Consider the following 144,179-nt stretch of genomic DNA (forward strand, 5'->3'; position numbering starts at 1 on the left):
CGGAGCTGAAAACACCACCTTCACCTTTGCTTTATTCATGACCTTTTTCAGATTATGGGACAGAGCGTGGAGATAAGGGATCACTGCGACTTTTTGTTTCTTTTTTTCTTTGTCTCTACCTCCTTCGTTTATCCTTTCTTTTCCTTTCATCCTCTTTTGAAGCTTCTGGGCAACGGAGATTAACAGGTGATTGGGATAGCCTGCCCCTAATAACCTATTGCATTGTGTGTCAAAGCTGGAAAGCATGCTGTGAGGACATGATTTCTTGAGCGCGTTTCGCGAATGAGCTGAATGGTAATGAATCACCGGTTTCTTATTACGTGGTTCATAGCTCCAACAAATGTGATGGCCCTGGAATTCCAGCTTGATGTCAAGAAATCTGATAGTGCTGTCTACTGGCACCTTGTGAGTTGCCCTGTCCTGTGTGCGCTGTTTTTTCTAGAATGACTACCTACCAACTCGCCCAGTCTTCCACATTAGCTTCAGAATGTTTCTGAGTAAAGCTATATAAAATTTTCTTAAATAAGTATTAAAAGAATAAACTTAAGCATTTATATCCGCGAATACTTTTTGATGTCGGCCGTTTGAATGCCGCTACGCTCTATAAAAGTAACAAGAATAGCTAAAATTCAGGCGAGCTATCTCTCATACCCTAATATATCATGATCACACGCCCCAATAAACTTTTTAGATAATAGCAAAGGGCTGACAATTTGCAAAGTTGCTCCACGACAAGCATATATGAACAGCCGCGAATACTTTATGTAGCTGCATTAATGCATGATCATCGTAACAACCTTCTTTATTTAAAGCTCCGGTCGAGACACTGGGTTCGAGCTCTGACATGTGTTCTTGTCTGCAAGGCAAAAGTCACCCGATTAAAAGGTAAGCGTCGATATGGACGCAACTTCAGCAGTCCGAACCATTTCTGCAGCGTAGCTCGCTACCGGGCGCCATCTTTCATATTTTAGGCAATATCATGTCTCAATTAAAAGGCCTCAGGAAGCTTCTTGATCAAAGCTATGCCAGATCGTTGCACACCATTTTAAACACCATATATTTAGGTATCTAAAACCGGGAAGGATTTTTGATATCTATCCGTGTTACGGTGCTATACAGTTTCAAAGTCTGGAAAAATGCGAAAACTTTGGCCCCCTCCCGTAGGCAGCATCGTATAATATTCAAACGCGCTGGGAAGCTCGTGTATTAATAGCACAGGACTGAAACTTCGGCACATTCTTCAGCTAAGTGTATATTACACAAATCCCCGAAGCATTTTTTGTAGGTGCTTTTGTTCACGTTTTGCGATTTTTTTTGTACCCCTTCCCATTCAGTTACGCTCCCTGTCGCCGCCACTGCTGGTAGATGGCGCAGGTAGTAGATGTCCCATAAAGCTGGGCATGCGTATAGAGTGCAGGGACCTCTATGGACAACTGACGGCAATACATTTCTGCAGCTGCTGCTCCCAGTGTTTCGAGTACGTATTTACCATCTTTCCATATTTATTAAAGATAATAAGGACGATAACAGTAACAACGTTATAAAAATTTCATAGCCACCTGGCGCCCCTTACTTTGCCCGTCAAGTAGCGGCAGCCGGATCGCCATCTGCATGAAGAAGACAGTGGAAGACAACGATCTAAAAACGTTGGTGGAAGACGCGTACGTGCTTCACTACAACAACAACAACGACAACAGTCGCCAGGTCTGTATCCTTCCGATTCCCTCGGCCCTGCATTCTCGGAGCTAGATGTATTCTGACTGACTAGTTGTGTTATGATATGCTGGGCATAACGTCCCTAAGCTGCTGCATGTGGGCTGTGAGGGACGCCAGAGTTATAGCCAACAATTCTGAGCAAAAACATTTTTACACGCGAAAGAGCTCATGAACGCAGTTTTTTTTCATATATTGTCAGATTTCACTATAACAATCAGTATATCCGCAGTTCTTCCGTCGATAGGTTTGCATTTTTTTCCGATTAACGATTTTGCTATCGCTAAAAGCGTTCGCCATTTGTGTTTTATGGCAGTCTTACCTACTTAATGGGAGTAATGGGAGAAATTTATAAGAAGGTTTTGCTGTACGCATCGGAAGGATCGACCATTACCATGCATAATTACGTAACAGTACCTTAGAATTTTTCAATATTAAAACTTATTATCCAGGAATGTTGAACATGGCAGGAGGACAGATTATTTTGGCCATGTGGAACGCTGCTTCAAAGTTTGCTGACGTCGCGCAACGCCCCGGTGTTCTCGCGTTCCGCCTGCACGGAAATGAGGGCTCTGCGTCCAGGATTCGATCCAGTAACCTTCGGTTCACGAGGCGGACGCCACAGCGGCGGTTGCGTTCAGAAGAGCGGTTATCCTGTAGCGTCCCTCTTTGTTCGAACGCTTACCCGAAGCATGAACCGTACGTAGACACTGTAACCGTAGACGTATCACACGCTCCCTGAGGCTCTTTAAAAGCACACGCATTCGAAGAGCAGCTGGTCGCCCTCCGTTACAGCGGCGGCGTTCGCTCCGCTCCCTGAAAGTTTGTGCACACCTTTTAATGCGAGTCCACTCCTAGTATCATTACGAGAAAACCCGGCGGCGCGCGCTTGTGTGTGTTTGGGGAGGGGGTTGGGGGGGAGAGAACTTTAATGCATGTACGAAAATTGCAGGGAGAGTAATGCTTTCGCATTCCCACACGTGAGCAGTCTAAAGTTTGTCTGCCGAATTTTTGCCGCATAACGTTGCCTTAAAGTCGCGCCATCATAATTTCGCTTTTGATGTCTGAAACATGCACTCAGAAAGATTTGGGGGCCAGGTTTCGGAGCTTCTGCGGCTGAGTCACGCTATATTCACTGGGGCAGGAGAAGGGTGCAGCAGCACCGCTTAGACAGGAAAAATTCACCGTGTTATGAACAGTTGAGCGGCCGTGTTCAGGTGCCTGCTCAAAACTCAGGCCTTTAGTGCGTCTTTACTTTCCTTCGAACCAATTTTCTCAGTGGCGTCATCTCTCGCGCTCATCGGGAATTCACCATCAGCGTCCAGTAATGCGCGAACAAGGCCACTGACTGGGACCAGAAAAGATGGGTAGATTTTATTAGAGAAAATTGGGATTATTTTCTCTCCTGAAAATCGCTTGGATAAAAAATTGGCTGTGCTTTAGCTCTGGTTAACTCTAGTTGAATTGCGAAAGCTTCGTTTCCTCGGCACGTCGTCTACGCAGCATCTCATTCCGACGCTCTCGAGAACTCGATCAAACCAGTCTCTTCCGCAGTTGAAGAGTCACTCCGGGACGTGGCACTTCTAGCCGCATCTTCGTTAGGGCCGTTGTACGATCGTTTCGGAGCGCCTTCCGCCAAGTACGCTTCGCGAGCGGTCCGCCAGTTTTCGGCCGCCAGGCGGACGTGAGGCGGAAAGGTGTTGTGCGATCACTTTGGCGCTTGCGAGCGAGGCGGATGGTCCCAGCATTCCGATTGGCGCGCCCGGCAGTGCCTGCCGTCTAATCGCGTGCTGCGGTACAGGCATGCATGCTTGTAGAAAAACACGCAGATATCTTGCAGTAGGAATAGCCCATATTAATTGCGGCGTACTCGAGACATCCGTTCCGTCAACGTTTTTTTTTTTTTTTGCCGCAGGATTTTCGTCGAAGGTACAGTCGTGGTAGCTGTGATATGTGTGGGGAACGACATGCGGACCATTTATATCCAAGAGACCGAAAAACGCGTCACATCGCGATCGCGAACTCCCCCTCGTTCGATCGCGATGTTTTCACATGTAACGGTCGACAACTTGCCAAAATAACAGAAGGCTGCCCCCTCTGAAAGTTGGGCTACCCTCAGGATTTCAGAACAACGACGCTCTAGTGCTGTTTGTTTAAGTTCATGACAAGCTCTGGGATAGATGAATGTCCAAAAAAGTATCCTTACTGAGGATCGTTGGCCAATGCCAAGGTGCTGGTTGAAGTGATAACTACGATAAAGCAAATTTCAGCCGCCTGCTGCTGCTGCTGCTTCGTGCGGCTCGGCTGACGTCTGCTAGATCCGCTGCTGAAGGCGTCGCGGAAATCGAGCATGACTTTATTTTATTATGGGACAGGTTGGCAGTAAAAGGGTGACTAGAGAAGAATCTTGATTACGGCGCTGGCTAGTTCCAAAGCGCCCTGAGCTGCGGCATCGATGCGAAACCAACTAGGCTTAGCGACGAGCACGGCAGCCGGGAAGCAGCGCAGTTCGTCGCACTGGCGCTCCCGCAGGCGGCGTCCTTGACGAAAGCGCGGCTGTTGCGCAGGCATGCTGTCGTTGCTCGAATATAGCAGGCGGCCTTTCTGATAGAATGGCTGTTTTGTCTTTTTTGGTGCGAACGTGAGGTAAACCGAGCCTGCTCGCCGGTAGGCGAGCCCGGATCCCGTCCGCCGCCGTAATAAAAACCAGCTTAAGATTGTTTTTGACGTAAGCAGTAAACGCCGAGACAAAGAAATGTGCCAAATGTGTCATTCCTGAGGATCGTTGATCAACACCGGGTTGCTGGCAAAAGCAACAACTCTGATACGAGCAAAATTTCTCGCCAGAATCGCCTCGCAAGCTGCCGCTGGCCCGCCGTTTCGGTCCGGCTCGCCTGTCGCCCGCAGCGGTCCGCTGGGTCCGCATCCGAAGGTGTCGCGGAAATTGACCATAATTTTAGTTTATGGTGAGATTATACTGTTGACAGCAAAGCGATATTAAGAGATATTATAGCGCAGGCTACTCGCGAAGCGGCGTGTGCTGCGCCAGGCAGCAGCGCAGTTCGTCGCCTGGCGCGACCGCAGGCAGTGCCGTTGCCGAAATCTGTCTACTAGTGCAAGCATGCTTTGTCGCTGCTCGTGTATAGCAGGCGGTCTTTCTGATAATACGGCTATTTTGTCTTTTATGGTGCGAACTTCAACACCAAGCCAAGCAGTAATCAGACCGCTGCGAGTGGCAAAGCGTACGCTTTGAGCTCGAGTGCTTGAGTCGAGCGGCGCAGCGATGCTTGCTGCTCTGTGTGTCCCTGCTTGCAGTGGGGCTGCAATTCGCAAGCAGCGACCGGTGCAGCGCGCCGGCCGAGTTTTCGCACATGGGTCGCCTGCTTTTTACTTCTGTAGCGAGTGTCACACTGCTGAGTGCAGCACCTCTGAAAACAACGGAATGTTTTGTTCTCCATGGCGTCATGGGTATAGCGGTAGCTTCGCATTCCAGAGGTTCCTAGTTCAAACCCGCGTAGTGGGAATTTTTTTCCTTTTTATTATTTTAGCTTTAAATAATCTTTCCCGTCTTGTTTACCCACGAGCGACTGGATTATTTTTCGAGCCTAGCCTTTCTGACCCAGCCATAAGTGCCTCTCAGTACTGGGCTGCACTCAGTCTAGGTTCATAATCACAAGTGTTAAGAGTTTGTTTTACTATGGTGGCATTTATTTAAAAGAGTTAAAAATGAAGCGCCCCGGCCCATGAATTTCGCATAGCAGGAAATGACAAAAGAAGAGTGAGAACGAGAAAGGGCCAAGTCGGCGGGAGATCTCGCACGTTGTCTCGCTAGTGTGACATGGGAAATGGCGAACCAATGGGCCAACTGCCGTCTTGTGGGAGACGTGACGCCGACAGTCGACCGATTGTTTCCGTCTGCGCAGTGTGACATAGAGCCAGACATCACGATGGCATGGTTTTGGCAAACCGAATCGGCCGACTGTTGGCCTGTCTTTTGCACAGTTGTCATTTTAATATGTAAACAACCCCCCCACCCCCCAACTACCTACAGCCAACTGTCTGCTAATGCAAAAGACATGCTTATCTATTCAATATATAAGTTGTGTGTGTGTATGCCTGAATTGTGTATGCATTAAAAATTCAAATTTTAGCACACTGCTGTCAAACACAAATGCACATGAGAAATTATGACTTTTCCAGTTGTTTGGAACAGGTAAAATCAGTTCTAATTAAAGCAGTTCTACATTTTACAGAACAGTGACAATGTAACGATAGTGACTTATTTTTGTTGTTTTTCAGTCCATTATTAAAGCCAAAATAGAAATAGCACTGTGTGGCTGCAAAGGGGCTTAGACATGCATCACTTAGCTATAGTGCAAGGCGCTTTGTTCTCCACAAAGACAGCGGGCCATCAGGTAGTCCTTTAGCATATCTTCATGAGCTGATATTGCCATTGCACAAGTCAGACTACAGCATTGAAAACAAGTATGGGAAGTTCTGCTGAAGGCCATGTCATTGTTGCCATGTACAAAATAAGCTGGCATATACTCTGTGCAACTCCAAAGCATTCTCAAATGTCGCTGTGAGTGGAAAACAATGTCGGTGCCTTAGTACTGCATAAAAGTCTACACATGTCTTTCTATTACTATAAACATAATGAGATATGGGAGCCAGTAAAGTGGATTACAGGTAGAGGAAATGCAAGAACCAATATGGACGGTTTACATTGCAATGGCTCCTGGCTTAGGCTGGGAAAGAATACCTTGTACAGTCATGATAACAGGATACAATGACCCTATAATCTGCTTATCTCGAGCAAACACCATCTCAAGAAGAATTTGTAAACTTGGATTTCCAGCATGAGGTCTATGATGTTGCACAATAAAATGAAATAAAAATTGAGCCATTTAAGTATGTGACAGGCATATATGCGTATGTTCTCTGATACAAATTTAAAGCAATGTTTAAGAGTTATTTCCACTCATTAGTAAAATGTAGACTGATTGAAGGTAAAGGTGACCAGTTAACAATCTAGCTAGCAAAAGTGAGCATTGCTTACTGTTAACTGATGTTTATACCACTCAACATGTGTTTAATTTTTCGAGTGTGCTATTAGTTTCCGACTATCAACATTTTCAGCAATATATACCTATTTCACTGCCAGTCTGGTTTTCAAAGAAAGAAATTAATTGAGGCATGGATAGGCATCAGAAACTTGGAAAAGACCAATTTGAAGTTAGGCCGAAGAAAGCCAAAAAGTACAGAAAAGCAGTGATGACTTCTGTCTTTACTGGTGTCTCTTTGCTGCAAATTGAAGTTGGTGGCTTTTGTGTTCAAGATGAACCAACAGCCCTGTTAACACTATCCTGAATATATAAAAGCCACATGCATAAACATGCACTCGTAGCATTCTCACTGAGACACATTATGAAGGCGGTGTTTTGCTTAGCTGAAGAGACGATGAGAGAGAAACCAAGAAAAATCTGACACAGATAGGCACAATAATGCATGCTTAGCTTTTGAGTGCACAGGTTCAGTTGGCTAGACCTAGCTTGTGTACAGTGTGCAAGTTAGCGTAAATGCAACTGTATGCCATCCGACAAAACTATTGTGTAAATGTGCCCCAATATTGCTTGAAATAGATTGTGAGGAAAGTTCTTACGCATAAGAGAACAATGCATTGGCTTGCCGAGCTGAGCAAGTGACTAAGCACTTCAGTAGAACAATTTATTTTAACATTTATTATACCTAAACAGTACTAAATGACAATACTTGAGTGGTCAGCTTTGTGTAGAAGTAATCAACTATTAGCATCCAAGCAACAGCGATACAAAAGAAAGCTTTGTAGCTCTTCTTTGTGGCCTTATGGCTGAACTTTGGTGGATGTCAGTGAGTGATTACTTGCTTATTACAAATATTCTCTGCCTTGAGGGAATTACTTTAATTAGTGGACGAGCATCATCATTTATTGCGTGCATTTCTGCAGTGACTAGCTCAAGGGACAAGAGGTTAGTAATCCTTGTGAGGTGGAAGGCCATTCCAGCCTTCAGTGGCAAAAACAAAAATCAATATTGAAATTCAGTGGCATGAGCTAACTAGGCACAACAGTACTAGTGCGGCTAGTGCAGAAGAAAACATGAGTCAGAACAGATTAGTTGGTTATGTGACGGTAAAGAGTTAAAGAAACCCTGCAGTTTCTACACGACATGAAGAAATTTGAAGATTCACCTTTGGTGCTGTGAAACTGGAGCTTCAACAATAGTCTGAGAAAATAAAACAAGGGCTCAGGTCTGAACTCATTCTAGGATTTCAGTTAAGTTCGGTTTGTGCCATGCACCATTAGAACGCCCAAAGTGATGCCACACAGAGGATCTGAACGCAAGTAACTTGGAAGACGGCAACGCTAAGTACATGTTATGGTGTAAATATCCTAGGCTGTGGGAGGGCGTACAAGCATTATGAGGTGAGACCATGCGAGCCATGTGAATGGCTGAGTGTTTCAACCAGTATCCAGTGAATATACCTTTCTCGGTAAGGCCTTATAAGTAGGCAAAATGTAGTTTTGCTCACAATAAAAAAAATATTAGTGCATTCTTAGTAACATTAGCAAACAGGCCATTCAAGAGCATGCAAAATGTTGTTTTGGAGGACTAAAACATGGGTACTGATTGCAAGATGGCAGATCCCTTAATATAGCCATCAGTGAAGGCATGTAACAAAACACTGAAAGGAAAGCCATAATGTAGGTAGTAAAAAGCTGAGGCTCAAGGGCAATGCTTTGGGGGACATCCAAGACTGCAGGAAAAGGCAGGAGGCTTAAGAATTGGCAAGAAAAATCTGCCGACAGCTGGCTTGGATCCAGTTTAGAGCTATTGGATACAAGTTAAAGCACGACAATAAAAGTCATACATAAATAAGCAAATCACATGCTTTTTCAAACCCAAGAAGAAAAGCATCGAGGGGGATATTGCAGTCAAGATGCATGTCGTGAAGAACAAGAGCAAGTTGGCTATCGCAGGAATGTTTTCTAAAAGCTTGCCAATTTGGATGAAACAACTTAATGGGCCAAAATATTCTAGCAGGGCAAGAGTACAAAATGTGTTTGGTGATTTGTAGCACATGACAATGGCATAAATAGGGCCATAGGTGCTGGGAAATGATGGGTAAGAAACATAGAGGGGCCAAACTATGATGAGGCAGGAAGCTATCTGCATAGTATGCACTAGATATGCGTACACTGTGCTTCCTGTCCTGTTGATGTTTGCTACAAATTTCATAAAATTTGGTATGAGTGTACTGTCGGGTGAGCCGGTGGTAAGTTTGCATGTTGAAACTGAGCTAAGGGACGAGGACAACAGAGCAAGAATTGCTACTATGTGCAGTGGTGCTGTTTTCCATTGACTTTGTTCCTAACATACCTTTACCAGCTCTACAGGGCTCATTTTGCAGTTTGCTGTTTTAAGTGATGTCAGGTAAAGCCAATCGCTATTCTTCAACCAACAAACTGCTGTGCCATACAACACATCTTCTAATCATCTTCATAATTTGCAAGGCAAATGTACTTCTTTAGTCTCATATTCAAAATAAAACAGATTAATTGCTTGTGTCATCATCAGAACTAAAAAAAATTAACCATACTTTCACATATACAGCCATTCCTCATTAATATGGACTCAACCTTTTAGCAGTATTTCTGGGGAAAAAACTTTTTTCAATTTACTTACGCTTTGCTAACATAGAAACTTGCTGATCATAGTGGACAGAGTGAAAACGCGTACGGCCCATTGCCGCATGTGTTCTTGTCCCATTAATGTGCAGAGGGGAAAAACTTAAAACTTTGGATTTGAGCAGATAAATCGAACGCTGCCTGAATCATATACCTTTCTTGCACACTGGAATTGCCATCACAATGGTTGCCCCACTGTCTGCACAGACTGTTATGCTAACCCGTGGACTGCCAGGCACACTGACTTCTAACCAGCTCATACACTTTCTGGTTGCCAAAGAGCTTCTCTTTCTAGTGTAAAAATCACTGTCAGGGCTCGGCGACTCACATCCTGGCTTGGATTGCTCATTGCACAAAACGAAATAACCTGCTTAAAATTAAAACAACAGAATCGCTTGCTTATATTATAACCTCACATATGCCTCCCCGCAGCCCGCAATGCTAGGTTAACACCTTTTATACTGAGTACACCGCAGAAGAAAAGAAAAATGCAACACTCCTGATTCAGGCATGCGCAGCGGGCAAGAACAGAACTAGGCGCCGGTGCAAAGCGGGGAATCTGCTAATGCAAGCAGCAACAGCCATTTCATTCAAGTAAAGGAACGGGCTCAAATTAAATGTGGTCTTTGCCTTGGCAGGTCAACGATTCCATTGATACTACAAGACTCTCAGAAACAGGGCAACGTCGGTATTGCAGAACCAACCGCCATGCAACAATGCTTAGCACATTTCAAAGAACTGAAATAAGCCTTGTTATTGTAGCTTTGAATCTGTGCAGGAATGGTCCTGTCGTGACCACACAAATGTGAAAGGATAAGTGGGCCAGGAAACCTAGCCGATCACTGGGGAAGGTGCAAATATGCGTCTATATGTCAGCAAATAAATTTTTGTTAGTGTAAAATGTAAGGAGGATTAAGGAAATCTGGGAAGCGTTCTACACTGTCAATACACAGCTGATTGTGCTCGTCATCGCCGTCACTCAGCAGACAAGTAATCATGTCCGTAGCAAGCAGTCACAGGCAAATGAAGCTAGCAGGGTGCATGTGCATTCTGACATCTCCTTCTCAAGGCTTCGAAATTGTGTTGTTAAACAAACTGGTGCGGTTGTCCCAGGGAGTGCTGCTGAATAACTACTTAACACCAAGCAAAGCACTGCAACAATAGCATTGTGCACACATCCACTTTCGTACCGCTGATCTTCTGATCAAAAGGGACCGTGAGCAAAATCAACGACGTCACGGTTCATGAGGCACTTCAAGATCACCAAATTTTTCTGATTACAGTGGAAACCAAGATCCCACTTCAACTTCACATTGCCAAGAATTTGACAAAGCAAAAAGAGAAAAAAAGCAATGGGAAAGATATATATATAAATATATATATATATATATATATATATATATATATATATATATATATATATATATATATATATATATATATATATATATATATATATATATATATATATTCATCAAGACTCGTTATGCCCAACTTGTACTGTGGACAGTTTTTACTCCATAAGCTGCTGCCACAGTTACTTTTTTTTCGCAACAGAGTGGAATGCACATTGAAAAGTAGCCTCATGAGTTAACACATATTAGAGATTCTACATTGTGAACTAGCCGTGATTTAAATGGGCAATGATTCTTGTTTGTAATCGCGTAATACCATGTTGTGACAACCTAAACCGAAATGGCTAGAGGAAGTGTTCAGTCACCCATTCATCGCGCAAATATTTATTGCAGACAAATGTCTGCACAGCGGGCAGGAAATAAAAAGAAATGACGCCCCTGAAGATACATCTGCACTGCACACACGTTTTCACAAAAGTCACACAGTGCCGCCGGCCACTCGTAACCCGAGCACCCGTAATCACAAAATGTATTGAATGGAGCACCAAGACGCAAAAGGATGGCGGCGTTGCTTTTGTCGCCGCAGAAAACAGTCCGACGGCCGTGCAACCAAGATCGTGCCACGTCGCACACACGGCAGTACTCGAGCACAGTGCCCGCACGAATCACGATCAAAATGGCAATGGATACGTAGCAGAAATAACGTCGTGTGGTAGCGATCACTGCAACAATCGCAACGAATGCGACTAGCTGCGTAACGCCACGACCATTTCAGCATTCGGAAAGCACGGCGTCCATCGTGAGCTTTCGCAGGTACACATATCGCTGCCTTGACGTAAAAGCACTCGCTCCGATCGCAATCACGTTCACTACGCGGACACTTGTCACTGTGCTATGCAGCTCATGCACGCACAAGAAATTGACCATGAGCAGCTGTTACTCGCCGCTGTCCGTGATGATCCTCGCTGGAATTACAAACGCTTGCAAAACCACAAACAGCTCGAAATAAACACTTCGTGACACCGCCACTGCACAGGTCTTGCATCGGTTTGAAGAGGCGCTCTGTCAACTCCGTCAGCGTAGATGATTACAGAATTCAACTAGTGGAACTATCGCTCACCACTGCTGAACGCGGCGAAGTTTGCAGTCGCTCTGAACACTGGTAATATCAAGATGTGGCCAATATAACACGCTTCGCGACATCGCTGCCACTGGCCAGGCCGCGCTCCCCAGTTCAGTCGACGGATGGCCATCTTGCCCCGGCAGGGCAGAACCGAGGCGGAGGGCTCGAGACGTCACTGACGTCACGGGAAAAGCAGCCAATAGTTGCAATCCGGTCCCCGGCCGGATGCGCTCGTTCGCCAGAAAGTTTAACTTGACTAATACCCCTGTCACACGGACACTGTAAAGGTACTTTGAACTAATGCTCCATTACTCTAAGGACGAACGCGCGCTGCCACACGGACGCGCCAAAGGACACCTAGCTCAAAGGAGCTTCGAAACAAGGCAGCTCGAGTTCGTCCTTTGAGGCTTCAAGGGAGTACTCTCTCTCCCAGCGAGTTAACAGCATAAATAAATTGAGAAAAGAAACGTTCAATTTTCATTTTATAAATTCACTTCATAAGATTAGTGGTGTTTTAAAATATAAGATCATTTGTTTTGTGGCAGTCTCACCACGCCATACTCTCGTTCCAGATATACGAGCCATTTGGGCTCAGTGTGGCCAGCACTGTGATGTTATGCTCTGTACTTGGAAAATCATGTCATTATTGCAGTTAAAATTGCATTGCTTTAACTAGAGTCACTAAATAAAGACTTAGAGTACCGGCACTCTTTTCTCTTATTGTTCTGTGCCGCCGCCAAGATCATTGGTCAGTTTGCATCACGTGATATTTGTTTACACTGCGACGGTTCATGGGGGCTGCCATTTTGTGGCTTATGCGTTTTCAGTCGGGCAACTGTGGTAGTCCTAGTGCTGCGAGTGCTGCCGGTGACCGACTCAGTGACCAGGGATTCCGCGCCTCGCAGCATTTCAGCTGCACAAGAGCATACGAGGATGCCGTTTTGCTGCGTTGTTGGCTGTTTCAACTCGCAGAATGATGGAAAACGCTTCATGCGCTTTCCGCTTTCCATGCCGTACGGCTACGATCCCCGCCGCAGCGCAGGGTGGCTAACAGCGTTGTTTACAAAATGCCCGGGCCAAAGTTAGCGGCGAGGTCGCCGAAGCGGCAATCTGGCAACAATGATAAACAACAAAATGGCCGCCCCTGCTTACCGCCGTGCTGCAGTGACGGTACTCTAAGTCTTTATTTAGTGACTCTAGCTTTAACATAATACGGTTATAAAACTAATTTACTAGAAAAATGTGACATTTATGTATTTATATGTGCAGTGAGGTTTGCAATTTAAATAACGCTTTTCGCCGATGAGGGCGCTAAAAAGTTCTTGCGAAGGTCGTTCCGCGACCGTGTAGCACGGACGAACTCCCTTGAAGTAGTGCTCCTTTGGGAGCGTAAAGGAGCATTAGTTCAAAGTGCCTTTAGAGTGCCCGTGTGACAGGGGTATAACTTTCCATGCCCCGCCGCGGTGGTTCAGTGGTTAGGGCGCTCGACTACTGATCCGGAGTTCCCGGGTTCCAACCCGACCGCGACGGCTGTGTTTTTATGGAGGAAAAACGCTAAGGCGCCCGTGTGCTGTGCGAAGTCAGTGCACGTTAAAGATCCCCAGGTGGTCGAAATTATTCCGGAGCCCTCCACTACGGCACCTCTTCTTCCTTTCTTCTTTCACTCCCTCCTTTATCCCTTCCCTTACGGCGCGGTTCAGGTGTCCAACGATATATGAGACAGATACTGCGCCATTTCCTTTCCCCCAAAACCAATTATTTATTATTAACTTTCCATCCGTTCGCCGAACGAGGCGGATCCGCCAGGCCTGCTCGCGAGGCGGACCTGGCGGAAGGCACTCCGAAACGATCGTACAACGGCCCTTACGACGCTTCTCGAGTCGTGCGGCGCGTTCTTCTGGCCTCTCTTGAGCGTGTTGTCTCTTCCTCGCTTCGTTCTGTCGTTCTTGCGTCTCTTTCGCGCTCTCCGTAACGACTACAATACACTGAGGAGAAGCGCATATGCATATCCCCCCCCCCCCCCCCCCCGAGGCTAGCCAAGCGACGACTGGTGGAGCGAGCAGCGACGGCAGCGGCGTCGACGGCGGCGCCATCTGTTGGAGCGCGGCTGCGGCGTTGCTAGGCATCGGCGGCTCAAGGTCGTTCGTCGGCCATGGCATACGGCATTAGGCTGCGCGAAGAGCCGAATGGCTCGCTGGCTGGTTCGCTTTAAAAATAAAATGAAAATTGGGTTTTGAAGAAAGGAAATGGTGCAGTACATGCCTCACATATCGGCGTGCACCTGAACCGCTCCCTAAGGGAAGGGATATAAGAGGGACTGAGAGAAGAAAGGAAGAAAGAGGTGCCGTAGTGGAGGGCTCCGGAATAATGCGAATACCGCATCGTGGAAGCGTTAATACATACCGCCTGTATTTCTAGCCCAGCAGTTAATACGTTTGTGTTCTTGTCTCGCGTTTCATTTGACGCTAATGGTACGTTTTCTTGCTGTCGTGTATACCTCGGAATAGACCGGACGCCAGGAGCCCGACAAATGGTACCGGAAACGCTTGTACCATAACTCTTGCACCATTGAGGATGCAGCCGCGAAACTCAGCCCATTCGAAAGCATTGTACGAGGCCTTCTCAAAGGTGCAGCTGACATGCGCCTGCTTCTCACATGAGCAATGCGGAATTTTTAACGCGATTGCGTTAAAGGCCCCGTTACCCAGAAAATCTGATGTTGGCGCAATCGGCGTGGAGTTGGGTGGCCCCGCTGGCCACCCTCCAGAGAAGCAACCTAGGTGGGCCACCTTGGTCACGTGACCTCGTGGCGTTATCCCAACCTACCCACCGGATTGTGAGCAATTTGACCACCGTGGCAGGTGACTATTGAGTCAATAATTGACCGCGAGAGGTTGCTCTGGCAGAGAAACTTGGGTCTCACAAGACCCACCGGTGGCAGCGCCTGCCATCGCGGGACGGTGATTCAGCCCTCAACCGCTGCACCATTGCGCAAGAAGTGGTGTGAGGACTCCCAGAGACCAACGAATATGAAGTTGAGAATGACCACTTCCACATATATGTGCATTAACTCATTAACACTATCACGTCATATCCTGAACGCGGAGCTTGTCTGTCCCCTCAAATTTTTCTTATAGCGTGCCGGTTTTCCAAGCGGGACATGAATGCGTGCAGCGCGAGCCTTAAAGGGTATATGCAATGAATAAAAAGTCGCTTGTAAATGATTTAATGCTTAAAAATGATGCTAAGAATTTATTATGAATTTTTAAAAACCGCGTTTTTTTTTAATTCGCGGGCCGATTGGTGTGCTCGTAGTTACCGATTTTGAAACTAAAATCGTGAAAAAAACGGCCGTGGCTTAGCTTGGTTAAGCCTGGTGATTGCGAAGCAGGGCCAACCTTGGTGAGAGATTTCTCCTGTCTTTTCTTCGAACGCTCTTGTCTCTGCTGGGGTGTTTCTTCTGCACGCTGTTTTCTTCGCTTTTCGTTTTCCTTCTCTCGAAACGCACGTTCCTTCTCGAGCCGCTGCTGCCGCTGTTCCGGGGTTTCTTGGACACGCCTCTGCCGTTTAGTCGCGTTCTGAACTAGTAGAAGGAGACTCACCGTCGGGCAAACTCATAATTTCTTCCTTTGCTTCTGCTGTTTCCACAGAGGAGGTTGCACGTTGTCGCCGAGCTGCATACTGGGCACGCCGCTTAGAAAGTCGTTCTTCCGTCTCCGTAGCTCGCCGATGCTTCCTCTTTGCATTCTGCCGAGCTGCCTCGTTCGTAGGCACCATCGTAACATCTGGCTGTATGACTGCCTTGGCGAGAGGAGCGGAGCTGTTTTATACAGCTGGTGTGACATCACTCTGACCGTAGCGCCCCTGGTGAGAGGAGCGGGAGTTAGGCCGCCGTTGGTGGCTACCGCCTCGCCTCGCGACGGCGTGAGATGGGCCCCGTTTTTACACAGCTGGTGTGACGTCACTCTAGGTCACGTGGTGTGACGTCACGCAGCGAGGTCACGCTAAAGGTCAATGCTGCCTACCACCGCCTCGCCACGGAACGGGCTGAAGTGCGACCTAAAGTAGTATTGCTTCGCAATAAAAGACGCCACTGTACCCATGACGTCGCCAGACCACCACACGCTGTCATTCGCTGGAGCCACGGCAGCCACTACGTCACGGGCGCACTTCCGGTAGCCGTGAAAATCGTCTGCTCGTGCCGCCGCGCGACCCTCTCGGTCAAGCGCGGGCCAGGGCATTGCCTTCGCGCATATGGTTTCAATTTTCCTCTGCCGCCACCTTCTGTCTTAAGTTCCGGAGCCACTCGCAGTGGCTCGCTGAGTCGCTACTGTCGTCGCTGGTGTTCAGCCGGTACGGCGTGAACGCATAGGGCCCGATGCCCATCGCGGCCGTAAGAGCGAGCACTCGCGCCTCGAGGTCCGGGTCCATTACTGCTAACTACAACAGACGAAAAGCAAAGAAACCCGACGCGCCCCGCAATCACGCCGCCGACGCAGCTGCTGGGGTGCTAGGACATTACCCCCTGAGCAGTTTTTCAGGGGGTAATGGCTAGGAGCGACAACCAGAAATTACAAAAGGAACGTCAGCGGATGACGTATTTACGGGCGGGGCCCAGTCCTAGAGCTGTTTTCTTTATTTTTGTCTGGTGCCCCGCGTGTATGAGTTGAGGGGGGAAAGGAGGAGCGTAATTTTTAATCGTCTATATCGTTTGTGTTATTGATGCTAGCATAAAAATTCTTGCGTTGGTGTTACGAGTGATGAAATGCCTATCTCTCGTCTGCTTTACGTAATCTCAATTAATTTATTGCATAGTTCCTTTAATATACACCCGCTTTAAAGAACTGTCGCTTAAAATCACGTCTTTACCTTAGACAGTGATACATGCTTTAGGCTGTCATTGGTCAAGTGAGTTTTTTTCCTTTTTTTCTACGTATGGAGCCCCTTACTGTTAAGGTTTATGGCGTACCGCTGAGTAAGCCCTTTACTACCACTCCCACCATGGCCGGAAAGGTCCCAAGCCAGGGTACAGACAGCCAGTCTGGATCTTCTTGGACCTCCTCCGCACCAGCAGATTACGCCTTGCGGCCCGTGGCTCCCTCTTCAAACCAGTCCATGCGCGAATCTGGCGAAGCTGCCTAGGAATGTAGCTGATTCCATTTCCCGCAACTTTAGGGCGTTATCTCTGACTCTTGCTGATGAGTTCAATGCTTTTTTTTCGGATTCTGGTCTGACTGCGCATTCAAAACTTCCCCGTCTACCATCTCGCAGCATGCAGTCTGTGCTTGAATCAGCATTTCTGCCACCTTGCACTGAAGGCGATCTGTATACGTTGCATTTATTCTGGCTTTAGCAGGCGAAAGTCTCCAGGGCGGGACGGTATCTCAGTCGATACACTTTTCAGGAATTTTGAACGAAGAAAGCACGTCTCAGTCGATACACTTTTCAGAAATTTTGAACGAATAAAGCACATTCTGCTCGCAATTATCAATGGTATAATTTCCACCCAAATAGTACCTGAGGGCTTGAAGAAGGCGATAGTTGTCCCTATCTATAAGAATGGAGTAAAAGATAAAGTTGAAAATTATCGTGGTATTTCGATCCTACCATGCATTGCACTTAATTTAGAAAAACACATTTCGACGGTGACAGTCAGTTTTCTTGCAGCTCACGACGTGTTCTCTGGTAATCAGTTCGGGTTTATTAAGGGTCGTTGTACGCTGAACGCGCTTGATGAACTATGTGATCTTCTAAACAGCTGCATTGAAGAAAATGAATTCGCTTGTGCTTTATTTTTGGATGTGTCCAAGGCTTTTGACTCAGTTAATCATGTTGTGTTGTCAGATAAACTCCAAAATTATGGGTTTTGGGCTCCTCTTCTCTTCTTGTTAACTATCTATACAATCGTTCACAGCTCGTTGTATTAGGTAAATATAGAAGTGGCCTGCTACAGATTAAATCTGGCATTCCTCAAGGATCTATACTTGCACCTATTTTGTTTAATTTATATGTCAATTACTTTAGCTCTGTCTGCAAACTGCGCCGTGTTTTTCAATACGCTGATAATACGCTCTTAGTTACTAGACGTAATGACTATAAGACAGCATTATCTCTCGTCCAGCACGACAGCGAGTTGGTTATGGAACGGTTCAGCAATAACTTAATTAATGTTAACAATAAAAAACTCAATTAGTATCTTTTTCACAATTATTTAAAGAGAATTCCCAATGATGTGTCTATTCGTTTGCAGAGAACAAATTGTGCTCTTAGCAAATGCCCATCAATCATACCTGTGTCAGCGGTCAAATACTTAGGTGTATTCTTTGATTCCGACATATCTTGGAATACCCATTTGTCATTTGTCTGATCTCAGCTTCGGAAAGTTGCATGCTTGCTGCACTTTATTAAGACCCTTTGCCCTGTGTATGTACGCAAGCAAATAGTATACGCCTTAGCCTACAGTGTGTTACGCTATGGTATTTGCTGCTTTCATTTCTGCTCAGCCTTTTGGCGAAAGAAGGTCAACAGCATACTGAAATCTACCCTTAAGTCAGTGTTGTATGATAGGGCACGAAATGAAGATGATAGCGTTTTCCAACTGTTACACATGCTTGACTTTTCTCACCTTTTTTTTTGTGAAACAGTAGTTTTTAAGCACATCTGGACAAGCGATTTTTTCACACCATAGCTTCCTGTTAAAGATCTGCGAACTCGCGTTCGTTTTCTCGTGCCTAGAGTGCGAACACCTTACGGCGACCGTGTTCGAAAACATTACGTTTCTTCTGTTCTTAGCCGGTTACACTAAAGAAATATTTTCTATCAATTCCAAAAAGATAGTGAAAGCTTGTCTTGTGAAATTACGTTCTTGGTTCCAGTATTCTGTTTTGATGCTATGGTTTTACATGCTCTTTGTTTTCTCTCTGTTCGCGTGTATTTTGCATCCGCTCTTTTCGAATCCATTTTACTTCTGTCATCCTTTTTTTTCTTTGTTTGGCAACTTGTCTGCTCGGTGCCTGAATTATATGCTGCCTGCTGCCGGGCACTGCCACTCAAGTCTTCTAAAGCTTTGGCAGGCCTGCATTTGTACTGGAATGAGGAAATAAAAATTATTATTATTATTATTATTATTATTATTATTATTATTATTATTATTATTATTATTATTATTATTATTATTATTACTATTCCTCGCTCGCAGGTGAGCGAGCACGCTCCCGCAAGGAACGGACCCTACACCTGCGACATCTGCCGGGCGAATTTCGCACGACGATCCACTCTGCAGCAGTACCTCATGGCGTGCCAAGAGATGGCGCAGCACGGCCTCATCTGCGCAGAGTGCGGCAAGACGTTCCCGTACAAGAGTCTCCTAGAATGCCACCTCAGGGTACACACGGGAGAGACCCCGTACCCCTGCCCACTGTGCTTCAGGAAGTTCGCTAGGAAAGGCAACCTTATGGCTCACCTGCGGCTGCACTTGGGCGAGCGGCCGCATGTTTGCGCCCAGTGCGGCCGGCGTTTCGCCCGGGCGTCTCACCTCAGGCTTCACATGAAGCGCATCCACGGAACCCGTCCGGCGATCGGCTGCGAGTTTTTTCCGGAAAAAGCACAACCGGTCGGGGGTACTGGGGACTGCTCTCAAGTTCCATCGTCGTCCGCAAGCCGACAAGAAACAAACGAGCATGTCAATGCGCACGCATGAAAGTCCTCGTCTGGGAGGATAAGGTGCATTGATAAATGGTCGCTTGTAAGCCTCTGGACGAGGACACTGATATTGCCTGATCTCATGATCTGCTGGCTGATAATTATCTTTAAAACAAGTGTCTAAGTATCGCTAATTGCACTGAAAATGTGATAATGCGTGGGAGTTTTAATACACTGCTGCACCTGATAAATTTAGCTTCATGTGTAATGAGGATTGATTGTACTAAAAGCCGTTACGGAAGAGGACCACAATAAACATCGGTTTTTTTGCAACAGAGTTGTCTTCAAATGCGTAATCACGGCTGTACAGACGTCTTGTTTACTGAGAAAGTAGCAGCAGCTTTATTATGCTTGCCATGTTACTCAGGAACACGTGTAATTCTAAATTTATTTATTTTATTTATTTATTTATTGATACTGTCAGCCGTAAGGCCGTTACAGGGTGGATGCATACAATTGAATACTTACACACAGCCACAAGTACACAAAGCCACAAGTACAAAATTTATACAACTAAAAATCATCAATTATTTTGCCAGCAGATAAAGCCACAAGTGCCTGATGTAGGTTAATGTTCAAAATAATACACTCAGTTTCAGACCACCGAGGATCGGAACCGCAGGTGAAGAACATAATGATTGACAGCAAAGACAAATGGCTTCTATAGGCCTAAATAACGGGACAGATAAGTTTCAAATTGGTGTAGATTGTCTGCTTGTAAAAGGTCCTGGGGCAAGGAATTCCATTCATCTATGGTTCTGGGGAAGAAGGAGTATTTAAATGAATTGATTCTGGCCGTCATGGGTGTGACCTGATCTTTGTGAGAAGATCTCACAGCTCTAGAGGAACGTTGTGTCATGTAAACGCTTATGTTCAAGTTGAAGTGGTTAGTATATAGCAGATAAAACATTTTCAGCCTGGCAACTTTCCTTCGCTTTGAAAGTTGAGGCAAGTTTAGTTCATGAAGCATGTCAGTCACTGAATCTGTAGATCTATATTTGGACAGAATGAATCGAGCCGTCCTTCGCTGAACTTTTTCTATCCTGTAAATTTGGTTTTTCTGATGTGGATCCCATATTACGCTTGCATATTCCAGTGTCTGTCGTACCAGTGTGAGATAAGCTGTTAGTTTTGCTTTTGTGGAAGCAAGCTTCAGTTTTCTTCTTATGAACCACAATTTTCGTTTCCGCCTTTGAGCATGTTATTGATGTGTGTATGCCAGTTTAGATTTGAAGTTATAGTGACGCCTAGATATCTGAAATGGTCGACTCGAGTTATATAGTGCCCGTTTATTTCATAATCAAAAGAAAATATATTTTTCGTTTTATTGGAAATTGTAAGAAATGAAGTTTTTGCATAATTGATTTCCATTCTGGATAATGTGCACCATTGGTTGATAGTGCTCAATGCCGAATTTAATAGTAACTGGTCTTCTTTGTTTGAAATGACAGAGTAAATTAAACAATCATCCGCAAAAAGCCGGACTTTAACAGGGGGCGGAATAGATACTGCAATATCATTGACGTAGAATAAAAATAACAAGGGACCAAGCACAGACCCCTGAGGGACTCCCGAGGGCACTCCCAGGACGTCTGATTTGGCGCCATCTAATTCCACGAACTGGGTTCTGTTAGTTAGATAAGCCTGTATCCACCATACAATATTTGTGTTTATGCCAAGTTCGAACAGCCTATCAATAAGTTCATCATGTGGGACACGGTCAAATGCTTTAGACATGTCCAGGCAAACTGCATCCACTTGATCCCTGTTGTTCATTGCTTCAGAAAAATCATGTACCGTTTCTACTAGCTGGGTAACAGTAGATAACCTCCGTCTGAAACCATGCTGATTGGGATTTAGCTTGTTGTTGCCCTCTAGATAGTCGGATAAGCAGTTTGCCAAGACATGCTCAAGTATTTTGCAACAGGCACAAGTGATAGAAATGGGTCTGTAATTATCGGGAATGTGCTTGTTTCCAGATTTATGTATTGGTACAACCCTAGCCTGGAGCCAATCTTTTGGTAAAGAATGCTGCTCCAGAGATGCCTTAAATATGATTAGTAAATATTTAGATACCCATTCCGCATATCGTCTAAGAAACTCATTAGGAATAGTATCAGGACCAGAAGACTTTTTCGTGTCTAAATTAAGTAGGAGGGAAAATATACCTTGCTCAGACAAAGTGACATCTGCCATGTCTGATGGCGGTATGCACTTTTCGCTACTAGAGTTCTCAGGTGGAGATATAGGGTGGCTGAACACAGAATGAAAATAAGTATTGCACCTGTTAGCAATTTCTGCTTGATCAGTAATAACATGACCATCCACTTCAATAAACCTCATTTGTTCATATGAGGGTGAAAGGTGACGCCAAAAACGCTGTTGGGAAGTCTTCATAAATTCTGTTAGCTTTTCAGAAAAGTATTGTTCTTTCGCTGTCATCAACATCTGTTTAAGCATCAAGGAAAGGCGCGAAATTTCATTTTGATTCTTTTCTCGATTGCGTTTTCTACGTTTTATCTTGCGTTTTAGTTGGATAATTTTACGACTTATCCAAGGATTATGCTTTCTGACAGTTTTAATTCGATGGGGAACGAAATTTTTCAGACAAAAGTTGACAATGCGTTTAAACTTTGTCCACAATGTGTTGACGTCATCCTGCACATCAAATGAGCCCAAAGACATTTCCAAATAGTCTAAAATGCTTTCATCCTCAGCTCTTGAAAAGTCTTTAACAAAAATAGTCCGCCTTTTTTCATGTTTTGGTGGTATAAGTTGATTTAGGGTGACTAAGACAAGCTTATGATCAGAAAGCCCTTCCTGGATAGACACTTCATATTCGGTTATTTTACTACTTATAAAAACCAAGTCCAATATTGATTCCCTAGTTGCTCCTATCCTTGTTGCTTGTTTAACAATTTGTGTTAGATCATTATTAAAAGCGATGTCTAGCAAGGCATCACAGTGTTTAGCATCAGTTGTATCTATGTCTAGCGACTCCCAACGCACGTGCGGCAAATTGAAATCACCTGCAATGATTACTCTTGCATTCGCAGATACATTACTTGAAAGATAGTCTTGCAACGACTCAAGAAATATGACAGGGGCGTTAGGGGGCCTATAAACCGCTGCAATGACACAGAAAGAAACGCCAAGTTTTAGCCTGCACCAGATGCTCTCTGTGTTGGGGCAATCTTTCATGGGAACAAATTCAATTCCTTCTTTAAAAATTACAACACAAACCCTGTCACGCGCTATGGAGCGATCAACGCAAACATACCAGGTGTTTCGGGGAAGAATTTAAGCAAGTTTTCAAAAATAGGCTTGTTAGGTAAAAATATGGCTTTTGCGGCATATAGTATTAAAAGTGTTAGCAGACGCCGGAAAACCGGCGAATTGTCTTAAGTAGTAAGTTGGTTAACTTATTTCTGATAGTGTCACAGCCATGCAACTGGCTGAAATTAGAGATTTGTAGTCGTTCATTAGTAATTAATAGCCATAGTATTGGTAAATGGTTTTATTAAAAATAATAATAAACAAGGAAGGAAAAGATTTTTCCAATCTCCGGCATCTGCCATCAATGCTGAAGCACCTGAGCTGGGGCAGCGGAAGTAAGGTATGGCAGGCAGAATGCAGAAATTAAATGAAAGAGGTGAGGGGACAGAAAGAGGATGGGGGAGAGGTAATATACACAAAAACTATTTACACAATAATTACAGGTTGCACGCGTGATATGTTCATGAAAAAAGGGATAAAAACGCGATGTCAGTGCACGTTAAAGATCCCCAGGTGGTCGAAATTATTCCGTAGCTCTCCACTACAGCACCTCTCTCTTCCTTTCTTCTTTCACTCCCTCCTTTATCCCTTCCCTTACGGCGTGGTTCAGGTGTCCAACAATATATGATAAAGATACCGTGCCATTTACTTTCCTCAAAAAACAATTATTATTAACTCGCACAACACTATGTTCACTACAGCTGGAGTGGGACGTTCAGCTGTTAATCGTCCAATGTATACCACTCGCGGAGCGTTCGGTCACTGCGCGTAACTACCTGGCGGAGAACAGTCGGCATGTCAAGCCCGTCTGTTCGAAGAATGCACAGAGGAATAGCCATATCAGTTTTTAGATTTTCTAAAACGCGATTGTCCTCGGCGCTGTGCACGGCGCGACAAAATTTGGCTACAGCGCGCCAAAATATGCCCGCTTTCGAAAAGCATGCAGGCAAAGCGACCTTTACAGTGCATGTAAGCAGTCAGAAATGCCAAAAAAAAAAAGCGCAGTGGTGCATCGCTTACCACTGAACCACTCAGCCAGAAGGTGTATGAGGACCCTCTGCAGAAGGACCTTCTGCATATGTGGGAATTAACCCAATACGCTACCGCGTCATGCCCTTAAGGCGGAGCGCTTAAATGTCCCCTCTAATTTTTATTACTTTCTGTTTAGAGTGTAGGCCAGCGTCAAGGATCGACAAGGACTGCACGATGGGTGGGCAGGGGTGGCGAACATCCTCCGAATAGCAAGATGTAAGGGCCTTCCAAGAGGCAGATGGCGCAGGTAGGGGCGCGCAGAGACACTCCCGAGTCCCAACTTTGTACCAGCTTAGGACACAGCGGGGTCCGGTTACTACTCTCGGCACCGGCAGGGTCTCGGGGATGGAGGGCGTTGTTGGGGAGGGACAGCCGAAAATGAAAATGGAGCGACCACCTGGGGATCTTTAACGTGCACTGACATCGCACAGCACACGGGCGCATTAGCGTTTTTCCTCCATAAAAACGCACCCGACGCGGATCCCCAGATGGTCGAAATTATACACCCGCCGCGATGGCTCAGTGGTTAGGGCGCTCGACTACTGAGCCGGAGTTCCCGGGCTCGAACCCGACCGCGGCGGCTGCGTTTTTATGGAGGCAAAACGCTAAGGCGCCCGTGTGCTGTGCGATGCCAGTGCACGTTAAAGATCCCCAGGTGGTCGAAATTATTCCGGAGCCCTCCACTACGGCACCTCTTCTTCCTTTCTTCTTTCACTCCCTCCTTTATCCCTTCCCTTACGGCGCGGTTCAGGTGTCCAACGATATATGAGACAGATACTGCGCCATTTCCTTTCCCCCATAACCAATTATTATTATTATTATTATTATTATTATTATTATTATTATTATTATTATTATTATTATTATTATTATTATTATTATTATTATTATGTATGCTCGCTACGAGCTCTCCTCCTTGACGCGCTCGGGGGAATTTCGTTTCTGAGCGACGAAGTTGCCAAAGGGGAGGGGGAAAAAGATTGGAGGGGAGACTTAAGTTCCGCCTTAAGGCTATATATGCAGAAGGTCATTCTCTGCTTAACATTCATAGGTCTCTGGGAGTCCTCATACCCCTCCTGGCGCAGTGGGGCAACAGTTAAGCGATGCGCCACTGCCCTGCGATGGCAGGTGCTCCCAGCGGTGGACCTTGTGCGGCCCAGGCTGCTCTTCCCGAGCGATGAATCATTAATTTAACAGCAACCTGCCACGTGGCCAGTTTGCTCAGTATCGGGTCGACAGCTTGTGATGACGACGCAGGGTCACGTGACCTGTGTGGGCAACTGGGCACCACGTGCCACAGTCATGCTCGCGATTTTTCACTCACAGCGCCAACGCCGGATTTTCTGGGTAACAGGGGTTTTGACGCTAGCGCGTGAAAATAATCAGTAAAGGTATCTTCAAGAGCACTCCCAGGTATTCCATTGCTATCAGGAAATAGCTTTTCCCCACGTGGAGATGACTTGCGAAGATTTAAAACGACATTAAGCTTTTTCCACAAAATGACAGGATTACTTGTGCAGCTGTCAAATTGAGCATAAAAATTGCATTTCCCGCGCAATTTTAGTCCTTTGTTTACATTGTTTCAGAACGACTTGAATTCCTTGAGAATGCTTGGATCCTTGGTCTTGATGAACTTGTGATCGAGCATATCTTTACATTGAATTTGTTTTACCAGTTCGGGGGCTATGCACGGTTTCCGTGTTTGTTTGTTTTTTTCCCCACTCCAAACTTTTTTTCTGGGAAATGGCGCTGATATACTGGAGAGAACTCGTCAATCATTACTGTAGGTCATCTTAACATCATCTATTTCCAGGATTTGTTTAATATCACACCGCAGTAATTCACTTCTAAAGCTGTCAAAATGTTTCTGAGTAATATTTTCGAAAGAAATGCACTGATGCTTTGCATTCGCAATTAAGCTGTGTTTTCTTAACAGAAAAAAAATATTGGAAAGTGGTCACTGAGGCAATAGGATATTACATCACCACCGGCGTTTGTAGATTTGGCATTTGTATGAGACAGATTCAGACGTGACCGACTTTCGGTGGTAATCCTAGCCGGCACACGGACTAAATTTTCATAACCATTTGAAGTTGAAATAGTCAACATGTTGCAGAAATGATCAACATGTCAATATTAAAAACTTGCTGGCGGTTTAGCATTGCTCAGCACGAAATTTTGTGCGAAAGCAGTTTTTCGCAAGTGGACATCGCCGCCACGTACCTGAAAACGCGATTGAGGTGTCCACTGACCCACGGAGCCAGTTATGCGCATCTTCAACTTTTTCATAGCCCCTGCCAATTTACCCAATGTACCCCGGGGGCCTATGCTCTAGTGCCGCTTTTCTGCAGCAATGCTGTCAACGGCAACGCGTTACGGTCTCTCTTTTCTGATCCGGGCAGATGCCTCCTCCTCTGGAGAACCCTCACATTGGACGTGAAGGTCCAAGGCGGGCTTCGTATAGTATGTCTCTCGTCCGTTAAAGGAGCTGCCATAGCAGGCCGGACACGGAAAATTTTAAATATGACCGCATGATACATATTAAAACAAGCTTCCCCGAAAAGCTGCGCAGAAATCTTTCTGCAAATGTGAGACACGAAGCATGTAGATATATGTTTGTCGAATGATTTGTTCGTGACGCAAGGTGTTGCATTTAATTGAATTGAAAAAGACGTGTTTGGAGTGCCCTTTGGGACCACTTTGCGCGTGGTATCATTGCGAGTGCCTGGCTCCACCACTTAAGTGTTTCTACTTCACTATACCACAGCATTTACTGTGGCCGATTGTTATGCTGGTTTTGTCGCTGACTGTTGCAGTAAAGCATAATACTCGGTAATTCAAAAACGTTCCACCAGTTGCCCACAGATGTGTCGAAAGCCGTACGACGCTGCTGCTGCCATTTCTTTGAAAGCTGAGAGTTTCTTTAAGCTGATGTCTTGGTTCGGTAACATGATACTGAACCGTTCCCGCAAAGACCTGCATGCTTCATGAACGTTGCATTTTTGTTTGCGACCTTCGCATCTGCAGATGAGCATGCAAAATTCGCGCCTGAAAGGCCCCTACGGCAGTTGTCTTCCTAGCGACAAGCGCAGTCACTATTGAAAATTGGAAAATTCTTTCTTTTGCGAATATGGCTACGGACCCATGGGCATACGCGTACTTGAATACATTTTTCAGAAAGCAAGCAAGTAGTTTAGTTGCGAGTAGTTTTAGCAAACATTAACAGCCAAATAGCTCTTCTTACGAAGTTGGAATGCGATTTGGACACGAGTTTAGCCAACCAGAATTTTTTTTTACATGTTTCCCTAAGGGGTTTTAATACGGCCCACTAAAATGGGTGTTCTAAAACATCGGCCTTTGGCAACAATCTCAAATTGAAAGAAAATTGCAAGGTACACAAAACATGCTTGCAAAAGTTTCGGTTCGACTTCATCGACACACAAGCGACCCTTAGCGGGCGTCAGTGAGTTTGTTGCTGTCATGGCAGTCATCAGCTGTGAAAGTCTAAAAATGGGGAGCGTATGCACGTAGACTCCAAGACCGTTTCCGCGCAGTTGCGTACGCTGGAAGAAAACCGTCCAGGTGTCAACGGCGAGGAAAGCAAAGGCGATGGCTCACGTAAGGAAACTGAACGTTAGCGGGTCCCGCTCAGACGAAGAGAACCCTGACGCGGGCTACAAGTTCGCTTGGCATGGCGAGTCGACAGCCAATAGCGAACCAGTGACGCCGCGGTCGTTCAGCGGGCTGTTCAGCGACCCGCTGCGTCTTGAACATCTGGAATATCTCATCCGATGTGACCTGTACTGCTCCAAAAGGACCTCTCGCAACTTTGGCGACTACGCGCAGTGTCGTGAGCTTGGTCTTCAGTACCGACAACGTCTCGGCGTGGACGAGACATACGGCACTCGACACCTGCTCCAGAACGGCCTGTACCACGAGCGCGAGATTAGCCTGGGCCGCATCAACAAGGTATTCTGCTCGGCCTGGCTCTCGGAGCGTCAGATAGTGTTCGGCACCAAGTGCAACAAGCTCATGGTGCTCGACGCGGAGAATGGCAAACTCTGCCAGATCCCGAGCCTGCAGAGCTCGCGCGCCAGCCCGCCGCCCGAGAATCACAGCGGTATCCACGCGTTGGAGATGAACCCGTCGCGAACTCTGCTCGCCACGGGGGCGCACCACTCGAACGAAACGGCCGTGTACAGGCTGCCGACGTTGGACCCCGTGTGTGTCGGCGACCGGGCTCACACAGACTGGATCTTTGACCTGGCCTGGCTCGACGACGAGTTCTACGTGACCGGCTCGCGGGACGCCACGCTCGCGCTGTGGAGGGTGCGGGAGACTAGGAGCGTCGCCTGGGCCGAGTCCGCGCTCACGCCGAGACTGATGCGACCGTTGGCCGTGCGTGGCTGCAAGGACGCCGACAAGGTGCGCGCCCTGCTCTTCAGCCGTCGACACGGCGAGGTCGTCGCGCTGTCGCTAAACGCGTACATCCACCAGTGGGATGCGTGCACGCTGCGCTGGAAGGCGTCCCACAAGATGCCCTATTGCCAGGAGAACGTCTGCATGGCGCAGCAGCCCGAGCGGAACGTCTACGCCGTTGGTTCCAAGTCGTACGTGACGTTCCTGGACTCGCGGACGCTGCAGCAGACGCACAAGGTGCCTTCCAAGTGCATCGGCTGTGGAATCCGCTCGCTGAGCTTCATGGACGATCTGCTGACCATTGGGACGGGCATTGGCGTGATACTGTTCTTCGACGTGCGCGCCTCCAAGTACCTGGAGGACGCCGACCGGCCGCGTTACAGCATGCTCAAGGCCAACAGGGGCTGGGTCCACGCGGACGAACTGTTCCGCGAGGTTTTCTGGAACACTGAGTACAACCCGGCCATCTACACGCACTGCTATGACCCGTCGGGACTGCGGCTCTTTGCGGCAGGTGGGCCGCTGCCTGCTAGCCTCCAGGGCAACTATGCCGGTTTGTGGTATTGACGAGGGAGTGGCCCTAGCCTTTTGTGACAATGCCAACCTCTGGCGGCAAGCCACAGTTTGCGGTTGCAGTCAGATGCACGCTTTCTCTGCTGGCTGCGCCAATGTAGCTTTTTCATCGAACGTTGAAGACTACCACATCATTGACTGTGCTCTTCAGCCTCTGGAAGAACTGGTCCCTCATGGTTGTCCGCGTTTCCCGTAGAACTGCCTGACCGTAGTAGAATAAGCTGCAGTTTGCAGGGCAACATATGCTTGCTTGGTGGTCCTTAACCGTGGAGAAAGTCGTTATATATATATAAGTGCTAGGGGCCCCTGTGTCTCGTTAAATGTTAGAAATGTACTCTATACCACTGCACTCAATTAAGCTGAGCGCTTTCTCCTCAAGCCTACGGTACATGTGCATCTGCTTATGCTCTTGTATGTGTCATGCACTGTCATCAGTGTTGTTCTACATGAAAATGTTTTGACACACATTCGTTAACGGTGTATGCTAAAAGGTGCTGGACGTACATCGTAAAAGTGCAGCATCTATTAAGCATACTTGAGGCAAAAAGTGTACTGGGGTCCCTCAAGAAGCGTTTGTCGTGTAAACAATGACAAATAGGTTGGCAACTGCAATGCCATGCCATCAGTGTTCATAGCATCACACTCATATCAAATTATGGATGACCGCAAGGCTCTCTAAAGGCTACACAGTGGAAGACTGGACTCGATTTCAAGCTAATGTTTTGTCATAATGCTCTTCGAAGCCAGTAAGTTGTGCGACATTTGACCTTAGTGTTATGTCTGCTAATTAAGTGATGCAAGCGCTCTAAATAGATTTGTAGCAGCCCTCTTGTTTAGATGAGAGTGCACCTGGACTGTTTAGTTTGTGGTGATAAAAGCTTGGCCATCAGTAGAGTCAGAGCATTCAGAATCTCATTGTCTCTTTTTTAATGCTGAAATGTATTCCAAGCCTCCAGCTCGAGTATGTCAAAAATGTCATCAATTTTGCGTTCACCCATTGCTTTGTCACCTTCTCTGCTTTCCTCACGCTGCTCAAGGCAGCTTCAGTCTCCTCCGTGATGGTGCATGAATGCAGAGGAATGTCCTGGACGCGCTCTTTTGCATGCTCGCTTCATCTTTGCACCTTGGATTGCCCTTACACAGGCTTTTGTATTCAGCAAAGACGTGAAGGTTCACTTAAATTGTCTAGCTACTCTGTTTACAATACCCAAATGGAAGGCTCTCGTGCAGCCGCCAATAGCGCTGCCCTCTAGGTGTTGCACCATATTTTGAATCTAAATGAACAGCCCCAAGTACGTAAAAAATACACCACATTATAGTGGACACTATAGGACACTATATCAAGGTGCTTCCCGCCTCACACTATCACTCGGCACTCTGCTGCAGTTGTCAATAGGGTGTCTCGACGCATGTGCTCATGGCTGCTGAGAGTGGCGACTTCTAGAAGGTTTGGTTTGATTTTGGGGGGTTTAACGTCCCAAAGCGACTCAGAGGTGGTGACTTGTATCGCTCTGTCGAAAAAATTGAAAATTGGTTCAGAGTAAAGGAAGGGGCACAGGAACTCGCTTCTTGGTGGACAATGCAACCTCGCCCTCAGAGTAAGAATGAGGAGGAAGTGAAAGAGAGATATTGTAGTGGAGTGGGTGAGGGGCTGGCATGGGGAAAATAAATTCAACCATGTGGGGACCCATAAAGTGATACTGAGGTCAAATAGAAGTTGGCCTGTATCGCCAGGTACTGCTTTCTGAAAACACCACCCATGGTGAAAACACTGGTTTTATGAGCTAGAAAAGACCACAAAATGAAATACAGGCATCTCCATCACCTGTCAATTTCGCAAGCAAAATGCACTCATCGACACAGGTTTTTGGGTACCAGAGGTTACACTACACTGACATTCACTTCAAAGCGTTGGCAACCCATCCTTTCTGGTGTGGATGTCGTGAATTTGAATAGACTGGTAGGAAAATTTTAAAATCAAATTTCTCTGTGATAACAGCCTTTTTCTGAAAGACTAACTTCAACATAGTCACACAGAGCCGGAGATTTAGTGTTTACCGAGAGCAGTAATCAGATAGAGTTGTCCTCAATGTCCCGTTAATGTGCACCGACATTGCACTACACGTGGGTGCCTTTTGTGTTTCGCCTCCATCGAAACGCGGCCACAATGGTCAGGATTGAATTCGGCCCCTTTTCTGGCTTGGTAGCCAAGCATCCTAACCACTGATTCACCACAACGGGTACGTTCAGTCAGCAGGGGCATTTTTGCACCCTCTATACTGCACAGAGAGGCAGTGTGCGCACAAAGCTCCTAAACTTTTGTCTGAACCAAAAGTTCCACAACTGGCAGTACTATTTACGGCGTCTTGGCCCACACACCCAAAAATCCCGCTACCTGCAGCAATAACTTGGGGGACACTTAAGTTCACTTTAAGGGTATGACACGGCAGCGGTAAAGGGTCCCTACGGTCACTTGGGTGTCCCCTGGCACACCATTTCGCAGACATCAATACACTTGTTGCCATCACATACTGCCTTATTAGACATGATCGTCCATATTAATTGTTATGCTAATTTTTGCCCCAAGTGTTCCTGTAATGTAATTTGCCAACTGTGCAGTGTGAGGTGCTCATACAAGGCCTCCGTATATCCCGCTGAAAGAACGTTCCTCAGTGGTGTAGAGGCAGCGTGCCCAGGGCCCGACCCAATGAACAGCATTTCAATTACCACTTGACCACCTTTTTGCTTTTCAACAAAACTGCTTTTCTACGTTGTTACCCTCTCGACCAATCAGGATTTTCTAGCCACGCCGACACCGCGCTTTTCGCTGAAGAGCACCTTTAACGCTGTTGCGCTAATATTGCTGTGCCATGAAACTACATCTGAGGAGAAAAACGGCGTAGTTGTCGCCACCTTTAACTGGCACGAGGTGCACATGCATCGTGGCACCCACACTGTGAGATCCTTGTGCCTTTCCCTGTTGGCATTGTACGCAGCGGCACTTCACCTGCCATTTCCCTTTGCCGTGCTGTACCTTTTGTCGTGCTTCACGCTCGCCCACCCTACTGCACTCTTTTGCTATTGCGCTGTGCGAACAGCATACAAGGCTGTAGGGCTGGGAGATGTCCTGTTAACGTCTATCACTGTGAGAGGAAAGAGCAGAATCAGGAAGAAGGGAGAAACTTTATTAATCTTCTAGGGGTAGCTGGTGCGCCACTGAAGAGTGGGAGTCCAGTGCTCCAGTAGCCTGCGCCGCTCTTCGGGCCCGGTCCACCAGCCAAAGCTGGTCATCCGGATCCGAGCTGGTCAGCATGGCAGATGCAAGAAATGAAAAAGAACGAACAACAGCTCGCAGATAGCGCAACAATGTTCCTTGAACCAAGCCTCTAAGGAGGAGACATCATGCAATCTCGTGCAGGACTTTGCCACACTGCATTTCTGCATCAGTTCTTTAATTGTGAGGTGTTACCCTGATCTGCTAGCATAGGTGATCATTTCGAAGTGCTTATTTTTCTCCGTCTCGTTCACGCGGTGGCAGTGAAATTTTTAGCTACACTGGGCCAAACTGCTCAACTTCAGAACAACGATAGGTTGGCGACACAATTTGCAGACAGACACGTTGCCGGATCTTTTTGCTCTAGAATGCATTTCCCTTTGAGCTGGCATGCCGTGAGCAAAAGAAGTGAGTAGAGGCTTAGAGGAAGAGATTTCTTGCTTTCAAAAGTTCCTTTTTCCTTGCTTGACCGTATTTTTCCATTATGTTATTGTATATATATTTCTTCCGCCGCTGTGCTAAAATTCCAATAATTGAGTTCCAGTATCAGCAAGTACAAACGCGAGGAGAAGGCAAGTGTGCCACAAGGCAGCACGTGTAGCGCCCCCTAAGCGGTCACTTCCAGAACGCCCAGTGAGAACAGATGGATAGCAGGACAAGAGAGGAGAAATCACGTGTGCTGCAATGTTTCACTATTACCGCATCATGTTGAATAGCTTGTTAAAGTACTCCAAGTGCAGTTGGTGACCTACAAATTGCAATTTGCAGAATTAAATAGTGATCGGACTGAACTTTATGGAGAGACTAATTGCAGCTTCCTAGGTTCATTCTTTCTAATCCTTATTAGGCTTCAAACTGGAGAAATTCCTCAAAAATTTTTGGTTCACAAACTCTGGACAAGACCACGGGGAGCAGGCCTTAAATGCATTCTGCATTAAAATTACAGGGGTTGCAGGCGCAAGGTTTTCGGGTGTCTGTTTTAGCGCCTAGTAATCATGAAAATGAGCTCAAAACACCAGTGTGCAGCACAAATAATTAATCACAAATGATTTTGTACTGGTAGTTTCGATCTTGGCCGGCACCAGCTCTGGAGTGCCCCTTGATGTCACAGTCGCCTTGCTAACCTGAACTACTGCATTTCTGATGATGTCAGCATCACAATAATTGGGGCAAGTGCACCTTGACGTCACTCGATTCGGGTGAAAATGCTGAGCAGCTGCTTGGACAACATTCAAAATCAAATTGAAATGTGTTCCACTCAATGCCCGTGACTGAAGCTTGCTACAAGGAATGTCCCTAGGCCCCTGAAACAAATCATATTGTTTGTTTGCATTTCGAATTTTGTGCCTGTACACTTTTAAAGCTTGTTCACACACATTGCAGATCTTGTGCTTAATCTCGGAGAGACAAGGTGTTACTATATTCACATTTCACTGCGTTCGCAGAATAAGCGACGTTCTCCCAAAACAGCGGTGTGTGAAGCCTTGGTGAGCAAAGCTTCCATCCTCCAGAACCTGTATCCAGGGGTTGTCCACCTTCACTGCCCATGATCGACCGTCCCTCCCTTTGCTACTGCTAGCAGTTTTGTTGCATCACATCATATGATCGCCCACCAGTTTTTTGGTTTTTTTTGCAACTCTACATTTGGTGTACTACAAACCAGTCACACAGTTGTTGCATATAGTGCATTGAAGGTTTTTCTGACGTGTGTTTCCCTTTTTGCTCATGTCATTGATCACCAAACTTTTCAGATTGATGTTAGGCGGTTTTTCTGTCACCACAGCTTTTGACCATTTTATTTACAACATATCCTGCACCATCAAAGCAGGAGAGTGGGTTAAAAAAATTAACTGCACAGACAAGCAAATAATCAAACAAAAGCTGAAGACATGGTGACTATGAAATGAAGCATTTGCAAGTTCATAACATGGCATACAACCCGTAACAACAGCACAGCGTAACTTTGTTTACTGCTATTTATTGTAAATGTTGAATTTTATACAGCTATCATCTGTAATATTTACAGGCATGTGAAAATTCAGAAGTGGCGTAACATAAGGTGAATGATTCTCAATAGCAAACCCTTTACTTCCACACCATGGGCATGTAAAGAAACTGTTGTTGTGGCCATCATACATCAGTTTTAGAACGCTTTATAATTTCATAACTTGTCCCGACTTTGTGCAATGCTCTATGGTGAATGTTCCAGAAGACAACGGACCTTGCAATAATAGTTACCAGGAAATAATAGTTACCAGGAAAGGAAAGGTGCAGTAACTGTCTCATAGTAGACACCCAAGCCATGCCTTTAGAGAAAGATAAGAAGGGAGAAAGAAATTTGCGCTGCAGCAGTGGAAGGCTTCGGATTAACTTCGACCACCTGGGGTTCCTTAACATGCACTGACATCGCCTCGATCAGAGTGCAACTGCTGTGGCCAATATTTAGTTCCACGATCTCGTGCTTGGCAGCTGAACACCATAGCAACTGAGCATTCACGAATATTGTCAGCAGAGTTTTGTTAAGTTCTCATTGCTAGTCATGGTGACTGGTATTAAACAGCTTGCACTGTTTGATTTTTATTGCCCAGAAGTCGAGAACTGAAGTGGTTTCAGCGCACACTCTCTTGTAATGCCATTGCAGTGTATCATGATGCTTCAAAAGCAGCTCTTGCAGTTCCATCATCTTGTGTGCGTCTTTGACTTGCAGGATTTTTCAAGGTTGTGAGAAAGCGGGCAATTATAAAGAAATACACGACTTTCATTTGCAGCCTTATTTGATGTTTCATTGCGGCAGATGCGAACATAATCACATGGCTGGCAATGTCCATTGCTTTGCATGTGGTGTCTAGCCGAGTTTGCATGCTTATTTTTTTCTGTGGTACAGGGCTTGACATGCAGCACGATTGTTGTAGGCCTCTTACACTTGCAGAAAGCTTGCAGATGGGAACACAGGGCCTTGCATTAAGAAGTACAGTATGCATCTGACGTGGGCATAATTCGGCTGAACAGAAAAAAAAATTTTCCCCACACTGCACACAGTGTGTCATTTGCAAAAATAACAAACATAACAAAATGGAAAAAGCGTAACAAAAAATATTTACTGATTCTTACTGCCCTGGACACTTTATTATCACATGTAATGCCTCACATCATGCAAGACTCGTGCGTACAGCATGGTCTACAGTCAAGAAAATGTGTCGGCTTTGTGGCAGTGCTCACGTAGAAGGTCATCTTCTTTCTGTGGCACTTTTTACATTGCAAGACAAAGTGTGCAGTTTAAATCATAACCTGATTTCATTTTTAAGTATTGGTCTGTGGCTGCACATTTAATGAAGGCTTGAGCACTGCAACCGCACCCCTAAGGCATGCTCAGAGAAAATTCGCTAGAATTCAAGTATCAAGCATGAGGTGAGCGTAAAGACATTTTTGGGCCAGACATGGAGCCAGTGAAAATTACAACAAGCTTGTCAACCCATTTTCGTAACTCGGAGGCAAAGAGAGACCAACATAGATTAGTATAGTAGCGTATGAACATTTGCTTGGGTGAAACTGCTTCATCCACTTTTCTAGTAGTACATGCCATGACAGTGAGGCTCTCCGTGGAGCCTTTGATCTCATCAAAGATGCATGCCAAAATCGGAAGCATCCTGCCTTCATGACTCTTGTAGGTAACATCTGCCACCTTTTGCTGCTGTTGTGGAAAGAAACAGTATTGATAGCAGGATACTCTGCTGTGCTAGTTAAAGCCAATGGAGGCAGGCTTGACTGTCATAATTGCATACTATGAAAACCTGCCAGCATTTTCATAACAGGTACGCCAAGCATCTGCACACAGGTTGCTTGTGTTCTTAGAAGTGTTAAAAGCTAGAAAAAGTATGCATATTATGCATATTACAGAAGTGGTTTTGCAGAGATGTTTGCTGTTAACATTTCTCTTGGGCTTCGTTTCTAGCTATTGGCCATGCTATTAGACTGGTCACTAAGTTTCACAAGATTACGATGCATTACCATGTTGTAAACACTAGCGACGGTTACCAGGGTGCTAAGCTAGTAGTCATTTACTCCCCGAGAACACTTGCCAACTAGGCACAAGGGCCAAGGAAAAGGGAACGTGGTCAAGCAGGTGAATATTGGAACCGTTATTTTCAATCAAAGCATCCTTGTGTAGAAGCCTTCAATTTATGGGACAAATGTCATGAAAAATCGTGCCTTAGCTAAACTTTCTTGCCTGCTTTCATGCTTTGTGATTTGCGTTGCGTTATTTTTACATGGCTACAGCACACTTCCTGACAGCTGGTGCCTGTATACCGGGTATTTCACCTAACATGATCTGCAATTTAATAATAATAATAATAATAATAATTGGTTTTTTGGGGAAAGGAAAATGGCACAGTATCTGTCTCATATATCATTGGACACCTGAACCATGCTGTAAGGGAAGGGATAAAGGAGGGAGTGAAAGAAGAAAGGAAGAAAGAGGTGCCTTAGTGGAGGGCTCCGGAATAATTTCGACCACCTGGGGATCTTTAACATGCACTGACTTCGCACAGCACACGGGCGCCTTAGCGTTTTTCCTCCATAAAAACGCAGCCGCCGCGGTTGGGTTCGAACCCGGGAACTCCGGATCAGTAGCCCTAACCACTGAGCCACCGCGGCGGGTGATCTGCAATTTAAAGAAATGCTTTTTGAGTTACAAGAGCGCTTTTTTAACACAGCATTGTCAGTGATTTAGTGCAGCAGAATACAACTAGGACATGCTAACTAGTAGGCTGGTTCACCAATACTGAATAGTTAACTTTTAGCTATCACTGTTTGTATTTTTATTTCCTGAGAGGCAGGTAGCATACTGTAAGCAATATCCATATCAGTTTTTAGAATTTCGAAAACGCAGTTACCCTCGGCGCTGTGGCTCAACAAATCTCGGCTATTTCAACAACTTGCATGCACTGGAGGGGCTGCTTTGCCTGCAAGATTTTGAAAAGTGCATGCATTTGGTCAGGATGCAACCAAAATTTGTAGGGCAGTAACTACGTTTTTCGAGAGAGATAAAGAAGAAGAGGGAAGGCAGGGATGTTAGCCAGAAGTGTGTACTAGTCAGCCACCGTACACTGGAAAAGACATGGATATAATTTACAGTGGGCAACACGCCTCTCAATAAAAAAGGAGAGTAATAGTGATAGCTAAAAAGCAACTTTTCAATATTGGTCAACCAGCCTACTAGCTAGCATGTCTTAGCTGTATTCTGAAGCGCTGCTGACAACGCTATGCTGGCAAAGGCACTCTTCTAACTCAACAAGCCGATTTTTAAAAACTGCAAAACATCTCGAGTGAAACACCCGGTATACCAGTATGCTTTTTTCAATAATGCCGTGATGCTGACAGCAGTGCTTAGTCTGTCTCGTTTTAGTGAGTGAGTGTGATATCACTTTGCTTGTTTGGCTGAGAAGTTAATTCCTCCTCTTTCTTAATACACAGTAAGTGTCCTTCACCAATCAAAAGAGCTGGAGCGAGAATCTGAAAGAGCACATACACGTGCAGGCAAGAAAACAATTTCAGGAACAAAAATACCCATATTCTTGCAAAATTTCCATGATTCTCAAGACAGATTTTACTTCCAAAATCTTCAAAGCATGTTTTTTTTTTTTTTCCCCCATTTCAGGAAATTGATTAACTACCCATTTGCTCTCAGTTTCACAGCCGCTGTCTATATTAACAGGTGACTATGATGTTTTCCAAGAGCACGAATCAAAATTTCTGACGCAACCAGATGTGACCGAAATGCTATAAGATGCCTTTCCCATGTCGTTGACTAGACAGCAAAGGAAGAACTAAACCAAAAGCAAAGCAATTACTTTAAAAGGATGCAAAACAGCAGCTTTCAAAAGGAACCCACTCACTGGCTGGGGCAGAGGGGGCACTTTTGCCTTAAAGGTGTGACGTGATAGCGTTAATGGGATTATGCCCATATATGCCAAATTGTTCATTTTCTACTTTACATTTATAGATTGCTGGGAGTCCTTATACCACTCCTGGCACAGTGATGCAGCGGTTATGCTATGTACCACTGCCTCAACAGGTGGCTGTTTTCAAACACGGCCACCAGTGGGACTTGTGCAATCTAGGTTGCTCTTCCCGAACAACCTCTCGCAACCAGTCATTAATTTAACCACCACAGTGGGCCGGTTGCGATGACATCACAGGGTGACTCTGGGGATTTTTCTGGTGATTATTCATCCACGCCGCCTCCGATGCTTGTCTTTCTGCTGAACAGTGCCCATAACTATAAAAATATAATAATATATTGTTCAAACATTGCCGCACTAAGAGGGGACATGACAGGCAGGCCAAACTGATAAAAATAAAAGGATCAACTTTGTCTATCAGTAGTTTTTCTTCGTCCCCGACAGTTTACATGGCCAGTTTCAAGGTATTGCAGCGGAGAAGCCCAGTACATACGATGCAACTGGTGCAACGAGCACAACGACAATACCGTGCCGGCAATTTTCCAAAGCTTCATGTTTCATGAGATCCGAGTCCCTAAATCTCTGCTCCTGCAGATTGGTCTTCACCCGTCGTCTTCACAAACTTTGGAGTGCAACAAAGCTGTCCAGTTGTGTTTATTTTCCTGTTTTACTCTCTTGTAAAGAAACTGATATTGAGCCAACATGATGACTAAAGTCTGCCCATTTTTCTGCATGTGTGTTAACATGTTAACATTAAACGTTAGGCATTAAACGTTTTGCTCAATTAAAGTCAGGGTGACTTAGCGAGGAGTAGGAGTAGTTTTTATAACTCATACAGTATAAGGGGTACAGATGCTTATCCAGATATCAGCACAATAACGTGTATGCACGAAACTTCATTAAATATTACGTGAAAATAGCCAAGTTTAATTACCATGTCCCCCTGAAGAACAACTGACATCTTAACACTAAGCCCAGGTTCCCAGTCACGCAGAAAAACAGCTTGATAAATTAGAGCACATTTTCTACTGGTGGAAAGACTCCAGACTAACCAGAGTCCAAAACTACGGCTCTGGAGACAAAAAAAAAAAGGAATCACGATTAAATACAGTCAGCACACATTCATTGTTCATTTGCATTCCTTGTTTATTTGTTTCCTTGCAAGTTGTGGGGACGACTGTCCTTGTGCTGTCACAAGTGCTTGAAACTGGACACCCGTGACAAGACGTTCAAAATAGAGCCGTGGAGCTGCATTCAACAAAAGCACTTTGCCTTTGTTCATTCTGTGTCCTGTGAAAAGAACGCAAAAGAGATGCAGTTATTTGTTACACGCTGCAGAGCCACATGTGTACCTGCTGCAACAGCTGTGAAATTAAGTGAGATCATAAACATAAGATTACACATGTCACCATTGAAGTTCGCTATATCAGAAATGGTTGTAGGAAAGTCATTAAACCTTAATCTAAAGCCTTTAACAGTAATCACAGGGCCTACAGGGTGAATAAAAGTCAATCATAAGGGCACTACAGTTCTATAAATCCTTTGTTAGAAATACACGGATTACAAGCCTCGACTGCTGGTTCTTGCTGTGTCAAAGCCATTTAAAATTGTACGGGGTGACAATTGTGGCTTTCCTCTTTGCCAAAAGCTTTGAGTGCCACAAGTCTGAAAACGCCCTCACAAAAAAAAAATAAAACAGCATTTAGTAGTTTTACAAAGGTGTACCCTCGAGAAATGCTGACGGCAAGAAAGCTTTCTACAAAAAAAGAATTCAGTACAAACTGCAGACAGCAGTATGAAGAAACTGTATGAAAACCACATTGGCCACTTTCAAGCAGTCGAAGGGCAGCTTAGGCCAACCTATTCCAGAAAAACAACAGCATAGGGGCAAACTAAGACAATCAGGACAACAAAAGCTAAAAGACACTAAACAACATGCTTTAGAGCTAACCGCTGTGCTAACAAACAACACAAACAGGGCGGCAATGCCTTACTACAAGACTGATGATACAAAGCATTCCACAAGCACTTGATGGATTGACAGGCAGAGATAAGAATATGCCAGCATTTTCATAATGCAGGAACAGGTTCGTCTAGTTGAAGACAACCGGGCTGTATGTGAGGATTGGACGTTTGTTTTTATTTTTTTTTAGAATTTGGCATACTTTTCTTTTCAATTTTTTTTTTTCAGCAACAAGTTTTCATTTCAGCAGATGAATTACTTTTTTTTATATTTTCAGTGATATGTGTGGTATTCCTGTGCGGTCAAAAGTCACTTGGAGTTCATCTTGCCTTTTTGTCAGACCGAACATTCAAGTAACTAACACAGAAATGATCGTATTGTTAGCTACAGGTGCTTGTGGAAGAAAATGCTGTCAGTTTAATAAACTAATGGAAGTTAAATGATGAAGCCATCAAATGCAAGCTCGAGTGGAAGTAAACTGCCAAAGGTGGGTTGCCGTGTTATCGTTTGGCTGTAGCACTGTGTTCACCGAGAAGGTGGGGCATCATGTGGTCTGCATGCTGATAGCAGCAATGAAACTGCTACTTAACTGTCTCTAGCCAGAACACAATTTTTGGAATGCTTTTGCATGGTTTAGCATTAGTGTTCTTGCATGCAATGATGAAACCTACCTGAGAAACTGCCTTAGGGGGTAATAACAATGAACAGCACTACGCTGCCAGATAACGTTTGGCAAAGAGTTTGAAACTCCCAGTCTAGCGAGGCATGTAACGCAGCAGAGCAGTGCCTCAAAATGCATGACCGTGCAGCTTAATACAACAGTACCACCATTCTACCATGGCCTCGTCTTAAGTACACTGTTAATTTTCTCCCACTCGATAGCCAGCTAGGTGTGGCATTTAGCCATGGATATGGACCTTTTTCAGTTAGAACCAAAGCTTGAAAATTGAATTACGTGTACATTTATCGGTTTAAATAAAGAAGTCAAACTGCTAGCTACACATTATGGTCAAATAAAACGTAAATATGATCATGACGACTGAACGACGCATTCTCGAAGTTTGTCCAGCAGAAGATTGAAGAGCACAACGTGAAGATTGTACAATTCAACTTTTAAGTCCCAGAACTACACCTCTGCTATCGTAAGAAAAAATGCAGTGCAGGCTCAGAACCAATTTCAGCTGCCTATCCGATCCTCATGCATGTGACCTAGGACTTCATTGTAGGCCAGTTGGTAAGACATCGTGAGGAGCAAAACCGCAAAACAAGACGGGACTGACGGGACGAGACACTACTGTGTTGTCGCCTGCCTCAGTCCCGTCTTTTTTTGTGGTTTTGCTCCTTACGACCTCTTGCATGTGCACTGAAACCTCAATAGGTGAGCGATCCTGAATTTACCCTTTACTTATAGGCAGGCCCAAAAACCAAGTATTGAATCAATGACCTTGTGGTGATAATGAATTTGGTCTTTTAAAGCATAAGGCCAATCTATATTGATCGCTAGCAAGGTTTAAAGAAAAAATTAGTGAGTGGAATGTTGGGGAATGATTATGGCAGTGGAAAGATCGGTACATTGAACTCATGCTCATGACCTTGTAAATGACCAGTACATTACCTAGCGGTACATGGCCTATACATGGCATTGCGCTCAGCAGCAAATAGGCACAACCGCTTGGCCAACAAGGCAATCTACAAAAATGAAACAAGGGGAGCAAGGTGTACGGTTTCACCAGAGTGAGTAGTTGAAAATGATTTGGCATTAGTCAGCATGGCCATTCAGCAGTTGTTGTCGATGCGTATGAATAAGGATACCATTTTCTACATTGCATGTTCCCTGTTTGCAGTGGTGCAGCCAGTTCCCTGAAACACTGCACCTGCTCTGAATTACTTATCAAGTTTGACTCACCCCGCGATCTGCTAGCTATCCTGGTCGCCTTGGCTAGCTTAGTTGGTAGAAAAACTATCCTGGACAGGTGCTGGTCCAGGGCGTGAGCCCAAGGCCAAGATGAGTGTTTTAATTGCAAAGGTTCAGAGGCAGCTGTATAGCTTTCCTTTGTAGCTGTAAGGCTATACCAAGGTGGATTTTAATGAGCGACTAATATTTGCTTGAAATCGACTTCACCTTGGGGAACTGCGTTAACACACATTATGGAAGGCTCGCACAAGTGCCTTAAGATGAAGGATGGCTTTTCGTGCCTGCATTTTCGCCAAGCACCTGCCATTGTGGGGGAAAAAAAAAGAAAAAAGGCTAATGAGACTGTCTTTCCCAGATCTTTGAAGTTGCTTTGCTCAATGGAAGTTGGGGCTGCTGTGTAAATCTTGTGTAAAAGTATACGAATGTCGTGCACTACATCAAGCTGCTTTCACCGCTGGTTTCATATAATGAATTGTGCACCGTGCCCCTGGACATGGACACTACCTGTTGCTGTAAACCACTACTGCCTTGTAGAAGAGGTCACGGGTCTAGTCAAGCTGTCGAGACTGCTTTTAGCTCGTGACCCTTTCCAGGATACATTATTTCTGGAAAAAATAAAGAAGTGAATTGAAGTGGCGCTTCTCCTAACAGGGCTCCACGACCACTTTTCACATAAGGAAACGGGGCGGCTGTGCAACCCTGGGCATCTGCGCGTAGCGCTAGTGCTGTGAAACCGCTTTAAGAGGTGAACATAGATTGTGCTTGAAGGTTGCGTTCGATCTCTTTGTCATTTTCCACGCCACATCACTGTCATGCGGCGAAGCCAATGTAACTAAAGCCTACAGGCGGCCCTCGCCTGGCATGTTTCATTCGCTTCGCCTCCGAAGACACTATGGAAACAAACTTTACCTTAATTTTAATGAGTGGTTATTCCATTTACAGGGCACTGGTAACAGGATTAGATGTCTTTAATAGGTAGTGGCTATAGTGCATTTCATACGTAGCAGGCAACACTGCCTAAGCTAGCATGCCTGTTCACACAGGCTAAGTCTGCATGAAAAAAGTAGTTCGCCCTAAAACCAAAGTGAACACAAGTAAATTCTGTTGTAACAAATCTAAAGTGCCATGCATGGCAATCTCTTTGACTTCATTCTACTTCCTGCCACATTTTCGTCCTCAGACTCATCGAGACTTCGAGAAATAAGAACGATTTTAGCTATCTGACACGTGGCCGGTAGAGTGAATCGTCCTTAGCCCATCCACTCCTAAAGAGTAGTTCACACACAGTGAAAATTATAGCCACAAGGTCCAGGTACTGAACGCCTGACAGCTTCAACGGTAATTTTCAGTGCTATCAGTTCATTTTATACCGCTCTTTGTTTTCGTCCAAACACTCACCAAGGCTTCGAAAAGGACGAACGATACATAGAAGAGTAATATGGTTTTGCAGACACACTACTTCCACAGCCTCCGAAGCATTGTCTTCTATGTATGAAATGGAGTATAGTTCCAAAGTACCATCCGCTGTGGCTTCAATGCAAAGCAGGTTAAACCTAGCGACGCCGACAGGCTGCACACCGCTGCAAGAAGCGCAGCTCTAGAGTGGGTGCAATGTGTCATTGCTTCCAGGTTACATATAAGCTTTTTAATGCTTTTTTTATATATTAAATCATCACATTATCGAAATATTTTGCGATCACGTTGAGTGCGATAAAACTAGCCAAAGGGCTTGTTCAGATTGAGTAATCATTTTCAATACCAAAACCACTGTTTCTGAAACTGTTACTGTACATCAAATTAGAGGCGCAATGCATCGACACATAATCATAGGTTCCCTCTAGTTTTGTTCGCATCTTCACTATTGGTGTTGAAAGTTTCTGAGTAGCTAGCTCCATGAGAAGTGCACGTTACCCCACACCTTATTGTGCGGGGTAGCATGGTTTTTCCTCACTTGTTCTAAAATATACATGGGCAGCAATATGCACAGCCTACATCTCCACCAAGATTACCTAATCTAAGAAGTATTTGTTTGTGATGCAGCCACATGCGTCATCGCAGCACATAGCTAGACACATGAAATACCACAGTAGAGTCAGTGGAGCTATTGTAGCCGCGCGTCGTATTATAACACTTGAAATTGTACAAAGGCAGGCAATGTGCTTTGAACAGCTGCACTCTCTTGCTTAGGAACTGAACTTCAAGGCCACAAGCTCTAATGATAACAACAAAAATTCCTACACCAACAGTAAGTTACAGAAACATAACACTAACTAAACATAACCAAATCGAAAATTCTTACATTTATTTAGTTCATGGGCTTTACGTCCCAAACCAGCTCAGGCTATGTAGGCGCCGTAATGAAGGGCTCCGGAAATTTCGACCACCTGGGTTTCTTTAACGTGCACTGACGTCGCACAGTGCAGAGGCCTCTAGAGTTTTGCCTCCATCGAAATTCGATTGCCGCCCGCGGCCGGGATCAAACCCGCGCCCTTCGGGTCAGCAGCTGAGGCATAACCACTGAGCTACCACGGCAGCTATTTAGAGAGCTTCTTCTATGGCACTCAATCTCAGCAAAATGTGTAGCATCAGTAAGGTATGTAATTACTAGCATGCAATAATTGTATCTGCTAAATCGTGGACTCATTCTGAAAGTAACTACAGGCAGTGATCAACAGCACTGTATAAAGTAATCTTAAAACCTCGACAAACGATTTCATTGTGCAGGCTGCAATGCGTGCTCAAATGTCGTTACTTAGGTGTATCCTTACTTTTACTAACGTGCTACAAATGACTGGACGAATGGCATTTTTTTCTTTACCTTTATGTGATGCATTTCCAGTGCAACTGCATCAATTTTTCACCATTCAACCCAAGATTCACGAGAAGAGATCACTAATGCATTTTGGAATTTTTGCACAGGGTTGTGATAAAAGGAAAAGAGCCCATCAATAAAAAGCAATGATTTTTGCCAGCCTGTAAATTGCTGCCTACATGCTCAATTGTGAGAAACAGAAATAATGTAGAAAGAAAATGAGCTGGTGGTGAAAATAAAAAGCGTGTAGAAAATAAAAATAGCAGAGATCATGGCAGCTTTCATGCCATCAAGCACTGTGACCTTTGTTGAACTTTATATTACAGTGTGCCTTACACGAATCTATTATTTTTTACAAAAAAATCCACGTCTCTCAGTGCACTGTGCATGCCGAAGCTGCTGCCTCTTGCATGCAAGACTGAAACATCAAACCTGTTGGATGTGTTCCATATTAGTGGATGCGACCAGCACTAGATAAAATAAATGAAGTTTTTGCCTGATACAAATTATCTACACTCCAGCTAGGATGTGTGCATTATACAGGGCCACCCTGATTCAAAGATTACTAGATTTTTGAAATTTGCCGGGTCATTCGTTCTCAAAGTATGGAAAGAACTGGAGGCTGCCGGGGTGAGGTGGTCACTGTTTCTCACAGAAAACGACATTGTCGGCATTCTGACACTGTTTCTCACAGAAAACGACATTGTCGGCATTCTGACACTCTTAGGTCTCTGAAATTCATCAGCTCCATCCAAGGTACCATTGATGACTGACCTCAGAAGTCGATGAGGGCCCTCGACAAGGAGGTGGAAGTTGTGCTGCTCATGAGGACCCTTGGTACAAGACATGTTATGCGGTGAGGTCAGTTCTTATCAGAAAAAACGAAGAAGAGCCGCCTAACCAGAGCCAAGCGCCTCTCGGACAAAACTCCAGAGTCAGTGCCTTGCTTACACTAAGATATTGAACATGGTTGGGAAGCCCTGGATTACTACTGTAGCCCATGGGAGGCAGTGTGTTATTTATTTATTTATTTATTTATTTATTTATTTCGAAGATACTACCAGCCTTATTTGAGGCCTTAGGCAGGAGTGGGAAATAAGATAGAAACAAACATAACGTAGCATAAAAAGCACTGCAAAACATTTTTAGCACAGTTTTCGCATAAAAAAGTAAAAAAAAAATTTCAGTGAGACTCCCATTATCACAACACAGCCTATACAACTCAAGAATGATTGGCCGAAAATCTCCATGACCATGTTACTCCGAACACATAGCCTCCTAGCTTCCTAGATATCAACCAAATGGACTACTACAACTGCGGCGTGGTAGTGATAGAGAGGGAGTCCAACAGGAACCCACAAAACACCACTGCGGCTCTCAGAGGAGCTGTTGTTGATATGTCAAACATTCCGAAGACGCACCTCATCGCTGCCTGCAGTCGGTTTCAACAGCGTGTAGAGTCTGTTCCTGCTGCTGACGGCTATTTCTAATTTATCGTTTATGGGGGTTTAACGTCCTAAAGCGACTCAGGCTATGAAGGACGCCGTAGTGGAGGGCTCCGGAAATTTCGACCACCCAGGGTTCTTTCATGAGCACTGACATCGCACAGTACACGGGCCTCTAGAATTTCGCCTCCATTGAAATGCGACCACCGCAGCCGGGATCAAACCCACGTCTTTCGGGTCAGCAGCCGAGAGCCATGACCACTGAGCCACCGCAGCGTCCTCGGCTGTTGCATTGAATGATATCGTTGTATGGCCACCTGTACAAAACGTTAAAAGGTCATAAATGATCTGTCTCCAGTTTCTGTGTCTGTTTGCATCTGGACTGATCTGTCTCGAGTTTCTGTGTCTGTTTACATCTAAACATAACGTTGTGCTCAAATACCTACCGCACCCTGTATATAGTAGGGAGCAACCAATAAAATTTAAGGAATGCTCACTTTTTTTTACACCTTGATGTGTTTTCTAGTTTTTGGAAACTACTAGGCATAAACACTTAAAACTGCCAAACATACTTCAACTAAAGCAGGGTGTGCGAATATGTAAATTTTAAAGTATGGATTGAATACAAATATGAAGAAGAAAATGCCTTCAAATATTGAATCGAATATCTTTTTTCTTAAGCGATGCTTATTCCCTCAGGGCATAAAGGTTATGAACTGAGGGATGGGGAGGATGCTTAAATAAATGAAAAAAAGTCGGCTGATCTGTCAGATCAAGTAGTGAACGATTATGTGGTCCCTGTGACCAAGCGATATATGAATCCGGATTGTTCGGCGAGAGACCCACTACCGCCAGGTGGGGAATTATCGTCAGCTTCAGCGCCGGGCCAACCCACAGCAGGTGGTGAATATCTGCCTCACTATCTCTGATCTTGCAGACTGGACACCAGGGCCGGGGATATAAATCTTGGAATTGCGGCCACTTGCGTGTCACAGCTGGAGTTAGGGCAACCCGTAATCGAATATCTAATAAGTGTTCAGTATAAAAAAATATCAAACAGATAAATAGGCAAATGTTGCTCTTATTTTTTCAGAACAAAGCATGGCCTTTGAAACAGAGATAAACAAAACTAGAGTTGTCTCAGCACCATACAAACACAAATATGATGTGCATATAAGTGTACACTGTTTATTAGACAGTGCAATGCTATGCAAAATGAGTAATAAAATGAACTGAATGACACATGACTAGCAGCTAGAAACAACATGTGCAGTAAAGCCTCAATTATTCAGACTCCAAGAGACTAAAAGAAATGCAACAATTATCCAAAGGTTGAGTCAATAAATTAAGCACCCCTGCCCCCCAAACCCCCCAAAAATTCCCAAAATTCGAAAATGCGATGAAGCCTTGTTAAAAGGCTCCATCGCCCATCCGTGACGAGCCCACAGTTTCGCCGTGCTGGAAGAACAGCGCGTGGACTTAAGTGAGAGGAACGCACATCGGCATCAGAATGATGAGCCTGCTTCTACAACCTTTGTCCATAAAGTTCCGAGACTGAGCCCATGAAAAAAAATGCATTTAACATTGAAATCATTTGTGTAGCACCTCTTCGAAATAGTCCCCATTGCAGTCTATACACAGATTCCAACGCTTCTTGAGGTCTTGGAAACAGTTGGAAAACGCTTCTTTTGGCAGGGCTGTCAGCTCGTTTGTCGTGGCGTTTTGAATGGCCTCCACGCTCCCCATCCAGCGACCTTTTAGGGCTCTCTACACACGAGGAAACAGGAAAAAATCGCATGGAGAGAGGCCAGGCGAGTATGGTGGATGGTGAAGTACAGTAATGCTGTGCTTGGCGAGAAATTTTGTCATGCTGAGAGCAGTGTGCTGCCTTGCGTTATCGTAGAGAAGGCTCCATTGTCCAAATGCCCATAAGTCAGGGCGACGGCGCCGCAATGCATTACTCATCTGTTTGAGCACGCGTATATAGAACTCCTGATTGACCGTCTGCCCTTGTGGGACGAACTCGTGGTGTATGACACCTCTGGCATTGAAAAAAACTATCAGCATCATCTTTATTTTGGTCTTCTGTCGCCGCACCTTTCTCGACGCCGGAGAGCTTGTGGACCGCCATTCGGCACTCTGCCTCTTTGTTTGAGGATCGTATTGAAAACACCATGTTTTGTCTTCAGCAATGATGTCGACGAATCCAGCATCCTTCTCTGCCTCGGAGAGCAAATCGGCGCTCACTGATGCCCGCGTGTCCTTCTGGTCCTGTGTGAGGGAGTGCAGCACAAGTCTGGCATTCAGCTTTCTTTCCCCAAGTTCTCACGCAAAATTTGGTGGCATGTTGCCTTATCAATGTCGAGAGCATCTAATAGCATGTGGACTGTAATGGTGCGGTCTTGCTGTACAATTTCCTTGATTAGAGCCACGTTGGTTTCATTCCGTGAGGTTGAAGGGCGCCCCTGCCTTTTGTTGTCTTCCACCGACGTTCTCCGCAAAACGAACCTCGTGTGCCACTCGAAAACTCACGCCCGCGATAATGTTTCGTTGCCGTAAGCGTCACGAAAAAGCTCATACGTCTGCGTGGCTGTCTTGCCAAGCTTCACACAGAATTTTATGTTTACACGCTGTTTGAGGTGGTCGTCCATCTCTCCACATTCACTCACAGTAGAATGCGCAAACGACTAGTGAAAACGTATTTTTCTACATGTAGTGCCATCTAGCGGCTGCCACAGCAATAAACATAAATAGCTCAGGTCAGCCCGAAAAGATGACGCTACACACAGGCACCAACATTTGTTTTGGGGAATCATTTCTAGAGAAGGAAATAAATCAGTCTCAAAACTTTACGAACAAAGGTTGTAAAAAGAAACCAAAGACCAGCTGCGTGCCAGTCCTTTGAAAGCAGCGCGCAAGTTGGTTCAGACTACTGCCGAATGCGCGGCGAATAGCCGCTGTTGCCACGGGCTGGTACTGCTGGTGGCAAAAGTCAGAAACTGAAGCTACGTGGCCAGTTTTTTTCTCTTTTTCGCCAGTGACAGGGGCCTTCCTATTGTCGCCACACCTGCCGGTGCGTGTACTTAAGAGGTGTGCGAGTTACAATGCACCACGCAATAGGTGCAATTTTCATGTGATCGCTTGCTTTGTTGGTGACACCTCGGCATCGACCTCCCTTCGGAAGCCCCCTGCAAAATTCTGCAGGTGTTCTTTCCTATATGCCACAGATGACCGAGAGGACGTGGCGGAATTCACAACTGAAGATGTGAAAGTAATGAACCACAATATGGAAGGACCAAATAAAAATCCACCCGCTTTCGCGTTGTAACTGCTCAAAGAGGATGGTAGGCCTAGTAGGCTGGTAGGCTAGTAGGATGGTAGGCTCAAAGAGGATCGTAGGCCGCCCAGACTTCTTCTGCTGCTTCTTACTTGGCTTCTGCATCATCCTTTCCGAACGTCTTGAGTCGAGCTAGGCACCAAGCTAGGCGCTTGTGCCTCACCGATGGCGTGTGAGGCTGACTCTCGACAGCTTCGAGGTGGGCATCCATTTTGCCTAGCCTTTCGTTAATTTGGGAAATTGTGGCCAAAATGGCCGTCAGCTCTCGTTCTCGCGGGATCTGTGCCGTTGCCGTGGCCGCGGTCTGTGCGGTCGCCGCTGCCTCTCCGCTCGTGGGGCTCTCTTCGGCATCCATCGCCTCTTGATTACTTGGTGCACATTGTGTGGCCCCAACCTCTCCATCCACACGCCCTAGTCGGGGTGAGGGGGGATCCCTCCGTGGCACTGAGAAACAACCATTTCCAATATCTGAAAATGTAGACACCCAATTTCGGTGGTATGTTTTCTTTTCTACAATGATGTGCAACATGGTATTCACCTACAACCGCTAAATAATTTATAATCGAATATTTCTGTCATACTGTTTCGGTTTTGGTTTCAACAACCAAACGATGACTGTGACGTCAAAGTGTGCTTGTAAGAGGTCACGTGAGGCATGAAAAAACTGCAATATAATTGCTGCTTCTATGTTCATTGTTATTCCACTTCTTGAGGCAGAATGGCTTTAGTATAGTAGCAAATTAAATTGATGAAGCATCAATTATACCCCAGTTTTTCATGTCTTGAGAGACCTATAAGCACATTTTGACATCACAGGCATTGTTAGGCTGTTGAAACCGAAACAGCACAACAAAGAAATTTGATTACAAATTCTTTGAAGGTCGCAGGAGAATATCACGTTGTAATCCATGTATAATAATGCCTTATGCATCATTACAAAGAAGAAAACATGCACACGAAAGTTAGGTGTCTATACACCTTGAAGAATTCTGCTCAGTGGACTGGAGATGAAGGCAGCAGCAAGGATCCAAGCCTTGGAAACATTTAATGGCAAAGCCATCGACATTCTGAAGACCTGCTTTGACAACAAGATCATCGAGCAGTGTTAGCTGGCCAGCCTGTGCACACTGAAGGCAGTCAAATCGTCTGGTGAAATGGATACATTACGCTGCTTACTGGGTTACGTCCATGTCCACATAAGAGGGCTGAGTGTGCTTGGATTGCTAGAAATACCCCACACTGCGATGCTTTGTGAAGCTACAAGTCTAAGCAGAGCGGTGTGTGTTCTAACTAATGCAACAGCCTTAGGGCGAACATTCCGCAAAAATGGCAGCGTGTGTGTCCCAAAATTCGGTGATTGGTCAAGAAAGGTCACATGATGTTGTGATGACATAACCTGCCCACAGGGAAGAGTGGCAACCGGCCCATCAGATAGTGAGCAACCTGCCCACCGTGGCGGGTGGAAATTAAAATAATAATTAATTGGTAGAGAGACTTTGAATGACCTGGTCGCATCACCACAACATGCCCACAAAGGAAAGAAGAAAAAAAGAGAAGCAAGAAAAAATGGGAGAAAATCTGATTACAATCAGAAACGCCGAAATTGCAACAATGGGGATCTATAATGCTACCACGCTCCACTCATAAGGTGCTTAAAGTTTTTCCCATGTTTGTTTTGCTGGTCAGTCGTGACTACAATAAAATACTGCACATTCGACAGCAACCTGCAGAAGTAGGGGTGCGACTAGTGCTTTTTTTTTTTTTGAGGCAATAAACATTGCTTCAAAAAAAAAAAAAAGGTGTGTGCGAATATTCGAAATTTCGAATACGAATCGAATATGTTTCATATTCGGTTCATATTCGTATTCGAGAAATGATATTCGTGAATTTCTGAATATACGAAAATCCCCGAATACTCAGCAGCGATCGTATACCGCGCCGACTTTCGTAAATTTTATTGTGACAAGAGCGCGATATCTGGGCAGATTATCCTAATATAGAGTTTAAAGTTCTATGAAAACAATATAAAGGCCTTGTTCTCTTTCTTCTCCATCGTTTATTGCGTGGACCGGTCGCATTCCGAAGCCGCTAGGCTTGACCTTTTGTGCAATTCCGCAAGTGGGCTTTCCCACATAACCACACGTGCTGCGAACATGGGGGACGACCCGCTTCTAAATAATTGCAACGCGAAAGCGCGTTTTTTTTTATCCTTCCGTAATATGTTATCTAATTAGTGCCCACACCCATGGCATTCATTTTGTCACCTTAACTCTCTGAGCGTGACCACCGCCATCTTATTTTGGTCAACTACGCTATGAGGGAAAGCCTACTTGCGCAATTTCGCGTGAGGCTCCCGAAGGGGCGAGTCGAGGTGTCATAAAAGGGCAAGCGATACTGTAAAAATCCCGCCTATTTATTGCATGGTGCACTGTAACCCATGCACCTCTTAAGGGGGCGTAACGGCAGGCGTGACAACGTTCGGAGGGCCCCTGTCACTAGGTCAAAAAAATAACCTGGTCACATAGTTTTGGTTTCTGAGCTTCGCCACTCGCCCGTGGCAATGGCAATTGTCGGCCCGCACATTCGCCAGTAGTCCAATCTCAGCACTGTGCCGCTTTCAGATGCTGACTGACACGTCGCTGGTCAATTTTTTTTTTCCTTTTTAGAAGCAGTCTCGCCATTCCAACGTCAATGTGCGTTCTCACCTCGCTTACGTTCGCGATGTCTTCTAGCACGCCGAAACTCTGTGCTCGTCACGTGATTACAGGTGTTTGCACGATACAGCCGCCTCATAAGACTGCCGCATTTTCGTTTTTTTTTTTTTTCGGAGCCGCGAGAATTTCAGAAACCGACCTTTGAATAACCCGGGCATTTCTGTCGGTTCATTGAACTCCAAATTAATGAGGTTTCACTAGCCATCATGCTATTCTTGTTTCCAGTCTTGTCATGCTACGGATTTCATTTTGCCTGACCACATTGCAGGATGGAAACTGCTATGCTGCTCAATTAAGTAGTATACATTTCTGCACACATCATGATTTTTTTTTATACGGTGCTCAGGCAGTCTAGTTTCTTTCATTTCAGTTGCAAAGGCCATACACTATATTGAAAAAAATATGAGCAGCAATGTTTGCTTGTTTATCTTTTCTGAATTTATTTTTTGTGCTGACCAGATATTCGATTCGATCTTCGAAGCCATTTTTTCTTCATATTCATATTCAATTTGAATAAGAAAATTTCATCATTTGCACAACCCTAAAGAAAGTTTATCTAGCCAGATCACGCTGATGTTTTAAATTCACCGCTAAGGGTTATTACTATTAATACATAAGCATTACTTGGCTCATGCATGACATTCACAGGAAATGTCCATGGAAAGTGTGGAGAGGAAGTGGCAAGAAAACCTATGACGTCACCACCACCAGGATAGATCTCTCAGAGCCACCTCTTTTATGTGAACTGCTTCATCACAGAGTCTCCGGTTTCGTGGCGCGGAAGCACCACTAGGCCTCGATACCCGTGAGAGGGAGTGAGAGGTCACCAAAGAACGATGGAAAGGAACGAGAAAGTAGAGCAGAAGAGGCAACTATTCAAAAGGGTTTCGGCACTCCAAGTGCTGCTTCAGTTATGAACGGTCACTGCCATGAAGAGAGATTCTCCAAAGACAGAGGTACGCATCAGACATGGAACGCCGAGAATGGGTGAATGCGGCCAGGCGACCGAATGTGTTAAGCTCAGCATCAAGAGGCCAAAAACTTTAATTAAACACAAGTGCAGCAAAGAAAACAGTAGTAGTGCATAAATGATTTCGCATTTATAGCACGTGAGGAAACTTAAGTGCCCCCTGTAATTCTGATCCAACAACTGCCAATGTAACATGTGAAAACTAAACATTTTGACAGATTTGCCTGTCTGGTTCGGTTTGAAGACATAAATAAACTGCACAACTCCAACCAAAAATGTTAACTTTAACCCAACGTTTCGAAGCCGACTCGGCTCCTTCATCAGGGGTGACTGAGGGCAGTAGCTGGCGTCTTTTAAGTATGGAGGGGAGGGGGGTCAAAGGAACGACAGCTGTGTCGCGAATGGCACGGGGGAGGGGGGTTTAGGCTGTTAGTCACGCTGGCGCACTGCAGAGAGGTGCTGAATGGCGACTTTTTTCATTGCATTGAAGAGCAAAGTTCTTTCCCCCCCCCCCCTCCCCTCCATACTTAAAAGACGCCAGCTACTGCCCTCAGTCATCCCTGATGGAGGAGCAGAGTTGGCTTCGAAACGTTGGGTTAAAGTTAAAATTTTGGTTGGAGATGTGCAGTTTATTATAAATGTAACATGTGCTATTCGCAGTACGATGGCAAGCATGCACCCTCCACCTGCAACCCGGCCTGTCTCTGCAGTCGAAGCTGCACCATTAAGACTAGCACAGCCATGTATGATGCAACTAATGAAGCACCCACTAGCCACATGAACATGCAAGTCCTGCTCCAAGCATGGTTGCTGACTGAACCAATCCTGCTTCATCAGGAGCGCTTTTGTCAATGGCAAACAGAGGACCTTCACAAGAGAAGAGTCCAGGAAGCTAGGTCTGTGTCCCTTGAAAATTGCTGACTTTGCTATCACAGCTTTTGAGGAGTGCTAGAGGATTGCGACAGAGAAAGCTAAAGTTATTATTTAGGATGCTAAATGTGCCGCACGGCATAAAACGTGATGCCATTAATGAACGTTACTACGTTAATAGGTTGCAAAAAGGCATGGAGTCCAGTAAGGTGTAAAAAGTCACATAATCCTCGGGCATAAATGTTTTTCGTTATCCACAAGTTGAAATCGGAGTCATTGTTTGAGGACAGGCCTGCCTCTTGCAGAGCGCGAGCGTGCACCAGCGAAGTTCCTGGGCAAGTCCACAATAGGTGGCGAACAGTGGTGTCAGAAGCGGGTGTGTTGCAGTGAGGGCATTTTTCTGGCGCAGGAATCTTCTCAATTTTCCACTGGTGGCAAACTGCAGGCGTAACGGCCACTCCGACACGCAGCCGCCTCAGAGAGACCGCCTCCATCCGTGATAGGTTGGGAGGAAGGGGGTGGGTACACGGGGGACTAAGAGCACGTGTACGCCACCTGAGGGAGGCTGAAGGTGTTAAATGTGTCAGAAGTGGATCTGGTGGCAAAGAGGCAGGAGGTGTTTGCGGTACGTCCGCTAAACGAGATGACATGTCAGATGCGATGCTGTCGACATCTGTGCGTGCTTGAAGCCAGTGTATGAGTATAGGGACCGGGTAAGATTTGCAAGCAGCATGTATGTCCTGGGAAACCCGAAGGGCACCACGCACTTTCTTTAGGTGCTTGAGAGCTTCTTGGGAATGAGTGAATAGGTGTACCTGCTTATAAGGAGTGTCGTCAGGTAAAGCTGTTATGGCATTTAAAATCGCTTGGAGCTCCAAGGGAAGAGATGATGATTTGTCAGTACAGTAGGTCTGGCAGCTGTAGAGTTGAGGGTGTGTTGGGCTTATAAAAGCAGTTGATCCCCCCGTTGAGGTTATGGCGACATCTGTGCTAAACTTCGTGCGACCGCATTTAAAGAGCCAATTCGACAACATAAAGCACAAAATCAAGGCAATCAAAAAACTGTTCATCTGAAATGAGCGGGCTGAAGCTCCAAGTGCGCATATGTTAATTCAGAAGCTGGCTGATAAGAGAAGTCCCTTCACAATGCTCTGCCTTTCCCTTGCTTAAATGCAGCCAATGAGATCAGCTTGCTTACTGGAGTGAACCAAACATGGAAGTTCCTTTCAAATTAACTCTGCTCACATGCCGAAGGGCAGTTTCAAAGTTATCAATACGAAGCTAGGTTTTCGAGTCCCATTAGTGTGTCATAGATGTGTGTTGTGTTGGGTTGGGTTTTATGGCACATACCTAGGCAACTAAGCTCATCATGCGCCAAGCTTTCGGTGTAGGAAAAGTTTTCTGAAGAATTTTGTGGAATTAAAAGAAATGATCGGTGGTGCACACGGCTTAAAAAATTATTTCGTACTACATAGTGATTACATATGAAACAAATTTTAGAAATGGTCAATAGTAAAAGCTTTCAAGAAGGTTGGGTAGCCTTAGCAACCATCCTTGGCTGGGCCAAAATCTTGAGACGCCCAACAAAACAAATAAAGACCTCAGCCTTCTTCTCAGGAATGAGAAACTGGCTGAGATGTATCATAAAGTAAGGCGAAGCACTGGGCCAGAAATTACAATTTTTGAAGAAATCCAGCTTCTCCTAAAAAGCTAAAAACACAAGACATTTCAAGCATTGCATTATCCCTTAACAGCAACATTGGGCGAGAACGGATGCAGTCATTATAAAATTGAGTAAAGTACTGTTTCCTTAGTTTTTCCAGTTTCACATAAGAGAATAAAATGTGATTAACTGAGTTCATCTCCACAATCTTCAAAAACAGGTTTGTCTTGTTTTGTTAGCAGGAAGTTGTGTTTAAGGTGTGCGTGGTCTATAAGGAGATGGCAGAGAATCACTTCCTCGAAACGTTCCTCAAAACAAAACATTTTGACAGATTTGCCAGCATGGTTGAATCTGAAGACTTATAATCAACACTACACATCTCCAACCAAAAACTTTCATTTGAAACCCAACATTTCGAAGCCGGCTTGGCTCCATCAGGGGTGACTGAGGGCAGTAGCTAGCGTCTTTAAGTATGCATGTAGGGGAGCAGGGGGTCAAAAGAATGAAAGCCGTGATGTGAAAGCCGTGGTGGAAGGGGGTAAGGCTGTGAGTCACGTTGTCGCACTTTGGGGAGGCGGTCAATGGCGACTTTTCTTCTTTTGAGTTTCAGAGCGAAGTCCCTGGGCATATACTGGGGGCAGGTTTCCTTTGTGCGGTTGATGTTGTTCAGGGTAGTTTGGATGTGACAGGATTCGACTAGGAGACTTTTTTGGTAATTTGTTTTGGTTCCGAGGATGCTGGTTTCGTCGAAGCTGATTCTGTGGTCTTGTGTCTTCGGAATGTTCGGCTAGAGGATTGCATTCTCTTGCGAAGTTGCAGATGTCGTTTTTATGCTGCCGAATTCTTTCTTTGAGATTTTTGGTTTTGCCGATGTAGCTTGCGTAGCAGTCGGTGCAAGGAATTTTGTAGACAATGCCTTGGGCTCTTTCTCTGCGTGGCCAGTCTTTAGGAACAGGTAGGCAAAGCGCAACAGTGTCTGTGGGCTTGTGCGCAACCTGGAGGCCCCCTTTCAGGATTCGGGTATGGTTTCGCTGATACCTCCGACATAAGGTAGAGTGATGTATTTTGGTGGTGGCGTTGGTTGTTGTGCGTTGATATCTTGGCACATGTTGTGTTTTGAAGGCAAATGGTTTTTTGAGTAGCCGTTCATGATGAGTTCTTTGAATATCGTGCGTTGTTCTTCTGTCAAATTCTGTGCTGCAGTGTGTCTCAACTCTTCTGAACAACGTCTTCACCACTGATGCTTTATGGACCGTCAGGTGGTTCAAAGCGAAATGAAGATTACGGCCTGAGTGAGTTGGTTTGCAGTATACGGAGAATTGAAGGGCGCCGTGGTTTCAGCATACGAGGACATCCAAAAACGGCAGGGAGTTTTCTTGTTCCACCTCCAGCGTGAACTGAATAACTGATTCTATAGAGCTTAAATGAGAAACGAAATTGTTTCTCACGGAACCGTGTAAGTATGAAATCGCAGATTGCAGGGAAATTGCACCATGGAGGTAGTGGGTCTATTCTTTGTGCTATGCAGGGTAACTTGTCAGTTGCACCAATATTCTAGAACATCTCTTCAAATTGGAAGAACAGTGGTCTGGTAGTCTGAGGTTTGTTGCTAAGCGGTGTTCTAGATGGGCACTTTGTAACTACAGGGTAACAGGTATGTTTCAGTAGGGAACGGATATTTAGAATGTATAAGCATGTGAGCATGCTTCTTCTGTCTTCAAGTAGTCGTTCACTGGTTTCTACATACAGACTGTTTATGGGTGACGTTCTATAAGCACCAGTTGAAAGACGCAAATTTAGTATGTGTACTGGGTCTAGTCATTTCAAGTAAGACCGCCTTGCTGAACCATATATACTATGCAACCATAGTCTAAGCAGGACCGTACCACAGAGCGATAAATTTGTAGAAGGCTTGCCCTGTCAGAACCCCAGTGTTTGTGTGAAAGGACTTTGAGCAGGTTCAGTGAACGAGAAGCTTGCTTTCACAATGCAATTATATTAGGCAGGAAAGTGAGTTTTTTTATCAAAATGATGCCTAGAAATTCGTGCTCATTTTTTACAGGTAATTTGGTTTCGCTCAGGTATAGTGTGGGATCTGTCTGTAAGCCTCGTCTGAGTGAGAAAAGAATGGCCACCATTTTCTGTGGAGAAAACTGGAAACCATTCTTGTCTGCCCATGTTGCCAGTTTAAACATTGTTAGCTGTACTTGTCTTTCACATGTTGATATGTTGGAAGATGTGCAAGCTATCTAAGATTGTCGACATAGACTGAATATGTTGTAGACCTTGGGATTATTTTGCTTATAGAATTCATTTTTATAACGAAGAGTGTTGCACTTATAATGCACCCTTGAGGTGCTCCATTTTCTGGAATAAAATTTCTCGGAAGGGCTCAACTCAGCCATACCTGGAATGAACGGTTAGATAAGAAGTCTTTTAGGCAGTTCAACATCCTGCCATTGATGCCAATCTCAGCCAGGTCCTGTAGAATACCAAACCTCCAGGTTGTGTCATATACCTTCTCTAAATCAAAAAAAGACAGCAAGACAGTGCTGTTTATGTACAAAAGTTCGTGGACAGTATTTTCAAGATGGACTTCTGTAGTGGCGAATCCTTTCTTAAAACCACATCGATGGATGTCAAGAATTTCAGAGGATCCAAAGATAAAGATTAATCTTATATTCAGGATGCTTTCAAAGTATTTGGAGAGGCAACTAGTAAGGGCTATCGGTCTATAACTGCTAGGAGGCGTTGATGACTTCCCAGGTTCAAGAAACGGTGCAATAGCTCTTTTCCAGGCATCGGGTATTTTCCCCGATAACCACACTTTGTTAAGAAGTCTCAAAATAGCTTCTCTGGCAGGTTCAGAAAGAAGGGCTAGCATTTGGTAATGTATTTCTTTCATCTGGGCCGGGTGCAGACTGCTTAACAGAAGAAAGTCACCATCATAATCATCAGCCTGACTATGCCCACTTCAGGGCAAAGGCCTCTCCCATGTACTGTATGAATTTCTTGAACTGTAATTAAATTATTGTAAGGTTTATTTGTTGTGCCGCTTGTTGGCAGTCTTTGCTTCTCTTCTGCGTCTTTGTGTTTTAGAAATGATTCTGTGTAGTATGATACACTGCAAACTGCAGAAAAGTATTCACCCAATATACCTGCCTGTCCTTCCATGCTTGTTTGCATACTGGGCGTCGTCAGAAGGAGAACTGTGAATGGACAGTAGCTGCTATTTAGCTTTCTAACATTTTCCCCACATTTGTTTCGATGTGGTTGAGCTGCTTATCGATGACTTGTAACTTTACCACAAAGCTTTTTGGAACTAGGACGGATATCAAGTTTTCACTCTTGCCTTTTTAAAATTTATGAAATTCTTGCGTTGAACCTACGAAAAATGCCCCAGGCTTTTTTTTTTTGCTTCTTTACATTCTTTTGTGTACCAATATTTGTGACCTTGTTTTACTACTCCAGAGAACTGAGGAATAGCTTGGCGCGCAGTGGTAATAATAAAGTTTGTGAACAGTTCGTTAAGTTTGTCTACACTGAGGTTGTCCGAGGCTATTTTATCTAGGCTGGCCTTTTCCCGAAACATTTACCAGTTGGCTAAGTGCACCTTTCAATGTTGCGGTTTTGCTGGGACGACTTCAGGTGAAGATGTTAGGCTGATGAGTACGGGTAGACGGTCATATAAGATGTCCCATTTAAAATTCGTAAGAATAGAGGATGAACTAAAAGACAGATCTATACAGCTCATTTTTCCAGAGCTAGGGAAACAATAGGCTGGCTTTCCAGTGCTTAGCAGACAAAGGTTATCGCACATAAAAAATCCTCAATAACTTGTCTTCTAGTGTCACTTTTGTCACTACCCCAGAAGCTAGAGTGCGCGTTAAAATCTGCTAATATCAAATATGGCTCTGGTAGCTGCTCTAAAAGATTTTCCAATTCGTGAATGGTTACATCAGGATGTGCCTCCAGATATACACAGCACACTGTAATTGTTTTAAACGTGTGTAGGATGGCCACCACAGCTTCTAAGGTAGTTTTAAGCTTGTGTTCACAAGCTGCGACTCCATTTTTGCTATGATAGGGACACCACCCGAGAGTTGCTGTCGGTTGCAGTGGAAGACGACCTTATAGTATTTGATTACCTATGTCTGTGTTTTGAGCCCGAGTTCATCTCCTGTAAACACAAGGCCCCGGGTGAGTGTGTGGCTATTGTCTTTTATGTCACTTAGGTTATGTAGGAGCCCCTGCAGTTCCCTGGAGTAGGATGCCAGGCCGACAACCAGGCAGACCTCTCCTGTTTCATTAAAGTCCTTCCTGCATTTCCAGTGCATGAAAACCATCTTGTATTATGTGGGTAGTGAAAGAACTAAGTTGTGTTTTCGGGCTCCCTGATTCAGGGTTTCCCCTCTCCTGTGTCAGTCCGAGGAGCCCTTGCATCCTTGTCCATCCCACTGGTGTCCATTGCATCCTCAGATACGCTGGAAGAATGTGCAAAATGCATGGCTGTTTTCGTGTTGGACCTCTCCTTGTGGGGAGGGGGCTTGGAGCTTGGGGGCCTTGGGGCAGGGCAGATGCTCGGGAACCCGTGGTGCTGCAACTCACCATCATTTGCATGCTGCAGATAATGGTGACTTGTGTCATATAAGCATTTTGCACAAATCAGGAGAGTGTGCTTCAAATGAGCCGCGTCGATTCCATTGCATTGGATGCACTCCTCACATTTAATAATCTTAGCAAAGACGGAATCATGCTGCTTACTGGTGCCGACCATACAGCGTGTGTGTAGTAACAAGGCAGTGTCCATGTAAGGTCACAGTAGTGCGCTGAACTCTCACAATGCGAGTGGCCTCTCATGAAAAACAGTAATATTCCATCTTTTGGTTCTACACTGTGGCTCCACCCACTGCAAGCATTCACTGACTTTATACTGTAAATTGATGCGGCACAGGGGACTCCCTTTAAGATTAACCTGAGGGGACGAAGCTGATTTGGCATAGCTCAAGCCAATCAAAAGCAGCTCTTCACATGCGATCAGGCGACCACGCTGTAGACATAAAATAAAAGTCGGTTTTCAGGAAAGGAAAGATGCAGTCACTGTCTCACATCTGGGTAGATGTGCCATGAGGGAAGGTATAGAGGAGGAACTGCAACAAGGAAGCAAGAAAGAAGAGGCACTGTAGTAGTCGACGCCGAATTAATTTTAATTAACCTAAAGTCCTTTAGAGTTATGTTGACATTGCAAAGCACACAATTTCTGCAATTTTCCGCCATGAAAACACTGGCACCGTGACCCGGATTCAATCCCGTATCCTCGAGTAGAGCAAACGATCTAACCACTGAGCCACTACAGTGGGTGGGTTACGTAAGGAACACCTACACACACAGCCCCTTGCGGGTGAAGAGCTGCCCATGGCAGCGTCTAAGTAAGGAAGGGCTATGACGGTGTGGAAGCTACAGTGCAAAATGTAGCTCATAGCATTTGTAATTCACAGAGTTCTGAGAAGGTGCAGGTGGAAGTTCACATAGCCTTAGAGTACATGGCGGTGGTGATGCAATCAATGCACCGAGTTCACGGCGTGATAACATGCAGTTAAAACCCCAGTGGCAAAGATATGGGGAGTGGTATGTGTGGTATCAATGTGACTTCTTCTCTTCCAATCATGAATAAAAGAGATCATCACGGGGTTGTGGCCCAAAGCACCCAGAAACGAAACAGCATACTCCCACTAAACTCAGCGATTTGTGCAGCACAGTAAAAACATAGCTTAATTTGTTTTCTTTCAGTCCAACGTGGCAGCAGTAGCGAAATTTCATCAAAAAACACCTATCTATAGCAGCACGCAGCAGGCTGAATACAATGGCACAGGTTAGCGAGCGTAGCATTCCCAAACGTGTTCTTTTTCTCTCACGAATATTCCATGAGTGCCGTGACACGCGAAACAGTTCATCTTACATAGAATTTTTTAGTGACTCTATGGGAAGCCAACCAAATGTTCTCATATTGGTCGTTTGATCCAGGGAAACACCTGAACAGAGTTTGTCTTAATGGGAGTCGGTGTATAGCAACATAAATAAACAGAGAATACTTTTACCATCCAATAACTAAATGAACATCAGAGCTTTAACATGTTTTCAATTAAAAAATACTTTGAAATTTCTTTGAGAACAAGACACTAAAGATAAACTGCAACTCAACACATAGGTTCAAGAAATGCTCTCTTGGAAACAAAATTCGTTACTGTGCACCCAGCACTCGATACCAGAGTAGTACAAGGTTATCCTGCATTTTGGCAACTCTAACGTGTTCACAAGTGCAGAGCAGAGCCAAGCGAATGAATTACTGCATAAAATTTCTGATGCATTCAAGAAGTGTTGTGTCTGCAGGAAGGGAGACGCCCATGGCTTGGATTGGAGTAGAATCTGGGATGTCAGATTAAGTAAAAGGGGCTGCACTGATGAGGGCCCGCTGATAGAAGGGAGAGGGCAGCAGCAAAAAAGGTTTGAATGGAGTGATGACTCACCAACCTACCTTGAAGCCAAAGCAGCGGCCCGACATAGAGCAGGGGTGGCTAACCGGGGACCCGATGCCCGTTACCGGGTTGCCGTAATTGGCCCAGGTGCAAGGCTAGCTGCAGGCATAATTTCAGGTCATGTTGCACACGCGAGGTGTCCAGGCCTGCATGTAAGGTTGCATAGCTTTATGAGATCAGCGCAGATGTTCACACTATGATGATCAGCTGGTCCACTAGCTCTAGGCAGGAGAGTAGTACAATTTGTACCATTTATCCTAGGTGGTTCAAGCTCTTGTAACAAACCAATCGTACACAACTGAACAATTTCAGTCAATGCTGCCATCTAGCATGATGTTAAAGAAACAAGTGCCGGCGTTTTAGTTCTCTGCGGTAGATGTTCCTTGTGTGTAGTAGATGTTTTTGATAGCCTTGGTGTGGCAAATCCAGGACGACGTTTCGAGATAAACACGGCTCAGATCCTCGATTCCCGATGTCAGTTCAAGTGTAAGCTTTTACCCTTTTCAACCATGGTACCCAGAGATTCAAAGCTAAGTACTGATAAGTGACAGCGATAGACTGTAGCTGCTGCACAATTTCGGGTCCACTCAATTCACCTGCACCACATGGAACTGGTTCTCACAGTACAGTGCTGCACTTCGCCATTCGTTTCAGCAGTACAATATGGTGCCCTTCTGCATGACGCCATTCTTTTAAAAAAAGTGCAAATGTTGTGCAGGTCTAGCTGAAACTAACTCAGTGGTCAGTGCCGGAATCGTGCAGATGCAGTTGCCATAGAAGTAGATGGTGGCTAGCACGTTGTTATAAATGGTAAAGAGACTAATTTATTGCACTTGTCGAAGAGAACGGTGCCCGAGTTCGCTAAGGCAACAACTACGCATACTCGACGCCAGGTCTGAAAAGCAAACATGTATGCAGCATGATGCACAGTGACATTTTAGTCATGTTCAGTAATAGAATAGACATGCGTTTTGCAACACCTGCCGCGAGGCACACATGCATCAAGGCAACACCTAATTGAAATGTGCTATTTGAAAATTCTGCACACAGTTCAGGATGTTGGTGGCTGTTGATGTGGGCAGCACACAGCTGGTTGCAATTCGTTAGCAATGCCAAGACTAGCAGAGGATCAGGCCTGCACTCAATTCTCGGCTTTGGAAGCTGCTGGTGCCAAGCTGCATTTGAACTGCTAAAACCGGCATTGCACACTTGCGACAGTGCAACCGAACTGTACGGAAACTGGTACAGAGTGCGCAGCGAAACTGAGCAGACATTTCAATAACAGTGAGAAGCTGAGCGTGAATCCGGCACCTAGACAGAAGCCTTTTCGATTGAGCCATGTTTTCTTCCCAAAAGTAGTGATGCACCAGAGCAGTAGTGAAATATGAGCTTAATAGGCCTAAGTGAACATGTTACAGGGGTCGACGCCGCTCTCACAAGGAGAGGCTATATCCCTCTTTTTTTTGAGCCTCCGCATAATCCGGCCATGAGTGAATACGATGGTGACAGCTCAAGCGACAAGGAGAACGCCATGGAATTGGCACCCGCAGATGACGAAGAAGCTATCATTTCTGAACCCTCTACCAGCATCGCTCCTAGAAAACGCAACAGCACTTATCACAGAAAACCACAGAACAGGAACAGAAAAAAGTGCATGTTCCCAGATGAGCCGGTGAACATTCCATCTTAAACCTGGATTGTCACCTTGGCCACTCACATTGTTGAGCAGCCAAGAACCTGGGACACCTGGGACCCGCTATGCACACTGGAAAAACCTTTGGATATCACTTCGAATGCTTCGGGCCATCTCATCAGTGAGTCACTGTGCACTTGGGTGCAGCAGTACATGTGTACAACATTTCAATTCCTGCTGTGATGCCCATTCTACTCGTTGTGAAGACAGTGGTGCTTGTGTGCATCACTTTTTGTTGCTCAAACGAGTGAATAAAATTGTCTAGCAACACTGAAGATCTATTACTAGGACTCGTTCGAGTACAAAATTTATATGTTACGCATGTGTGCACTTAGAAAAGAATACAGGTACTACAAAAGGTTAATAGGTGACCGAACTTTCATCAACGGTAGGAAATTACGAAGAAAAAAATGTCAGTCGATTTGGGTAATTAGGCCAAATGCGGATATGTGTGCTAGCATGGTATGTTTCGGTGCTGCGCTGCTCTGCTAGGTTAAAGGGACACTGAGCAGAAATTTAAGTTGGCTTGTATCGATAGAAAACCAGCTCATGATCACAAAAACGCCACTCTTACTGAAAACAAAGCTCTTGTAAGGTAGAAAATAGCAAGAACCAAAATACAGATATCGCCGCCACAGGCCAATCTCGCAAGTACAAGCGTGGCGACGTCATAGGACAAGAGATGCCACCTTGGAGGAATTTTCCTTCCTACATGGTACCGCGAATCCCTGAGGCTGACAAACGAAGATTGCGCGGTTCAATATTGAAGTAAGTTTTGTTTCAAAACCGATAGTGCACTTTTATCACACAAGGAAGGCAGACAAAAGACAACCTGAATGTTAGAAGCAAAGAAAACCGATGCTTGGCGGCGCCACAGGCGGCCAGGAGAGTTTCGATTTTTTATGGCGTTTCGCGTCTATGAGCTTTGCGTGCCCCGTGGTTTTGTTTTTGACGCGCCTCGATTTACAAGCGCCGAGCAGCAGAGGAATTCCAAGTGCCGCTTCAAGTGCTGGTTAACCTTTGAAGGAGCCTGTCAAGGCATGTCAGATGATCACCACGGTCGATGAAATACTATGATGGCACGATGGTCGGCGATCATACAAGGCAGTTCGCAGTATAAAGAGCACTTGTGTCTTCGCACGCTCGCCCGGCGAAACATTCCCGGCTGTGCCAGTCAACTTCAAACTACTTAACGGAAAATGTTTATTAGGGACAGGAACCAAGGTACAAGGCAGTTAAGAAAAATTGCTGATGACTATCTCTGTTAGGCCAGGACATACGTTGCGAAAGCGCGGATATTTCTGCATTGGAAGAGTGCATTCCCTAGATGCGCCTTTATTGATAGATTTCACTGGGATGTCGTGGCGGAGTGGTGCGTCTCCGCCTTATACAGCAAAGGCCCTGGTTCGATTCTGAGCCTTGGCGCAGGAATTTTTTTTTTTTTATTCAGTGAGCGGGCGGGGGGTTTCAGTGGCTCCCATAGATTCCGCCACCGAATACGTTGGTTAGCGGTTAAGCGCAGCCTCGGTTAAGGCGCATTTATGCTCCGGCGTAACGCGCGCGCGCGTGCTGCGCAAAGACGTTACGTCGGCCAAAGCGAGACCCTCTATGCTCCAACTGCGCTTGACTGCCGACGTGTTCGGCGGCTTTGCCGCACTCTTACCGTACTGGCGGAGACTTGGAGCATGTCTCTATTTCGCACCAAGTGCGCCAGCCGCCGCCGGCCCGGCCAGACTGATTTGGCTCTGTGGCGTGGTGTGCGTTGTATTCAATAGCTGCGGCAGTTGGGCCGAGCTGTTCTTTTCGAGCTCGGCTAATTTATTCCATTTACAGTACACATTTGAAGGCACATGCAAGTGGGCAAGACAGGCCGATCCAGTGGACTCGTTGGATCTAGCAAAAGCCGTTGAAGCGTCGGACGCCGGCTTTAGTTTTAAGCCGCCAACTTTAAACGCGACCGCCTTTGAGCACCCACCCGTTTTTTTTGTGGCAAAAAAATAATAACTTAGCCCTTCCGCGCCATTCAAGGACTCACAATCCGTTGGCCCGAAAGGCCCGGCCAGCCTCCGATAGGTGCAACGCGACGACCTTGTCCTGGCCCCTCGCGACTCCCCGCACTGGGGTTATGATACTTAGTTTGCAACGGCTGCTCACTGAGGAAGGGGGAAACGACCCGCCGGCGCCTAACCTAACCGTGCTCCCTCAAAAGCATCGCACGCTCTGTGGGGCGGAGGTCGCTGAAATGCAGGCCAGAGTTTTTGCGAGAACTACGTCGTCGTGTTCGGGAACGGGATCCATCGTAACGCTGGCAAGACGCCGGTGCAAATGTAAACGAAGCGACGGCAGCGACCCCCGATAGATGCATTCAACGTGCGGCGGCGGTAGCTTTCATTTCGGCAGCTGCTAGACCGCACCGCTAGCTGCCAGAAATCACGGAGTCTGTGTTTACGTCACGTTTCACGTCACTCCGTCCTACGACGTCATAAGAGTTCTCCGTGACGTCATAAGAGTTCTCGAGTTTGAATCGGAGCGGCGGGAAAAAATTTTTCAATTTCGAATCCAAAGTTCTTTGAAATAAATACATCTTTCGCTCCCGGACAAGCGGCAACAAAGCCAAGAAATGCCGAACTATCGGATTTTGCAAACAAAAAAAATCTGATAGAGTTCTCCTCAGTGTCCCTTTAGGGTGGTAAGCCACCCGGTGGTAAGCTGAGTGGTGGTGCAGTGACACAAGGCAGGTGCTATGGCAGGTGCTACCATCGGTGGAACTTGGGTTGCTTGGTTTTGGTTGCGACCCAGGTTGCTCTTCCCAGACAGCCTCTCGCGATTAAATGAGCTGCCACCTGACACAGTGGGCAGGTGAGCAGACTGTTACAAAACCGGCTTCAGACAAACAGATGACAAACTGACAAACACACAAGGCCCAAATGTGGGGAACGGCCACTATTTAAGTGCTAGTGCACTGAAAAGAACTGGTGCTTGCAGCACGTGGGCCACCACACTAAGTGCTGCGAGGTGGGCATGTGGTGCTGTTCTTCACCATGGCATTGGAAATCCTGGATGCAAGTGGGGCTACAAGACTGGTCCTTGGTGGAGCAAATGTTGGCCCACTGTTTCTGGGAATTTTTTTATCAACTTACTTTTTTTTACAAGGCATTTTTTTTTTATTCAAAAAGTTTCATATCGTCATCACAACTTGCCACTTGTACCCTTCCCCCTTGCAATATTGCACTCATAGGGAGCTATATGTGCCCCGTTTCCCAGCTGTACGACACCACACTTTGAAGGCGGTACAAGACTAGTGTTTTAAAACATAGCTCATTCACGACACAGTTGTCCCTTTTAAAAGGGAAAGAACAGAAGTATTTGACTAACACTCATTTCATATGGACTGTGCCTAAAACTGGAACTAATTATGGTCACCAAATACTGTGCTGTACTCTTCCTTATTTACTAAATAATGTACCAGACTGATGCATACTTAAGTACTACCAACAATGTTGTGTCACTGTGATTTGTACTTGCTTTTTTGTTATTGTTACCTTTAGTGTTCATGTGCTGTTTTATGCCCGTATTCATATATGTAATTGCTATTACTGAAATGCATATGACTGTTTATGCATATGTAAATAATATTATGATCAATTTTTCATGCATACGACTGTCAACTCTTTGTAGGATGCGTCGACCTCAGTCAAGCCTTTTTTTCTGGCTTTTTGTCGGTGCACCCAACCTCTTCATAATGACGAATAAATTGAACTGGAATTGAATAAATTTAATTTAAAGTAAATAAACATGTAAATAAATAAATGACCAGTGGAGAGAAGATCAAGCAAATTTTGGTTTAGGGAGGTGCAGGAGACTGTCCTACTCAGCACAACAGTAATGGACGACACCAATTATGAAGGTACCTTGAAATGTGATGAGCGCTGCCTCATCCTCGTCCCATCACACGGGCACAGATGCAACCGAGTCCGCACAGATTGACCGGGACCCGGTAGAGGTGGAGCAGGCCTCAGCCTTGAGGACTGTGCCATGAAAGGAGTCTCCAGGGCCGGCTGCATAAGTGGTGATGCAATGAGAGCGCTTTCAACAGCGTGCGATTCGATCATGAAAAGTTTCCAAATAGCCAAGAGCTGTGAAGAAGCGAGAACAACCAAGCTATGAGCATTTTAGATATAGACTCGAATTCTAGGAAAAGCTAACACATGCAACCACAGAACAAGAGACGAAACACTAGACACAAGCGCTAGAACAAGGATGTACCAATTTGCCCAGAAAGAAGTTTCAATAAAAACTCTAATTCGGAAGCACTGCAGTTGGCAGTGGGCCAAGCAGCAAGCATGAACTGGATGCACCTCCCATTGGTGCCCAATGATGCTCTGCACCTTGATTGGCAGGGGAACAGGCCGGAAGGATGTGGTGGGGATCAGTCAGCTGACCACAAGCATCAGAGAGGAATAGTTTTATGGGCAATCCTAACAGGGAGTGGTTGGGGGGCAGTCCTATTTGCGCATATATTTCTGGAAATTTCTAACAGTGGTAGGGTTTTAACGTAGTTAAACCGAGTAATATCCCTTAGGAGAAAAGTGAACAGTCGCGAGTAAAAAAGATTAGCACACATGACGGAACACCGGAGCGCCAGAATGACAACGCGCGGCACTGCGGGTGACGAGGAGGCTGATAACGAGAGAGAGTTGCGGTCCGTTCCCATTCTACAGTATTAGGGGGGTTCAGTAGACTGTCACGGCCCAGCAAAATTTATTTTTCTCTCTCGCCCTCTCTCTCTTTTTTTAGCGCAGCCTTGCTCCTGCAGGCAACTGGTGAAGAATAGGATAGTTGTTTTTTTTTTTGCCTGTTTGGCAGTTACTTTTGCGAGCAGCCTCAGCCGTGCTGCGCTTGGTAACTGCTTGAACAGCTCTGCATCCAGGAGCTGCCATGGCCTCCCAAGGAGGCAGCTCTGAATATCATTGAAAATATATGGGGGTTAGTGAAAAAGCGACTAGCTAAAAGGCAGCTGCACGAGTCATCGCCAGATATCCTTTGGGCGGCGGTTCAAGAGGAATGGAGCAGGCTGCAGGCTCTTCCTGACCTTGCAAGCAGCCTGTTTGACTCCTTCCCCGAGTGCCTTCAAAGCGTTCTGAGGGTCGGTGGGGCCTATGCACGCCATTAGTGCAACGACGTGTTTGCTCTCGCATCACGACAGCAAGCTGGCTATCCTCCTTACTTCTTTTCCTGAATTGATGGGATAGTGCTCCTGTTAATATTGTTACTACACTTTCGAAACAAAGGGACTTGTGTGAATTAGTTGCATCGGGAAAATAAACTCTGTTTTTCGATCTTGTGCAATACTGGCTAAAGGCAGAGCTATCGTCTATTGTTCTCGCGAGTTCCTTTTGCCAAACCATCACGGACATAAAAAAAAACAGTAATAAAAAAGAAGCCATCTTTGCTCATGACAACCGAGCCAAAATAAATGCCGCATGCACAGTCACGTAGGGTCAGCACTTCGACGCTCGGGCGATGGCACGCTTGATAAAGCTTACTTCCTGCCATCCCCCCTATGCTGCAAATATGGAAACAGCCCAATAGGCAGGGCTGCAAACCGCAGCGCCACGTGGTGAGATATACAAATTGTGAGCGCCAGTGATTTGTGCTAATATTTTTTACTCGTGACTGTACAACAGCTGTATCTTACCGGTACTCACCTACAGGGCAGCAACATGGAAGCTAACGAAAAGGGTTCAGTTAAGTTAAGGACAATGCAGCGAGCCATGGAAAGGAAAATGATAGGTGTAACATTAAGGGACCGGAAGCGGGCAGAGTGGGTGAGGGAACAAACGCGGGTTAATGACATCCTAGTCGAAATCAAGAGGAAGAAATAGGCTTGGGCAGGGCATGTGATGCGAAGGCAAGATAACCTCTGGCCCTTCAGGGTAACGGAGTGGATTCCAAGAGAAGGCAAGCGTAGGTGGGAGCGGCAGAAGGTTAGGTGGGCGAATGAGATTAAGAAATTCGCAGGCACAGAGTGGGCGCAGTTGGCAAAGGACAGGGATAATTAGAGAGACATTGGAGAGTCATTTACTCTTCAGTGGGTGTAGCCATGCTGATGATTATTATGAAACCGAGTTAACGTGCGAAAGCATGTGGTTAGCCTTGTTGGCTCATGGTTTTGCTTTGCTTGGTCGTTGGCACGTCTGGCAATAACATTAGTTCAATAGTAGTATTAGTTGATGAAGGCGACGATGTGCTGTGCAGTGCACAGTGCAAGTGTGTATTGCAGCTTAGCACAAGGCGTGATCGGCTATGGCAACAGCATAGTGCCCTCATGCACAAGTGTGCCGAACTGGGCTTATTGGTGAAGGTTCCTACTTAAAACAGCGTGAAAGACGTGGGCTGTTTTTAAGTATGCTCTCGTGTAATGGCTAGTGAAGCTGATCTGTTTGCTCCGCCTTGGGTTCGAATCTCAGTCGCAACAATATTTATTTTATTTATTTTGGTTTGGCAAAGGTCACCCCCAAGTTCAAGCTTCACACAAACTAGGTGAGCCAGTCAGCCCTCATGAAGTAGTGCTTTAGCACTGAAATGGGAGCCAATGCAGTTTTCCTACAAAAAATTCACACTTGAGAAGGTAGGCAGTCACTTCCTTTCCCCCCCCTCCTCTGCTCAGACGCTCCTGGCATAAGAGTCAGGGCTCGGTGCAGATGTTATAGTGGGCACAATCCATCTGGACTCCCCATCAAGACTATCTGAAGGGGCTAACCTTGAATGAGTACAAAATCACCCTGTTAGGTTCATTCATTCCGCATATTCATACGACATCAGTGTATAGTCTTTGAAAGCTGAAATTAGCTTGTCATTTCATTCCCACCGCCGATGCATTGCTAGCCGCTGCCTTTTTCACAAATTCTTCAACAGTTTATGGCACAAAGCACCCTACATCGTATGCTGCATGCACATATCTCTGTGCACTGGTCATACGCTTCAAGTTGTTCGTCCATGCTCCCGTACTTCTATATTCTCAGCCTCGTTTTTTTTTTTCCTGAGCAGCATCCGACTGCAACGGCCTTCCCCACCAAGTTGGAACCATCACCTGTCCATCAAGATTTTCCCAAGAAATAAAGCAGCTGATTGAACCTCATGTTATATCCGTAGCCCCACCCCTTATGTAATACCCCTGATAGGGGTCTTTAAGGAAAATAAACTGAACTGAACTGAGAAGAACTGAAAAGACAGAGGCACCCATGGGATCAAAAAGGAGGGTACAGCATGTGACTGATAATTTTAACACGCAGAGCCAGAAAAGCACAGACTGCGGAACAAACATGAGTTGATATTTTAGCACAAATTACAGTCAATAAACAGGCCTATGAGGGACGCGGTGCACAAAACAGATAACCAACAATCTGCTAAAAATGGCACAGTGGATATTGAAGTGCAGAAAACATATATGAGAGCAACAGTAAGGCACGTGTGGTGATGAAGTTGAGAAGTTCACTGGTACAGAGCAGCAAAAAACAAGAGGTTGTCCTAGAGAGGACTTAACATGACTGCAAATAACTACAGCTGTGTGTAATTTCACTTCTGGGCATACTTGCCAGCCTGTTCCTTTATCCTCTTCCTGTGTTTGCGTTTTCATCCCATGCTGGTAGCCTAAGAATCGCACATTTGAATCTAAAAATTATCACCGAATGACTCATTCTATTCCACATTACATATTCCATTTCCACATCTTGAATTCTAATCCGAGCAGACCCATTACCCGATGATTGATATCTACGACCTCTTAGACAGTGCACCAAGACCAGTCCAGATTGTCCTGCATAAAACAAACACGGAAAGGGTTTGAATCACTGGAAGAACAAGAGCCCTGGCTCTTTCTTATGTTTTGTAATTTCTAAACTCTTTAGTGCCTACTTTTCACATGTATTTTCGTGTTCTCAATGCCATATTTTTCTTTGCTAGTTATAGGTGTGTCACTCAGACTTCCATTTTAGAACTAGTCTGTCTGGTTTTCTTTCCGATTTTATGCTGCATTTTCACCCCTCCACATAATGCCACCAACAGAAGGTCTTTACCAGTATGGTTAATATGTAAATTATTTGAAAGCACCTCACAATTGAAGAAATGATCAAGGTAGTAAGCAGTATTCTTTTTATGGAGACCCTATTTTACTTTTGGTTCATACGAGCCACCAGCAGCCATGATTGCTATGCTCATCCGACTGAGAAAAGTGCAAAATATCAAACTGCGCAATGCACTTATCAGGTGGCAAGTTCTAGAAAGAGCAAGAACATCACGCCGTAGTTTTTCACTCAAGTTGTCAGTGCAATTAAATCCACAGAATTTCATGACACTTACAGGCAAAATATGAATTATGTCAACACACTGACATAATTTAGTGGAGCTAGGCATGAATTAGCAGAATGGTAACGCTCATTTCGTATTGCAACCTTAAAAAGGTGTAAACTTTCCATCGGTTATAAGCAGATATCAAAACACTTGCTTTTTGGACTTGCGAACAGGTGCCGAGAGCCTGGGCTGCCGCTAACGCTGTTTTTACCCCAGATGCACAAAAGCCCCAAGTTGTGTACCATGGCAATGATACAAGATTTCACATAAAGTAACTTTCATGCAATGTCAGTATCACATTATGGAACGAGTTTAAGCAACACTATTCAGCGGAGCCAGCAGATAAGGTGCATCCCCGAGCTAAACCATGCCGAATCCAGCATTTCCCAAGGTGCGTTCAAGGCAATGCACAAAATGTGGAAGCGCGTCACAGATTCTTTCATTCTTGACCTCTCCAATGCCGCGTCTGTGCCGCCCCACTCCTACACAGTGCGTAAGGAAAACAAATTGCCAGACTGGTAACCTTCCCCGGCTAGCTCTAATCCACGCCACTGCTCCCATGAGTGGCCCCAACACATGCACTTTTTTAAGAGCACGATATAGATTAAAGTAACAATACAGAAGGACTAGCTTCATTTGCTGTGGGCTATGGTATTCTAGTTCACTGCGGGCACTTCGATCGCAGATGGAACTCGACATACGGCGAGTTTCTAAAAGGTGCGCAAGGCGTCTAGATCGAGATGCGGCTGTCTTATCAACTAACATACTGCGCCAGACACGCTGCGTTTAGCAGGCTACCATGAAATGAAGCGGACAGACGCAGTTTCTCCAGCACGGAGTCCAGTCGTTGCGTCCGGCCAGTGGCTCCAAACACGCTTGGAAACAAAACATCCCGCCATTCCGCTCTTCACCCACTGCGGTTGCTGATGGTGATACCTTTTCTCAGGCTCGGGTGATTTCTGACTCTAAAATGAATAAGAAAAGTAGAAGTAGTTTGTGAGAAAAGAAAGTGTTGTTTATTTAAAAACAAGAAAAGATCGGTAAATCCGAGCTATTCTGCTACTCGACGCAGAGAGAAGAGAAAAGTGGGAGTAGTGAATTAGAGTAGAAAAATGGTCAAAATGGTTATGTGTAAGGTGCGAATGTATGCAAAGCCATCATTACGCCTCATAACACAGTGAAATATTTTAGAGCACTATAATAGACTGTAGGTGCGATCAGTTTCAGTACTTGTGAAGATTTTGAAAAGTCTTGGCTTCTGATGATGATACTAGAGCACCTTCTTTACATGAGGCGCCGTATTTGAATCTGTTGCTGTGCGGACTGGTGCAGAGCACCATTCTCAGCGACTCTCAAAAAGGGCTATCGTTGATTTCGCAAAAGGGCGAATTACAAACACCTCCCATAAAATCCTTAATGCCACCATATTCTCACCAGATTGTCACCAAATTACTCTGAACTGATATGGGTCCCAGTCCATTCGGGGAATCCGGGTAACGAAGCAGCCCACAATAAAGCCCGAGGTTTCGTCGACCGGGCAGTGGATGAGTCCGGCTCTCCGAATTTCACGAAAGACCCTATGATCACTTATCATGGTCTAACCAATTATTTTAAACTAGCGAGAACTTTCTCCCCTCCGCACAAGAGCCTGACCAACAAAAAGAGATTACATGGCGTCGTCTACAGACGAGATCGATACGCACCCCATCACTCATCGCGCACATTGATCCTGATCGATACAACCCGAACTATAAGCACTGCGCCCAACGAGCCAACTATGATCATATCCTGTGTGGTTGCAAAATAGAGCCACCTCCGGGTGACCTCGTTGCCGATCCTATCTCTCGAGCGGTGGGAGGCTGTGCTGGCTAGCTAATAATAATAATAATAATAATAATAATAATAATAATAATAATAATAATAATAATAATAATAATAATAATAATAATAATAATAATAATAATAATAATAATTGGTTTTGGGGGAAAGGAAAAGCGCAGTATCTGTCTCATATATCGTTGGGCACCTGAACCGCGCCGTAAGGGAAGGGATAAAGGAGGGAGTGAAAGAAGAAAGGAAGAAAGAGGTGCCTTAGTGGAGGGCTCCGGAATAATTTCGACCACCTGGGGATCTTCAACCTGCACTGACATCGCACAGCACACGGGCGCCTTAGCGTGGCTAGGGCTAGCTCTGACCAAATTTCGTTTCCTGCGTTCGTCACCTACTTCAAATGCCGAGCGCATACATTAATCAGCTTAACTGCGAAGAGCATAGACGCTACCGGCTGTCTACCGGCAGGCGATAGGTTGCATTGCGCAGCAGACATTGCTTTTTTGAGAGAGGTAAATGGCGCAGTAATATCCTCCTTGTCGGAGGACACCAGAACCGCGCCGTAAGGGAAGGGAGCAAGATGGGTGTGAAAGAAGAAAGAGAGAAATAGGTGCCATAGTGGAGGGCTCCGGAATAATTTCGACCACCTGGCGATTCAGCGAGACAGGAAAGATTCGGAGAAAGAGGTAAGAGCGAACAACTTCGCTGAAAGGAATGTTCGAACAGCCTGAAGAGCGTTCCAATTAAGCCTCTGGCCGTGTGCCGAACATGACGTCGTCCGACAAAGGTCTACTGATAATGCAGAATGAACTTCTTTATCTGGGATTACATGGCGCTCAGTTGCATGGTGCTTGTAGTGCACACAACAGTCCAGCAAGCAAGATGGCGGCGCCCAGAGAACCTTAAAGAGCTGTATCTGCGACGTCCACCGCTGCCTACGCGTGCAGTCGATAGCATCGATCACGTGACCATTGCTTTCACTCGCCCCCTGTGCCTCGTGCTTCCAGCAACATTTGTCGTCGTCAGTTGCGACGCGCAGTCGTAAAAGCCGTCAAACGCTCCAGGGCATATTTCTAGGACGCTGTACGTAGCCGGGGAGTGAGTGTCAGCTAAGTTGCTATGAAGGGGGAGGGGGATACTGATCCCGAAGTATGTTGGCCCTTTGGACATCACTCTTGGGGCCAGGCGAGGGGGGTGGGGCATGTAGGGGGGGGGGGGGGGAGGGAGGGGGGCCGCCGCCGTCGTTTCCGTGGAAGTCCTTAGCTGCTCAGGAGTAGCACCGCCGCACCAACGTCAGCGTCCTACGCGGCGGGTCGCACACAGCACGGGGTGAGGACACCATCCGTAAACGCGCTACTCGAAATCATCCCCAATAATAATAATTGGTTTTGGGGGAAAGGAAATGGCGCAGTATCTGCCTCATATATCGTTGGACACCGGAACCGCGCCGTAAGGGAAGGGGCAAGGGAGGGAGTGAAAGAAGAAGGGAAGAAAGGTGCTGTAGTGGAGGGCTCCGGAATAATTTCGACCACCTGGGGATCTTTAACGTGCACTGAAATCGCACAGCACACGGGCGCCTTAGCGTTTTTCCTCCATAAAAACGCAGCCGCCGCGGTCGGGTTCTTCGCATGCACATTTCGTAAAGTTGGCAACGTTTCAACCGTGCTGTGTAACTCGAGGCACGAACCCTCTCGCTCCATGAAAGCCACAAAGGGAGCGCGTATCATCATCATCAATCTGACAACGCCCGCTGCAGGACAAAGGACTTGTCCATATCTTTCCAATTCACCCGGTCCTGTGCCAGCTTAGGCTATCTTATCCCTGCGACCTAATTAACTTTTTGCCGCTCCCTTTTATGATTGCCTCCTCTTGGAATCCAGTCCGCTACCCTTAAAGGGGCCCCGAAAGACATTTTCAGAGTATTGTTTTGCCAGTTGGTTGCCTAGAACGAGTAGCAGTGACGCTATTAGGATTGGTCTTAACACGTATACTAGGTATTTAATATTTTAATTAGCTCGCAAAAGCAAATTCATGAAGCTGATGGTGTCACCACACAGTAGCGGTTTTTAGCAGTGGTTATTACATCATCCGGTGGGAGCTTGATGATTGCACAAACAGTAAATGTACTGCAAACTGTGTTAATAAATAAAGATACGTTTTGTTATGTTTTTGCGTTTTATATTAGATCAACTAAACAATACGTAAAAGCCTTACGTAAAAGCACTGCAAACCAAGCAAGACAAAAAAAGCACCACCAGAGGCTCTGGCTATTGTTTTACATCGACGGACTTTGCACCTCTCTGTAGACCTGCATCTGAAGCGTGTTCCGCAATTAAATGCGCGCCGTAGAATGCACCTCACAGATAAACCGGTAAATTGTTCGAGCTCAAATTTCCCTTATAAATGGCATTTGGTCGGCAGAATTGTTTTATACCAGATTTCTTTGGTGCACCTGCCTAAATCAGTAAGAACAAGTCGGATATTCGCATCGTCTGCGGCGACTATGGAACGAGAAAGGCCGCTTTCTCAGCGATCGCACTGGTAGCGCCATCTCGTTTCTTGGTCGTAGAGATTCGGCAAACTTAATGCAGTTTTCGACGAACTAAGCTTTTTGTGATCATTGGTAAAGCAGTCGCTCAAGAGTCTAAAACTCCAACAAAAGACACCCCCCCCCCCCCCCCCCCCCCCCCGCCCCGCCGCGGTGGCTCAGTGGTTAGGGCGCTCGACTACTGATCCGGAGTTCCCGGGTTCGAACCCGACCGCGGCGGCTGCGTTTTTATGGTGGAAAAATGCTAAGGCGCCCGTGTGCTGTGCGATGTCAGTGCACTTTAAACATCCCCAGGTGGTCGAAATTATTCCGGAGCCCTCCACTACGGCACCTATTCTTCCTTTCTTCTTTCACTCCCTCCTTCATCCCTTCCCTTACGGCGCGGTTCAGGTGTCCAACGATACATGAGACAGATACTGCGTCATTTCCTTTCCCCAAAAAAACAATTATTATCATTAAAGACCCCCCCCCTCCTTCCTTTACCTAATCTCCACGGTCGAGCAACGAGATGAAGCCACCGATGGAATCGCTGAAAGAGCGACCTGTTTCGTTTCGTCGTCGCCGCAGACGATGCGAATGTCTGGCTTTTTCTTATTAATGGGAAAGCATTTATACGGTTCTGTCGCGTCAGCAAAAAGTGTCCGCAAATTTTTTCCGCTTGATTATGCACTTCTGTGGAGATAAATGTGCAAAAGTTTGATTGTGTTAGGTAGTGCGCGAGTAGATCTTGAAATTGAAAAATCTTGGTTCGTGAACTTCAATTAGTTATTTAATTAAACTGAATTAATTAAAATAAATGCTGTGTTTGAAGCAGGTTTTGTGTGACTCATTCGATTAAACCCGATGTAAGCTCGTTAGAAGGCTTACTTAGTATATAAAATACACTTCAAAGAAATTTTAAGAATGAATAAAATTAATCACCTAATGGACGAATCTTTGATTTAATAGTTAATTCATGTGGTAAGTAAATTAGCAAACGGATAATGGGAGCGAAATCCCCAAGTGGTAAAAAATACCCAACAAGTTAATTACTTTATTAATACAAAAATGAAAACAAAAATAACAATAAATAAAATAAACGAAAAAGGAAACAAAAGTAAAAGCAAAAGTAAAACAACAATTTTTTAAGAAATAATAAAAATTAAATATAAGAACTGAAGAACGGAGGAAAAGGAAATGCTGCCACCATTGGCATTTCCGCTCTTAGGCAGACTTAAGTGCAATCCTGTCATTTTTTATTCAGGCAAGTATCACAAAGAAATGTGGACAAAGCGCGCGCAGCCGCCGCTCCTCGAGCCCGGCCGTGAAATTTGCGCAAGATCACCGAGCGTCGGCTCCAGATGGCGCCACCTTCCCGTCAACATCGCGCAGTGGCAATACGTGGTACACGTAAGGCGTGGTGGTAGCCATACGCGCTATGTTAAAAAGTATTGCACGCAGGTTGTCACTCCGTCGGGAAAGTCAGGGAAGGCCACTGATCAATGTTCCCTTCTCCATCGCTAGGTCAGCTGGGCGTCCACATGGTTTCAGCCATGGAAACGACGCTGCCACCATTGGCAAGAACGAGTTAGAGCGAAGTAGTAGGAGAAAACATTTATTCCAAAAAGGTAGGATAGAGAGGCGAAAATACAGATTTTGGGCGGAGTCCTTATTTCAGGACCCCAATGTCCACCGCAGTTGCTCTTGTTTGGGATATCAGCTATCGCTGCGTCGCCAAGTCAGAGCTGAGCAGGGCAGACTTCCACTGTTCCTCGGAGTGATGTTTGTCTAGTTCGGGGGGCTTGGGACCGGAGCAGCCCCATGTTACATGATATGTTGTTGGAATTCCGCCACACCAGGGGCAGATGCTGTCATATCTGTCGGGGAAGATTATGTGGTACTTGTGTAGGTTAGGAAAGGTGTTCGTCTGTAGTTGTCGCCATTCCCTCGCCTCTGCGGCCGTTAGCTTACGGTGTGGTGGGGGATAGACTTGTCTTTGTGTTCGGAGAAGGAGGAGGCGCTCGCCGTACGTAGAGGGGAGAGGGATGAGGTCGGGGAGGTTAGTCGCTCGGTTAGTACATCCTCGATCTAGACTGTCCGCGGCCTCGTTTCCCTCGAGCCCCTCGTGCCCAGGAGTCCAAGTGATTTGGTGCTTGCATGTGGAATTTTGAACTTGTGGGGTAGTCAGAATGGGAGCGACGGAGTGTGGAAGTCTGCCAGAAAGGAAGAGGCGACACGCGGACTGGGAGTCGGTAATAATTTTTAACTCATTTCCCGTAGCATCGCCGTGCTGGATTGCGAGGGCAATTGCAGCAGTTTCTGCTACTGTGGGAGAGCAGTTTCGTAGGGAGGCGCTGGCGATTTCCTTGAAATTGGTGTCCAAGACGACCGCCACCGCGTTTGTTGAATCGGGGTACATGGCTGCGTCGACGTATACAGCATTTTGTGCCTGTCGATGTGTGCGGCGCAGATAGTCCACTCGCGCCTTTCGTCGTCCCTTTTGTGAGTCCGAGTGCATGCTCTTCGGGAGTGGAGCTACATACACGCGAGTTCGCAGAGTTGAAGGCAGGTAGCGGTTGTCCTGGACGGCGCGTATGTCAGCCGGGGAACCCACTCTTTTCAAGATTGCGCGTCCAGCTTTGGTGGTGAGGAGGCGTTCCTTTTGCGATGCTAGGACGGCTTCTCGAATTTCTTCTATTGTGTTGGTCAGTCCCAGGTCCTCGAGGTGGCAGTTGGCCGTGTACATCGGGAGGCCTAACGCATGTTTGTAGGCGGTGTGGATGATGGCATCTGCTTTGTCTCGCTCATTCCCCAGAAGTGGTAGGAATGGGAGACCATGACAGGCGGCTCATAACTAGAGCCTGTATCAGTCGAATTGTATCCTCCTCTCTTATGCCTTTTCGGTTGCGGGTGATGCGCCGAATCATGCGGGAGATCTGGAGGGCAGTTGTCCGGAGACGCTGTAACGTGTGGTTGGCTTTCCTGTCGCTCTGAAGCCAAAGGCCCAGAATGCGGATAAGAGGGACTTCCTTTATTCTCGTGCCTTCGAGGTAAACCTCGATGTCGCCGGGAGGTTTGTAGGCATAGCCCTGAATGCGGATAATTTCGGATTTGTCGGGTGCGCAGCGGAGGTCGCAATTTGCTGCTTGTCTTTCTACGCAATTGACTGCCTCTTGTAGGGTGTTTTCTTGGTCGGCAAGGGAACCCCAGGTGGATCAGATGGTAATACTTCAAGAGGCAGATCAGCTGGCTGTTTTGCAGCAGCTTATCGCAGTCGATGACTTTAACGCCCCCCACAGGGAATGGGGCTACAGAACGAACTCGCTGCGTGGTCTGAGCGTGGTACGAGCTCGGGATGCCCTTGGCCTGGAAATACTTACTCATCCTTTATACCCAACCCGCGAAGGAAACAGCGTCACGCGCGATTCATGCCCTGACCTTACAATCATCAAGAACATCCATAACGCTACGTGGACAAATCTCGGAGAGAGCTTAGGTAGCGACCACTACATCGTAAGCACGTCTATCACCTCCGCAAACATTCGTCGCACCCTGGGAACAGCCAAAATCACGGACTGGACTAAATACCGTGCACAGCCCGTTCCGGAAGACTCCATTCAATCAATCAGGGAATGGAGTGAACCGATTCGGAAAGCACACAAGGAGGCCACCACCGAAGTACAATGTACACCCGATAATCCGGCGGTCGATCGTCACTTTCTGATGTTGTGGCAGACCCGACGGACTCTGATTCGCAGATGGAAACGCCAACGCCTCAATCGTCCCTTGCGACTCCGCATATCACAGATCACGGCAGAAGCACAAGAGTATGCACAACACCTCTCTCAACAGAATTGGCAGGAATTTTGCGAGTCACTACGCGGCACGCTGGGGACCTCCCGCGCCTGGGCGATCCTCCGCAGCCTCGTCGATCCGCAAACATCGCGGTCTGCCACTAACCGTACACTCAAGAAAATCTCCCATCTGTACCCCGGAGACGACGCGGCCCTCCTCACCGCCCTCAAAACCAAATACATCGGCGCCCCCCATCCTCCGAGCACAATCTCGTACACGGGAGGCCCAGATGAGAGGCTGGACGACCCCATCACCACTGCAGAGGTTTACGCCGCGGCTCGATCTGCCGCACGCAACACGGCAGCTGGAGCGGACAAGGTCACAAATGGGATGATTCGAAACCTGGGCAAGTCGCAGATCGAGGTCCTCACTACCTACATAAATGACACCCTATGGGAGGCGGGAGAACTCCCTGCAGAGTGGAAACACTCCGAAATCGTGACTATCCCAAAACCAGGCAAACCACCAAGCCTGGAAGCATTACGACCCATCTCCCTCACCTCTTGCCTGGGCAAACTATACGAGCGCGTTATCCAGACCCGCCTCCAAAACTACATAGAGGACAACAACCTCTTTCCACCTACTATGATCGGCTTCAGGAAAGGTCTTTCTACGCAAGACGTTTTCCTCCTTCTCAAGGAAGAAGTACTCAGTAACATCTGGAGAGGCGGCGAGCACCTAATTATGGCACTTGATCTGAAAGGTGCTTTTGACAACGTTTCTCACGACGCCATCTTGAAAGAGCTCAACGCCCTCGATTGCGGACCCAAGACCTTCAACTACATCAAAAACTTTCTCAGCAACCGCACGGCCACGATTTGCATGGGAGATGTCCGCTCCGGCACAGAGCAGACACCCAACAAAGACACTCCGCAAGGCTCTATTATCTCGCCTCTCCTCTTCAATATAGCTATGACCGGCATGGCAAAAGCACTCGAGGCTATTGAAGGCATCGGCTATACTATCTACGCTGAGTTAGAGCGAACGAGAGCGAATTGGGAAAGTGAAATGAGAATGGGAAGCATTGAGAAAATCGAGTTGAGGGCAGCGTTTTGTTTGCTTGTATTTTGAAGTTTGTAAGTGCGTCGAATAACTTCCCTTCCCACGCACCGATTTCTTTAATTCTTTTTGAGGTAATCTGTGTGACATAAGGAATTGACGTGAAGTATATATATATATAGGCGGCGTCCCTTCAAGCAGTGTTCCACAGCCCATGCAGTGACGAAGCTATAGTGTCCTAATTTGAATGTTCCATGGCATATGGGGAGCGCAAAAACGGCACAAGGGACAAAGAAAGACGGACAACACAGGCGCTAACTTCAGACTGAAAGAAACCTATAGGCGACCAAAACGAACGTGGACCGTGAGGGGAACCAGGCGCATGCGTTTTTGCGCTCCCCATATACCACGGATCATCGTTACCGACTCGCCCAAATTTCCACCCTTGTGAATTTGAATGTCTTCTCTAAAAACAAACATAATAATAATAATTGGTTTTTGGGGAAAGGAAATGGCGCAGTATCAGTCTCATATATCGTTGGACACCTGAACCACTACGTAAGGGAATGGATAAAGGAGAGAGTGAAAGAAGAAAGGAAGAAGAGGTGCCGTAGTGGAAGGCTCCGGAATAATTTCGACCACCTGGGGATCTTTAACGTGCACTGACATCGCACAGCACACGGGCGCCTTAGCGTTTTTCCTCCATAAAAACGCAGCCGTGGCCTCGTGGTAGAGCACCCGCCCCGGCTTCGGGAGGTGGTGGGTTCGACTCCCGCTGCCGGCCGGGTACCCACCGGTTTCCTCAAAAATGGGTACAAGCTGTGACCCGGCCTGGTGCTCGGCTTAGTTGGGTACACGGCTTGGAAAAGGAGCCTGCGGCTTCTAGGGCGCACTCCGTAATCATAGCAGTTATATTATCGTTTATTGTTTGAACATTAAGACATGTAGTCTTTCTCAGTTAAAGCCGAATATCTGTCCTGCAGCGAAATCCTGAATTCCTCTACTTTCCCTCTTACCGCTAACTCGTTAATGGGCTTCCGCTTCGCTAGTCTCATCCGTTGCCTCTTCAAATCTTCAAAAGTGGTGTACGCCACTTAAACAAACTGGATTAACTATCTAAAAGGAAGGTCCATCACTAAATTAACTGGTTTAACTAACTAGACGGATAGCAAGAACGGCGATCCCATCGCAACAGGTCCGACTGTACACTCTAGGGTCAAACATTTTAAATTCCACTAAAGGAGTACTTTTTAACTCTATTTTAGGCCCATAAGAGTCCGGTCTGCAGTAAAAGAACGGAGCTTTACAAAATAGCCTTAAAAAACCTATATTCTGGATATTTAATTTTCGTTTTTTTATACCCTCCGGCATTGTCTAAACCGAAGTACGTCCCACCCGCGCAAATTCCAGGACTTGTCCAATCGGCACAGCAGATGATAAGAATGGAACAGAATCCACAGATTATATAAAAAAAAAACACTCGCCGCATTACACCGGTCCTACTGAGTCAGTCACAGCGGGCCACCAACATCGAGCTACGCCCAGAGCTTGTGCGTATACGCGAGCCCAACGTTCTATTAACGTTGACGCGAACCTACCGCAGCGAGTTTCGTCCTCTTGATCAAACCAGCCTTTTTGTTTTATTCTTGTTTCCATCATCCCCGCTGCGCGATTCGATCAACGCGCGGACCTCCGCGAAAGTATCGGCGCCCCAGACGCTTCATGCGTGGTGCAGAGGCCACCCTCGATGCAGGCATCAGCCGCTGCCGGCCCGGTGGTCTTGGCCTCCTTCTCCGCAAATGACCACGGAGAAGCTGCCCTGTGCCAGCGGCAGAGTACTCACGGTAGGGGGCACGCGCAGCAGCTAGCGGATAACTCGGAGACAGTTGCTGCAGACTCGCTGGTGTTCTTGATGCGCGAGTTTCTCATTACCCGCCTCTCCTTTCAACCCCCCTCTTGGCATGAGCTGGCACGTTGGTCAAAAGCACCGCCGTGAGACAGGGATTAAAGACTGAATCTGGTGAAGGCGCGGCCAACACGCCCACACACACATGCGTGTATGCAGTCAACCAGCTGCAAGTGGGATGTGCACCAATTCTAATGCCTGAGCTATATGTATACAAAATAGAGGCTAAATGCTTTCCCACTTGTGTAACGTTCGTTTAATTAGAGCGTGCGCCTAATAAGGGGATAGCTAATATTGCCGAGCCTACGCAAGAGCTGTATAATTAAGGGCTTAATGGCAACGAAGACGCTGTTTTGAAGAGCGGCAAAGATGAACCTTTTAGTCTTAATTATACCTCCCCCATTTTTCCTATACAGTACGAAATGAAGCTTATTCACCATCATTTACCCATGCCTGAGCAAGCTGACAGTGTGACATGCCCAGCATTCTTAGAGAAAAATTTTGAATATTGAAAAACTGTAAGGTATTCTAATGGAAATATTGAATGTAATGGACCATTCTTCCGATGTGTAGCAAAATCTTTCTTTTAAAGTTCTTCCATCGCTCGAATCGAGCAGTTAAGACTGCCATCGAAAACCGATTAATGTAGAAAGCTTTTGGCTGTAGCAACAACGTTAGTAGCAAAAAAAAAAAATACAAGTCTGCCGACGGGAGATCTGCCAATATGTTGGTTGTTATAGTGAAATCTTGCAATATATGAAAAAATTTCGTTCATAAACTCTCTCCTGTTCAAAAATGATTTTGTCCAGAATTGTTGGGTATAGAATATGAAAGGCATGGCGCTGCACCTGGACCGCCTAAGTCCTTGCTGTAAGCCGTGGTAAAAACAGCGCAGCGACGACAGACACAGAGAAGACAGAAGAAGACGGACAAGCGCTGACTAACAACTAAAGTTTATTGGAAAAAACACAGGTATTAATACACTCCTAAAACAACCAGGGAACACGCCCCTCTTAACATCCTTCTAATCGTGCGAATCTAGATACTTAATCTCACATTCGTGAAGAAGCACTGACGGTGTGCTGACGCATGCATCACCATTCGCGTGGATGCGATACGCCTCACACAGTTCCCTTGTCAATTTATCCCTGTGCCTGCAAACAACTTTTGTCTCATGGAAAAGAGGGTTGCACATTTTTTTGTCGGGGGAACCTGGGATATTATTCAGGGGGCAATCTCTAAAATGTAATGCAAGGTTGGACGATGGGGGGCCATTTAACGAGGTATGATGCTGACGAAGACGGGTGTTCACACATTTTCCCGTTTGGCCAATGTATTTCTTGCCACAAGAAAACTCAATGTCATACACTACGCTTTCAGCACATGACGTAAACTTCTTTTGGTGGTTTATTTTGCAGGCTCTACTCCCGGTTGGTTTCTGTTTTTTAGCCTTTGCTTTCCTATCTATTATGGCACAAATTTTTCCAAGCTTTTGCGGGGCTGAGAAGAGCACTTGAATTCCATATCTGGCGCCTACTCTTTTTAAGTTGTGTGACAAACGATGAAGATATGGTATAACCGTATGCCTCTTCATGCCTGACGGCTCTGATGGATGGCAACTCTTGAAAGATTTTAGTTTCCTCAGCAATTTATTGCAAGCAAGCACGATTACCTCTTCCGGAAATCCTGCCGATTGTAATCTACCAACCTGCTGATTAAAACTATTCTTCATTCCATGCACACACGATTTCGAAAGTGCTGATCCTAAACATGCAACGGCTATACCACTTTTAACTAATTTAGAATGGGCTGAGCAATAACTAAGCAAGGGCTTCGCTGAGCGCTGTTGAAAAGACCAGCAGACAGGATCAGGGTTCAGGACCAATCTTAAGTCTAAAAACTGTAGCTCGTTGTTCTCCGGGAGTTCAAAGGTGAACTTTAAACCTTCTCCACAACTAACAAAAACCCTTAGTATTTCTTCTACATGGCCCTTGAAATTTGTAGGCTCTACAAAAATTAAATATTAATCAACATACCTGAACACCTGTTTTACACAATCACTGAACTTAGAATTTATCGCCCTGTCAACGTGACACAGAAAAATATTACTTAACACCGGTGCTACTTTTGAACCTATGCATACCCCATCTTTCTGAGCAAACAGTTTTCCTTCCCACTCGACAGAAGTCGATTGCAGGTAAAAGGTCAGAAGTTCCAAAAATGACTCCACAGAAACACCACAATCCGAAATAAATCTCTCTTCGTCATTGTCATTAGTTATGGCTTTCTTAACACACTGCAGGAGCTTATCCTGAGGTAAGGAATAGAACATATCCTCCACATCGATGCTAAACATGCCACTCGAACCCGGGTTACAGCTTTGCAAAAACTCAACAATGGTGACAGAATTCGGGACCAGAAACGGATCATCAATCACAAGACTAATGACAATGACGAAGAGAGATTTATTTCGGATTGTGGTGTTTCTGTGGAGTCATTTTTGGAACTTCTGACCTTTTACCTGCAATCGACTTCTGTCGAGTGGGAAGGAAAACTGTTTGCTCAGAAAGATGGGGTATGCATAGGTTCAAAAGTAGCACCGGTGTTAAGTAATATTTTTCTGTGTCACGTTGACAGGGCGATAAATTCTAAGTTCAGTGATTGTGTAAAACAGGTGTTCAGGTATGTTGATGATTATTTAATTTTTGTAGAGCCTACAAATTTCAAGGGCCATGTAGAAGAAATACTAAGGGTTTTTGTTAGTTGTGGAGAAGGTTTAAAGTTCACCTTTGAACTCCCGGAGAACAACGAGCTACAGTTTTTAGACTTAAGATTGGTCCTGAACCCTGATCATGTCTGCTGGTCTTTTCAACAGCGCTCAGCGAAGCCCTTGCTTAGTTATCGCTCAGCCCATTCTAAATTAGTTAAAAGTGGTATAGCCGTTGCATGTTTAGGATCAGCACTTTCGGAATCGTGTGTGCATGGAATGAAGAATAGTTTTAATCAGCAGGTTGGTAGATTACAATCGGCAGGATTTCCGGAAGAGGTAATCGTGCTTGCTTGCAATAAATTGCTGAGGAAACTAAAATCTTTCAAGAGTTGCCATCCATCAGAGCCGTCAGGCATGAAGAGGCATACGGTTATACCATATCTTCATCGTTTGTCACACAACTTAAAAAGAGTAGGCGCCAGATATGGAATTCAAGTGCTCTTCTCAGCCCCGCAAAAGCTTGGAAAAATTTGTGCCATAATAGATAGGAAAGCAAAGGCTAAAAAACAGAAACCAACCGGGAGTAGAGCCTGCAAAATAAACCACCAAAAGAAGTTTACGTCATGTGCTGAAAGCGTAGTGTATGACATTGAGTTTTCTTGTGGCAAGAAATACATTGGCCAAACGGGAAAATGTGTGAACACCCGTCTTCGTCAGCATCATACCTCGTTAAATGGCCCCCCATCGTCCAACCTTGCATTACATTTTAGAGATTGCCCCCTGAATAATATCCCAGGTTCCCCCGACAAAAAAATGTGCAACCCTCTTTTCCATGAGACAAAAGTTGTTTGCAGGCACAGGGATAAATTGACAAGGGAACTGTGTGAGGCGTATCGCATCCACGCGAATGGTGATGCATGCGTCAGCACACCGTCAGTGCTTCTTCACGAATGTGAGATTAAGTATCTAGATTCGCACGATTAGAAGGATGTTAAGAGGGGCGTGTTCCCTGGTTGTTTTAGGAGTGTATTAATACCTGTGTTTTTTCCAATAAACTTTAGTTGTTAGTCAGCGCTTGTCCGTCTTCTTCTGTCTTCTCTGTGTCTGTCGTCGCTGCGCTGTTTTTACCACGGCTTAAAGATGCACCAACTAGCTCAGTTGTCGGTTCTTCTGAAGTCCTTGCTGATTCACCCAGAGATATCTTGAGAAAACCCTCCATATGCGTTTGACTTCAACTAAGGGAGTAATTGGTCATTGCTGCTATATTTTAGAAATGTAATGGATATGACCATTTCCTTTGAGATGCAGGGGGGACATACTTCCGAAAAAAATGCAAACCCCCTATGATGCGGTGAATAAGAAAAACACAGGGAAATGTCGGTGAAATTACGATACCTATCGTGGTTTATTCTATAGCACATTCGCAACCACTAGTCAGTTCCGGAACTAATAATAATAATAATTGGTTTTTTGGGGAAAGGAAATGGCGCAGTATCTGTCCGTTGGACACCTGAACCGCGCCGTAAGGGAAGGAATAAAGGAGGGAGTGAAAGGAAGAAAGAGGTGCCGTAGTGGAGGGCTTTGGAATAATTTCGACCACCTGGGGATCTTTAACGTGCACTGACATCGCACAGCACACGGGCGCCTTAGCGTTTCGCCTCCATAAAAGCGCAGCCGCCGCGGTCGGGTTCAAACCCGGGAACTCCGGGTCAGAAGTCGAGCGCCCTAACCACTGAGCCACCGCGGCGGGTACCGAAACCTGAATTGATATCTTGAATAGGATCACGGGCATTGCTCAAGAATAGACGTTAACACAACGGCCTCGCACTTTCAAGTTGGTGAGTTTGTTGAGAGCAAAATACGGTTCACAGTCGTCAAAATTCAAGAGTGAATAATCGTGTTCTGTCTGAAAGGGCGAGCAAATTTGGGCGAAATTCTGGCGGCTAATTTTGTATATAATTTTAAACTAGAGCAGCAAAGGAAGTGCGCTTCGACCGTTACGAAAATAGTCAATATACAAAAAAAGCTCTCTAGGTTTCATAGCTTCAGCAGCTCAGTATCGGCTGCTGTGCATTCTATTGTAATCCACCCAAGATTAGCATTTTGGTGGAAAGCTTTTTTTTTCCTTTTTAATAGTCCAGTTGTTTTGCTAACCGATAACCATCAGGATTGATGCGTGGACTTTGGTAACAGAGACGCTGAGCCGGACGTTTCTGTGTTAAAGTGCTTATTTTTGTTTAACTAATGGAGTTGTAAGCGCAACCATTTTACTTCTTTCTGTTTAGGTTTTCAAATATATATTGAAAGCACCTAAACATACTAAGTGAAATATGCTAATAAATCTTCCAACTATGCTTCTTTTTTTCATGCATGGAAGTTCCATCTCCACACTGAGGAAAATCTGTACCAATGCCGATAGATGTATTTTCAGAAAGAGAGCGCTCCTGGGTATCATCATGCATATAAGTTTACACAGTAGCTAAGGCATTCTGCTTCCGAACGCCAGGCCGTGGGATTGGAGACCAGTCGCGGCTGCCGCAAGGGCGAAATGAAAAAAAATCATCATCATCATCATCAGCCTGACTACGCCCACTGCGCAGTACAACAACGTCTCCGATATATTTCTCCAATTAAGCCTGTCCTGTGCCAGCTGCGGTTACCCTACCGCTGCAACCTTCTTATCTCATTCGCCCATTGAACTTCCTGCAACGCCCTGACGTTTACTTTTCCTTGGAATGCACTGCGTTACCCTTAAGGACCGGTGGTTATCTTACTTTCGCATTACATGCCGTGCCCAAGCCCATTTCCTCCCTTTGATTTTGACTAGGATGTCGTTAACCCGTGTTTGATCCCTGGTACACACTGCCCTCTTCCTGTCTCTTGACGTTACACCGCAGATCCGGATAACTCACGTGATCCGGATCTGCGGTCACTACCTGCCCTAGGCAGACGTATTTCCTTAACACTTGGTGCACATTGTGTTGTGTCTGGACAAAGTTTATCGGGCGTGTTGTCACTTTGTTACTGTGCGCCGCGTATCTGATGTATGTGGTAACTGTGCATGTGTGCTATTGTATCGCTAGCCAATGGCATGCCTCGGTTGCACCCAGGCTTCCTTTATAATGCGAGGCCCCTGAATAGATTCTGGCTGTTACGTTCGCGGTGCTCTCCGAATAAATACTTGACTTCACGGCGCATGTGGTCAACATGGCGACGAGGGCGGGACCGTTAAGGCAGGTACGATGACCGAGCTTGCAGATACGACGACGCCACGGCATGCGGAGACATCAGTGATGACCGCCACCCTGGGGTCTATTGCCGATGTTCTGCCCAGACTCTGGCAATTAATCGACGTCTACGTGGAAAGGTTCGACCTGTGTGCAACCGCCAACGGAATAGACACAAGTAAGAAGTTTCAAGTCTTCATCACACTCCTGGGTGAAAAGGCTTACGTGACTATGCGTGGCCTGCTGCTGCCGAAATAACCCACGTAAGTGAAGTACGAAGAATCTAGAAGCCCTCCGAAAGCACTATGCTCCAAAACGGTCGGTGGTTACCGAGCGTTACCACTTTTGTCAGCGAAAGCAAGAGCCGAACTAAAGACTGCAACAGTTCATGGTCGAGCTGAAAGGCTGGCGGCAACGTGTCCGTTTGGAAGTTTTTTTTTTTTTTTGAAGAAACGCTCGGGGATCGAGCGTGAGGAGTGATATGGCAATACAGGTTTATTACTTCGCGGCTGGTAGGCCCAGCAAATGCGATCGGCAAGAAAGGTGAAGTTAATTCTAAAAACCTGATGGAGTTATGTATGGGCAGTTCACTTGCTAAAACAAGTGCATCAAAACTATCCGCCATAGTGGTTAGAATGGTATGAGCCTTCGACTCTAGAGAGCCGGGGTCACAATTAACAAGCATTAAAAAATCAACAAATCTAAAGAATTTGATTACGTCCAGGCCTTCAAGGCGACTGACAAGAGCCTTGTCCAATTTAGACAAACGCAGGTCACTTAAAATTGATGCCATCCACTACCCGATGCATATGCCTTCCTTCTGAAGGTATATATAGATTTTCCATCCCAGTTAATGAGAGTTGACCGTAAGTACAGGGCTGAAAGTTCTACAAAGCTCATCGCTGAAACGGCAGCCGCGTTCTGGAAAGCAACATACGCAACTCATCAATGCACTCTTCTGCAAATAGCACTTTGTCATTAAGCAACGAGTAATAAAGATCCTTAATATCCACTGAGAAAGCGCACATGTCACCAGAGCGCGTTCGTACAAACTCTATAATTCCTTCAGAATTCTTCAGAACTATAAAAGGGTCGTCAGTTCGTATACGGTTAAGATGGTTTTGCAAGTACGTGGAAACAGCTTTTTGCCATGCATGTGCCGATTTCCGAAATAATAACTCTAAACGTTTTTTCGTGTTTATGAGATTTAGCACTGAAAAGTGTAAAAAATCGTTTCGTGCATCACCAATTTCTTTAACCACCTTGCTAAGGTTCAACATGTTATAGCTTTTTGGCTTTAGCTTTAACTTTCGACATGGTTATGTCTTCACAGCAGTCAAAAACTGAGTGCATGCACGGCTTCGTTAGCCTTAGACTTTTATAGGTCAAAGGACAGAACAGCAAATCCACCTTGTTTGTCGGCAGGAAGCACAGACAAACCCTGTTCCTTGTTGAAGATCTCGATGTGTTTGAGCGGCAGCTTGGACGACCTTGTCTTTGAGCGGTGCAATATGTGGTCTCCTTCAGACATGCAGCGGTGCAACGCAGCTGGAACATGACCGCTGCATATCTGGAGGAGTCGACATATTGCACCGCTCAAAGCCAGAGCGAAATACGGCGCGTGGCACTTTTTCTCCACAACGTCTCGTAATGCTAATCCTAAAGCAGTGCCTCAAGACTAATCGATGCTGTCTGCATTAGCATTGTCTGAAGCCTAGCTCTGCCGAGAAGCCCTGCATACTTCCGCGTAACGAGAGGGGCGCAACCGACATGACACATCACTTCAAAAAATTAAGCGGCAAGTGATGAGGGAGAGAGAGAGACTGAATAAACTTTTATTAGAAAAAAACGACAGTGGAGCGGATTGAGGCTGGGGTTCTTAGTACAGGACTCCAGTGTCCTCCGCCGACGACTGATAATGATAAAAATCGCACTAGATTTTTTTTTTTCGTCTGATTTGCTCACTGCATGAGTTCCGACCCCGGCAACGTCGGGCAGTTAACAAATCACACAAAAAACTCAGATTATCTCCAGATAAGCTTTATTGCAAGAGTTGGCATGCGGTCGGTTGATTCCCGAATGGTCAGAGTGAAGACCATATGCGCCAACTGTGCCCTGTCAGCCATTGCGCCATCTTGTCTCGCCCACGCGTGGTGGCAGGCGGGGCTCAGGTACTTGACGAGTGGAAACTTGAGAGGATGCGTGGTCGCTGTGCCGGCTTTCGGTTGTTCACAGGCCTGCTGCACACGAAAACGCGGAGATATGACGTTAATAACAGGACAGAACGTCGTCAGAAGAAGCGTGTGTGGATACGAACGCTCACCTCAAGTATGTATTCTCGACTCCAGGAACTCAATCACCAAGAGCTCAGCATCCACCACGGTACTTTCTGTGGTCGGCAAAAAAAAAGGAGAGAAAGAAATAACCGGGAGGCGGGTTAGGCTTGGAAAGCACACGGCCTTTCAGCGCAAAAAATATGAAACATCGCGGGCATAATGGACCACAGTGCCGTAGACTGAGGGTCCTGACCGCCCCCCGTTCATATAGATTCGTTTAGGGAACACAGCATGCGAGCGTCCCCCCCCCCCCCCCCCCCCCTATATTCGCCCCGAGGACTACTCGGTCGGCATCGAATGATACAAGTAGTACATGCAACACGGGGAGTTGGCGGGAGTGAGGAGGCCTCTTCGCTTCCACAGAATGGCTCAGCAGAATGAGATGTTCAAAAAACAGTGCTGTCATAATTGCAATCTGCCAACAGTCAAGGGACATGCCATGAATGCGTGTGATTGCTTTTAGTATTACTTCAAGCCTGTGCCTTTCTGGCATTGAGACAATCTGTGATTGAGACAGAGATGGTAAAGGGTAGTCCTGCGCGTTCGAGGGTCGGCATCGCGCAAACCCTCGAAGCTTTCTTCGGTGTCTGTCTCTTGCTCGGACCTGGAGAACGTTTTAACCGTGCCCTGGCGGCATGCTTAAAGCTGCTCATATCAGGTGGCCGTGGAGAGCCGTGTAGCCCCCTCTGAAATTTGCCTGGATTTACGCCACTCGTGGACCCACAAAAGGTGAAGCGCCGAGGCCACTCACCTGAGCACTGACTTCAGCCGCTAGCAGACCGTGTTCCAGCGCTGTTTTGCTTCGCACCGCGCAAGAAGTTCCAACTCTGTACGAAGCGGCAATTGACTGGCGAAGGAGGTTGCCCCAACAGGGGCTCTTGTGTGGCCTGGTCCTTTATGGCACGAAGTCCTCATCCTGCCTCCCAGTGTAGCTCTTCGGGAAACGTCTCCACATTGAGGTCCCCGGGAAGCTTGGAGGGAGGCGCTCGTTTCTCAGCCGCAAACCAATCAGCAGCGGACCCGCCGTGGCGCCTGGCCGATCATCGGCGTTAGCTCGCCAATGTGGTCAGGAAGCATCTTGTCCGTCCCGGTCACCTGGAACACGTAAAAAGAGCGGAAACGCGATCGTCAAATGAGTGACCACGCGTGTGCTTGTAGTTCTGGTAGTCTGAAAGCAAGGGACTGCGAATAAGTACGGGCTTGTTGGCCCATGTCTATCGCACTCTGTGATGTCTGCGCGGTACAGGTAAACAATACCTTACCACTGCACATTGACGTTTCCAATTAACACAACTCTCCAACGCAATGCTTACCGTCAAATCAGTCTACTTTCCTCCGTAGGTCTACATAAATACGAAGATGGCATGTAACATATACGGCTCCCGATAAGTGTCGCGGTGGCTAAATGTTATCATTCATACGTTTTCTTTTTCCACTGGAATGCCCTATAGTTACGTAGTAGCTATTTGTACGCATGTGTGGTATCGGTACGTGACTTTAAGTACAAGCACGAGCAAATGGGGCACCATGCACGCTGACGCGTCGGTGGATTTTCCACGCCTGATCATCGGATGCTACTTCTGACACGAAACCGAAAGTGGCATTCAAAGCGAAAACCATACAATTGCGTACCTGCTCAGAGCGGGGGCTGCTGACTGTCACGTTGCTCGACGGCGGCAGAACCCCAAAAGGTTGCCTGACAGCGTTGGCGCTGGTTTCTGCAGCATGAGACGAGTATGCCGCCGCCGGGTGCACCTTGAGCGCAATCTCGAGCTCGGTGATGTAGTCGATGGTGTTCTCAATGATTTCCAACTTTGAAAGCTTCCTGTTACGGGGCATGCCGGGCACGAGGTCCGTGAGCCGGATGAACAACGAATGCATCTCTTCGCGTTTTTTAGGGTCTCGTTCCTTGCGACCTCCGGCCGTCTTGTACAGGAATGCGTTGATCGCAGATTTCTTTGCAGCCTGACACTTCATGCTCGCCTAATCCAAGACCACCGTAAGCAGGCAGGGGGAGCGCGGAACCAAGAAATACAAGGGCCGAGACGGGAACAGCACGGTTAAAGACTTCCCCTATAGGCAACGAGCCGCGTAGAACTTCGTGACGCCTCCACACCGATATCACCGGTAAATATCGGAGACCATCCGAAGGACCGCGACTTTTATAGCAGGCTGAAGGCAGTCGCAGCAGTCGCCCAATGAGAAGTGAGGCGGGATGTGCCCGAACAAGACGGCCAATCCGTGAACCTGTGGGTGGTGTCGTCGTAGTTCGTGACTCGGCTGCCAGATGGCAGCACCAGTGCGGAGAGAGGGAATAGATTGAAAGAAAAAAGCAGAAAGCCTCATGTCTGTAGGGCAAGGGCACCCTCTGCCTGAAGCGTCGTGCGATTTTGGTTCTCCCTTTCCCTAAGACGCGCTGACGCCCCGTACCGTACTCGCGAAATTCCTCTCTCAGCGCGCACAAGCCAGCTGTTCCTAGCGCCCCCGAATGCTTTCTCTCCCCTCCCCCCCCCCCCCCCGCCCCTCACGCATCAGGCACCTGCAACCGCTTCTGGCGACCTTTCTCGGTGCATTTTATTCTTGTTCTTTTCTTCAGAACGCCCGGCCCGTAGAGTAGTCATGATCCCGCGTGCCATAAGCACTGACAGGATAGCTTGGAAAAGAAAAAGAAAAAGGAGCTCTGGAAAATAAAACTGCTCTTTTTGGTTTCTTTCGCGAGACATGAAAATTAAGAAAATAAAACAAAATGCAGCCTAGTGGTCCTTGGCAGAGGGAGTAAACACTGAAACTGTGAGGGCTAGCCATGCCAAGAAAAAACAAACGAAATATGAAAAAGGGGATTTATTTCATTTATTTTACGAAATATTATGCGTCAGATGCAAAATGATTCCGGGATCAGCCATGACATCGTGCTTATTAAAATCAGATCATACAAAAGGCGCAAATGACTAAGGCACTAATAAATGGCCTGTTGTATATTCGTCATGTACCTTTCGCTTACCGTTCGAACCGAGCCGGATCCCAGACTCAAAGCTGTTGGGCGGTTGTGTTCCACACCAGAACGCGACTGTACGTGGTGCATATAGTGTTATAGTTTAGTTTATAAATCAGCTTCTGTTCCCTCGATAGCGCTTATCTATCCACAAAAATTTGTTTTCTAAAAAAACAAGTATTGCATTACTATCTGGACTAGAAACATAACAGCACTTGTTTTTCAATAGGGCATAGGCGCAAACTGTCAAGCGCGGTGAGAACATAGGAAAAATAAATGCGATTCCACCAGAACGCTCTCGTGCACTGCAAAATGAGCTGACACCACGCGAGACTACTTTATGACATATTAAGGCTTCATAATAACCTTTTGCGGCGCCATTAGGATAATCACGTTTGACAAAATCAGGCACAATAGCACAGTGTCTTGGCATGTGAGATATATAGGGCGTTTCAGGCAAGGCTCTAAGTAATTTTCGAAAATAAGCTCTTTGGGGTAAAAATATGGCTTTTGCGGCGTAGTATAACCAGTGTTGGAGGACACCGGAAAGCCGGTGAATTGTCTTAAGTAGTAGGCTCGTTAACGTATTTTAGAGACAGTGTGCGATATGGTACATGTAATGAAATTATTACTGCTTGTGGGTGATGTTGAGACTAATCCTGGGCCCGATATGGTAGAACTTTCTCAACAGCTACGGCAGATAGCAGATGACTTAAAAACTTTAAAGGAAGAAAAGTTAACTTCAATCGACAACAAATTAGAACGCCTTACTTTCCTTGAGGACAAACTTTCTTCATGCACCGAGCAGGTCGCAAAAATGCAATTGGTCGTACTGTCTCTGGAATTGAAGCTAGACGATCTCGAGAATCGCTCCAAAAGATCGAATCGTGTAGTTTATGGCATATCTGAAGATGAAGAAGAAAACAGCGACTCGCTGGAACGCGCTGTGAATGAAAAAGTTGTCAAGGATTCCTTAACACTGAAAGAAGTCGCAGCAAAACGCATCCACAGACTAGGTAGACCAGCAGAAAAAAAAAAACAAGGCCTATAATGCTAAAGCTACAAGATGTCAGAGACAAAACGAACATTTTGCGCAACAGCCACGAATTAAAGGGCACAGAGTTTACCATCATGCAGTTAAGACATTTTGCCTCGTGTTTGAGACATCAGGAAAAAGCTATGGAAATACAGGAAACCTAGGAGAGATTCCGGCGAAAAAGTGTCACTAGTTTACGACAAACTAAAGATAAACGGTGAATTCTATTTTTGGGAGAACGAAGAAAGTGAAGCGTCTCCAGTTGGACCTTATCCAGTTACACCAACCGAAACACAAAACACAGGAACACGGGCCCTAGGCTCGCGCCGTCCACAAGGTGCCAAATAACATTCATGAGCATTATTGAGCGTAGTATCATCAATAAGCTTGGTCCCCTGGAATCATTATTATTAGGTTTCGAACCTGACTTCATAGCTATAACAGCAATTTTGGTAACAGAAGATCTCAAACACTTTGAAGTGACTCCCCTTAACTACGCCATAGCACTCAAGGACAAACCGACACGAGGCAGAGGCGTGTCATTATTGATAAGAAAAGATGTACATTTCGTTACGTAACCTGACGTGGAGAGGTAGAAGCAATTTTTTGCAAACTCTGCTTTTCTGATTCTGCCATCGCTGTGGGTTGACTCTATTTTAGTCCTTGTTACGATACGGTCACAATTCAAACATTCTATGCGTATATGCATCATCAAGTTAAGGGGGCCAAACTAATACTTTTAGGGGATTTAATATTCTGGAACACACTGCACCATCGTTCATCTTGTTCTGATGTTTTCAACGTAATCCTTTTTTTAACCTGTCGCAAATCATAACAGAACCCACGAGCGTACAAGGAACTAGCTCTAACATTCTAAATTTAGTTTTCCTGAGTAGTCATTTTCCCTGGCAAGAAACTAATGTGGAAATTATAGACGGCTTGTCTGACCACAAGCTATTAATATGTCTGGCCCGCATCACTATAATGTACCTTGTTTGCAACAGTGCATCCTGACTATACAGCCGAGCGGACGACACTACCATATTTGATACATTATCACAAGAACTACCATCACTCCAACAACTCTCAGATGACATAAATGCTGACATAGAAACATTGTGGCAGAGGTTCAAAAATGTTGTCTCATATTGCGTTGCTAATTATGTACCTATCAATACTAAGAAAATACGAAAAAATAATCAATGAATAACTCAAACCGTAATGCATACCAAGCGAAAAGTTCGACGTCTGAAAAAAAAAAAACGCGGAAACGCCATCCATCACAGAGAACAGCTGCACAATTTACCTTGGCCGTCATTGATTTGAGATTCAGAATAAAAATAACTAAAACATTTTATTTTCCAAATATGCGCTGACTAACTTCCTAAAAGATGCTCCCCAAAAGTTCGGGCATCACCTAAACCCTAAAACACCAAATGAAAACCAAGAGCCTCCAGAGGAAAACCGAAATATTACAACCACGCTAATTGAGTAACTATCTTTGTTATATTTTCACGACAGAGAACAGAAACACGCCTCCTACTAGATTTCGCACAGGCAGCTATTTAGGACCCCTAAGTGTAACAGAAGCCGGAGCCTTCAACCTTTTACTAAACTTTGACACAAAAAAAGTATCAGGGCCTGATAGCATCTCCAACATTATCTTGCGCAGATATGCCTAATGGGTAGCGAAATTCTTATACTTTTCAACAAGTCATCGTCATTTCACACCTTTCCTAAAGAATAGAAAACAGCTAAAGTAACACCAATACACAAAACAGGAAGCAAATCATGTCCCTCAAACTTCAAACCAATTTCACTAACCAGCGCATGCAAGCTACTCGAGCACATTATCTTAAAACACATAGCCTATTTAGAAGAAAACCAAATAACACCTTTTCAGCACGGCTTTCGTAAAAGAGTTTCTACAGTCACGCAGCTAATAGAACACATGATATATCCATCGCTTTCGACTGCGTATCACACAATAAAATTATTACGAAACTTGAAGCAACCTTAGCAGCTGGCACCATTGTAGACAAAATTATTGGTTATCTCACACACCTACTCAAATTGTCGAAATTAACGATATGTCTGCAACAGCCAATGTAACATCCCGTGTACCACAATAAAGTGTTCTAACCCCATATAAATTTTAATTGTTATAAGCGACATACCTGCGAGTATTTCTCACAATATTGAAGTTTTTCTGACGACTGTGTACTTTACCAGGAAATTAACTCTGTCAGTGACCATATAGCTTTAAAGAACGCTTTAGCCGGAGTGACAAATTGGTGCGAAGGACAGATGACTATTAATGTTTAAAAAATCAGTTACTTTATCCGTAACAAGAAAGAAAAGTCGATATATTTTTCAGTACGCATTAAACAACACTCCTCATGCATAGGTCTGCAAATACAAATATTTAGGCATAACAATGACCTCTGACCTCAGATGGGATTATCATGAAAACAATGTCGCATAAACCGCCAACAATTATTTGTAATTAACAGACGCATCAAACTAGCACTGTCTGAATCAAAGTTACTTGCATATAAAACATTTGTTAGGCCACTTCTATAATATGCTAATGTTGTTTAGTTCCCTTTTACTAACAGGCTGATTAAACAATGAGGAATGCAGAGGAAGGCGGTCAGATGCGTATTTAACAAACACAGACTCACCAACATAACTACTCAGGCACGCAAGATATACTAACCCTTCAAAACAGAGCAAAACTAGTGAGCCTTAAAACCGTGTACCGATTCTTACAAGTCGACAAACACGTAATAACTACATACACATACTAAACGAGTTTTGATTCCTTACTGGCTCTTTCATATATTCGTGCTATACGCGAATGGAACACCTCAAACATGTCCATTGTTAGTGGTCCAACATTAAATGTTCTTATCACACTTGTTCAAAATGAACTACTTACATCTCAGTAATTATTCTGTTTTTGTCGCTGTGAATTTGTTTCCACCTCTCTTGTTTTTCTCTTGTGGTATAACTATTTGTCCGGCTAATTTCTTGTCACGTGCTCCTCGTTATATATTTTAACTCCTGCACGTATTTGCTAACGCGTAATTTTGTGTAATGTTTCAATATGTGCTTTGATTAATCATCATTGCTATATTTCTATCTTATTGCCCTTTTGAATTCAATACGATAGCAAGGCGGGCGAGTTGGTGATACATATTTGAAAAAAATTACAGCGAGGAAAACACAGGACAAGCGCTGTTAAATAATTAGGAATGCAGAGGAAGGCGGTCAGACGCGTATTTAACAAATGCACTCCCTGTTACGATCCCTGACGGGATTGACAGCAACAAATAATTAAAAAAAAACTGTTAGAGTTTGCGCCTAATTGCAATTAGAGATTTGTTGACGGTCGTTAGTAATATCCATATCAGGTTTCATAATTTCGAAAATGCGATTATCCTCGGCGCTGTGGCTAGACAAAATTTGGCTAGATCGTGCCAAAATGCATTCTCTTTTGAAAAGCATGCGGGCGAAGCAACCTTTCCAGTGCACGTAAATAGCCAAAAAAGACCAAAAAAAAAAAGATACCCGCCGCGGTGGCTCAGTGGTTAGAGGCTCGACTACTGATCCGGAGTTCCCGGGTTCGAACCCGACCGCGGCGGCTGCGTCTTTATGGAGGAAAAACGCTAAGGCGCCCGTGTGCTGTGCGATGTCAGTGCACGTTAAAGATCCCCAGGTGGTCGAAATTATTCCGGAACCCTCCACTACGGCACCTCCTTCTTCCTTTCCTCTTTCACTTCCTCCCTTATCCCTTCCCTTATGGCGCGGTTCAGGTGTCCAACGATATATGAGACAGATACTGCGCCATTTCCTTTTCTCCAAAAAACCAATTATTATTATTAGACAAAAAAGACAGCCAAACATACCCCTATATTTGATTCTCCTTGCTCTGAATAGCGTTCAGCCGGTGATATAAATTGTTAAAACAGGAATTTATTAAAATAAAACACGATATGAACTGGCGAAAGCCTATTTTTGTTCGTCGCTGGGCCGCGCGTGGCGGGACTACGTACTACAGAGGCTTCGTAGAATGCTCTGTGTAAACGCAGCTCCGCCTTTAATTCATCTCAGCAGCAGCTGGAAAAGTGAACTGTCGTTCAGGTGAACGGCAGTTGGAAATGCAGCGCAACAAGAAGCATTTGCGGCTGTGAAGACGTCATTTTGTCACCGCTGCCAAGCAGCCCGCCGCAGGGTTATAAGTATCGGCGCACTCGCGAACACCTGCGTATAGCCGACGGCGACTTCGGCGCGGGCCAAAAAGCATCGCGGCGCCTTATCTAAGATGTCTGAACAAAAATAATACAAATAAACAGAGCGCAATGAGCGGTTCGATAGATCAAGAAAGTAACGACCCTGAACAGTTTCCCACGGTTCGACTTAGCCTTGACGGTTATACGTTGCTTCGCTGGATAAGGAAGCGCTGTAGTTGTCGCAGGTGTTTTGAAAGGGAAATGGAGAGTACCTGGAAAAAAAAAAATTCTGCCGTGCATGTATGTCTACGTGGAGTCAAGACTGGCCACTCTATAAGTACGAAGTATTGGTTCGTAAAAAGGCAGAACGAATAAGCTTCCTTCTTCATGAACACTTCGCTGTGCGCCCAATTATAAGCGTTGCAGACTGCTCCAAAACACGGTGACGAAGCACGTGGAGTAGAACACACCACAGCGTCATACTTTCAAGGTAACGAAGCTTGAGAAGATGCGTTCTGGCTGGCTTCGGGATTGAGATCAAATGAGACGAACTAATCGCCTTCTCTGCAGTTATGACTTCTTCTGGTGCTATTATAGATTCTAAAGCATCGGCATCATTGCTCAGTTTTCGAAGTAAGTCAACACGTGCGCAAGGTAGCGGAGTAGCGTGAACTTCAAACCTCGTCAAAATGCTCGGAACCACTCACTTACACTTTTATAGAACTTTTATATTTCCTGCGGGCTTCCACTCGAGCTTCAAAATTTCACACCGTCCTCATACTCAGCAATTCTGGAAAAAAGCGTTTTTGGGCGGGAAACCATTTATGAACGCAATGCTTTCATATAATGTAAGATTTCAGAAATAATAATCAATATATCCGCAGATCACCTGAATTCTTTTGTTTTTCTGTTCACGTTTTGCGATCTTCAAAAGCGTTCCCCATTGGTTTTCTGTGGCAGCAACTCTTCGATGCGATCGCTGGAAACGCTTTAAAGGAAATATATCGCTACATATCAGAAGAATGCACCATTACCTTCAATACTGCCGTAAAATTAACTTATATTTTCCAATTTTCAAAATTTTTGCCCGAGAAAGCTAGATATGCGGCTCGACATGAGGAGCACGTGTAAAATTCGGCTTCCCGTGCTCACATCAGGTTCGAGCCAGTTTTGATACCCAAATTTGTCAGCAGAAAGCAACAAGGATCCCAGCACAGTCGATACCTAGTAACGCAGACGGGCTGTTGCAAGAATTCAGGGGCAGTAAAGAACAGCCGACAATAGAAGATACGAGTGACTAAAAATTGCGCTACAGAGCCATACGCGGGACATATTGGCGAAGTAGTGTTGCCGACTTTATTCTGAACGACCTCCGCCAACTTCTTACCGATCGCTGCCGCTGCTTTTTCTACACAGTTGTCGACTAAATTTTCCGTCCCTGCTCGACTAAACAGAAGCCGACCACCGCCATCACCCCCAAACAAAAGCCTCCTCCAGCGCCTCGACCGCATTCTCACCGATGTTCACGCAATGTAAATGCGTTTCACCGATCATCGTGACTGGGATATCTCTCTCCCCCACATGTTGCATTCTGCTCGTCCTTACTAATGTGTCGCGGAAATCAGGCGTGCGAAGAAACAGGTCGTCCTCTGATTTGCATCCACAAGATTGAACGCGCAATGCCAGATTAGAATATCGTTCAATCTCAATCTCACGTTCAATCTCGTGAATCCGAATCGGAGGACGACCTATCTCTTTGCATGCCTGATTTCCGCGAAATATCAGGGGTTTGTGAAAGTGATAAACAAATCTTTCGGGAGATAGCTGAGGTTTACATGGGTAAGGCTAACGACATGCGTGTGGCTAAGCCGTCAATGAATCTTCAACCTAAAAAATTAGCTTTTTTTTTAATTCGAAAAGTGTGCATTTGCTTTTTTAACTGATCACTAGCGCACCAGTGACTTTCCATTGTTTTTTTTTTTCGCCCTTTCAATGCTTTGGGGTTTGTGGTGGGGGCGAAATATTTTAATGAAATTGTTTAGGAGGTTGTAGCGGCGGTTGGAGCTCTTAGTCCAGAACCCCATTGGTGTAGGCTGCTGCCCGGGCTCTTTCGATGAGTTCTTTTTGGCTCGTTTCGTCCGAGCTGGTCAGAGCTGCTTCCCGCCCCTCCTGTGTTGGCTGCTTATTAACAGTGACCGCCTGATTCCGTTGACAGGCCCATACCATATGGTACAGGTCCGCTTTCTCCCCGCAGAATTTGCATTGGGAGTCATATTACTCCGGATCTATTGCGTGTAGTCATCGTGGGTTGATTTAAGTGTCGGTCTGTAGCTTTCGGAGGTGTAGTTCCTTCCCTTTGCCTAGCACCTTAGCCGGCATTAGGTGGACGGGATAATCTTTAAGTCCTGAAGTAAGTTAGTAGTGGGGTAGTAGGTTCCACGGAATCCGTAATGGGTCCACGCGTGTAGCTACCTTGCAGGATTTTAGCTGCTAGCGGTGCGATCCTGCCCCATGATGTAATGGCGATAGGCTGTCTGTGGATCTGTAAGAATGTATTCCGAGGTAGTGTGTGTTGCAGCTAGAGCAATCGCCCCTTTTTCCGCAGCCAGTATGTCCTGGCTAGCCACTGCCAGTCCGTCCATTGTTTTGTTTTGGTGCACTACTGCGATGGCCGTCATTCCCTGCTCGGGACCATCAGCATCGACTTAGAACACGTCCTTCCGCCTGTCGTAGTGCCTTTTCATAGCTTCGGCTCATGCTTGTCGTCCTGGCTGGTGAAAATCGGGGTGCACATTCCTGGGTAGTAGAGCTGCCTTGAATTGTCCTCTCCATGAGGCTGGGTTGTCGTTTCTGGTGTCTAGCTGTCGGAGGCAATTGATGTTACTGAGGGCTTGTCGGCCACTCCGAGTAGTGGAGAGCCGTACCACCTGCGCCCTGAGGTGCGCCTCTCAAAGCTCGTCCATCGTGTCGTGGACGCCCAGTGGCAAGAGCCGGTCCGTCGATGTCTCAAGAGGAAGGCCCAGGGAGTTCTTGTAGGCTGTTCTGGTTATGACGTCGAGGTCCTTGACGTCAAGCTTCTTGAGGCGGAGGTAGGGTGCTGCGCAGACAACGCGGCTTACGCCGAAATCCTGCTCCGGTAGCAGAGTATCTTCTCGCATCCCTGATTTCTGCGTCGTTTGAGGTTTGCTCGCGCGTATCTCTTTGCGAGTCTAGCTTTGCCGGGTCCCTTCAATAAAATTTCAGTTGTTAGTGCAGCCTTGTCCTGTGCGTATTGCTTCTCCTGTGTTGTGTCCTCCGGCTGGTTTTAAGATTAATCAGTATCAACTCGCTCAGTCGTCAGCCCTGTTGTACTTGTTTTCGTTACACTATTTAACGCGAACAAATGATTTCTGTTTGTCGTGAACCTACTTAAAAAGAGCTGTTTATTTTTTGTTTGTTTTCCTGTCTTATTTTTACTATATAATTGATAAACTATTAAGAATGTCGCTGCAAAAACATCCCTCTCCCAGCCTCCCGCAAAGGCTTGGAAATGTTCCGGCGAACCTCATTGTTATATCCATTCGCACGAAACTCTGCGACCGTCTTCACGCTGACCGTGTAACCAACCGTCGTATAGTCAAGGACGGCGCTGGTTAGAAAGCAGTCGCATATGCGGGCTGCCCAACAAAAGATCGGGTAGTCGGCCTTCGCTGACCGGTCTCCTGAGCTCTTAAACTAATCGCTTGTCGACCACCGCAACGCCTGCACCACGCTGACGCGGAAGTCTGACTCGCTTCCTGCCGCACCGGCTAAACCTTGACAAACGCGACTTTGGAGTCCCCTTGACAAGGACAGCAGCGTCGTTTTTTTTTTGTTTAGTCGGCGTTGTGGTGTAATATCCTGTCTGCCGACTTGTTATTCTTATTCCCGCACTTGTGTAGAATAATCGGGGCCCGACGTAACGTGAAAAAGAGGGGCGCCGGTTAAACGTTGTCTTCTTCAATGCCATTTAAAGGTGTGTAGACGCAAAATTTCTGGGTGCCCGTTTATTTTTTTTTTCCTTTAAAGAACCATATGGAGCCAGTAATCATGAAAATGAGGTCGACACACCAGTGCGTAGCGTTAACATTTAATTAGAGACAATTCTGTATCTGTACTTTTGGTTTCGATCGGCGCCAGCCTTGAAATGCACCTTCACTTCCCGGCCGACCGATCAACCTGGACTATACCGCATTCCTATAGTGACGCATTCCGGCCAGGCCGCCATTGGAATCTGAACGTGGCAACGTTTAACGCTAGAACTTTAGCTAGTGAGGCTAGCCTAGCAGTGCTGTTCGAGGAACTAGCGGGAATTAAATGGGATGTGATAGGGCTTAGCGAAGTTAGGAGGACAGGTGAGGCGTATACAGTACTAAAGGACGGACACATACTGTACTATCGCGGGTTAGAGGATAGACGAGAACTAGGTGTGGGTTTCCTCATTAATAAGGGTATAGCTGGTAACGTAGAGGAGTTCTACAGTATTAACGAGAGGGTAGCAGCTATAGTAATTAGGCTGAATAGGAGGTACAAGCTGAAAGTGGTGCAGGCCTACGCACCCACATCCAGCCATGATGACCAGACCGTTGAAAGTTTCTATGAGGACGTAGAATCGGCAATGAATAAAGTAAAATCGCAGTACACTGTACTGGTGGGCGACTTCAACGCGAAGGTGGGCAAGAAGCAGGCTGACGACCACGCGGTAGGTGACTATGGGATAGGCTCTAGAAATAGCAGGGGAGAGTTATTAGTCGAATTTGCGGATAAAAATAATTTACGGATCACGAATACCTTCTTCCGCAAACGAGAAAACAGGAAGTGGACCTGGAAGAGCCCCAATGATGAGATTAAAAATGAAATCGACTTCATACTATGCGCTAAACCTGGCATCATTCAGGATGGGGCCGTCCTCGGAAGGGTGCGTTGCAGCGACCATAGAATGGTAAGGTCTAGAATTAGCTTACACTTGAAGAGGGAACGGAAGAAGCTAGCGAAGAAGAAGACCATTAACGAGTTAGCCGTAAGAGGGAAAGCACAGGAGTTTAGGATAGTGCTGCAAAACAGATACTCGGCTTTAACTGAGGAAGATGATCTTGATGTTCATTCAATGCACGATAACCTGACATCAATAATTACGGAGTGCGCAGAAGTAGGCGGTAGGACAGTTCGAAAAGATACCGGGAAGCTATCTCAGGTGACGAAAGATCTGATTAAGAAGCGCCAAAACATGAAGGCATCTAACACTACCGATAGAATAGAACTAAGGGAGCTATCAAAGTTAATAAATAAGCGCAAGTTAGCCGACATAAGGAAGTTTAATATGGAGAGAATCGAGCATGCTATAAAGAACGGAGGTAGCCTAAAAACAGTGAAGAGGAAACTAGGCATAGGTAAAAACCAGATGCATGCATTAAGAGACAAGCAGGGAATGTCATTAGCAATATGGATAAGATAGTTAACGTAGCCGAAGAGTTCTACACAGGCCTGTACAGTAGCCAATGTAATCAGAGCGCTTATGAGAAAGACAGCAGTGCACAGCAATGCGTCATCCCGCCAGTAACGAAAGATGAAGTAAAGAAAGCCTTAGAAGCAATGAAAAGGGGAAAAGCAGCTGGGGAGGATCAGGTAACAGCAGATCTGTTGAAGGATGGAGGGGACATCGTGCTAGAAAAACTAGCCACCCTGTATACGCAATGCCTTATGACCTCGACTGTACCAGAAGCTTGGAAGAATGCAAACATTATCTTAATTCATAAGAAGGGAGACGCCAAGGACTTGAAAAATTACAGGCCGATCAGCTTACTATCCGTTGCCTACAAAGTATTTACTAATGTAATCGCTAATAGAGTCAGGGCAACGTTAGACTTTAATCAACCAAATGATCAGGCAGGCTTTCGTAAAGGATATTCCACAATAGATCATATTCACACTATCAATCAGGTGATAGAGAAATGCGCAGAATATAACCAACCTCTATATATAGCTTTCATTGATTACGAGAAAACATTCGACTCAGTGGAAACCTCAGCGGTCATACAGGCATTGCGTAATCAGTGGGTAGAAGAGCCTTATGTCAAAATACTGGAAGATATATATAGCAACTGCACAGCTACTAAAGTCCTCCATAAAGTCAGCAATAAAATTCCAATAAGGAAGGGCGTCAGGCAAGGAGACACGATCTCGCCAATGCTGTTCACCGCATGTTTGCAGGAGGTATTTCGAGGCCTGAATTGGGAACAGTTGGGAATAAGAATAAATGGAGAATACCTAAATAATCTGAGATTTGCTGATGACATTGCCTTGCTGAGTCACCCAGGAGGTGAACTGCAAATCATGATCAACGAGTTAGGCAGGCAGAGCAGATCGATGGGTCTAAAAATTAACATGCAGAAACCCAAGGTAATGTTCAACAGCCTAGCAAGGGAACAACAGTTCACAATTGGCAGCGAGAGCCTAGAAATTGTGCCGGAATACGTCTACTTAGGGCAGGTAGTGACAGCTGATCCGGATCATGAGAGGGAGATAACTAGAAGGATAAGAATGGGGTGGAGTGCATATGGCAAATTCTCGCCGATCATGAGTGGCAGTTTACCAATTTCCCTCAAGAGGAAAGTGTACAACAGCTTAATCTTACCGGTACTCACGTACGGGGCAGAAACGTGGAGGCTAACGAAAAGAGTTCAGCTTAAGTTAAGGACAACGCAGCGAGCCATGGAAAGAAAAATGATAGGTGTAACGTTAAGAGACCCGAAGCGGGCAGAGTGGGTGAGGGAACAAACACGGGTTAATGACATCCTAGTCGAAATCAAGAGAAAGAAATGGGCTTGGGCAGTGCATGTAATGCGAAGGCAAGATAACCGCTGGTCTTTAAGGGTAACGGAGTGGGTTCCAAGAGAAAGTAAGCGTAGCAGGGGGCGGCAGAAGGTTAGATGGGCGGATGAGATTAAGAAGTTTGCAGGCAAAGGGTGTATGCAGCTGGCAAAGGATAGGGTTAATTGGAGAGACATGGGAGAGGCCTTTGCCCTGCAGTGGGCGTAGTCAGGCTGATGATGATGATGATGATAGTGACGTCGGCATCGTCGGAAAGCACTAGTTCCTGTGTGTAACAACTAGACTGGGTGACGTCGCAATAATTAGAGCAAGTGAAACTTGACGTCACTCGGTGCGGGTGGAAATGCCGACCTGCTCTTAGTACGACATTCAAAATATTAAATTTTGTTCCTCTCAACGCCTGCGACTGAAATAGAGGAAATTCTCTTCCGTCCGGGAAACAAATCATTTTGTTTGTTCCCGTTCGAAGTTCAGTGTCTGTGTACGTTTAAATGAATTCGAAAATGCAGAACAAGATCAGAAGCGTTTCTTATGGTCGGTTACGTGCTGTGAAGACGAGAAATTAAATAAACGCTCAGTATGACCCCGTGGACGCCAGATGCGATCGCAGCATCAGAAACGGTACCACCCATAGTGGTTGTGTCTTCATTACGAATTCATAGCGCCTAACCCAGAGTTCGGATGATAGCTAATGCATGCTGAGCTCTGAAGCGAGGGCCACGACATTTACAGAAAAAAAAATAGAGAGAGAGGACAGCCTGCTTCCCCACATCAACGCTCCCAACTGAAAACAGGCAGCCGGCTTGCGGCACTTATTTCATCATTGAATTTTATGTCGGGGTGTCAGAACTCCGCGAACACAGAAATTTCTTTCACGCTGAAGCATTAGTCGTAAGGATGTTGTCATGTTGCCGTTTATAGTGCCAGAATTGTGTGCTTTCTTTTTTTTTCAGGTACCTCGCCTTGGTCGGGCTAACATATGTCCAGTGCTCCAGTATGCTGTTTCAAACTATTCATAAACGTGCACATTCAGCACCGCTACTTTTGTTATAATCTACATTGCTTCAGAAGCAGCGTACAAACTGGCGAAAAGTTCAGCTTGTGTTCGCAAGGAGAGTACGCGCAATTAGAACGTCACTCTCCGATTTGTGTTTCATCTGGCTGATCCGCCGATCGGTTCTTTTTCGATTGGGCACTGAAAGTTTTCTATTCTTCTTCAATTCCGCTTAAACGAGGTACCGTATACTGTGAGCACACCCCAAGCGATCACCTTACAACGTGACCGTAAACACGCACTGCTCTCCTGAATATTTGGCCAAAATTCAATCACCCTAGTTGCTCATAAGACTCCACAACGCGCCTGAAATGGCGCTCTATAGTCACGTTATACACTCGCGATTTCGATCATGAATACCATCCGGCGGTTCTGGCAGCTGTCAGCCTTGACCTCTCCCTCGTTGCTTTGGCCTCGCGTGAGATCACGCAAGCTTTTTTTGCTTGCTCACGCATTCAAAGAACCGACGCAGCGACACGAAGCGTGGGGGACTAGCCGGCCAAAGCCGAGAGTGAAGTCGAGCCAAGCCAATAAACGCGCTAAACGCCCGACTGAGCACTGTTCACGGACATCCCGCGCGCATTAATGAAGCCGGAGAAACGCGTCCATCATCCCTACCGCCAACCCCGTGAGGGATGGGCCCCGTTTCGTCGAATACGGAAGCGTGTTTGGCTGAGACAGGGACACGTTTCGGAGGCCGGCGGAGAAAGAAGTGTGAAAAGAAGCTACAAAGACTGTAAGCGGCAGTATCTTTGAGATGGAAAGTGCATATGCGTTTTGTTCCACGTCGCGTGTATATACTATCGTGTACCTTTCCGGTGAGAAACTGAAAGTGATTGATCGCGTCCTCTCTCCGCCTGTGCATCGTGCACAGCCAGCGGAACTGGGTTTTAGAGGGATCTTCGGCGACTCACGAGTCCCGTGAGGAACACGTGTCCGACAGACACCGCGAGGTCCAAAAAGACCCCCGCAAGACGGAGCGTGAGAATTTCTAATGCACTCGTATGCAAGGCGTCCCTTTACGTGTACGCATCCGTGCAGTTTGCTTACTGCAGCGAGTACCACGTTTTCCTGTACGTATATGTGTCTATTCTCTCGTCGATCTCTCATCCATCAGCGAACGTGACTGTGCTTGGCGTTTGCACATACATCCGTGAGTGTGCGCGCGTGTTTTACTTCAGAGCGCCTCGTGCACCATTCGGACACATCTCTTCCACGCTTTCTTTTTGAGCGGACAGTGATTTAACGGAGTCCCTGCATTGCGCCGAGAAGGTTCGGGACTGTGTTTCTTAGACGGGCGAGCGCAGTGATCGATTGGAAGGAGACTGTGCAGGCCTGTGAGCGAAGGTGCACGTTATGCCTAATGGTGGAGCAAACTAATACGCGGTCGCGCCGTATGCGTTTGTATCGCGCACACGGTAGACAATGGAAAGGTGGTCTTACAAGCACAAACTAAAATAAAGGGCTGGAAGCGAAACATCAATCCCCTCCGCCTGTACATTGTTATTTGAAATCTGTGTGTGTGTGTGTGTGTGTGTGTGTGTGTGTGTGTGTGTGTGTGTGTGTGTGTGTGTGTGTGTGTGTGTGTGTGTGTGTGTGTGTGTGTGTGTGTGTGTGTGTGTGTGTGTGTGTGTGTGTGTGTGTGCGCGCGTGTGTGTGTGTGTGTGCGCGTGTGCGTGCGTGCGTGCGTGCGTGTGTGTGTGTGTGTGTGATGCAATAATTCTCGTGTCATAAGGTGCTCGCTTGGTTCACGCAATGAAAAAGTGGTAGGGGTTTAAAGTAGGCTCCGTCTTAAGGGCTTTAGCAGGTTAATCTCCATATATGCAGAAGTGGTCATTCTCGACTTCATAGATTGCGGCGAGTCCTCGTACCACTACCAATGCAGTGGCGCAGCGGTTAAGCGATGCGCACTGCATTGGCGGGTGGCTGTTTGTGTCGCAGCCACCGGTAGGGATTATTTATGGTTTATGGGGGTATAATACCCCTGTCCCACGGGCACTTGTAAGGCCTTAGGAATTAAGGTCATTTGCCCCAAAGGCGCGTGACGCGCATCTACACGGCAAAGCGTCGAGACCTGTGCGAAAAAGGTCCGTAGTCAGAAAGGCGGCCGTCAGCGGCCTTATAGTTGCTTAAAGGAGCAACCCAAACGGCAGCACCAGCTACACACTAAACACGAATGACGAGATGGGAGGTTTATCGGTGTTCGTCCGCTTTAAAACTACGCATCGCCAGACGAGAACCCCAGTAAAACGGAGCACATGATATCATAAACACCGAAGCAACACCAGCTAGAACTCACGGCGTGCTAACGAGGTCCGCAATCGTTCATCAGCCGTCTCTAACGGAGTGGTTGTAGCCATTCCGAACCTTCCGAACGGTGTAGAAAAAAAACAAAACACCGTACGGCAACTGAGACGGAGCGAGGTCGGATTGCTGCTGCTGTTCAAAAGAACGCGCCAGTGGAACTGTGTACCTTTATCTGTTTCGCTTAGTTCCGGAACGAAGCAGCAAGTTTTGGTTCCGGTCGACATGCAATCGACAGCAGGCAGCGCAAAGGATCAGAAGACGGCGAGAGAGTCGTTAGTGCGGACGCTGCGACTGTGGGCGACGTAGGCGCTAGGCCTAGCAGCGCCAGCGGGGCCGTCTCGGATTACGTCGCAGAATTGAGCACGGTGGGTTGTCTGGAGCCTCTCTTGGAACGGATATCCTGAGCGGCGACTTCGCGCTTGACACTGCTGCTTTTCGATGCGCGACGGGGAAAGGAAAGATGGATGCTTAACCGAGTTCACTGAAGTGGATATCGTAGACGGCTCAGCTTTCCCCTCGCTGTGGTTTGCGAATGGCGCTATGGCGCCGTTGTGAACGAATCGAGACAAGCGCTGGCTTTGCCGCGCCCTTGGCCAGCGGGAGAGAAATTTCTACCTCGACACTGCTGCCCGGAAGGATATTTTTGAATCCCTGCCGTCTCACATCCGTCTCGCCGTCATGGTAAGTGATTTTGCGTCTTAAATATCGTTCTACGATAAAGACGTGCGCAGGCTTGTGTGGAGCGCTGAAGCACTGTGCTGCGGAATGGAGCAAAACATTAGCGCAGTTTTCTTAACAACGCGCTGCCAGTGTATGGGTTGGTTTATATGACTATGCGCCAGCGCTTGAGCACCTGCATTGTCAGTCAATCCCACTGCCTGCGTTATAAGTTCGCCTTCGTTCCGCAAAGCACCGCACGAGCGCTCTGTAGTACAAGTCTGCTTGTGTCTGCACTGAAGTACACCTTGCAAGCGGCTGTAGGTTTTCGGCATTTTTATTTCAGTGCCCTCCGAAGCATTTGTGTAACTTTAGTTTGAATATGTGCAGCATTTTTGACCACTCTATTTCATGCATGTTCGCAGAACGAGGTATGCGGCATCGCTATTGACATAAAAAAAAAATCAGGTTGCTTTTTCTAAAATGCCACGGTTTCCCACAAAAAACATAATTTTGATTATCGTGCGCGTCGCAGCAAATGAATGTGCTCAAAGCTTCTGAAGTGCATACTTGTATTCTGCCGTCATAGATTCGGCCGCCATATTTAGAATTCCAATCTGATTATTTGTTGCTTTCAGACAAAGGCGCAATCTCTTTGTCACTGGAACGCGAGTGAAAGCGAGAAAGCAACGGCTGTCAGTTCTTGCCTTATGTTCTGCGGTTCGTTGCGGAATAACTTCGATGGGGGCAGTATAAACGTGCTGTCACTGTATGTGAAAATGTAACAGCTGCTTTAATTTCAACGCATCACATACTTCATTGCCTTCTTCACCTATCAATATTGGAGTCAGCAATTCGTGCGGCATACATTTTATTCATAATGGTTATCCAACCTGACAGAACACACTGTTCCAGCTGTTTGCAGTGGAGCCAAATTCCTCAAGCAGTGGCACCAGCATGTCCTTCCAAAAAGCGCACAAAGCACAGGCCGTTTCTACCGAACTGTTGAAGGCATAATGTCGTCAATTGCAAGAGAAAAATGTCTGTACAAAGCAATTAAATTTATTTGTTGTCTCGGCGTCATTTTTTTTATCGTGTGCCATGAAAATAAGCGAAAAACAGCGGTTCACGCATGACCACAGACCAGACAGTTGGATCATCGGTCACCGCAGCATTCTTTGCCGTTAGTGCTTTTAGAAAAGGGAAATGGCGCAGTAACTCTCTCTCTCTCTCTCTCCATTCTTGGTGGACACCTTAACCACGCCGTGAGGTAAGAAAGGAAGGTGGGCGTGAAAGAAGTAAACAGGTGCTGTAGTGGAGGGTTCCAGGATAAAAATTCGAAGTGCTCCGCTGCGGCACCCCTTTTTCTCATCTTTGACTCTCTCCCTATCTTCCGTCACGGTGCGGTTCAGGTGTCCACCGAGAAGTGAGTTACCGCGCCATTCCCTTTCCTCAAAACCAATAATTTTTTGACGGTTAACACTGGCCTCTCAAGTATGTGAGCGCGTCGCAGCTTGAAACACTGAAGAATCTCTCCAGTAGTACTATTAGCGGTGGTTTAAGATAATAAAAAGAAAGGATAAATTTTTTGCTTGCCCCGGCATCTGCCATCGATACTGAAGCGCCTGAGCTGGGGCAGCGGAAATAAAGGATTGCAGGCAAAATGGAGAAATGAAATGAAAGAGGTGAGGAGACAGGAAGAGAGGATATATATATATATACATATATATGCGCTTCGCCTCAGTGGATTCTAGTCGTTATAGAGAGCGTGAAAGAGAGGAAACAACGAAAGAACGAAGTGAGGAAGAGACAGTGAGCGCAAGAGACAGCAGAAGAACGCGCCTCGCGACTCGAGAAGCGTAGAAGCGTCGTACCGACGATGCGGCTGGAATAAGTCGTGACACATCCCGGAGAGACTCTTCAACTGCGGAAGAGACCGGTTTGAGTTCTCGCGAGCGTCCGAATGAGACGCTGCGTAGACGACGTTCCGAGGAAACGAAGCTTTAGTTTAGTTTAGTTTATAGGGGTTTAACGTCCCAAAGCTACTCAGGCTATGAGAGACGCCGTAGTGAAGGGCTCCGGAAATTTCGACCACCTGGGATTCTTTAACGTGCGCTGACATCGCACAGTACACGGGCCTCTAGAATTTCGCCTCCATCGAAATTCGTCCGCCGCGGCCGGGATCGAACCCGCGTCTTTCGGGCCGGCAGCCGAGCACCATAACCACTCAGCCACCACGGCGGTTGGAAACGAAGCTTTCGCAATTCAACTAGGGTTAACTAGGGCTAAACCAACGCCAATTTTTTCTGTTAAACATCTTCCCTTCTTCGAAACGACATTAAAGGCGCTCACACAAGGCAGTATATATTATTATTATTATCATCATCATCATCATCATCATCACCATCATCAACCTGACTACACCCACTGCAGGGCAAAGGCCTCTCCCATGTCTCTTCAATTAACCCTGTCCTTTGCCAGCTGCACCCACCGTATGGCTGAAAACTTCCTAATCTCATCCGCCCACCTAACCTTCTGCCGCCCCCTGCTGCACTTGCCTCCTTTTGGAATCCACTAAGTTACCCTAAAGGTTCAGAGGTTATCTTGCCTTCGCATTACATGCCCTGCCCAAGCCCATTTCTTCCTCTTGATTTCCACTAGGATGCCATTAACACGCGTTTGTTCCCTCACCCACTCTGCTTACTTCCGGTCTCTTAACGTTACACCTATCATTTTTATTTCCATAGCTCGCTGCGTTGTCCTTAACATAAGGTGAACCCTTTTTCGTTAACCTCCACGTTTCTGCCTCGTAGGTGAGTACTGGTAATGTACAGCTGTTGTAACACTTTTCCTTGGAGGGATATTGGTAAACTGCCGTTCACGATCTGAGAGAACCTGCCATATGCGCTCCACCCCATTCTTATCCCTTCTAGTTGCTTCCCTCTCATGGTTTAATATAGCTTCGGTGATATCTACAACTGTATTATTGCTATTGTATGCGGAGATATGGAACCAAATTCGCTTCCAGAAAGCGAAATTGAAAAAGAAGTTTTTTTTTGGAAAAGAAATGGCGCAATCTGAGACAGGTGTTATGTCCTTTTCTTAAAACCAACTTTATTTTAGTTGAGTTGTTTTATACTACAGGTCGGATTAGCCTTGCTTGCTCTGCCGGCAATTGCTCCACCGTAGCGTCACCTGTATGTTAATAGTGACTTAAAACCAGTCGTATCTGCCCCGCTATGCGCACAGTCACTTATAATAGTACATATCCCACTCCCACAGTCACTATCTATGCACATATTCAGAGTAGAACATAGTCCATTGCAGTGCTACAATCCATACACGCATTCACTCAAATTATAACGTAGTCCCACTCCAGAATACACAATCTACGCACACATTCAACCACAGTAGAGCACAGTCTGTTCCTGCTGTCGCCATTTAGAAACAATATCCGTGCCCTGCAGAAATGTTAAAAGAAGGCGCCTTCTTTCTGCATGTCTGGTTTCCACTCGGGTAGACAATGTCCTGAACTGTACTGTGACTGGTTCCTGTCTTCTTGAAGGAAGCGAGCATCACATACCTTTCCGCGTTGTACTCTGGGCAGTACATAATATAATGTTCTATATCCCCGCACTCACCAAATAAAAAACATAGCGGAGACGATGCTGTGCCCGCCTTACGCATCAAGGCAGGGGTACGAGCAGAGCCCGTGCGAATTCGATGTAGTTGAGTCGCCTGGGATCTTCTCAGTCCTTTGGTCACACATGGCTAGTGGGGCGCATTTCACAGGTATACTGAAATGATCGAGAACCGTTTCTCCGAAGAGTTTTTTCATCTTGAGGTACTTTTTTATGCAAATCTTGACAGAGCTTTATGGGCGAAAGAGTCTGTCACCTCACTGCCTCTGACTCATATGTGAGAGGGCACCCATTGGAAATATAGAGTAAAGCTTCTGCTGTGCAGATTCTGCACCAAGCGTACAGAGCTTATAGACAAGGCATCAGTAGTAAAACAGCGCTCTAGCCTCTGAAGGGCAGATTTTGAATCAGGATGACACCAGGTTGAGCCGGACAAGACCCTAACTTCCGTAAAGCCGCCTCACTTTCGGCCCTTGTGCAGGATACGACAGCAGTAAAGTGTACAGACCACTTACAGTCCAAAGAAGGAATGTAAAAGGCCGTTGCGCTAGCTTGTTTGACCTTGCCCACAGAACCATGCGTGAAAATTTGAAGATGGCGGGTGTACTCAGTTTCCATATGTTCAAGTGCGAGCGAACGCGTTGCTGCCAAAGGAGAGCTGCGCTTTTCTCTCACATGGGGAATTGTGACCTTACAGTCGACGGTCGGAATAGACCAGGGGGGTTTCGACGGTTTCCTTTGCCTTCGAACATTAAGGCTTAAAGAACTAAGAATATTAAGTGCCAAGTAGGCCTTCATCTCATCTCTCTTCCAGAGCCGCTGGAAAAGAAATTGCCAAGCTACCGTCTCTCCTGAGCGGCCAAGATGCATTAGTAGTCTCTGAAAAGCGACAAGGCTGAGAGGTTTCGATAGAGACTCATGAAGCACTGCCTTTTTCGCAGCCACCTGAGGAACTCCAATGGCTCTTCTTAGGCCCTTTCTATGGATAACTTCGAGACGTTCAGGCTGTGATGCCGAGAGGGAAATTAAAGATAATTGATACATTATGACACTGACCACCAGTGCTTCATGAAGTTTGGCCATTGAAGAAGGATGGTTAACCCATTGCTCACTTGGTATTCTACGGATACCATTGAGATGCGTAGATAGAGCTGAGAAAATCGCGTCGACAACTTTTCGCCACTGTAGACAGGAGCTAATAATGACGCCCAGAAAACGCGTGTGTTTGAATTGGCGGATGCAAGAGTGACAAAGGTATAGCTTCAACCGCGCTTGACGTCTTCCTACAACTGGAAATAGAACAAAGCCGGATTTTCCATTTATAGAGACAATCCCACACCTTGAAGGTAAGACTGGGCCGAAAGTAGAGCCTATCGAGCTATCATGGCTAATCGCTTGCGTAGGTAGCCAGTAATCCAAATACAGATGTCGTTAGTATATACTGACACGCACTTTCCTGCAATTTTTTTTGCAACGAATCGGGAAGGCCAGCCATTACGACGTTAAAGAGCGTGGGAAAAAGAACACTTCCTTGAGGCACACCTCGTAATAGGACCCTTTCGGAGCTTAAGGTACTCCCTAACCGTACACGAACCGCACGATCACTGATAAACGTGTAAATGAATCGTAACATATGGCCCTGTATGCCCATGCCTTGCAAACTGTCGAAAATTGAAAGCACTCTCGCTCTCACGAAGCTATAGAAATAAACACTAGTTAACAAAACAAACCCACAATTGTTGTTGTTTTAATTGATTGAAATGTAAGACAGAACATTTTCAGGTACTATACCTCTTTATATGCAAACATATTTGAAAATAATCTCAACACCACTCTCCAAGCTTCGCCGTCAATATAAACAAAGATGGCGTTCTCCTGCTCGTCGGCGCGCAAACTGTGGAGCGAGCGCGAGACAGCCGCTCTCATCGACTGCTGGCAAGACCGTCTAGATGATTTGCGGCGCCAGAAAAGAAACGCCGCAGTCTATGCAGAAATCGCGGAGACGTTGCGGACCCTCGGGTTCCATCGCACAGCAGCAGAGGTGCGCCACAAGATTAGAAAACTTGACGCAAATACGCAGATGTACCGATCTGGCTACGGATTTGGCTGCCGCTGCCCCCGACTGCACAGTGTTGCCAGACATCACCATGTTCTGGCTGTCGGCGCAACATTTGGCGCCACATGACACACATGAGGGAAACTTCTCAATGAGTATTGAAAGTGCCCGTGTAGCACCGGATGTTTCGAGCGTGCTCGAATATCTCGATGCAGATCGAGTTCAATGAGGATCGAAAGTGCCCGTGTGACAGGGGTATTAGCTTTTGTTCTAGAAGCTGGGTTGGCCCCGATAATTCGCTACACGTATCGTATCGTAGTTCTGAAATTGCTATTATTTTGTTTGGTGACATAGCATCTTTCGGTGCACGCACACTTCAGTAATTTTGGAGCTGACGTCTGATAGACTATTTTGTGAAAGGTTGCATAACGCGAAGTTGTAGGTGGTTGCAATGCGACGTGCTTTCCAGGTTTTAGTACAGCAATGGTCTAAATAAATATCATTTCCCGAGACATTCTTTCAGACATTCAGTTCGCCTGCGATTTTTAAAGTTCGTAGCAGAACATCTGTGGATTCTTGGCCGAAATGAGACTTTAGCGTCATGGTCTTCCCTTGGAAACTCCCCATGCCGTCTGCACCGCCTATACTCCTTACTTCAACTCAGTCCTCCGTCCGGCCTCTCCCGCTACGATGCTACGCTGTTGTGTCGCCTATGGCTGGAAGTGGTGTTCAGAAATGCCTACTTCCACTTAATTGCAATGGCAGACTCTCCCGCGTGTGATATCTGTGACGAAGCTATAGAACACCTTCTTTGTAACTGCCCCCAGTTTCAGCGTGAGCGGGCACTCCTGGCTGCAACACTCCGCCGTTTAGATCCTCGGCCTCTAACTGAAGCCAAGATTCTGGGTCCTTGGAGTAAGCCTTCATCGCAGACAGCTCTGAAGGCACTTTTCAAGTTCTTGAAGGACTCAGGGCTGAGTGCAAGGTTGTGAACAATCAGTGTGTGCCCTGTGTACCCAGCAAGTATTGGCCAACGGACATGTGGAAAAGTGATCTCCCTTTGCTCTCTCCCCTTTCTATCTCTCCCTCCGTTCCGCTTCCCACGTGTAGGGTAACATACCGGGCGTCGACTAGTTAACCTCACTGCCTTTTCGTTCACCTTTCTCTCTCTCTCGTAGTGAATTCTTTCTCGTGCGTGAAGGTAGGTCGCGCTACAGCGAAGCCCACAGCTAAAAAAAAGTAGAAGCAGCTGATGTCTCCGGTGAGCCACAATCAATGTCAGGATAATTTCTACTGCAATTACCGCAATTACGGCAGTTACTGCAACATATCTGCGTGTTCTCCGCTGACACTTGCCTGTGCCACCGCACAGCGGTGGTCGGTCAGCAGCGGCGGGCACGCCAATCGTCCGGCTCGCCCGCAAGCAGCACAGTGATCGCACAGTACTCCATCCCCCCCCCCCCCCCCCCTGCCACCATGCGGACATAAGCATGAGCCCGCAAGCCTGCGCATCCGCAATGAAAACGATCGCGTCATCCGTGGATAAGTGGTTTTCGATAAGAAAGCTAATTTCTCACACGTGTGAGACTCGGATGTTGTGAGGCTGGTTTTCTCCGACACCATAGCTACAAGGCTGGGATTCCGACGCGTAAGGAAGTTTTAAATACTGACCCTATCGTTTAGGGGGATGGGGCAACAGATGGGCGCTTTTGCGCATGCTCTGTACAATGACTCAAGCTGCGTTATTTGTTTATTTACTTACTTATTTCAAAATATAGCAGGCTAACATTTATGGCCCATGCAGGGGGTGGGAGGAGGGGGGTACTAGAAATCATGTAAACAAAGAATGGCGCAAGAAAAGGCGGTTCCTGAGGTTGCAATCAGTAATACAAGCAAAAATGGGCAATACTCAATCCCGGTCACAAATGCTTTTCAAGAGCTTTACTATAATTAGCGGACGGGAAAATGGGCCCCGAAAGAGAGTTCCAGTCGGACACAGTCCGCGGGGAAAAACTTTGCTTGAATGCCTCAATCATCGCAAAAATTTGTTTCATGCAAAAGGTTTTCAAGTGTGGTTCGTTCGTCTCGACAATAACTGATAATAACTGACGATAACTGACGATAACATCTTGACGGCAAATGGTCACTTGTCTGTGTACTTCTGCAGCGATGTTGATGGTTTTCATTAGTGTTGCAGGTGAATCTAGTGTTATACAAACCTAATCACATTTCTTTGGAACATGTCATGCTATAAAATGTCTTTCTGTATGAAGCGATCCCATAAGATGGAAGTACTGATCTAGCAAATGTTGTGTATGCAAGAAGTTTCAGCTTACTTGGAGCACCTCTAAGCTTCCGCCTTATGTAACACAGCGTAGAGAATGTTATCGTTCTGCGTATGCGCTATGGCGGCCGCTATTCCACACTCCCTCTAATCGATAGCGTCCCCATATTCTGAAACTTCCTATCAACGACTCGATCGTTCGCGGCGACTCACCCGACGCCCACATTTTTCTGAGTACCGACCCACCAGGCGTAGCACGGTGGCACAGAGGCAACCTATCTGTAAGCAGACGATTGTCCGCCCTGCTGCGACATTCCTGGTGGGCTGCTTTAAAAGACGCATATAAATAAGAGCAGCACGACATTTATACGCGTCATGAACCAACTAGCCGGACTAATTCCACTCCGAGCGTTTTTAAAGAGTTAGATGTCGGGCTGGTTGGATTTCTGACAAAGTACATAGATATTTTTTAGCGCTAACACGACAGGACACAGACAGAAAGACAAAACACGGGCGTCTTTCTTTCTTTTTTTCTTTCTTTCTTTCTTGCTTTCTTTCTCTCTCTGTCTCTATCTCTATCTCTTGGTTTATTTATCTCTCTCTCTATCTCTTTCTGTCTCCTGTCCTGTTCGCGCAATAAAAATATGTATGCTGCTTAAAACTCGGGAACCTGGCATCTAGTAGTAGAATCACTATGTCCCAGCCGCCGTTATCATTATCATCAACGACGGGCCGCTACGACCACGTGGTAGATATGAAAGCTCGATGGATTCGCTGCCATATTATGCTAGAAAGAGTTGAAAAGCGACTCACTGCAAGCGGAGTCACGATAGAAATTTCCGGCACCAGTTAGACGACGAGGATCTCTTTTCATCCCCATACGACTTCCCTTTTCTTTGCGAGTTCGCTGTCTTGCGTCCCTGTTCGTGGACGCTTCGCCTCACACGATACGAGCCTAAAAAAGGCACTCATCGAATGCAGACTTTTTGTTTCATCCCTATAGCTTCATATCACTTTGCCTTTAGCATTTCCTCCTTCTTGTTTTCTATCCCCCCTCCAGAGTCGCTCCTATGCAAGCGCAAGCCTTGAAACTTAAACGGGAATTCCGCACGTGGTCGGTAGAAAGCGAGGGAGTGGTTCGGCGGGCAGTTCCCCCAGGGAGAGTGTGCCAGTTCCCATGACACACTTTGCCGTTCAGGGGAGTGGGCTCGGTGGGTCCCGCACCAGAATGTAGGTCGCGTGCCCGAGGAGTCGCATGCCCTCTCGAAAAGAGGGAGAGGAGGAAGCAAAATGAGTAGGGCTGTGCCAATGTGAGGTGCACAAAGCTGAATAGCAGTACTGGGCGGAGGGGGGGGGGGGGAGGTGTACGGATCGTGCATCAGCTCCGTAACGCAAACGTAGCTTGACGGACTGTAAGTAGTGTCGCCGCATGTGGGTGCGCCTTTCCTTCGACTCGGTGAAACACCTCGCGCGTGTGGCCACGAAAGTTGGAGGGAAGGAAGTGACAGAAATTTCGCTCTCAGGTTACCGGTATTTACTTCGCGAATGCAGTTGTTTTCCTTCTTTTACACTTCTCTTGTTGACAAGGTTTTTAAATGGATTTTGGCGCCTTTCCGGCTACGCGAACGAAGTGCTCGAGTACGTGCAGGCTCGCGCGCCAGGTGTGCGAGCCGGTGATCTTGGCCCAAATTGTTGACCGGGTCACCTGGTTTCCACAGCGCTGCCTGAGGAGCGGGATTTCCGCTACTGCGCCCCAACATGACCACGTACGTAATTCGAGCGGAGTGGCCACCTGGAAGACGACGTAGAGTAGACAGGGGGAACTTAGGCTTGGTTCTCTATGGTTCAGCTCGCTTTTTGCACAATAAAAACTCGAACGGGCCATGAAGAAAAAAACAGGTTTTGAAACTGTGTGAAATGAAAATTAATTTTTGCGTAACGGAAGGGCTCATCAGCTGTGTCAATGGGGGTTCTTTAACGTGCACTGACAGGGCACAGTGCACGTTAAAGAACCTCAGGTGGTCAAAATTTCTGGAGCCCTTCACTGCGGCGTCCCTCATAGCCTGAGTCGCTTTGGGACGTTAAATCCTCATAAATCATAAACCAAACTTCTCGATGGAAGCCTTAGCCGCGCCGTGAGGGAAGGTAAGAAGGAAGGAGTGAAAGAAAAAGCTAGAGATGTGCCGAAGCGGAGGGCTCCTGAATAATGTCGACGGCGTTTCAGGGAAGACTTCAAGTAATTTTCTAAAATAGTTATTTTTGAGGTAAAAATATCGCTTTTTCAGCATAGTATATATTACCAGTGTTGGCGGAGACAATAAAACCGGTGAACAGTCGGTAAACCGGTGAACTAGTAGAGTTAGGCGCGTAGTTGCAATTAGAGGTTTGTAGCCGGTCGTTAGTAGTAGCCATATCTGTTTTTCGAATTTAGAAAACGCGCTTACCCTTGGCGCTGTGGCTCGACTAATTTGTCCATTTTTGACTAGTTACTTGCTCTGGAAGCGTTGGTTTGCCTGCATGCTTTTCGAAAGCGCACGCATGTATTTTGGCACGATGAGCCAAAGTTGCCGAGCCACAGCGGTGAGTGTGATCGCGGTTTCAAAATTCGAAAAACTGATATGGATATTAGTAACAACCAGCTACAAAAGTTAATTATCAGAAAAATATTTAAGCAGCTGTCTTCTTAAAGGACTATAGACGCCAAATTTTTGCTTGTGTTTTCTTCTTTCAAACGAAGCGCTTATTCGTCTACGACCGCTAAATAATTTATAATTGAATTTCTTCATGACGCTGTTTTGTTTTCGGTTTCATCAACCGAAGGATGGCTGTGAGGTGCACATGTAGTTGACGGTTGGGTCACGTCAGGCACAAAAATACGGCAATATAACCGCTAATACGTCGTTTGTTGTAATTAGAGCTACGGAAGCAGGCTGGTTTAAGTGCTGTTGTAGTGAGTTAAGACTATGTATCATCATTTATATTGGCGTCTTTTTTTTCTGCGTCAGGTGACCTGAACATAAACTACACGTCACAGCCATCGTTCGGTTGATGAAAGAAGAAATTCAGTTATCTCTCATTTAGCAGTCTTAGGCGAATACCGTGGGGTGCTCCGTGTATATTAATGTCTTGCGAATCGTTTTAAACAAGTGAACATGCTATAAAATTAGGTGTCTGAGTCTTTTAAAAAAATTCGCCGGATTTGCGGGGTCCGCTAAAACTGGTGATACTATGCCGCAAAAGCAATATTTTTATCCTAAAAAGCCTATTTTTGAAACTTAGTTAGTCTTCCTGGTATACACATATGTGGTCCTTTAACATTCACTATCATCGGACAGCCCACGGGCGTTTTTAGAACCATGTTCTGCCGGTGGACACTTCTACCGCGCCGTGAGGGAGGGAAAGGAATCAGAAAGAGAAAAGATGCCGTTGTGGAGCGCGTAAATGGGCACCGACATCGTACAGCAGCGTAATGATTATTCTTCATTAGACTCCGTCGAAATGCGTCCGCTGCGACTGCGGGTCGATCCTACGACCTCAAGCAGTATGCGCTTCTGAAGATTAGCGCTGCATGGTTGCTTCCCGCGTGAAACTTCTTGTGAGCCTATTGTAACGAGTTAAATGGGTCTCAAACGGATCGGTCGCTGCCGGACGTGCAGCAATTGCATGCAGTATTTTCGAGAGTGGCAGTTTTTGTGCAATACCGCAGTTCTTGGCAGACGAGCTGTGCCGATGTCGCGTCGCTTTGGCTCTGCAGGTGATAGAAACTTTTTTTTTGGTTTTCATCTTTTGCAAATTCGCCCTGCCCCGCCGCGGTGGCTCAGTGGTTAGGGCGCTCGGCTACTGATCCGGAGTTCCCGGGCTAGAACCCGAAGGCTGCGGCTGCGTTTTTATGGAGGAAAAACGCTAAGGCGCCCGTGTGCTGTGCGAGGTCAGTGCACGTTAAAGATCCCCAGGTGGCCGAAATTATTCCGGAGCCCTCCACTACGGCACCTCTAATTCTTCCTTTCTTTTTTCACTCCCTCACTTATCCCTTCCCTTACGGCGCGGTTCAGGTGTCCAACGATATATGAGACAGATACTGCGCCATTTCCTTTCCCCCAAAAAACCAATCAAAAAAAAAAAATTCGCCCGACTTTCTTCGGTGTTTGTTTCAGAGTACAATTTCAGGTTTTTGCCTCGAATACTGATGCCTACAAATAAATTTTCTTTTTTTTCTTTTTTGGCGGCATATGTTTTGTCCCTGTGTGATGCAAAGTCAGTTTATCTAGTCCTTTTTACAAGCATTAGAAGCTAAAGTACCAGTAACTGTAATACAAATGCTAGCATTTAAAGCTATCCTAGAACAGGAATATGTCCCCACGGCTATTAAATCAAGCGGTCAGAAGTGAGTGATCGGGCCGTGACAAAAAAAAAAAAAGACACAGGAGAAAGGCTTTGTCGGACAGGCTGTGTTCGCCCGCCTACTGTGCATGCGGGTTTGCCCATTGGCTTTCAGTGATGGCCAAGTGCCTCGGAGACAGGTTTTCGACGAACTTGCGTTTATTCTATGCTTATCTTTTGTGAATCTGGGAAAGGCAGGATATCAGCTAAGCTAGCGGAGAGTGAAATTACTTGTGCTTTATTAGATGGGGAAGACATCTACTTTCTCATAAATTTAATTTTCTATGTCTCCCTTTCCCCAAGCTTTGGTTGCACCAGCGTTTCGGAAATTACCCAATTGGTCGCTGTCCCCATTCAGGGCGGGGACATAAGGATTAAAAGAAGCCGCTTTTGGGGAACCTTGGTCTGGTTTCGTCAGATCTATCTGCCAGGCCATCATATGTAAATATTTTTCACCTTGTCGTTCTGCTGTACTGTTTTATTTTTTAAGTATAGATAAACAGTTAAGTGCAAATAAACTATCCCAAAGTTGTCTCCGTGTAATGTGATCGAGCAAGTTCGGACCTGAAAGACGTTCTGCGTTATTTATCTTGGTTCAGGTGTCCAACGATATACGGGACAGATACTGCGACATTTCCTTTCCCCCAAAACCAATTATTATTATTATTATTTACCACCATGAGCACATTTCTTATGAATAACATCAAGAGAGAGGTAACGAAGAGCCACGACTGCCTTTATTTTTCAGTTTTGAATTTTTTCGCCTGGTCACCTGACCTTGCGATGTGATTTCCCTCTTGACCAATCAGCGACGTTTTTGACTAACGCTGAGCTCGAAATCGCATCATATAAGGTCTAATGCAGTCGCATAAATATACCCTTCCAGCCTGGCCCCATCAGCGTGGCGCGTTCGCTCTGTAATCCCCATTTTCGGACTCTCTACAGGAAGAACAGAAACCTGTAACCGACGTAAGATGCTAGTGCACACGAGCTTCTACAACAATAAAATAATCAAAACGAGCACTTCGCGCATGTGCCTTGCCATGCCGGCCGCAGCGGTGTTAAGTAAAACAGTGAAACGATTTGAGGCGAGAAACAGACAGCGGGAGAAAATAGCCATGAAGAACTACTCGAGCGAAGAGATTGGGCAACCAAAGATTGCGTACGCGGGGTGAGGCGGGAATTGTGCAAAGAGGCAGGAGGATTGCCGGGGGGGGGGGGGGGGGGGGGGGGTAGCGGGGAGCGGCAAGAAACACAAGGGCTTTAAGTATCCAAGCATTACTCGGGGAGGTTTCCCTCTTACTGTGTTGAAACGCCATATGGTCAGCCCGTACGAGTCAGCGCCACTCGAAGCGTTCACGGCACGCACGCACACACCCAGTTTGAGGTCTGCCAAAGGAGCAGGTGGTTTCGCACCCCCCCCCCCCCCCCCCCCCCCCGAAAGAAGCAAGCATCATCGGGGCGTGGTCCCGCCTTTTCCGGCTTATTTATTTCACTGCGCACCGCTAACTCGCCCTCTGACGGTGGTCTCTGTTTCAAAGACGCGTCGCGCTCTCTTTTTTTTGTCTCGTTCTTTTACCCGCCCGCGTTCCGCCATCTTCTTGTCTTTTGGTTTGCTTGTCTCCAGCATCCCGAAGCGGTGTTTATCAGACGCGGAAGCGAGCGGTCAGCTTTCCGCCGCACGTACTGGTGACTGCCTCGGCTTTGGGGGAGCGGGCGCAAACATCTGGCATCCAGCCCGTAAATTAGCGGGCTAGTCTTCTTGAAGAACCGCGAAAGCAGACGGATTGCCGTTCTGTGAAGCAGCTGTATGGGACCTGAGGCAATCTGGATCGCCGCGCCCGCCGCTTCTGACACTCACCTTCCGCACGGCACACAAATGGGAAGGAAGCACGTTGTGTTTTAATGCGTCGTGCCAACATATATACACTATATATATATATATTGAAATTCTTCACTACCTACCTACCTGTAGGTAGTGAAGAATTCCGCCTGTTTCTTAGAGCAGACACGGGATAAGTGAGTAGACTGATCGAAACGAATAGGGTCTACGGCAAACAATTAGTTAGTTGAGCAATGGTGGGCTAATCTTTACGGCCGGCGCCAGGAATAAGGAGCAGTTAATTAGCATTGCAACTCGTAAACGCACGGAAAAGCGCTCCCAACGACCCCCTCCCCTCGCGGGTATGTTACTAGCCAGTCTGCGCGGAGTTATCGGACAACCTTGTCGTTAAAAGCGTTCGGCTCTTAAAGTGGCCATCCTCCCTACCTTAGCAATTCGAGTGGTTGTAAGACGAAACAGCAGTATGAGCAGGCTCTGCATACTGAGAGAGGGAAAGAAAGAGAGGGAGATTCTTAAGGGAGAATGCGAAAAAGGTAGGGAGGGAAAAAATATGCGGGCCGTATATTCTACGCCTCGTAAACGCTAATCTTGACTGATACGGCCTGCGCTAAACGGTTTGCTAATGGAACTGACAAAAGCTGCGCTGTATCAGTGTCGGATACTCCAGCAGTTATCAGAGATGTATGGCCTCTCTAACTAGCCGCCGTATAAAGCTGAACAGAGATAGAAAAAATGCGTCGCAGAGAATACAGATCCTCCAGGCGCCAGCAGCTGAGGGCAACATTTGGGTGTTTGACCTAAGGCTTTACATAATTTTTATAGATAGGCTTTTTTAGTTAAAATAGCGCTTTTTCGCCATAGCATTCTCAACGGAGTGTATAGTGCATGCGGAAACATCTAGGACGTTCTAACTAGTAGACTGGCTAACTAATACTGAATAGCTAGTTCTCTAACTATTACTGTTAGTCTCATTAATTATTGAGAGGCGTAGAGCCCACCGTAAGTAACATCCATATGAGTATACATAATTTGCAAAAAGCGGTTACCCTCGGCGCCGTGGAGCAACAGATTTGGGCTATTTCGACGAGTTTCGTGCACTGGAAAGATTGCTTTGCCTTCAAGCTTCTCGTGCGCGCAGGTGCTTTGGCGCGATGTAGGAAAAATTTGTTGGGCCACAGCGCAGAGGGCAATCGCCTTTTCTAAATTTTAAAAACTAATACGGATATTACTTAGGTCCACGGGCTATACGCCTCTAAATAATTAAGGTGCCTAACAGTAATAGCTAAAAAGTAACCTATTCAATATTAGCAAACCAGCCTGCTAGTTAGCACCTCATCTCTTAGCTGTACTCTGATGTACTATACCGCTGACAATGCAATGCCGAAAAAACTCCGAACTCGAAAGCCTATTCTTAAAAAAATGTATGAAGTATTAGATGACACACACTGTACATCTTCATGAACATGAATGAAGGTATGGTATGGTCCTATAAAAGTAGTGTTTCCGCAGCTTGTTTTAAAACCTGTGCTTTCGCCAATGGAATATGACCAACCCGCATTGTTTCCAGCCCCTTGAGGTACTTTCAAAATGACGGCATCAGTGCGAGCATGGTTTACTTGCTGGCGACTGTAAGAAATGAAAGGGATTCGTGCGTACTTCAACATGCCTTAAAGGAGTGTAGTAACTTTTGGATGCGCATTTTATTGTGTGTAGTGATGCGTAAGGCATTATTACACGTGGATTACCGCCTAGTAATCTCCTACGAGCGCTAACTAATCTATAATCGCATTTCTTTTTCGTGCTGTTTTGGTTTCGGTTTGAACAGCCGAATCAGGATTGTGACGTCAACGTGTGCTTACAGGTCACAAGCGATATGAAGAAAGTGCAATATAATCGCTACTTCCACATTCGCTGTCATTCCGGCTTTGAGGAAGGCTGGCTTCAGCACTGCTGTAAATTATAACTACGACGCAGTGATTATATGGACGTTTTCCTGTGCCTCACGTGACCTAAAAGCACACTTACGTAACAGCCAGCGTCCGGCTATTGAAACGGAAGCCGAAACACCATGACAGAAAAAAATTCGATTATAAATTACTTAGCGGTCGTAGGCGAATATGACATAATGATTCGTGCGTAGTAGTGTCTCCTCCGCATAATTTTAGAGAAGAAATCATGCCACCGAAAGTTGGGCGTCTGTGCTCCTTTAAGTTGTTTTTAAGCATCCCTCAGCCTTCGCGGCAGTGAAAGAAAACAGATAAACACGAATATTTGATCACAGAAGGCTTTATTTATTTGGCGTTCTTCGCGAATTTCGCAATTTCCGATGTGCGAGCCATTCACCAGCACGCAGGGCAAAAGTTGATAACGTTGCAAGAAAAAAAATTAAAGCATATTTTGCGCAGCGCATTCATCGAAGGCAGCTCATTTGAACACTAGACGTTTGACACAATTTACACTTGGTGTCTCACGATGACTAAAGACCGATTTGGAGGGCGGGTTTATTTGCCTCTTCCAAAACGTGTTTCAATCCGCTTTGCATCAAAAGGAGGCAGTTTTAAACTAGATGAGGGTGACAGTGTAATGTTTTGAAACAGTGATAGAAGGTACTATTTTTCTGCCCTCGTGGTAAATTTCAGCTTTGTTCATAATACCTACCTAATTTACAAATTATTCGTGAAAATCTGCAGCCCTTTCTTTGGTGATCAGCTGGCACCCACTCGGCGGGCTTTCTGCCGCACCCCTGCCCTCTAGCGGCGTCGGATGGGTGACTGCCTTCTTTCATCCCTTTCTTTCACTCCCTTCTTCATCCTTTCTTCCCTCACGACTTGGCTCGGGTGTCCACCGAGGAGTGTGAAAGTTACAGCGCGATTGTAACAGCACATCCTCTAAAGAAAACAAACAGAAAAGGAAAGGCGCAAATGGGAGAAAATAAAGAAAAAGAAAAGGAACTGTGACTCTTCTTTATCGCTTCCCGCCGCGCAGGTGGCCAGATGGCGGCCTTCTGCCTTTTTCCGCGGCGCATTCCTGGGCGGCAGGTGACGATCTGGGGTGGGAACGTGTTCGCCACTCACTCTCGCCCCTCTTCGCAGATGAGAAAAGGCTCAGCAGTGGTAAGTGGGAGGAGGTCGTAGGTCACAAGGTCGAGGTCGGAACGGGGACGGAGAGTTTGCTGGGTGGAATAGTTTACCTCCCTCTTTCACTGCGTTTCCTACTCCTCCCCCCCCCCTCCCCCCCCCCCCTAAAAAGACCCCAGATCCGTGGTGCCCTCTATCGACCGAAAGAAAAAAACTATTTAAAAGCGGTTAGCAACGCACTTTCAAGCGCTCACAATAATAATAATAATAATAATAATAATAATAATAATAATAATAATAATAATAATAATCATCACTAATAATAATAATAATAATTGGTTTTTGGGAAAGGAAATAGCGCAGTATCTGTCTCATATATCGTTGGACACCTAACCGCGCCGTAAGGGAAGGGATAAGGGAGGGACGTGAAAGAAGAAAGGAAGAAAGAGGTGCCGTAGTGGAGGGCTCCGGAATAATTTCGACCTCCTGGGGATCTTAACGTGCACTGACATCGCACAGCACACGGGCGCCTTAGCGTTTTTCCTCCATAAAAAACGCAGCCGCCGCGGTCGGGTTCGAACCCGGGGAGCTCCGGATCAGTAGTCGAGCGCCCTAACCACTGAGCCACCGCGGCGGGGCGCTCACGAACGGGTATACGCGATATACTGGCGATCTATAGGGCACGCGTTGTAACTGAACTCGAAATACCCGCTCAGAAATTGAAGGAATGTTACGACATGTGTGTGCCTGTATGGAGACTTCGCTGTGGCGGCGTCAGTAGTACGCTTACCTTTTAGCAACGCTGCTGTGATCCTTTGCAGTGTCCCGCGATGTTCTCCGTTGATAGCCAGACATGTTGCCTCTTCGAGTTTGTCCGCAGGGACATCTTTTTTTTCTACACGAATCTTTCCCTACTCCCTCCTTCTTTTTCCCCGTTTCCCTTTCGCTTTGTAGCATGTAGACCAGCACTAACCAGGGCAAATTGCAAGAGTTCTCTCAAATACCTTCTCCTCTTTATTGACAGGACTGCACTAGTTGTTTTTTAGGAACCAGTATATGTCTGGCACGCTGCTGCAATTCAAAGCCTCTCTAAACCACGAAGGTTACCGCTCCTCCGTTGCTTAGACCATTAAGTGGAAAGACCGGTGGAGTCACCCGATTAGCAGCGCTCATTTCGCTTTAGAGTAGATAGTCTCTTGGTTCGAAGGCATTTGAAACGATACCGGCATCAAATGTCGCGCCATTTAATTCACCATGTTTTGAAGATATTATCGCGTCGTATAAATGTTTCCCGCTCGGGCCTAATGATGGCGAAGAAGGTAAAGAGAGAAAAGTAGTGCAGTTGGTAGCGGCCTGTGGTAGTGCTTATGTTTCCAAAGTCGGATAAGGGCGGTGTTTCGCGACGTCCAATGTTTCGCGACATCCAGCAAAGAGTGCAAAAGATAATAGTCCCCCGAAGTGAAACTTTATTTACCTAGCTATTAGCTACTGCGTGAGTTGGTACAAAAATCAAAATGTGTTGAGTTGGTACAGAATATCAATCTGTAGTTACGTTCCCCTTTACGTGCTTGCCAGCGTATTTCTACTTTTGATCCTGGCCGCGGTGTTCGAATTTCGACGGAGGCGAAATTGTAGAGGCTCGTGTGCTGTTGCATGTCAGTGCACGTTATAGAACTCCGGGTGGTCGAAATTTCCGGAGCCTTTCTCTACGGTATCCCTCATAGCCTGAGTCGCTTTGGAATGATAAACCATAAACCAACCAATAATAATTGTTTTTTTGGGGGGGAAAGGAAATGGCGCAGTATCTGTCTCATATATCGTTGGACACCTGAACCGCGCCGTTAGGGAAGGGATAAAGGAGGGAGTGAGAGAAGAAAGGAAGAAAGAGGTGCCGTAGTGGAGGGCTCCGGAATAATTTCGACCACCTGGGGATCTTTAACGTGCACTGACATCACCCAGCACACGGGCGCCTTAGCGTTTTTCCTCCATAAAAAAGCAGCCGCCGCGGTCGGGTTCGAACCCGGGAACTCCGGATCAGTAGCCGAGCGCCCTAACCACTGAGCCACCGCGGCGGGTTATAAACCAACCAACTTTCTCTGTTTATTTTTCTTTCTTTCTCCCCCCTTCTTTTTTTCTGTCTCTTCCTTTCTTTCTTTCTTTCCGGAGCCCTTCACAACAGCGTCCCTCATAGCCTGAGTCGCTTTGGAATGATAAACCCATTAACCAGCCAAATTCTCTGTATTTTTCTTTTTTCTCCCCTTTATTTGAGTCTCTGTCTGTCCGTCTTTCTTTCTTTCTTTCTCTCTTTCTTTCTTTTCTTTCTTTCTCCCCTTCTTTATTCCTGTCTCTGTCTGTCCTTGTTTCTTTCCTTCCTTCCTTACTTCCTTCTTACTTTCTTTCTCTCTTTCTTTATTTCCTTTTTCCTTTCTTTTCTTTTCTTCTTTCTCTCTTTTTTCTTTCTCGCGTTCCTTTTTGTTTTCCAGCTGCACTCGTCCCAGGAGGACAGTGACCGGTTTATTCAGGACAGTTTTACTTCAATGCTCATCCTCAGTGTCTGGATTGGAGCAGCAGTTAACCCCCGTGTTTTGGGCCCATCACGCTGCCGGATTTAGATACGTGGACCCTATATGGTGACTTTTCGCATTAGGTATGATCGAACAGCTTTAGCTGAAAGCCTCGCAAAGCTATCATTTTATGTCTATTAGCAGCGAAAGTAGGTGCCTCGACACAGCTGTCGAGCGATAGGTGCCTGTCCCAATAAAACCGACGTTCTTCCAACGCCGTACCGAGCTCCAAGCTGAATCCCGCTGGCTACTTATACGAATAGAGATGTCTTTCTTTGCTCCATGACTTATTTAATGAATGCGAGTTCGTGTCTTGTACTACTACGGCTTTCAAGGCAGGCCGTGCCTTGTCTTTTGGGTGCTTAATAACTGACATGCTACGCGATCTAGAAACCAGCTGCCCCGGTTTCCAAATTGCGTCCTTGAGAGACAATCATATTTCTACCGAGCGCACGCTCAGTTATTGCTTTTCCACTTGGCAACTGGTGTACCACATAGACCATGGATTCACTGGTCGTGAATTGTTGGCTCGGTTTCGCTCGCTGGTGCTAGATCATTCTTCAAAAATGAGAAATAGGAACAACGCTCCCATAAGTGCTTGCGGGATGAACACGGCACAGCTCACTCAAACCAGGGCACGTTCTGATGCGAGTAGCTTTCCTTATACTAGAGATTTCCGGACATGCACGGTAATGTAATCTTTAAGGTTTTTAATAGGACCTATGTCAGAAATGTCTTCGATGCGCAACCTGCCTTAAGCACTTTTCGATGAGGAATGAGCATTCTTTTCAGGCGAAGCACGTATGATGTCAATAAAGAGTGGGCATTCGATTCCTAATCGAAGTAAAATTTAGCCGTTGGGACTTAGCTTACGCCTGCAACGAACGGATTGCTGCCGATAATAAGACATCAACCGACGAAAAAGCGTCATGTAGAGACACCACATGGCTGAGTTATGTATTGCTGCTATGCACCGCAATACCTTCAACGGATTTAAAGCAGCCCCCTAGTCCAGGGTTTTTTGTCTGGTAAGGCAATAGTGGTAAAACTAGAATGAATCTTTGTCACTCACCATGTCAAAAAAGCTAGTTGACGTATCAAAACCAGTGGGGGTTCCTTGTTCACAATGAAGAACCGGTGAAGATGCAGCTTACGTAAATTTAACTAACCGGCGTAATAATTCTGCATGAGCCGGAAGTAGTTCTTCTTTTCTTTTGCTGAGTGTTGAGTGACCAGGTGGTGCCCAGAGAGCAACCGAGGAGGCAGGTGGGCCACCTAAGTCACGTGACCTTGCACTTTCATCAGCACCTGCCCACCAGATAGTGAGCAAACTGCCCACTGTGCAATCTGGGCCGCACCTGACCCACAGATGGCAGCACCTGCCATCGAAGGTTAGTGGCTAATCGCTTATATAACCGCTTCATCGCTGCGCCAGGACGAGTACGAGAACTCCCTGGGACCTGTTAATGTAAAGTAGAGAACGACCTTCTGCATACAGGGAAATTAACCCATTATGCTGTCGCGTCATACCCTTAAGGGAGAGCTTAAGTGTCTCCTCCAAACCTGTGGTTTGGTTCTCTCAAGGCATTATTTCTTGGGAGCTTCCGTCTTCCTCCTTGCCTGCACATCTGTTGCGCCGCTGCGTGTTAATACTTGTCCCGGGTAACGTAACTTGATCTAAACTCCTTTGCAGAGCGCCGAGATGAGAGCATGCAGGTTTGAGTGTGGCACCGCTGATCGCACTGAGCAAGTCAGAGTATGCCTATATTGTGCCTAGTAAAGTAATAAGTGAACGTAAATAGATCAACTCGTCCTATCCCATTAAGGTGAAAATATCAGATTGGATGCTTTTAGAGAACCTGTCCGCGGTGGCTCAGTGGTTAGAGCGCTCGGCTACTGATCCGGAGTTCCCGTGTTCGAACCCACCGCGGCGGCTGCGTTTTTATGGAGGCAAAACGCCAAGGCGCCCGTGTGCTGTGCGATGTCAGTGCACGTTAAAGATCCCCAGTTGGTCGAAATTATTTCGGAGCCCTCCACTACGGCACCTAATTCTTCCTTTCTTCTTTCACTCCCTCTCTTATCCCTTCCCTTACGGCGCGGTTCAGGTGTCCAACGATATATGAGACAGATACTGCGCCATTTCCTTTCCCCAAAAAACCAATTATTATTATTAATTTTTATATTTAGGGTAGGTGGTCGTGACGTAAAGAAAGGAGAGCGGGAACCTGGAACGTTAAGGCGAAAGGCTTTATATGCTCATGACTCGCCAGCGGGGATATTCACGAAGTGCGACTGTATAGGTGTCAAACTGATGACGTCATCGAGATAGGGCCCCAAAGCAACTACAACAGTCTGAACGCGCAGCCGCGATCAATCGATATAAGTATTGTGGCATCGCAAAGAAAACGATAAAATCGTGTGGCTGATGAGCGTGGGACGTCATTGAGTGGCGCCACCATCGTTCAAGAGGAGCGCTCCCCTGGAAATCTTGCCAGACGCCTCCTGAACGCCGATCTGGAAGGATGCAGCCTAAACGTTCTTTGTAGTCTCCTAGTAGCGACACAAGCAGGAACACCGCGCTAAACGCTTTCGCTTCACCGCACTTTAGGTCTACAGAGTGCCCCCCTGAATTTTTCGGTTTTGAGGAAAGGAACCTGTGCGGTAGATGTCCTTCCTCAGTGGACACCTCAACGGCTATGATGTAAAGGATAAAGGAGGGAAGGAAAGGAAACAAGCTTGGCGCAGATAAGTGGTTTTCGAGGAAGTAAATGGCAGAGTGACTGTCTCTCTTCTCGGTGGACACCGCCACCACGTCATTGGGAAGGGAGGAAGGTGGGAGTGAAAGAAGAGAGAGCGAAATAGGTGCCAAAGTGGAGGGCTCCGGAATAATTTCACCCGCTGCGGTGGCTCAGTGGATAGAGCTCTCGGTGGCAGAGTGTGGTGGTGGTAGTGGTTTTATTAAAACTAATAGTAAAAAGGAAGGAAAAGATTTTTGCTAGCCCCGGCATCTGCCATCGATACTGAAGCACCTGAGCTGGGGCAGCGGAAATAAAGGATAGCAGGCAGAATGGAGAAATGAAATGAAAGAGGTGAGGGGACGGGAAGAGAGTATAGGGGGAGAAGTAATATGTACAAACTATTTACACAATAAGAAATGTGTCCAGGTTGTGCGCGTGATTAGTTCATTTTAGAAGAATCAAATCACACACGCGTACAGCACTGTGATGGTTACAACTGGAGTGGAGCGTCCAGTTATTAATCGTTCAAGGTAGAACTCGCGGAGCGTTCGGTCACTGCGTGTAGCTACCTGACGGAGAACAGATGGGACGTAGAGCCCGTGTGTTCGAGGAATGCACAGAGGCTCACCAAAGTTCGCTCACGAGTGCGCGCACTGCTCTGCGGCCACAATAGCGTCTTTATGGAGTCTGGTAGTATGCCTTGCGCCCTATAGGCCGCGAGCATATCGCGACGAGCATCAGCGAACGCGGCACAGCGAAGGAGCAGGTGTTCTAGTGTTTCCACTGCACCGTATCCGTCACACACATCACTCGTCGCGATTCCGTTACGCACCCGTCGTTCCCCGGGCCACACGCATCCAATGCGCGCGCGGAGGATCATTGCACGTTGTGACCTTGTAAGTGCGCGACAGCCGGTGACACTGTCGATGCGCTCACCTCCCGCGATGCGTGGGTCGGGGTGCTGCTTTCGGAGATGGTCGTGGATGGCCGCACGCACGTCCTCCAGCGCAAGGGGCAGACCGCTGGCAGGTAGTTGGTGTGCAGCGGTCGCGAGGTCGTCAGCTTCTTCGTTGCCGGCGATGCCGCAGTGACCGGGCACCCACTGTGCACGCACGGCACAACCTCTCTGCTCGAGGCGCTCGATGCGCGAGCGAATTTCCCGCACTAGTGGGGTACCGCGGCCGTTAGATTGCAGGCGGCTGAGGGCGGCGCGGGAGTCGCACAGCAGAGCACTCCTGGGCGGCGGAGGGCCGAGGGTGAGCAGCAGGTCCAGCCCGAGCCGGATCCCTATCAACTCCGCCGTGGTGGAGGAGCCCAGGAAGGCTGGGTGTTGCTGGCTGTGCAGTTGCAGGGCGGGGATGGTGGCCGCCGCAGCAAGGGAGCAGCTGCCGCGGGCCACTGAGCCGTCGGTGTACACGAGGAGATGGTCCTGGAGCTCCTCGTGTATGACGGCTCTAACCAGCTGCTGCGCAGCAAAGAGTGGTGTGCTCCGCTTTCCCGCAATGCCGACGATCTCTCGCTGTACCTCCGAGGCAGCAGGCCAGGGCGCGCAGGAGCCATAGGGGGGTTGGCGTTTTGTCAATTGCTCATACTCGAGCAGCGCCGCGCCCATTCGTGAGCGCGGGTGCGAGCGCATACGCTGCAGCAGCGAGCCGCCGGCCGGTGCGCGGTGAAGCCGGTAGATGTGATTCAATGCCCTGCGCGCTGCTTGGAGCTCATGTTGCCACGCTCCTGCCTCGGCCAACGTTGTGGCGCACTGCGAGTTTTTGCGGCAGAGTGTCGATGCAGGTGAAAAGGCAAAAAGGCAAAAGGGGCCGTGTGCTGTGCGAAGTCAGCGTGCGTTAAAAATCGCAGTAGGTCAAAATTATTCCGGAGCCCTCCACCGGGAACTGATCTGGAAATCCCGGGTTCGAACCCGACCGAGGAGGCTGCGTTTCGATGGAGGCGAAACGCTAAGCAGCCCGTGTGCTGTGCTATACCACTCCACGTTAAAGATCCCCAGGTGGACGAAATTATTCCGGAGCTCTTCGCCGCGGCACATCTTTCTTGCTTACTTCTTTCACTCCCTCCTTTATCCCTTCCATTACAGCGCGGTTCAGGTGTCCGCCAATATGTAAGACAGATACTGAGCTATTTCCTTTCCCGAAAAACCAATTTTCACTTTCCTCCACTACCGCACCCTCTTCTTTCATTCCCACTTTCCTGCCTTCACTCACGTTGCAGTAGAGGTGTCCATCGTGAAGTGAGGCAATCAATGCGCCATTTACTTTCCTCACAAACTGATTTCGACCACGTGGAAAAAATGGGGATCTTTAACATGCAGCACCGCGGCGGCTGCGTTTTTATGGAGGAAAAACGCTAAGGCGCCGGTGTGCTGTGCGATGTCAGTGCACGTTAAAGATCCCCAGGTGGTCGAAATTATTCCGGAGCCCTCCACTACGGCACCTCTCTCTCTTACTGTCTTCTTTCACTCCCTCCTTTACCCTTCCCTTACGGCGCGGTTCAGGTGTCCAACGGTATATGAAACAGATACTGCGCCATTTCCTTTCCCCAAAACCGATTATTATTATTATTATTATTATTATTATTATTATTATTATTATTATTATTATTATTATTATTATTATTATTATTATTATTATTATTAACATGCAGCAACATGGCATAGCTCACGGCGGCGTTTAGCGTTTCTCCTCGATCGAAACGCGGCCGCCGCCGCCGGGACTGAACCCATGTGAGTCCGGGTGCTTAGCTGGGCGCACTAAGCACTGAGTCGCCGCGGCAGGCTGAACCTGAGGGTGGTGCCCCGTGAGAATGATGGAGGTCAAGAGGGGTGAGAGATATATAAGGAGACATAAATTGTCTCTCTTCCTGGGTGGGCCCAATCTTCTTGTGCTTATCATTACCAACCGAAATGCTTTCTGCCGCACGTCGAGACTTACTGCGGAAAGATTCCTGCCCTGTGATTGATTGCTAATATTTTGCTAAGAAGTTTGCGCAATCACCGGAAAGGTTTGCAGAAGTGCGACAGGTGGAGCCGCGCTGCCGGTAATTTCGGGAAAGATGAGGGTCATTGCCTCGCGCCAACCAGTGCAGCCTTGCGTGCTATAACATCATGACATATGCGAGCACTGATGTGTACAGCCTGGGATTTCAAGCTCTGCGATGTTTCCGAGGCTATTGTAACATTTGAATCGATGGGCGGAACTACACTTCAATTAACACAAAGGAATGTTTAAAGCGATGGTGTCTCTTCAAGGAATCTCGATAACATTTGGAATCGATAAGAAGAATGAGTTTCAGATAATGCCCTCTAATATAAACAATTATCCGCCAAATATGTGGAACTGCACTTTAACCAATAAAACACGAAAGTTTCAATGAGGGTGAGGTAACCTTCATCGCGCTTGTTGCTGTTAGACACCCCCCCCCCCCACGACCCAGCAACAAACAAAAAAATTATCCAACACATCCTCATTGTTCGACTTTGGGGCGTTAGCTACGGGAACTTGAAGTGTTTACATCGCTGTGATGAGCAAACGTGGAGAAGACCAAATCCAAACAACCGCGGATGTTCCGCACCAGTGCCCCTGGTGCGAAGACAAACACACACTATATCACGTGACATGGGCCTGTAAAAGCGTAGACGTGGTTCATAAAAAAAAAAAACTCCTGCGCGCCCTGGCCTGCTGCCTCGGAGGTACCGCGAGAGATCGTCGGCATCGCGGGAAAGCGAGCACACCCCTCTGTGCTGTGCAGGAGCTGGCTAGAGCCGTCATACACGAGGAGCTCCAGGACCATTTCCTCGTGTACACCGACGGCTCAGTGGCCCGCGACAGCTGCTGCCTTGCAGCAGCGGCTACCATCCCCGCCCTGCGACTGCACAGCCAGCAGCACGCAACATTTCTGGGCTCCTCCACCACGGCAGAGTTGATGGGGATCCGGCTCGGGCTGGATCTGCTGCTCACCCTCGGCCCTCCGCCGACCAGGAGTGCTGCTCTGCTGTGCGACTACCACGCCGCCCTCAGCCGCCTACAATTTAACGGCCGCGGTACCCCACTAGTGCGGGAAATTCGCTCGCGCATCGAGCGCCTCGCGCAGAGAGGATGTGCCGTGCGTGCACAGTGGGTGCCCGGTCACTGCGGCATCTCCGACAACGAAGCTGACGACCTCGCGACCGCTGCACACCAACTACCTGCCAGCGATCTTCCCCTTGCGCTGGAGGACGTGCGTGCGGCCCTCCACGACCATCTCCAAAAGCAGCTCCCCGACCCACGCATCGCGGGAGGTGAGCGCATCGACAGTGTCACCGGCTGTCGCCGACTTACATGGTCACAGCGTGCAATGATCCTCCGCGCGCGCACGCATTGGCTGCGTGTGGCCCGGGGAACGACGGGTGCGTCACGGAATCGCGAGGAGTGATGTGTGTGACGGATGCGGTGCAGTGGAAACACTAGAACACCTGCTCCTTCACTCTGCCGCGTTCGCCGATGCTTGTCGCGATATGCTCGCGGCCTATAGGGCGCAAGGCATACTACCTGACTCCATCAAGACGCTATTCTGGCCGCAGGGCAGTGCGCGCACTCGTGAGCGATCTTTGGTGAGCCTCTGTGCATTCCTCGAACACACGGGCTTGGCGTCCCATCTGCTCTCCGTCAGGTAGCTACACGCAGTGACCGAACGCTCCGGGAGTTCTACTTTGAACGATTAATAACTGGACGCCCCACCCCAGTTGTAGCCAACACAGTGCTGTGAGCGTGTGTGATTTCATTCCTCTAAAATGAACTAATCACGCGGGCAACTCGGACACATTTCTTGTTGTGTAAATAGTTTGTACATATTACTTCTCCCCCTATCCTCTCTTCCTGTACCCTCACCTCTTTCACTTCATTTGTCCATTCTGCCTGCTATCCTTTATTTCCGCTACCCCAGCTCAGGTGCTTCAGTATCGATGGCAGATGCTGGGGCTAGAAAAAAATCTCCTTTCCTTTTGCTATTATTTTAATAAAAACCACTACCCAGTGCGGAGCAATGGGAGAGACTGCTGTCCTGTGACCGCTGTGAAGACCAAGGTACAGCGAGCTCAACGGGCTGCAGTGGCCATCGGAGCTCTGGACTGAGGGCAACCGACCATTTATTAAAAGTGGACGAGCTCGACAGAGAAGACTCCTGGGGCTACAGCCAAGAAGAGAACATCTCTGAAGATGCCTCAAAACCGCAGAGTACAATAAAGTTTTCTACTACTCCTCCTCCGGAAACATCGCTTTTAAGAAACAAGCAAGCAGCGCCATCTACCTCATGATTTTTCACTAACATTTCGATTTACACCCGCCTTCGCTAGATCAGGTATATTTCCTCGTCATATCTGTTAATAGATTCCTAAACATGTGCATCACAACGTGACGAATCGTTTGACACCCTCCGGAAACCCCGCCGACAACCGGTTCGGCCGTAATGGTCGTCTCAATGTTCGGGGGCGGAAAGGTCGTCGTTGCGAATCCCACACATATTTTGGGCTTCGTCTCAATTAGTAATTTTATCCTAACATGCCAAGTCATTTGACACCACTTCGAACATTCTGCGTGAAACGGGTGACCCCCAAATTTTATGCAAGTGGCGGTCCCAAGGAGGGTTGGGTGGTGGTGGTCCCTCTTCAATGGCCGCTATACTGGCATATGTATAATGTGCCGAAAGTATAGGTATCAACTGAGGCGCTACTCGCCCACTGCTGCTATGCGATACAGAGTGGTCGTGAGTTAACTCTTCTGGTCGATTTGACTTTCAATGCGTAAAGACGCGTCCTTGACAAACGAAAGTAGTAAGAGCTTACGCTCTAGAAACGGTGTTGGGGTCTGTCGCGAACCTGCTTTGTCGTGGTCGTTACTAGACGAACTCCGCTTACGGATTGAGCGCCACATGTATGTGCATCCGCGTGCATATGTGTGTTCGTTTCTTTCAGACTCCATGGCTTTGTCATTTGTCACTTGAAGTGTGTCATTCGGCACACTTCGAACATTCTGCGTCAAAGGGGTGGCTCCCAAATTTTATGCAAATGCTTGTCCCGGGGGAACCTGCAATGTCCCCCCGCTTGTCTATATAGTGGTTATAAATTAACGGATCTAAAATATAGGCATCAGCTGAGTCTCTCTGCGCCCTCTGTTGCTATGTGATACAATGCGGTCACGCGGGAACTGTTTAGGTCAGAAGAGTGGAGAGTAGGCTTGTTGGTTTACGGTCATGTTAGGAAGAGCGCTAACACATGGTCGTTCTGGAGGAGCTTTTCTTGCTCCGCGACGACGAATTCGAGTTCCAGTGGTCGACCTGGACCGACCGCGCGAATTCCGCTGGTTGCTTGGAGCAACTCCGTTCCGCACGGAGCGCACTAAGTTGATCCGCCGACCGGCGGTGGATCTCACCGGGACTTGTAGTCGGCAATGTCGTCACTTCCGAAACACACTAGTGATTTTTGGCTATTTTTAGCGCGTGCAGTAATGTTAGCGGGAAACACTGAGCGCTAGCTGTTTCGCGCGCGCGTATGTCGTCTGCGTCATCTGCATCATAGCAATTACAACTCTCCATTATGGCATAGTATGGAATGGCAATAGCCCTCGCGTTGTCTGATGAGAGCTCGTCGGAATATATTCCGGGCACTCAGACAGCGGCAGCGAGTACGCAAAGTAGCCCTTCGAAGCATTTTTCGAGAAATATTTCGCAGAAGTCCCTGCGAAGCGCCCTAAAGTGATGGACTACATCACTAATGTGGTGCCCTGTACTCTGACGAAGAGGTAAGTACGTACGCTGTTGTTTACATGAAAAAAAAATATGCGGCGATAATGCACTGAGGTCTTGTGCAGCAGTTCATATATATGGTTTTTTGTAAAGTTCCGCAGGAACTTTCGTGTGTGCAGGACAGTGGCGATGTTACTCGCCGAAGGTTTTGAGGCGTCCTCCGTAAACCCTGGTTCCAACAGTGGTTCGCCGGCCAAAGCAGCTGAGGAACACGTCCTGACTTTCATTTGGTAAGTGCGCGAGGAACTTGATAATTCAGATGCACTTGTGGTTAACCAGCGCGCGCTTCAGCTCAGTTAGCTGTATAACCAGCTTTAGCAATTAAATTCAGTGTGAACCACGTTTACTCGCGATATAAACGTTGTGCTAAATAACAGGAAAAAAACCTTCTGTGCCCACAGCCTCACTGTCTCTCTGTCTGTCTCTCTGTCTGTCTGTCTGTCTGTCTGTCTGTCTGTCTGTCTGTCTGTCTGTCTGTCTGTCTGTCTGTCTGTCTGTCTGTCTGTCTGTCTGTTGTTGCCAGGAAGAATGAAAAGGAAAGTGCACAGGCCTGTCACTGGCTCAATCGCTACCACGTGCAGATAGTAATAATAATAATAATTGGTTTTTTGGGGAAAGGAAATGGCGCAGTATCTGTCTCATATATCGTTGGACACCTGAACCGCGCCGTAAGGGAAGGGATAAGAGAGGGAGTGAAAGAAGAAAGGAAGAATTAGGTACCGTAGTGGAGGGCTCCGGAATAATTTCGACCACCTGGAGATCTTTAACGTGCACTGACATCGCACAGCACACGGGCGCCTTAGCGTTTTTCCTCCATAAAAACGCAGCCGCCGCGGTCGGGTTCGAACCCGGGAACTCCGGATCAGTAGTCGAGCGCCCTAACCACTGAGCCACCGCAGCGGGTGCAGATAGTAGGAGATTTCAAAGATGGGATAGAAAGACAGGATAGAAAAGACGCGCGGTATAATGACCCAGGCCGATCACGGAGGCAGTGCAATACCGGGCCAACCGGTGGCAAAAGTGAAGCAACCTTCAAGCACACCTCCACAGTTCCAAAAATAAGTCCAATTGGGACCCATATCACATTTTCTACGGGGTCACTGGTCCGAAGTGAACAAAGCGCGGTAATGTTTTAATTACGATATGTTGCATTTGTGGCAAATTCAATCGCCCACGCGTTTGTGTTCTCAACCATAGTTATATCTGATTAACTGCACATGCATGCATAATAAGGATTGTGAACTTCACAGCTATAAAGCCGATTTTTGAAATTCCGGCAATTGACTGAAATTTGTACATTTATCATTCATATTGATACGGGAATAAAAGAAGAGGCGGAGAGCGAGCGCGAGCGGCGAGCGCGCGGCTCTAGCACGAGGGAGATAGAACGAGAAAGCTTGGCCGCCGCCGGTCGTGCTTCGCCGGCTCTCCTCGGTACTGCTGCTATATTTCTCTGGGCGGGCCCGTGGCCACCCCGTGGCATCCCACACCGTAACATTTTGGTGGCAGCGGTGGGATCATGCCGCTCACCCGCTCCCAGAATCAAGCACCCGACGTGCCAGACGACAGGAGTCCACCACCAGCCGATAGCGCCGACGACGCGGCGGCCGGCGCCGCTAGACCTAGGCGCTCGGAGGGGCTCGGCTCTTCGCAGCAGCCGGACGCCGGTGTTGAGCGCCTCCTGGATATAGTCACCCAACGGATGGACGCATGGGAGGCCCGTCTGACTGCCCAGGCTGGGGAGATGGAAGCTCTCCGGCGCGAACTCCGTCGCCTGGTGCCAGCCGAGCCGAGCACAGGTCAGGTGCCTTTGGGCGTCCCCGCCGCCGCTGTTTACGGCTCTGCCGTCGCTGGGCCTGCGGTCGTGGCCGCCAATGGCGTGCTCGGCGCGGGTGCGTCCTCGCCGCAGTGTTCGTTGGACGTTGTGGAATTGCCCACATTTGACGGCACCATCTCGTGGGATGCTTACCGCATCCAGCTGGACGGTATTGCGGCGGCGAGAGGCTGGGACGAGCAAATGAAGGCATGGATGCTCGTTGCAAAACTGAGGGGCCGCGCCACCGAGCTGCTGCAGAACGTGCCGCCCGACCAGCTGGGCTCTTACACTGTTCTGGCGGGCCTCCTCGCCGACCACTATGGTGCCTCAGGTCAACCCCGTGTGCAGTACCACCGCCTGCGAGCCCGCCGTCAAGAGCCCGGGGAGACGTACCAGGACCTCGCCGCCGCCATTGAGCGCCTGGCTCTGCAGTCGCTGCCGGGAGCGCCTCAGAACGCCGTGGCCCTGGTCGGCACCGAGGCGTTTGTCGACGCCATCCGACTCCCCGAGGTGCAGCGCTTGGTCCGCTCTGGCCGTCCTGATTCCGTCCGCGCCGCCATGGCGCTCGCCATCGAGGCGGAATTGACTTTGCTGGCCACGCGGGGGTCGCCACCGTCTGCCGAGCGCAGCGTCCGGGTGCAGGCTCCTCGGTCCGCAGCCCCAACTGCGGCCTCTATCCGACGCCTGCGTAACGACGTCCGCATGACCTGCTTCCGCTGCGGCCTGCGGGGACACTACGCGAGGGACTGTGACGGCCCTCCAACGTCGGGAAACGATTTGGCGGAACTCCGGGGGCACCGTTCCGTCCCCACACTCCTTCGTTCTCCGCGTCCCCTCCTTTCGTCTGCTCCGATTACCACTGATGCTCCTTACGTGCTCGTCGACGTCGCCCTGCTTGACCGGCACGTAAAGGCCTTGGTTGACACTGGAGCGGCTGTCAATGTACTGCACAAATCGTTTGTTGCTAACGCGCCCCACCTGCTTCTGCCAGCCGCCAAAACCCGGCTCTTAGCTTTTAACGGCACCCCTGTGGAGCAAGTCGGACGTGTCGTCGTCAACCTGACAGCACTCGGAAATACCATCTCCACCGAGTTTGTTGTCGCAGACAGCCCTATTTGGCCAGTGGTCCTCGGGTGCGGGTGGTGCCAGCAAGCCGGAGTCGTCCTTAATTTTACTAGAACCAAACCACGGGCGAGCCGAACTCTCTGTGGGCCGGGCTGGCTTAGCCGGGTTTCCAGCCTCGGTGTCCCTGGCAGTCCCTGGTGTCGGCGACCAAGCGTGCCTCAGCATCTCTGCGTGACCTCGCGACGAAGTGGCCGTGTCGAGTCAAGCCGTTCGACGTCACTACCGTGACTGTGGCGTCCGCCGTGACCCTGCCACCGGGTGCGGCAACGTGGGTGTATGCCAAGCTTGACAGTCCGGTCACAGCAGACGTGCTGTTCGAGCCCATCCGGTGTTCAGCTCCAGCCCGTCAGATGACCTCCCCTCGAAGCCTTCTGCCTGTGCTCAAAGGAGAGGCCCACGTATTTATACTCAACATCAGCAGCGTACCTCTCGCGCTGACTCCCGGCACGCAATTGGGTACAGCCTCAGTTTTGGACCCCGGGTCACCAGTGGCGTCTCTGCAACCTGAAGCCCCGCCTCGCCACCCTCCAGCGCCGGCGATCCTATCATGGGAAGAATTTAACTTTGGACCCAGCCTGACCTGCGCGGAGCTCGCCTCTCTGAAGACCTTGCTGCTCGAGCATCGCAGTTGCCATGCTCTCAGCGCCGGTGAACTCGGGTGCACTTCCTGGGCTCAACACCGGATCAACACCGAAAACCGCGGGCCCGTTCATCACCAACCTCGCCGTGTAGCGCCGGCCGAACGGAGAGTCATCCAGCAGCACGTGTGCGACATGCTTGACCAGGGAATCATTGCCCCTTCTTGTAGCCCTTGGTCCTCCCCTGTCGGCCATGTGCGCAAGAAGGATGGAACACTCCGCTTCTGCGTTGACTGTCGGAAGCTAAATGCTATTACCAATTGCGACGTGTACCCGCTGCCTC

At 46.7% G+C, this 144,179-nt stretch overlaps 2 protein-coding genes and 1 long non-coding RNA gene across 5 annotated transcripts; 1 reads left to right on the forward strand and 2 right to left on the reverse strand.

Moving 5' to 3' along the window:
- Positions 1-27,349: 27,349 nt before the first annotated feature.
- DCAF12 (DDB1 and CUL4 associated factor 12-like protein) lies at positions 27,350-35,407 on the forward strand. Its single transcript, XM_077641134.1, has one exon. It carries the CDS (start codon positions 27,536-27,538, stop codon positions 28,910-28,912), a length of 1,377 nt encoding a protein of 458 aa, XP_077497260.1. The 5' UTR covers positions 27,350-27,535; the 3' UTR covers positions 28,913-35,407.
- Positions 35,408-39,290: 3,883 nt separating this feature from the next.
- On the reverse strand, positions 39,291-73,344 carry LOC144107984 (uncharacterized). 3 transcript variants are annotated; one of them, XR_013309454.1, is made up of 5 exons: positions 73,224-73,344; positions 71,836-71,892; positions 67,985-68,131; positions 62,380-62,526; positions 39,291-39,445 (listed from the first exon to the last, which is right to left on the reverse strand). It is a non-coding gene; the product is annotated as an uncharacterized LOC144107984 (long non-coding RNA). The 3 variants fall into 3 exon arrangements; XR_013309453.1 differs by having other exon boundaries at positions 39,299-39,445; positions 62,372-62,526; XR_013309452.1 differs by lacking the exon at positions 39,291-39,445 and adding an exon at positions 60,066-60,465.
- Positions 73,345-91,505: 18,161 nt separating this feature from the next.
- On the reverse strand, positions 91,506-93,899 carry LOC144108008 (protein extra-macrochaetae-like). Its single transcript, XM_077641270.1, has 3 exons — positions 93,448-93,899; positions 92,567-92,910; positions 91,506-91,868 (listed from the first exon to the last, which is right to left on the reverse strand). Exons 1-2 carry the CDS (start codon positions 93,790-93,792, stop codon positions 92,824-92,826), a joined length of 432 nt encoding a protein of 143 aa, XP_077497396.1. The 5' UTR covers positions 93,793-93,899; the 3' UTR covers positions 91,506-91,868; positions 92,567-92,823.
- Between the last annotated feature and the right edge of the window lie 50,280 nt (positions 93,900-144,179).

Source organism: Amblyomma americanum, chromosome 10, assembly GCF_052857255.1.
Source record: "Amblyomma americanum isolate KBUSLIRL-KWMA chromosome 10, ASM5285725v1, whole genome shotgun sequence".
Lineage (NCBI taxonomy): Eukaryota > Metazoa > Arthropoda > Arachnida > Ixodida > Ixodidae > Amblyomma > Amblyomma americanum.

Bases quoted from the DNA above. Each gene is read 5' to 3' on its own strand.
- DCAF12 (XM_077641134.1), top strand. From the start codon at position 27,536: ATGGCTCACGTAAGGAAACTGAACGTTAGCGGGTCCCGCTCAGACGAA.
- LOC144108008 (XM_077641270.1), bottom strand. From the start codon at position 93,792: ATGAAGTGTCAGGCTGCAAAGAAATCTGCGATCAACGCATTCCTGTAC. The intron at 92,911-93,447 runs GTACGCAATTGT...TACGTGTTCCAG, and splicing joins GCAGCCCCCGCTCTGAGCAG to GTGACCGGGACGGACAAGAT.